General features: G+C 34.8%; 4 protein-coding genes across 10 annotated transcripts; 1 reads left to right on the top strand and 3 right to left on the bottom strand.

Annotated features, from left to right (window-relative positions):
* Positions 1-2,100: 2,100 nt before the first annotated feature.
* On the bottom strand, positions 2,101-16,105 carry LOC141406417 (probable cytochrome P450 313a4). Its single transcript, XM_073991779.1, has 8 exons — positions 15,872-16,105; positions 10,605-10,802; positions 10,374-10,553; positions 9,934-9,997; positions 9,142-9,268; positions 2,960-3,097; positions 2,470-2,896; positions 2,101-2,402 (listed from the first exon to the last, which is right to left on the bottom strand). The coding sequence occupies exons 1-8, from the start codon at positions 16,017-16,019 to the stop codon at positions 2,239-2,241; spliced, it is 1,446 nt and encodes a 481-aa protein (XP_073847880.1). The 5' UTR covers positions 16,020-16,105; the 3' UTR covers positions 2,101-2,238.
* A 12,916-nt stretch (positions 16,106-29,021) lies between these two features.
* LOC141406476 (probable cytochrome P450 313a4) lies at positions 29,022-48,837 on the bottom strand. Of its 2 annotated transcripts, none has more exons than XM_073991996.1 (8): positions 48,571-48,837; positions 35,861-36,061; positions 35,622-35,801; positions 35,485-35,560; positions 35,275-35,401; positions 29,959-30,111; positions 29,470-29,896; positions 29,022-29,243 (listed from the first exon to the last, which is right to left on the bottom strand). In XM_073991996.1, exons 1-8 carry the CDS (start codon positions 48,716-48,718, stop codon positions 29,086-29,088), a joined length of 1,470 nt encoding a protein of 489 aa, XP_073848097.1. In that variant the 5' UTR covers positions 48,719-48,837; the 3' UTR covers positions 29,022-29,085. The 2 variants fall into 2 exon arrangements, with proteins under 2 accessions (XP_073848097.1, XP_073848090.1); XM_073991989.1 differs by having other exon boundaries at positions 29,427-29,896; positions 48,571-48,794.
* A 15,305-nt stretch (positions 48,838-64,142) lies between these two features.
* LOC141390809 (uncharacterized) lies at positions 64,143-65,968 on the top strand. Of its 3 annotated transcripts, none has more exons than XM_073963773.1 (2): positions 64,143-64,174; positions 64,467-65,968. In XM_073963773.1, the coding sequence occupies exon 2, from the start codon at positions 64,528-64,530 to the stop codon at positions 65,518-65,520; it is 993 nt and encodes a 330-aa protein (XP_073819874.1). In that variant the 5' UTR covers positions 64,143-64,174; positions 64,467-64,527; the 3' UTR covers positions 65,521-65,968. The 3 variants fall into 3 exon arrangements, with proteins under 3 accessions (XP_073819874.1, XP_073819872.1, XP_073819871.1); XM_073963771.1 differs by lacking the exon at positions 64,143-64,174 and adding an exon at positions 64,265-64,283 and having other exon boundaries at positions 64,460-65,968; XM_073963770.1 differs by lacking the exon at positions 64,143-64,174 and adding an exon at positions 64,290-64,360 and having other exon boundaries at positions 64,460-65,968.
* Positions 65,969-77,885: 11,917 nt separating this feature from the next.
* kar (monocarboxylate transporter 10-like protein kar) lies at positions 77,886-143,221 on the bottom strand. Of its 4 annotated transcripts, none has more exons than XM_073991860.1 (5): positions 142,805-143,221; positions 128,017-128,399; positions 83,725-84,885; positions 83,522-83,662; positions 77,886-78,417 (listed from the first exon to the last, which is right to left on the bottom strand). In XM_073991860.1, the coding sequence occupies exons 2-5, from the start codon at positions 128,357-128,359 to the stop codon at positions 78,374-78,376; spliced, it is 1,689 nt and encodes a 562-aa protein (XP_073847961.1). In that variant the 5' UTR covers positions 128,360-128,399; positions 142,805-143,221; the 3' UTR covers positions 77,886-78,373. The 4 variants fall into 4 exon arrangements, with proteins under 4 accessions (XP_073847961.1, XP_073847971.1, XP_073847950.1 ...); XM_073991870.1 differs by having other exon boundaries at positions 142,801-143,159; XM_073991849.1 differs by having other exon boundaries at positions 78,322-83,662; positions 142,801-143,159.
* Between the last annotated feature and the right edge of the window lie 958 nt (positions 143,222-144,179).

Here is a 144,179-nt window from a genome sequence, read left to right as displayed (position 1 = left end):
TTATTTTTATTGGTTTACGACCTGGTGTCGCGTAAGAAGATAATGGCGTAAGAAGATAATGGCTCGGACCCTGCATTCACGCTCAACTTTCTTGTCTGGATGGTCCGGATTTCTTTTCGGAGTCTCCTGTAGTTTCAGAAGATTTTGTGACAAGGAAAATCAAGACCCAGCTCGAAATGTTTAAGTTGGAGCTTAATAAATTGGTACAGAAGTATCTATTACTACTAGGATGTTCGGTATTGAAAATGAGCTATATCAGTCCACTTTCTGAGATAGGCCCCATAGAACGGTACCTCCTGATTTTCGATTTTTTGAAGGTTTTAGCCACATTATTCCACCGAAATACCTGCAATTTGGTATTTACTGTTCTTTGGGGCTACACAACTTTTTCTTAGAAATTTGTCAGTATAGGTCCATGTTTTCATATAGCCCCCATATATCCATTTTCGGTATTTTGAATGTTTTAGCCTCTTTATTTGGTCTTCCTCGGTCCATTATCTTACCGAAGTGACTGAAATTTTGTACTTAGTCCTCTTTGGGACAGAAATTACTTTCCCCCAGAAATTTAATTTAATTTTTTAATTTACGATTTATTTTGTATTGAAAAAGCCTTGTGGCCAAAAAGTCTAATACAATATGCTTCGATTATAAAATACATTAAAACATTAAATTTCATATTACTTCTTAGAAGAAAACTACTCCAAAAATACCTCATATAAGAGGCTGTAAAAAATTTATTAATCATTTTTTGGGACATAAATAGGATGCAATAAAAAAAAAATTTAATAGCCATTACTCTTAGAAATAACTTTTTTAAAAAAGTAACTACTACAAAAATACATCATATAAGAGGCTGTAAAAAATTTATTAAACATTTATTGGGACATAAGTAGAATTCAATAAAAAAAATCATTTCAAAAGCCACTACTCCTAAATTTGTCAGTATAGGTCCACGTTTCAATATAGCCCCCACACGTTCTTAACTCTGCTTGTTTTTGTTTAATTTTAATTTCTTGCGAACTAAAAACAAAGTTAATGATTTTACAATAACTGAAGTTTAAATACTTTTCGTCCGTTTTCATCTCCTTGTCTGCCCTGTATCCCTGTTATTCCCGGGAATTCCCGATGAAAAACTCCACCAATAACTATATCCAGGTCAGCACCCGACCTCCATACAAAATTTCGTGATAATCTGTCCATAATTGCTGCCTGGATATCGATAATAATTTTTGATGGACGGACTGTCACACATCACAAAATCGCTTTACATGGTCGAGATTGAACATGTCACAGAGGCTCTTAAGAAATTACACACAAAATATAAATATAAAAAAGAGTACTCCTAAAGCTCCACGGGTGATCTATGTAGAACTTCTTCGGCATATTAGCAGCATTTTCCGATTCGTCAATAGATAACACTGCTCAAAATAGAAAAAGTTGAATGTTTCAGACGAAGTTGCAGTTGTTTCTAGATGAAATCGGCGAGTTATTTTCAAATCCGGTCCCGGTTTTTCTCCATCAGCTCTTGTTTTTGAGATATAGCTCAAAATCGGTTTTTACAAGTTTAACCCAGACTTTCGTTATTTTCGGATACAAACAAATATTTGTTGTGGGTTTTTGGATATTAATATATTAAAGAGATGTTATACGCTCGAAAAAATCGTTTTTGAAATAGTTATGATGAGTATATATCAAAAAAAATATAGAAAATATAGGACTGACCTTGTAAAAATTGCATATTTTGAGTACTTTAAGCTGTAATTACGTCATCGGGGGAAGTCATAGGATCTTCATATGGTACTCCGGATATTCTTAGGGTGTCTACTATATAATCCAGTATTCAGATATATAATATAAAGTTCATAGCGCCCATGATTCGGCCATGACCTAAAAATCATCAAATATTTGTTTGTATTCGAAAATAACGAAAGTCTGGGTTAAACTCGTAAAACCCGATTTTGAGCTATATCTCAAAAACAAGAGCTGATGGAGAAAAACCGGGACCGGATTTGAAAATAACTCGCCGATTTCATCTAGAAACAACTGCAACATCGGTTGAAACAAAAGTCCTGTTGACCAGTGTAATTAAATAAAAACAACTCAATTCATTGGAGTTTTTATTTGTTAACTTTTTAGTGTTTGTTATTAAAAAATTTGTAAAGATAGCAATCTATTATACTGAATTTTGGGTCCGTATTTAGCTGGTCATCACTGTATGTAATTGTGTGCGTTTTAGTTTTAAGCATGCCTTTTGGTAATTTTCAATACAGGCATATGTTTTAAGCTCAACACAATTGAATTGCAAAACTCCAGATCACTGTATTTGAATTCTGTTGAAAACTTGAAATTCATCAACAACTTTGCCAAAGCTACCTTCACGGACATCAGACCATATTTATATCCTATATTATCAAAAAGAGGAATTAATATTAAATTAATTATTTTTAGTTTATTTTATTGCAAACTAACCTATGCAAGTGCGCAATCCCTTTGTAAAGGGTATAAACGCATACGGATGTTTATTTTCCATGTTACTCGGTAGAAAATTGTCCGGATTGAAGATATCAGCATCGGGACCCCATATATCCTTGCGCCTATGTATGGCAAAAATATTTATATTTAACTGCACTCCTGGGGGTATAACTATTCCGTTTGACAATCGAAGATCTTGAGTATTTTGGCGTCCTACTGCCGGAATTGGCGTCAAAATTCGCATAGATTCATTAATTACCATATCCATATAGGTCATGTCCTGAATATTCGCATTGGTTACTTCGAAATCTTCTCCCGCTGGGAATATAGACAATAGCTCTTCATAAACTCTTTCTTGGTATTCAGGAAACATTGCAAGTAAAATAAGTACATAACCAATTGCATTAGCTGTCGTTTCAAAAGCCTTAAATATTTGATTAATAAGTAACTGTATCAAAAGTGGAAATTCATAACTTTGATATATTACCCCCAAAACAATATGATTTAATTCATCTTCAACATTTTGCATTGTAAAAATATGTTTTTCTAGAACTTCAATGGCCTGATCAATGAAGACGTTTTCGGATCCATTATGACTATCGCGGCTTAACTTATTCCGAATGACCTACATATAAAAAAGATACGAAAAGAAATAATGACAAAATAATGGTAAAACATTTCATATTTACTTTTAGTTATACATTTGCATAAATTAGCATATGTATATGAATGTAGGTATTTAAACTTACATCATTGGTCTGTTCCAGTACTGCAAGAATCTACTAATTTTTACTATTTTTCCCGATAACATAAAGGAAAAAATGTTATCGTAGTATAAATAGTAGCTTCTTGCAGGTTCTGGAACAGAGCACATATAAAAACAATTCTTAAAAAAAACAACTGTCAAAATAATTTTTTTTGTTCAAAAGCATTATAGCAAAACAACAACACATTTTTAATTGCGAAACACGCAATCAATTAGGTAATGACCTTATACATTTATTGGTCTGTTCCAGAACTGCAAGAATCTACTAATTTTTATACCCTCAGCCTTTAGTCTAGAAGGGGTATATACACATTGATACGACCAAAAATATGTCTCATCGAAATAACGGTTTTAGACCCCAAGTATGTTTGGACGAAATTAGTTTCAGACAATTTTGAGTCGATGTAGCTATGTATGTCCGTCCGTCTGTCTGGCTGGTGCGCACGATAACTCTCGAACGGATCAACCGATTCGAACCAAAATTTGGGTATCGTAATATTTTGTCCAAACTTAATTTAAGTTCGAAGATGGATCATATCGGTCCACTCCTTCCGGTACCTCCCCACAGAAAAGTTCAACAATTTTCTGTAAAATGGTGTGAACAATAACTCTCGAAGGTAGCAATCGATTCCAATTCTTCCAGATACAGATCGGGTTCGAATATGGACTATATCGATCCACTCCTTCGGGTACCTCCCACACAAAATTCGGATAAAGTGAAGTTTAAGAGCACTTCTTGGATCGTTTTTAAATTTCTTTCATTAGGTTGTAATTGAGACTCTCTTTACGACGGTACAATTTTTTCCTGTGCCAGTCCATACCTCCTGAGATATAGGCCTAAAAGCTGCATGAAACCCTGACGACACCAACCAAAATATCAGATCCGCAAGATAATTCTCGCATGGAGTTTCTGATTGGTGAAGACATCGTATTATTTCATCCAATCATGTATCACGTTGGAATATGGATTGTATCGGTCCACTCCTTTAAGTACCTCCCACACAAAATTCGAATAAAGTCAAGTTTAAGAGCTCCTCTCGGATAGTTTTTAATTTTTTTCAGTAAGTTTTCCTTGCGGCTTCCTTTACGGCAGTGCAATTTTTTTCTTGCGCAAGTCCATACTTCCTGAGATATTGGCCTAAAAGCTCCAAGAACCCTGATGGTAGCAACCAAAATGGCAAATGCGCAAAATAATTCTCGCATGGAGTTTCTGATCGTATTATTTCATCCAGTCATGTGCCAGGTTGGAATATGGACAATATCGCTCCACCTCTTCGGGTACCACCCACACAAAATTCGGATAAAGTGAAGTTTAAGAGCCTCTCTCACATCGTTTTGACTCATTTTTCAGTAGGTTGTTCTACGGCCTCATTTACAACGGTACAATTTTTTGCAGAGTAAATCAGCACTTCCTAAGATAATGGCCCAAAAGCTCCAAAACCCAGCCGGCACATACTAAAATGGCTATTGTGCAAGATAACTCTAAAACTTATTCAAAAATTTCTTTCAAACTTAGTTTAAAGCAATTTAATATTTCGAGTCCTTTATGAAGAAGTTTGGTTACTAAAAATATTTGGTATGTATATGTCAATTACGGTACATACATATTTTAAAGCAAACTCGTGATACGAAATCAATATATTTTATATACGGCATCATTATTGTGTTTGGTTTGGTTAAGTTTTTTTGTGGACAGTGACTGATACTTTCATACTTGTTACTATTATTTTCGATAACATAAAGGAAAAATGTTGGGTGTTGAGAGGCAAAGGGTTACCATATGCCTCACCTCTCTCTCCATCAAACTGACAATTGCCGCAAGGAAAATTGCCTAATATAAATATGGACTTTGCTATAATGCTTTTGGGCATGGTAAAACAAATAAGGTAAAGTAAATACTACAACAAATACAACTCAACAACAACCACATAGAAGTTTGTTGTTGTTTGCAACGTTATAGTCACCGGTATTAGTAAACAAAACAAGAAAATGTCTATAAATTATTGAAATTTAAAAAACTAATGTTTTTCACACCTCATTGAATATTTTGAAAGACATGAATGAAAATTCGTTACATTTTCAATATGAATGTTTCCGTATAATTCCACTAAATGCAAAATTTCTTGCAGAAAGTAGAATTCTTGCAAAAATGTGCGATGTCGCTAAAAAATCATTGCAAAAAAGAGAAGCTGTTTCAATATTTTTGTTTTGAAATAAAAGAAGCCCATGTTTATTAGGGCTATATTTTTTCAAATTTAACAAAATACCACACACAAACAACAAATGTTGTACCGCCTCTATAAGCGGCGTTACAGTGTGCGGCACATCGTTCCGACTTGGAGGAGGTTACATGTCATCGATATGAACAAGTCTTTATGGGAAATAGTTTTTTTCTGAATGATATATTTTTTCCTTAAAAAATGTATATTCCGAATATACATCAAAAATAGAAATAAATATACAAAAAGTCGTACGGAATTTCACACTAACATTACAGCCCAGTTCAGTCAGCTGGGTATTGCTGTTACCACAGTTCATACAGTTGGACACTAAGCCCACCTGATTGTTATGTTTGTTGTCAAAGACATTATTGTGATTTACAATACAAAGAAGCTCAAATCACAATAATATAAAATCTATTATGTTTGTTGTCAAAAGTTGTTGACAGAACTCTGAATGACCGACCTTCTATAGCCCTTGGCTGTTACCTTTTATTGTTTTACCATGATTCATCGGATTGACTAAGTTTCATTTTGAAAATCAAAACTATTCATCTTTGTGTTTATTTCAGCTTTAGTCCATATTTTGTTGTAATTCAATTGTTTGAATAACAACAAAATATTTTAAAGTGGATATGAAATTGATTAGTTGCGGGCGAAGGGTAGGGAATACTATAGTTTCAGTTGTCACCAAACAACTTCATCAGTTCCCTTTTTCGCCGACTCTGTATCGATAAACAGGTCAATAAAGCCATCTAGCAAATTAAATAAAACGAGAAATTTGCTGTATGGCCCTAAAGCTGTTTACCCTACAATTTGAGTCGAACTAAAGAATTTCATATCCACCACTGTTTATCGATACAGAGTCGGCGAAAAAAGGGAACTGATGAAGTTGTTTGGTGACAACTGAAACTATAGTATTCCCTACCCTTCGCCCGCAACTAATCAATTTCATATCCACTTTAAAATATTTTGTTGTTATTCAAACAATTGAATTACAACAAAATATGGACTAAAGCTGAAATAAACACAAAGATGTAAAATTCTGCAGTCCAACAATAAAAAACGCCAACAATCAAAACTATTTTGATTTTCCTCAATACATAAAATTCACACACACATTCTCATATTTTGAAAAACTTACAAATACTCCAAGTCAGCATTTTTTGAAAATTTTAATCAAATTCGAGACTATTTTGATCCGACAGCACGATTAAAAAGTTGGAATATAAGCTCATTTTCTTTTTATTAGACGAAATAAATTAAAAGAATTTACTTTTTATTCTTTTTGTTTCTTTCCATTGTTTTGTTGTCTTTTCTGCTTTGTTATTTCTTTTAATTATCCCTTAAGTTGCGCGGTGGTTAGTATATTGCTTCTTCATTTCACTTGGCAAAACCTGAACACGTGTTGTGTTTGTCTATACCCTTAATATTATACGTTACATTTATATCAAAGTTTTGTGTAAAGTGTATATGAGAATTATTAACAACTAAACAAAAATAAAACAAAACAATCAGTTTTTAATCACCTATCTGTTCAAAATATGATCAGAAGATACATAATTATAATCACTTTTCAAACACATGCATGACCCGTTTTTGATTAAGCATTTTTCAATCTTCATGAAGATCAAAATGTGACAATAAATAACGAAAAAGTAGTCACATTTGTTGTTGTATTTTAAATTGAACTCTTTTTAATCATTACACGGAGTCCCTTTCGAGTCCCTTTCTAATCATACAAACGACTTAATCAGTTTTTGATCACCAAAAGGACACTAAAAAGACTCCGCAATGTGCTTTTTGAAAAAGCAGTCTTCCAAATGCTAGCGGGGCTACTATCCAGTCAGCATTTTTTGAAAATTATAATCAAATTCGAGTCTTCTTTGATCCGACTGCACGATTAAAAAGTTGGAATATGAGCTCATTTTCTGATCATAAATGACTCGTTTGTCGGGAGGAAAACGTAACCTCAGGCGACTCTTCTAAACAAATCACAAATGAGTCTTCCTCTGCATTAGTTTCGAGTCATTTTTGCCCATTTTCTGATGGTATATAAATTCTTTTTCGAGTCGTATTTCAATCATTTATTGGTGATTTGTCGATTAATTTGGGACTCTTTTTCGAGTATTTTTAGAGTCACGTTTATAACCGTTTATGAGTCTTTAGGGAGTCATTTATGGGTCTTTTTATTAGACGAAATAAATTAAAAGAATTTTCTTTTTATTCTTTTTTGTTTTTTGTTTCTTTCCATTGTTTTGTTGTCTTTTCTGCTTTGTTATTTCTTTTAATTATCCCTTATGTTGCGCGTTGGTTTGTATATTGCTTCTTCATTTCACTTGGCAAAACCTCAACATGTGTTGTGTTTGTCTATACCCTTAATATTATACGTTACATTTATATCAAAGTTTTGTAGAAAGTGTATATGAGAATTATTTACAACAAAACAAAAATAAAACAAAACAATCAGTTTTTAATTACCTATCTGTTCAAAATATGATCAGAAGATCCATAATTATAATCACTTTTCAAACACCTGCATGACCCTTTTTTGATTAAGCATTTTTCAATCATCATGAAGATCAAAATGTGACAATAAATAACGACAAAGTAGTCACATTTTAAACGCTCAATGATTAATTTGTGATTGCTACACATTTGTTGTTGTATTTTAAATTGAACTCTTTTTAATCATTACACGGAGTTCCTTTCGAGTCCCTTTCTGATCATACAAGCGATTTAATCAGTTTTTGATAACCAAAAGGACTCTAAAAAGACTCCGCAATGTGATTTTTGAAAAAGCAATGTTCCAAATGCTAGCTGGGTACATACATTTTTAATAAAATACAAAACTTTGTGTGCAACGCAATGCAATATGGAGTTTTTTTAATATTTATTTCTAAAGGTTCCGGCAAAATCTTTATAGTCACTTTGATTTTTTTGAACATGCGGGTTAGGCAGTTTTGGCGCTGAGGGACTCATTTATCAAGTTTAACATCGACTAGGGATTCTGTAACTCATTTTTGGTTACCGAAAAAAATCAGTAAAATTAAAATGCCTATAATTTCCGTAATCATGCATGGAATTTTTTCTGTAAGTTTGCGACAAAAATTAAATAAGTCGCTAAGTTCTACCAATAGCAAAAGTGAATTATGAATGAAATAAATAAATAAAAATTGATTAGCACTTTTCATTCATAATTTTGAGAAATGGAACGAAGAATATCGACGATCTCCGCGAGCTTGTTTCCCAACACTATTCTTCTATAAGAGAAATTTCTGGTCATTTATGAGATGCCTAATTTGTTTTTTTTTTTTTTTTTTTTTTTTTTTTGGAAAAGCTTATAGATCAGTCAAGATCACCAATATACGTTAACGTGACTGCAACAACCAAATATGTTCTCTTTATTCTCATCTGTCGTGGTTTAACAAAGGAAAGACTCGCTCAGAGAGACAAATGCACAAAATATTCTGAGCACCACCGATATAGATAGACTTGCTAATAGTTTGGCTTATGGAACAAATTTTCTGTATCGGTATGTAAGTAATATTTTGCATTTCGACTCATCGACAGTGCCGCTGAAGTTGTAATAATTTAACTTAAAAATAATGTTTAGTGTGAAGTTTTTTCGGGGCACAAACAAATTGTCTAAATTGTATAAATTATAAAAATTTGTTGAATTACCTCTCTAATAATTTCCTGATTTTCTGTTACACATGAGTTGAACGGTTCAAAAATACCAAATAACCTACGCACCATGTCATTGGCCAACCACGGAGAGAATGCCATTTGAGCTCCATTTTTTATAAGGCTAAATAAAATATATAAAATATATATGTATTTACATAAGGGCGGTTTTAAAAAATCGATGTCGGATTTTTAGTCGGTAATAAAATTGAGCAAATACTTTCTGAAAAGCGAAAAGCACCGCAGGCGAAAGTATTTTTGAAAAAAATCGAACTTCTACTCTTAAATTTATATTCAAATTTCAAAATTATATAAATAAATAAATTCAAAATTTAAAAAAAATCGTTGGGAGTTATGTCCGCAATTCTTTTGGGTGTTCTGTCCGCTTTGCTTCACGGACATATCTCCCAACGAATTTTGTTATCTCCGCAAAGCGCAGCGGACATAACGACTGAAATTATTTTGGGAGTTATGTTCGAGCACCCCCTGTGGCACCTGTTAATATATTCCAATTGTGTTCAAACTATGGCAATCTTAAAACGTAACAATAATAAACACTTTAGAGGGATGTCACCTAAAAAATCCGACATCGATTTTTCCCTTTGAATTAAAATCAGCCAATCGTCAGTAGTAATCTCAGAAACAATAATTTTAAATATTCTGAAAGAGTGTGTTGTAATGTTTTTCAAGATACGAAGCGTGTCAAGAAACATAGCAATAGCAGCTGCTTGACCTCGACCACCCTTTTAATCTGGCAATGGGATAAGTATTTTAAATATTATTTCTTACCACTGATAATTTTTGTGTAGTGTACTATCGCGCCCTTTACTTTCCTCAATTCCCATAGTTGTTCCTAAAATTAAAAAGACAGTTACAAACGGATCGATAAAACAAATCTCTCAAATTCGCCTTGTTTACTCGTTGCCATGAGACAACAGCAATATAGGGACAATGGCAGCAACGCCGAGCGTTGCGCTTCAAAATCAATGGATTTATTCAAGGAAGCATTCAGTACTGCGAAATGTCAAACAATTTTAGCAAATTTTAATAAACGTATAATTTAACAAATTCATAACATTTTTATAATTTAGAGATATTATTTAAAAATTAAATCAAGTTTGACAACTTGTGGTACGATCAGCTGGGCTGATTCGGCTACCTATATGATTGTGTCATGGATTGATTGAAACAAACGCCAAAACGTTTTTTCTGTTTCGGCTTTGACTTACGTAATGTTATTTTCATTGTAAAATTCTGCAATGTAGTTATCACATTCGGACATTCGTCCATTTTGTCGAAAGTTTTTACTAACTTGTTAATTTCTTGGTTGAATATGGGCAGAAAACTAAGTAGTATTTTATGTGAAAATGCAGGATTTAAATTTTTCCTATGGACACTCCATTCTGGATCTGCAAAATACGCCTATATATTCAGTGTTTTTTATTTATTCTTTTAAGTACCTTCTAAAGTGAATAGACCTTCTCCGATACCCTTCTTAAACGGCTTATATAAAACAGACCTTTTTATGCAATGAGGGGACGTCAATACATCTCGAACAGCATCCAGATCAGTGATAAGTAAAAACGGATAATGGAGCAACCAAGAGTACATTATAGGTCCAAATTTTTCATTGTATGAGTTGATGACATATAGTGGATCTGAAAGAATAAAATTATTGTTTCTAATTGAGTTATAAATGTAAAATTTTTACTTGGTAATTAAACTTGATTGAACAAAAGTTTTGAGTATTGAATATAATAAATTAAATCCAATTAGAGTACATATTTTGTGATTTTTCCGGAAAAGGTCAGGGCTGTAATCTTGTATGTTGCCAACAGGGTTTGAGAATGTCCGTTTATCCGGAAATGAAAATCCTTATTCCCGGTCACCCGGGAATATTGGTAATTGAATTGGTGCCGCATAAACGAGGCAGGGAGGGCGATGTCTACCCCTAATATTCATAGTTGTATCATTTAGTTACCTACAAGGAACAATAATGCTACATTACGGCAAAAGTACCGGTTAATCTTATAGCTGTTCCACGATATCATAAAGTGGGGTACACACGATCCGGGGCCTAATTATGAGATTCGATTCGATCGAGGATTTACCCGTGAATAAAATGTCGACACAGAAAAATATTGGTATGATGGAACTCGATCGAGAAGGAAAAATCGTTGTTATCGATAATTTCGAAAAATAACCGGTAATCTACCATATTTTATCAATAGCACTCATAAAGTTAGACACCAAAAATAAATATTTATCTTTAAACGAAAATTATGAATGAAAAGTATTGAATATCTGTTGAATTGTTTGAATAATACATTGAACAATAATTTCGGATTGAGGTCGTGCTACGAAAATGTACGAAATTATTTATTTTTGCAAAATCTTTTTGACATTGTTATAACTGATTGCTGATGCATCTACCTTAATAAATGCATGTTAGTTTGCACGCTATTGTTGGTGGCGCACTTGTATGTAGGCGGCGCAATTGTGTAAGGAATGAGCAAAACACAAAGAATAGAGAAACCGAGAAACCCACCAATCTGTCTCTGGTTTTTTTTTAAATAATAACATATTTTTGATTTTTGTTACTTATTGTTGATTGTAGTCATTGTTAAACTTGTATTTTACCCAACACAACATTTGCGTTTTTTTAATTAATATATTTAAAAAAAAAATCCCTACAAAATAAAGACTATTTAAACTATGTTTTAGTTTTTACAAAATTGCAAACGTTTTCAACTTATTTGTTCTTTAAACGTCCGTAAACATCAGTTTTGGATAATTGATGCCCATATTTCTTATTGGTCTAATTTTATTATTTTTCATTAAAACGACTGCAAATAATTTGTTTCACATTTTTTTGCTGCTATTATGTAAAAAATTGTTTCAGTTTTTTTTAATAAATAAAATTTTGTTACACAAAACGACAGCAAACATCCTTTTATTTGTTTATGATAGCTAATTTCCTGCGAACAAAGTCTCGCAAATATTTGTTCGATTATTCGATAATTTTACTCGATATCGAATGTCATCATACGAAATTTGAGTACTCGCATCGAAACAACTCGATACCAAATGTCGTAATTAGGCCCCAGTTTTGACTGTCAGTTTTGCTCAAATAATCGGTTGCTTGCCAGTGTGGCCGTTCACTTTTGTCAATCATCAGGCAACCACAAAATATTTTGTGGTTGCGTGACGGTTGGACAATTATCGATAATTCCGAAAAATCGATAGTCAAAACTGATCGTGTGTATTCCGCTTCAAATATGTGTTTCCCACAACCATCCCAACAAAGGCTGCCCGTTTCGAACATAGAACAAACCATTAATAATGCAGTTTTACATGACTTTGCTTACAAGACTACAACCATTGCACGCATGGTAAAGTTACACAGGCGACGAATTCAAAACCTTAGTCTTTTATTAATGTCAAAAGTTATAGTAGCGAAAAAAAAATCACAAGCAAAATGATGTAAAACTGAACAATTATTTTCCTTTCGTTTATGAAGAAGACTAAATACCAAATTCCAGCAATTTCGGTAAAACAATGTGGCTAACCTTCAAAATACCGAAATTGGGGAGGTACCGTTCTATGGACACTATATGATGGCGTGGTCCTGCATTCGGGGAGAAAGTTGTATACGACCAACGAAGACTAAATACCAAATTTATACCATTTCGGTGGAAGCCACAACCTTTAAAATACAGAAAATCGGGAAGTACACCTTTATGGGGGATATGTGAAGGCGTAAACTTATACCTACAAATTTCAAGTGGAATGTTCTGCACCCCCAAGGAAAACTAAATACCAAATTTCAGCCATTTCCGTGGAATGTTGAGGCCACAACCTTCAAAATACCGAAAACTGGGATGTACCGTTCTATGGAAGCTATATGAAGGCGTGGACTAGACCGACAAATTTAAAGGGGAAAGTTGAATACCCCCAATGAAGAATACCAAAATTCTGCAATTTCGGTGGAATATTGAAGCCACAACCTTCAAAATGCCAAAATTCGGGAGGTACACTTCTATGGGGGCAATATGAAGGCGTGGACCTATACCTACAAATGTCAGGTGGAAAGTTTTGCACACCAACGAAGACTAAATACCAAATTTCAGCCATTTCCGTGGAATATTGAGGCCAAAACTTTCAAAATACCGAAAACTGGGATGTGCCGTTCTATGGGGGCTATATGTAGGCGTGGACCTATACCGACAAATTTATTATGGAGAGGTTTATACCCCAAATGAAGACTAAATAACAAATTTCAGCCATTTCGGTGGAATATTGAGGCCACAACCTTCAAAATACATCCAATCGGGAGGTAACGTGCTATGGGGGATATATGAAGTCGTGGACCTATACTGACAGATTTCATACGGAAAGTTGTATACCCCAAATGAAGACTAAATACAAATTGCAGCCATTGAGGCCAAAATACTGAAAACTGGGATGTGCAGATCTAAGGGGGCTATAAGAAGGCGTGGACCTATACCGACAAATTTCATATGGAAAATTTTATACCCAAAATGAAGACTAAGTACCAAATTTCCGTCATTTCGGTGCGATATTGAGTCCACAACCTTCAAACTACCGATCGGCAGGTGGGGGTTTATAAGGGATAGTTGAAGACGTGGACCTATACCGACAAATTTCATATGGAAAATTTTATACCCAAAATGAAGACTAAGTACTAAATTTCCGTCATTTCGGTGGGATATTGAGTCCACAACCTTCAAACTACCGAAAATCGGCAGGTGGGGGTTTATAAGGGATATTTGAAGACGTGGACCTATACCGACAAACTTCAGATGGAAAAATTTTATGCACCCAACGAAGTCTAAATATTAAATTTCAACCATTTCGGTGGAATATTGAGGCCACAACCTTCAAAACACCGAAAATCGGGATATACCGTCCTATGGGGGCTATATGCAGGCGTGGACCTATAGCGGTAAAGCTCAGATGAAAAGTTTTATACCCCCAGAAGAACAAATATCAAATTTCAGCCATTTAGGTGGGTTATTGGGGCCACAACATTCAAAATTCCGAAAATCGGGACGTACCGTTCTATGGGGGCGTGGACCTATACCGGCAAATTTCAAGTGAACAGTTTAATATCCTCAACGAGGATAATAAACCAAATTTAAGCCATTTCTGTGGGATATTGAGGCCACAAACTTCAAAATACCGAAAATCGGTATGTACCGTTCTATGGGGGCTATATGAAGGCGTGGACCTATACCGACAAAATTCAGGTGGAAAGCTTTATACATACATACATATGTTCCCACAACATCCCCGAAGGAACAAGGGAGACTTCTCTCTTATCAATGAGTGCACGCCGATTCATATTGGCCTACTGTTTATTGCCGAGTCCGAACGGTGTGTCCTAAGACACAACTTGTAGAGAAGTTTTTCATGGCTGAAATACTCAGGAAATGTCGCCAGCATTACTGATGGGGAATTTTGCCACCGTTGATGTTGCTTGGCCTGTGATTCGAACCGCAGACCTTTTGAGTGCAAGGCGGACGGTGTGTCCTAAGACACAACTTGTAGAGAAGTTTTTCATGGCTGAAATACTCAGGAAATGTCGCCAGCATTACTGATGGGGAATTTTGCCACCGTTGATGTTGCTTGGCCTGTGATTCGAACCGCAGACCTTTTGAGTGCAAGGCGGACGTGCTAACCATTGCACCACGGTGGCCCCAAAGCTTTATACCCCCAACTAAATAAAAAATGCCAGCCTTTTCGGTATGATATTGAGGCTACAACATGTACACTGCCGAAAATAGGGAGGTACCGTTCTATGGGGGCTATATCAAAACGTGGACGTGGACATAGGCCATTTTCAATACCGAACGTCCTAGGCGTAACAGAAACTTCTTTACCAAATTACAAAGCTCTATCTTCAAGGGGTCTCCGGCGAATATTTCGATGTGTTACAAACGGAGTGACAAATTTAATTATACCCTCCATATTATGGTGGAATGTATAAAAATTGTATTGGCAAATTTTAAATAATTTAGAACAAATAGTAATTAATCGAATACAAGCACCTACCGATAAAAAAAAAATTCCATTAAAGAAATTTAAAAAAATTATGAGTATTTCTTTGTATATAGTTTTACAGAATTCTACTTTTCAAGGCGCGATAACTCTGCAACCGTTAGTAAAAAACCGGAAAATATACTGAAATATTTTGCTAAGGAGCAGCATCAACACAGCAAACAATACAAGAAATCAAAAACCACATATTGTAAAAGTGTCCGAATTCACTCAGAAATTCCCATAGATAGAGGTCCATCAAAAAATGTCATTAGAAAGTAAAATGTCGGAAATTTGTTTTTTTAATACCATGAGAAACATTGCAAGGAAGCCAACATCAAATTTAGGAACATTAAGATCTGCGTTTACTCCACATAAAACAAATCTGTCTTAACTAGGACGGAATAACAAGCTCAGACATGCTGGATTATTTTTTTAAGTATTGCCTCAGAAATTTGACATATTGCGAAATTTTCATTTCGCTAAAAGGAATTTTCCACACTCAAACATTCAGTTCGATTTTTTAAGTTTTTAACAGTTGATATTTGTCACAAAAATTCATGAATTGTGGGTGGTTATACAAACTTCAATTTCCACAAAAACGAAATTATTGAGGTTAACCAAATGTTGGTAACACAAAACTACACCCTCTTTTCACTCTACATACCTATTTTTCCTATTAAATTTAAAGCTTCGCCAATTAAGGGATATCCAATGGGCCCGGGTAGTTTAAACATCAAATAATAATACCTTCGGCGAGACCACAGCCAATATAGCCACACACAAATGATTCCAAAAATTGGCCAATATAACATTTTCCGACAGAAACCAAACCAACCGAAATGATGCGCGTTACTATTATCTTTACATAAAGCTTGTATAGAATTTCAATTTTTTATACACATTATGAGATTGTTTTTGCTACTAATTATAATCATAAGTAATTAGATAATTAGTAATTACTTGATAATGAGATGTAGTTTATAAATGTTTTAAAACACGTTGCTCTAGTTAATTTGAACTGGAAAAATTATAATTACAAATTAATGACTGATTTAACTTTGACCCAAAATGGTCTTATATACTTCCATATTTCAATTGGGTAGTTAACCTGTAAGCGAAAACTGTAGCAGCTGAATCTAAAACGTGACGCCTAGGCGATAGTTGTAGTAACTTAATTCGTTTGGAAATGAATTTTAGAAGTTAAGTAACGAAAGCTCGTCTAATACGGTATTCCTAACAGTGTAAATGAAAGTCACTTTTTTGAGATTTATATTAGCATTGTTCCAGAACTAAAAAGTTTTTAAAATTTTTACCACTTTTTTGAGCCTGTAAAAAATAGTAACGAGATTTCCGGCTTCTAATTAGCTGGTAAACCGACTTTGACATTTGTTCCAGTTTTTTCTACTTTTTTCATTTTCCCGTTCCCGTACGTTTTGAATAAAGTTGTAGTGTATCTCATTTTTCACATTTCGCTCTTTTACTATTTTTACCATTAAAAAAGTACGGGAACACACATATTGATGCTGCTTCTCAGCAAAACATTTTACTACATTTTCAGATTTTGGCTAATAGCACTTTGAAAAAGTTGAAATCTAGAAAAATTATATGCTGTTGTTTTATAATCAGCTACATTATAAAATAGAAAAGAAATTTTAGCGAATTAAAAATTATCAACAATTTCCCTCAATGTTTGTATTTTTCCATTTTCTTGAAATTTGTTTGTATAAAACTACGTTACAAAAATGTTTAGACCCATTTGGTAGTGGGATTCGAATAAATAAATTTTTCAATATTTGCCAAGACATTTTTTTTCTATATACCACCACCATCGATTTCACTAAGAATTCACCAAATACAGTCGAACTTCTGTACAACGAAGTTGTTTTTGGAGCACAACTGGAAATTCTCACACAAAATAATATCTCTATAACGATTTTTTATAACGTACTAATTCATCGGTCAATTGCAATTGCAACGATATAGAGAAGTTCCACCGAATATTTTAGAATCATTGTTAATTTATACCAAAAGTAGGTACTCCTGATTTCTACATTCACTTTTTCACCTATTATTTTTGGAATCAAACACGCCTTTTGCAAATATATACGGGAGCTATATCCAAATCTGAATCCAACCTCAAATACCTTGAAATTTTCCAAATTTCATCAAGATTGGACCGAATTTGCCATTTTGTTTCAACATATACCGAAATCTGACCCGATTTTCACCAAAGGCAATAGCGTTAAAAAATTATATTCTAAAAAAAAAAATATATATATATATATATATATATACATGGCTAAAAAATTATATTCTCAAATTTTTCAGCAGAATCGGACAATAAATGCGACATGTACGTCGCAAACGGACGGACGGACGGATATGCATAAATCAACTCAGAAAATGATTCTATACATCCCTAGAAAGAACTATGGGTCTATCTCTTTTGTATGTTACATACAAATGCACAAAGACATAATATCTCTTATAGTAAAAAAAAACAAAAACAGTTAACGTATTGTGAATTGCGAGTGATGTCTTGTAAACGGGTTAATTCAGGTACGTAACCATAGAATGTAAACATACTTTCAGTTATTGTCAATATACAAATTTTCGTCTATTATGAAAATTTTAAGTGCCGCAGAAGTGACTTCTTAGGCAAAGAAATGACAAATTCACATTGAAATGCTTGCTGGTTAAGCTGACATCAATTTTCAATTCTATAATGACATAAGAATAAAGTATTTAAAATCATATAGGAAATGTTTACACGCGCTAGACAGTTGGGGAACAGACACATTAAGTATTGTTTACATCAGCGGCCAGAAATTGTTGTTTATTTGACGTGAAATCTGTATAGCTACACTGTGTGCCACGAAATAATTAACCATATTCTGACACCACAGCGTAATAGAAGATGAAAAATAAGAAGTACATGTCCCGGCGTTTTTCTCTGTTACTCAGAATTCCGCGGTTATGGCCCCCAAAGGCCTGAAGCCTTGATGTTAAAAAGGATCATTTTGTCAGGCTCATATCTTCTAAACCGCTAAGAATTTTGGTTTACTCGTGGATGCAAAGTTGTAGCTCTCGTCTTAAAATTTGACCTTAACATTTTTGACCTTGAAGATAAGGTTTAAGACGAGAGCCACAACTTTGCTTCCACGAGTAACCCAAAATTCTTAGCGATTTAGAAGATATCAGCCTTATAAAATTATCCTCTTTGACATCAAGGCCTCGTGTTTTTGGGGGCCCATAACCGCTAAATTCGAAGTAACAGGGAAAAACGCCGGGACATTTCGGAAAAATTGGGAGGTACCGTTATATGGCAGCTATATCCGAACATGGACCTATGTTGACAATTTTTGATGGAAAGGTGTTGTGACCACTAAGAACTTCAAATGTCAAATTACTGCTAGTTCGATTTAATATTGTAGCTAAAATCATCAAATTACTGAAAATCGGGAGGTACCGTTATATGTGGGCTTTATCAATACATCGACCTTTTTGAAAATTTTTGGTGGAGGAATTTTAAATGTCAAATGTCAAATTACAGATAATTCGGTTAAAACTTGTTGGTAAAATTCTCAAAATACCGAAAATCGGGAGGTACCGTTATATGGGGCTATACCAAAACATGGACCTATGTTCATAATTTTTTCGAATATAAGTTTTTTGGTCACTAAGAACCCTAAATATCAAATTATAGCTAATTCGGACTAGGAATGTGACTTAAAACGTCAAAATACCTGAAATCAGGCGGTAACGTTATATGGGGGCTATTCCAAAACTTGACCTATGTCCACTAGTTATATAAGTTTATTGACATTTAAGAACCCTAAATGTCAATTTATAGCTAAATCGGTCTGAAAATGTAACTAAAAACGTCAAAATGCCGTAAATCGGGGGTACCGTTATATGGAGTTTATTTACACTTAAGAACCCTAAATGTCATTTTATAGCTAAATCGGTCTGAAATGTAGCTAAAAACGTCAAAATACCGTAAATCGAGGGGCACCGTTATATGGGGGCTATACCAAAACGTGGACCTATGTCCTCAAGTTTTGTTATATAAGTTTATTGACATTTAAGAACCCTAAATGTCAAATTATAGCCACATCGGTCTGAAAATGTAGCTAAAAACATCAAAATACCGTAAATCGTGGGGTACCGTTATATGGGGGCTATACCAAAACGTGGACCGATATAGCCCATCATCGAACTTGAGCTGCCAGCAAACAAAAGACGCATTTTCCCAAAATTTCAGAGAATTTTGATGGAGAGGTGTGGTGACCACTAAGAACTTCAAATGTCAAATGTTCAAATTACGGCTAATTCGGTTAAAACTTGTAGGTAAAAATCACAAAATACCGAAAATCGGGAGGTACCGTTATATGGTGCTATACCAAAACATGTACCTACATCCATATGTTCATAATTTTTTCGAATATAAGTTTTTTGGTCACTAAGAACCCTAAATATCAAATTATAGCTAATTCGGTCTATAAATGTGACTTAAAACGTCAAAATACCTGAAATCGGGCGGTAACGTTATATGGGGGCTATTCCAAAACATGGACCTATGCCCACTAGTTTTGTTATATAAGTTTATTGACACTTAAGAACCCTAAATGTCAATTTATAGCCAAATCGGTCTGAAAATGTCGCTAAAAACGTCAAAATACCGTAAATCGGGGGTACCGTTATATGGGGGCTATACCAAAATGTGGACCTATCTCCACAAGTTTTCTTATATAAGTTTATTGACACTTAAGAACCCTAAATGTCAAATTATAGCTAAATTTGTCTGAAAATGTAGCTAAAAACGTCAAAATACCGTAAATCGGGGGGTACCGTTATATGGGGGCTATACCAAAACGTGGGCCGATATAGCCCATCATCGAACTTGACCTGCCTGCAAACAAAAGACGCATTTTCCCAAAATTTCAGCGTCCTATCTCCATTTTTTTGGATGCTAGAGTGATTACCACAGACGGACGGACGGACGGACGTGCACAGATCGACTCAGAATTTTACCCTGATCAAGACTATATATACTTTATAGGGTCGCAAATGAGTATTTCAATGCGTTACAAACGGAAAATCAAACTTAATATACCCTCCATACTATGGTGGAGGGTATAAAAAGAGAACTTAAAATTGTTGAATATTATTTCAATTCGATAATAGGTTAATAGCTACTTGCTTCGGATAAGTGATTTCATAAAAGAACATGTATGGGTGTTGTATCAGTGTTTGCTCCCGACACTTTGTCTGATAAGATAGTGGACATCGCCATAAAAACAATTAAAACTAATTCGACTTTATACTAGCTTAAAATTAAATAATGAAAAGAAGCTAGCCCCTATTAGAGCCAGGAGTTGTAAAAGAGTAAAAATCGGCTGCAAGCGAAGATGTTGGATTAAAATCATTCGGAACATTTTCCCTTATTATACCAACAGGTGACAGATAATTCATATATGACCAGCCAAATTCACATTGATGGTTGTAAATGTCTTTAGCCAACGTATTTTCGTGATTGGGCAAGCTATCAACAAACTTTCTTAGTGTGTTAAGTGCATATAAACCAATAGCAATAATGGAAGATTCAGAATATATGTGACAATTCGAATATCTTTTAGTGGGGTTCTGGAAATTCTTATTCACACACTGTCTGAGTACCTGTCTTTCTCAAATTTTAAGCTCTCGAACAACCGAAGGAGAAATGCTAAACCATATAGGCAATGCATACAATAAAATAGATCTTATGCAGGTTTTGTAAATTAAGAGCTTTATCTTAATAGATGTTGATTTATTACACAAAACGCAAGCCAAAGCTCTTTTTGCTTTATTTGCTACGAAGTTAAATTCTGGCGTGTTCATTAAATTTAAATATTTTATTGAAATGAACTTCCAGATATTTAAAACTGTTCTTAAATGGAATTTCATTTACATTTAAAAACAGTTTCAAGAACTTACTTTCAGGTACGACAGATCTAGCACATTTTCCCGAAGCATTTCTGAGACACAAAGCTTCGCATTTTACAATATTTACCTTAATTCCCCAGGAAGAATAGTAGTCATTAACTATCGAAAGATGGTTTTGGACTTTAGATGCAGCAACTATGGGAGATTCGGCATGCGCATATAACAAAGAATCATCTGCGTATAAAATACTTCTGGAATCATCACAGATATGTAGGAAGTCATGAATAATAATGGTGTACAAACATGGAGCCAAGATCAAACCTTGTGTACAGAGCTTCACCCCCTTCACACCTCTACCTATAAACTCATTTTCATGTTAATGAAAATTTGCATAGTCTGACATAGGAGTAAACTAAATTGACAGAATTTATAAGGATCAAGCGTGATCTGCGTGTCGCCTCCTAAACTGCGAGACTGGTAAGTCATCGGCTCCTGCGACCTTATTATTCTTCAGCCTGTTTACAGCTGTCTGTGTCTCATGTTGGCTTGGCGGTATACACTCAATACCATCTTCTGGGATGGATCTGTGGAATATTCGTCATCTTCGTTACTACTGGATACAAATAGTTTAAAAAATGGTCTTGCCATAACCGGAGCACACCATCTGTATCTGTTACCAGATTTTCCTGCTTGTCTCTACCAAAACCATCAGTTTGCTGTTTTACTCTTTGGTAGAATTTTCGGACTTCATTCAGGCTACACCTTGATTTTTTCGCCCTTCCGCTTTTCCATTCACCTCTTTATCCTGCGAAAAAGACATTTTATTTTCTCCTTATCTCTTATCCTTATCTCTCGATACCGCTCTCGTGGCTACGAGTTGCTACTGATTTTAATAATAATAATAATAATAATAATAATAATAATAATAATAATAATAATAATAATAATAATAATAATAATAATAATAATAATAATAATAATAATAATAATAATAATAATAATAATAATAATAATAATAATAATAATAATAATAATAATAATAATAATAATAATAATAATAATAATAATAATAATAATAATAATAATAATAATAATAATAATAATAATAATAATAATAATAATAATAATAATAATAATAATAATAATAATAATAATAATAATAATAATAATAATAATAATAATAATAATAATAATAATAATAATAATAATAATAATAATAATAATAATAATAATAATAATAATAATAATAATAATAATAATAATTGTTCCACAAATATCCCATAAGGGACAAGGGAGACTTCTCTCATATGAATGAGTGCACCCCGATTCATATTAGCTCAATGATATGGGACCTACAGTTTATCGCCGAGTCCGAACGGCGTGTCTAAGACACCACTTTTGTAGAAATACTCAGGAAATGTCGCCAACATTACTGAGGGGTGTTTTGCCACCGTTGAAACGTGTTTTGATGTTGCCTGGCCGGGGAATCGAACCCACGACCTTATGTGTGCAAACCATTGCACCACGGTGGCTGATTTTAGTGTAGCCCTATATGCAGTATTCTTCTCTTCGGTAGCAACACGACACTCCTGGTCATACCATGGATTCTTTGGTAGAGGTCTCTGGTATCCAAGAATGGATTTAGCGGTTGTTTGCAGGGAGTGGGCAATACTTTACCATTGTGCTGATATGGTATCGGGACGAGGGGTGCTTTGATTAAGCAATTGGGCCAGTTGAGTGTAACATATAATGTTCCACAAACATCCCAGGAGGGGCAAGGGAGACTTCTCTCATATCAATGAGTGCACCCCGATTCATATTAGCTTAATGATCTGGGATCTACTGTTTATCGCCGAGTCCGAACAGCGTGTCTTATGACACCACTTGTAGAGAAGTATTACATGGCTGAAATACACAGGAAATGTCGCCAACATTACTGAGGGGTATTTTGCCACCGTTGGTAATTTGATGTTGCCTGGCCTGGGAATCGAACCGCAGACCTTCTGAGTGCAAGGCGGGTGCGCATACCATTGCACCACGGTGGCACCCAAGTGAGTGGAATATGCTGTGGCTATTTGTTGTGATTGCAGCTTACCGATGTCCAACTTCGGTGTTGTGTCTATTCGTACTTTATTTGCTACGTTTAGACGGGTACGTATATTTGCTGCAACATGGTAGAGATCTGAGTCGATGTTTGCCCCTCGGAACGATCGTAAACACTCGATGAATGTCTTCCTTCCATTAAATCACAACGTGATCAATTTGGTTTCTTGTTTTCTGATCTGTGGTGCGATTCTCTAACTCATTGTTTGAGTTTCCGGCAAAAATCGGTAAAATTAAAACGCAAAATTATGAATGAAAAGTTCAAATAAAATTTGACAACCCTCTTGCTATCGGTAGAACTTTACGACAGCTTCTTATTCGTCGCTACCTTGCCGAAAAACATTGGTAGTTAGCGAAATTATAAGCATTTTAATTTTACCGACAAATGTCGGTAACTCAAAAAATTAGTTAGAGAATCGCACTACGGGTGACAGACAGGTGCCCTTCAGGGCAATCATGGTGCGCATCAACTGATTTTAACTAATTCGCGAATAATAGGTTTTTTAATTTTCATATTCTTTGAATGATTGTAATTTCAATATTGCTCTTAATTTCCTATCCTTATAAGTTATCACAGTAAACAACTAAGCTTTCACGATGGTAAATCATATTTCTTGATTAAGTTTTACCAGTACACATTATCACAAAAGTTCAAAAATGTTCGGGAAAATTGTGCGCACGATAACTCTTGAAGGGAAGGACCGATTTGGTCCATACTTTACGCATCCAGATATAGATTAGGTTTGAATATATATTTGCCCATTCCTTCGGGTACGTCCCACACAAAATTTCGTATAAGTTCACTTTAAGACCTGCTCTTGACTAACTTTGATTTCTGTTGAAGCAACTTGCAATCGCTGTCTCAATTACAACGTTAAAGGTATTCTCAGGTATTCTTCTTGGGAAAAAACACTACGGCACCATATGTAGTAGCTGGAGAGCACAATAACTCTCGAACTGATAAACCGATTTGGTCAAAAATTTGGCCTTCGTCATATTTTGTCCAAACTTAGTTTAAATTCTAAAATGGCCCATATCGGTCTTCTCCTTAGGATACCTCCTCCACAAAAGTTCAACATTTGTGCCCAAGTGCAGTTAAGGGTCTGTTCGGAGATCCTTTGGAAATTTATACCGACGATGTTCTTTGTGGTCTTGTTTACAGCCATATTATGTTTTCCTGGCATACTGGTCCAACAGGTAGGTGTACGATAACCCACTGAAATGACTAGTGGGCTCGATATCTATCGAAAAGATATGACTCTCAAAATAAGATCCACTTCCGTAATGTCGGTCCATTCCTTCCTCCGCAAAACTTTTGAACTTTAATCCTAATCCACATTTTATTCGGCAAGTTCAAATGTAAAAAAAGTGCCACAAAATTCTGAAAATACCCTAAATACATTCGAGCTGTCCGTAGATGAAAGTTCCAATTCACATAGGCTGAGGGTATATCTCTGTCGGCAAAGCCGACTGATACTCTTTTACTTGTTTCTTTAATCAATAAATAAACTAAATGCCCCAAAAATTTTGTACCCATGCTTTGAAATAAACCTAGCAACGACACACACAAAGACAGCACATTGTTGTAGCGGAAAATCTTTCTATGCCAACATTCCGCAGTCCTTTACTCGCGAGCAAGCAAAGAGAGCTTCTCTCTCCACTCACTAATTGAAAAACAATGCACTAACAACAGTGTTTGCTCAAATTGTTGTTGTTGTGTGTCGTTTGCTGCTCTATGCCGTAAAAAGCTTTTTTCTCACGCTCTTGAGAGCGAGAACATGTTACAAACGTTGAAAACCATTATAGCAAAAACTATTGCTTTAAAACTTAAACAAATTTTTATTGAATTATTTGTTTGAAATCGTTTATCGGTCGCTAACATTTTCAAGTTCGATATTTTATCGACATTCAACAAAAATATGGTGATAAAGCTGTTAATCAAAATGTTTAGGGAGTCGTTTTCTTCTGTACACTTACTTAAAAAGCGAACTATACGGTCTTAATATAAAAAACATTAAGAAATATATGGCAATAATATCTTTCAAAATAAAAAATGACGAAATTAAACGAGTAAGGAACTTTAAATAACTTGGGGTCTTTATAAATGACCAATGGGATGCCTCGAAACACAGAAAAAAAAATTGTAGCCATTTGATAAAGAAATTCAAAGATTCAACCAAAAATTTATCGATTTTCCGGCAATAAAAAAAATTGTCATATTGACAAAATTCGATAAAATTTTGTGATCACAAAGTAAAAATACATGTTGATAAAATAAAATTGTAATATTGATTAAAATATTTATCGATTTTTTTTATTTTGAACTGATAAAACATTTCACATATTGACAAAAATATTTATCAAAATATTCCACATTTTGCTTGATAAAAACAAAATATTTTCTTGATTAAAAAAATTGTTGAATGCATTTTTTCCAATCAATAAAAAAAATATTCATATTTACAATTATTTTGTTGTTTTTTTGTTAAATACAAACCCAAAAGCCACAAAAAAGATACATACACACATTTATAAATGGTCGTGGTTATTTATTTATTTGAAATGCCAAGTACAAAAGCAACACCAGACGCATAGGTACATAAAAAATAACAGATGAAAGAAAGAAAAACGGAATGGAATAATTAATAATAGAAGTACATAATTATTTAGTGCCACACATTAATTTTAATATAAGAAAACAAATAAATCACTTTTAAATATAAAATACAGGGAACATCATTGAACGTTGTGAAATAAAACACATTCTTCTGCCACATTGAAAATCATCAGAGGAAAATGGGTATCTGTAATGTGAGAAATAGTACATCCATATAGGTATATTTCAAATATATAAAATGTTTTGATGTTATTACCAATATCACATGCGGTTGCTTCTTTGTCCAATAAAATATTCTTATTATCCTTTTTCATATTCGTGAATTCAATTATAAAATGTATTGGGCATTTAATTTACTTGAACACACCTTTACTTTAAGAAAACACACAAACATTGATTTATTTCTGCAATACAGATCCACACAGAACGACTGCATTAAAGAGACTGCCAAAAATACCAAACTGACGGTTAAAAAATGTTATCTGCCTTTCTTAACCACAAGCAGAACAAAACATGAGAACTCGTCCCGTTGTTTTCTTTCCCTCTTCGTTTGTTAGGTTCATAAAAATCAGCAACAAAAAACAGTAACAAACTTACATACAAGCCTTCACCCGAGCACAAATAAATAAACAAGCCAAATGCCACACAAACGCTCCATCCCTTCATTCCGCAAAAATTCCATGACCATGCTATGAAATGTACATAGCAACGACACTCACATCTCAAGAAAAAAAAAGCACAGCACATTGTTGTAGCGCTCTCTTTATGCCAAAAAAATGTTCTTTCTCTCGCTCTTGAGAGCGAGAACATGCGACAAACGTTGAAAACCATTTTAACTACAGAAATTTATTAATAACCATAAACAAATTTCAATAAATTATTTGTTTAAAATCGTTTATTGATCGCTTTTTAGTAAAATTTTCATGTTTGATAAACATTTTCCTTATATATTCGTAATATTTTATCGCCATTCGACAAAAATATGGTGATAAAGCTTTTAATCAAAATTTTCTGGGTTGCTTTTTTTTCTGTGAAGAGATGAATTGACGAATAGAAGTAGCCAGGCAATCCTTTTTCAAGTATCGTAAAATATTTACAAGCCATGACGTTAACATTTCAACAAAAATGCGATTCTTATTAATTTTCTCGTTTAGAGTTGAGCTTAATGACCGATGATTTGTGCAAGTGAAAAGAAGAGCCGACGATTCGAACCCACACAACCACCAATTTATGTGACTAGTTTCGATGTTAGTTCTGCAACTCATCAGACATATCGGCTGTGGGAGTGGCTTCTCTGTCATCGAACTTTCTTCTTTCAAATGCAACGTTTTTTTGTTCGTTCAACCTTTATGGCTTCCATGACAAACGCTTTTTAGCGTAGTCTTGGGAAGTTATAAGTTTGGCTCTGAACGCTAACACGCCGCGACAACATTTGTAAATGTTTTTCGAAGACGTGGGTTCAAATCCCAGCCGGGCTCGTCAGCCTACGTCAAGTGGTTCGGCAGTTAAAGAGTTTTTACCCAATATTTGAGTAAATACTCGAAATCGGGGTACCCTTTATGGGGGCTATAAGAAATCGTGGACCTACGTTGACAAATGTTCGCAAAGATATTTTATATTCATTGGGGACTCACTGTGCCAAATTACAGTCAATTTGGTTGTATAATGTGGCTAATAGGTGAAAAATACCTTAAATCGGTCGGTACGGCTATATGGGGGCTATATCAAAACATGGACCCAGGGACTCCATTTTCAATACCTTTAATACTATTCATATAAGAAAGATTTGAGCCAAATTTTGTTAGCCTAGGTCAAGTGGTTCGGCAGATAAAGCGTTTTTCCCCTATATTTGGGTAAATACTCGGGTATTTACCCACTTCTTTAAAGTATTATAAAATTATCCATTTTAAAACGATTTCACGACCTAAACCCTGATGTAGGGTGTAAGATAGTGTATTGGCGATTCATTATACACGGTGTACCTTAAACAAATTTAAATGGAAGGTGCTTACACCTGGGAAGTTTTTGCAGATTCTGAAACTACAATGCTCATAGATGAGAAATATCAAGAAACAAAAAAAATCGCCGGAGGGATTTTCAAATAAATCGCGATTTAAGTTCACATTTTTAGGGGTTCTTTAGGTTTTCACGATTTTGCTTGGAAATCGCGAGTCCTATGTAAATGGGTTTAAAGAAAATGTTGTAGCCGTGAAAATTCTCCACAAGATTACCCTTTATGATAGTTTCGTAGGTTTTACCGTTTTTGAGGTATAGAAGTTCAAAATTAGGGAATGCACAGACTGTATCGCCTCCTTATAAAACAATATCATGCTCAGTGCGCCTTAACTAACTTTTGATGAAAACCACTTACACATGGAAAGATTTCGCGGATTCTGAAACAGCAATGTTATAGATAAGAAAAATAAAGAAAACTGAAAAAATCGCCGGAGAGATTTTTAAATAAATCGCGACCAAAATTCACAATTTTAGGGTTTTTAAGGTTTTCAGTTCAAATTTTTAGGTTTTTATCTTAAGTCTTCAAGATTTTTCTTGGAAACCGCAAGTCATATCAAAATGGAACTAAAGAAAATGTTGAAGCTGTGAAAACTCTCTACAAGCCTATAAGATGTATTTTTTCCTAGGTTGTACCATTTTCAAGATATATAAGTTTTATTTGGGAAATTGCAGTAATGACATTGTTTTATAAGGAGGCGATACAGTCAGTGCATTGTCTCAATTTGAACTTCTATATCTCAAAAACGGTGAAACCTACGAAAGTATCATAAAGGTCAATCTTGTGGAGTATTTTCACAGCTATAACATTTTCTTTAGGCCCATTTAAATAGGGCTCGCGGTTTCGAAGCAAAATCGTGAAAACCTAAAGAACCTCTAAAAATGTGAAATTTAACCGCGATTTATTTGAAAATCCCTCCGGCGTTTTTTTTTTTGTTTCTTGATATTTCACATCTATGAGCATTGTAGTTTCAGAATCTGCAAAAACTTCCCAGGTGTAAGCATCTTCCATTTAAAATTAGTTAAGGCGCACCGTGTATAGTAAATACCCACAAATGGGTATTTACCCGGTATTTAAACAATTTACAGGGTATTTACCCACTGTCCATCTCTACTTGTTTCATGTGAGTAGTCTTTAAATGTGAAAAATATTAAATACATTGTATATTATATTTATTTACATCATATTAAGTTAACATTATAATATGAATGCTGTTTAATTATCTTCGTGCAATTCTCAGTACTGGCATATGTTTCAGCTTAAGCACAATTGAATTATAAAACTCTAGATCTGCATATTGAAAATCTGTTGAAAACTTGAAGTTCCTCAACAGCTTTGCCAAAGCTATCTTTGCCGATATTAGACCATATTTCCATCCTATGAAATAAAATAAAAATGTATTAGTCCCAATTTACATTAGGCGAGTTTACTTGCGGCAATTGTCAGTTTGTGGGTGAGAGAGGGTGTTGAGAGGCAAAGGGTTACCATATACCTCACCTCTCTCTCCATCAAACTGACAATTGCCGCAAGTAAACTCGCCTAATGTAAATTGGGACTAACAATATTAATAATATTATTTTTAAAGTCATTATTATCCTCAAACCTATGCAGTTTCGTATTCCTTTGGTAAAAGGAATAAATGCATACGGATGTTTGCCCTCCATGTTACACGGTAGAAAATTGTCGGGATTAAAGACACACGCCTCAGGGCCCCATATATCTTTTCGTCTATGCATGGTAAAAATATTAAGAACAAGTTGTACTCCGGCTGCTATAACTATTCCGTTGGACAATCGAATATCTTGTGTATTCTCACGTGCCACCAAAGGTACCGGTGCCAAGACACGCATAGATTCATTTATAACCATATCCATATAAACCATATCTTGAGTATTTCTATAGGTCACTTCAAAGTCGCCTCCATCGGGAAATATGGACAAAAGCTCCTCGTAGACTTTTTCTTGATATTCGGGGAACATTGCAAGCAAAATAAGTACATATCCAATAGTATTTGCTGTGGTTTCGAAAGCCTAAAAATATTTATAAAATCTTCTTTAAATTTTTGTAGATAAAGCTAGTGTGTGCATATTACTCCAAGAACAATGGTATTCGATTCGTCCTCCACATGCTGCAGTGTGAATATGTTCTTTCTCATCAGGTCAATTGCTTGATCAATAAAAACATTTTTGGAAGATGTTGTTTGCAGATGATTACCGGCATTTCCATTTAGCTTATTTGTTATGAGCTGTAAATGTAGTTAGATAAACTTAAAATGATAAATTGTTATATTTCAAAGTGTGAAAATATCTTGAAGATGCTGCATCATTTGTGGTTTGTAGGTTATAATTGACCATATTTGCGGACAAGTGGCAGTGGTTGTCGGATTCTATAATTCACCACATCATGGTAGACTTTTTTTAACTGGTTTATCTTAGATTATAAAAAAGTTAAGTGAGTGATAAGTTACCGATTGACTGGCTCGTCATCAACGCCCTCGAAAAACGAATGAAGCTATGTCATCGTTGGTGTGGAAGGACAAAAAATAACAAAAACAAGTAAGAACGGGTATAAGTACGCCCGAGTCGAACTGTTTATACCCTCAACCACCACGGTAGTGCAATATAATTCCTTGGGGGAGAATAATATTTTAACTGATGATAATCACTTTATACTGATAATTTTCTGTGTGGAGGTTTTCTACCCATTGATATTCCAAAATCCTAGTTTACATCCACTTCATATAACTTCCACTTCATATAAACTCAATACCAAATTCCAGAAATCTCGGTTAGAAAATTTGACAAAAACCTACATATATTTATGTGAACACAAAATAAAATAAAATATTCAAAAAAATCTTAAATCTGGTGGTTCCCTTTAGCAAAATGTGGACGTATATTGTCTGATTTTTTGCAATGGTTGTTTTGTACCTGTTATAATGTATAGTACCCCTGGCTAAAACCTTCAAAATATCGAAAATCCGTGAGTGCCGTTCCATGGGTGCTATATAAAAACCTAAACCTACAAATTTCTCGTGAAAATTTTATATCCCCAACGAAGACTAAATACGAAATTTAAGTCATTTCGGTGGGATATTGAGAGGTCACAAGCTTCAAAATACCGAAAGCCGGGAGGTACCGTTCTCTGAGGCTATATGAAGACGTGGACCTATTCCGACAAATTTCTGGTGGAAGGTTGTATCCCCCAACGAAGAATAAATACCATTCAGCCATTTCGGTGGAATATTGAGACCACAACCTTCAAAATACCGCAAATCGAGATGTACCGTTCTATGGGGGCTTTATGAAGGCGTGGACCTATACCGACAAATTTCACATGGAAAGTATTATATTCCCAACGAAGACTAAATACCAAATTTCAGCCATTTCGATGGGGTATTAAGGCTAAAACCTTCAAAATATCGAAAATCGGGAGGCTATATGAGGCGTTCAGAGCACACTTCGACTAACTCCATAAAACAAAAAGTTGAGAAAAGCAATGATGAAATCTATATTGTTTTTTAAAATTCCACTGATAATATGGATTCAAATATATAATGTAGGATGCATAATAGCAGGTATAGCTTTCATCTAACGGTATATAAAATAAAATAAAAAAATAGTCAACAAACAATCCTTGGTAATGTTGTGGTAGTGGTGGAGTTAATCGAAGTGTGCACTGAAAAAAGTAATAAAGTTAGGTCTTGATTTTTTATTTTTTTATTAACGAAAAACTTAGTTTTTATACACATAATATGTGCAATTATCCCTGCGATGGAGAGAGAGGTGAGGTATATGGGATCCCCTTGCCTCTCAACACCCTCTTTTACCTACGAACTGACAATAGCCGCAAGGAAAATTGCCTAATATAAATATGGACTTATTTGTGTTTCAGCCAGAGATGGTCTGCTTTTTTAGGGTTTCGACGGTCACAAAGTTGTAAACGTCAAAAACATCATATATCAGTAGAAAACGTATAAAAAGTAGTAAACGTCATAAACCTCAAAAATGCTACGTTATCACCACATCTTTTACTTCAAACTAATTGCAAAAACTTTTTTATATTAAAATGCATAATAAAAAACTCAAATGTTAATTTTCTTTAATTTTTTAAATAACTAAAATAATTGAACAATAAATTGGATGTCGCACGCCATCTACCGTACAATCTGCACACTTCCACTACTTTACGAGTGTTGTATCTGTTTACAAAGTGATTTTGTTTATTTTGTCGAAAACCTTGTTTTGGCTAAATTTACGACGTTTCCGACGTATGTAATATACGTCAAAAATGTATGTCATATACGTCATAATTTCCTAAAGACCATCTGTGGTTTCAACAAAAGCCGAAAGAGCATTGAATGTAAAAATGTACACTTTGCGAGCAGAGCTACATTTGAATGTGTGGAGTTAATCGAAGTGTGCACTGAAAAAAATTGCATATTATTCAGTGGTCAAAAAAAACTTGTTATTTAAAGGTGCTCATCTTTATTATTAAGGAAAGATATTATAATCATAAATAGATATGGCTATATCAAAGGCTTTGACACTAAAATCTCAAATTTTTCAAAAAGTGGAGTTAGTCGAAGTGTGCACTGAGCGGCTCATATGAAAACATTGACCTATACCGACAAATTTCAGATAGAAAGTTTTATACCCCAAATGAAGACTAAATATCAAATTTCAGCCATTTCGGTGAGATATTAAAGTCACAACCTTCAAAATACCGAAAACCAGAGGTACCGTTCTATCGGTGTATCCCCCAACGAAGAATAAATATCAATTTTCAGCCATTTCAATGGGAGATTGAGGCCATAATCTTCAAAATACCGAAAATCAGGAGGTACCGTTCTATGAGGGCTATATGAAGGCATGGACCTATTTCGACAAATTTCAAGTGGAAAGTTTTATATTCGCAACGAAGACTTAATACCAAGTTTTAATCATCTCGGTAAGATATTGAGGCTACAATCTTCAAAATACTGAAAATTGGGAGGTGACGTTCTATTGGAGCTATGTATATGAAGGCGTGGACCCTTGCCAACAAAGTTCAGGTAGGAAGTTGTATACCCCAACGAAGACTTAATACCAAATTTCATCCTTTTGGTTGGGATAATGAGACCACAATCTTTAAAATTCTGAAAATCGGGAAGAACCGTCCTATAGGGGCTATATGAATACATGAATCTATTAGGACAAATTTCAGGTAGAAAGTTGTATACCCCCAAAGAAGACTAAATACCAACTTTCAGACTTTTTGGTGGGATATTGGGGGCTATATGAAGGCGTTGACCGATACCCAGCAAAATTAAATAGATGTGGTTCCATGTGAAATCATGGTGGGATATTGGGGGCTATATGAAGGCGTTGACCGATACCCAGCAAAATTAAATAGATGTGGTTCCATGTGAAATCATGATTTCACTGGTTCTTTTTCATGAGTTCAAATGAAGTCGAGAAAGATCCGATCTTTTACATCGAATTATCATGAGTGCGAATGGAGTCGTGAAAGATCCGATCTTTTTCATCGAATTATCATGAGTTCGACTGGAGTCGTGAAAGATTGAAGTCGTGAAAGATCCGAACTTTGTCATAATATTGTCATGAGTTTAAATAAATTGATAAGTACCCGTACAATAAATGATCAAATAATCATGTACCCGAATAATTGTTTACTTGCAAAAGTAATTGTTAAAATTAAAATAAAAAATACTATGTATGTAAATTGTTATAAAACAAAAAGAAGCAAACATTTTGTGTTTGGAAACCTGTTTCATTTTGTGGATATTAAAAATAAGTATAAAAGAGACCCGGTCTATAACCATGAGCCGTACCGTCCGACCGACACCGATATGGTAAAACGTATCGTGCTGCAACGACTGCATTGGCTGGGCCATGTCAATAGCATGAATAAAGCAACCGGCATATGAATACGAGCCATTTGACGACAAAACTCCAATGGAAAGACCAAGTTTAAAATGATGTCACAAAACATGTGATCCAAAATTGGAGTAGCATACTAGAAGATCGGTGCATTTCAAAATATATTCTTAGGTCTTGCTGTTCCCTGAGTGCTCAGAGAGTTTTAAAAATTCTGAGTTACACTTCAATGGTTGATCTTTAGCTCTATCTCTCTATGTCTATGAATGAAACACAAAGATATAATATATAATCATGAAAATTTCATAAAATTAAAGAAAAATATCATCTGGTGATAGAAATCATCTGTACATAATTGGTCCGCAAATTTTATTTCTGATTGTTGGAAATCCAGATCCAAAGCATTGGTGCTAAATGCCATGACAAAGTACTGGTGCAAGATACCAAGACAATAAACTGGTGCGCAATGCCATGACAATGAACTAGTGCAAAATGTCACGACAATGAACTGATGCAAAATGCCATGAAAATGAACTGATGCAAAATGTCATGACAATGAACTGGTGCGCAATGCCATGACAATGAACCGGTGCAAAATGCAATGACAATGAATTCGTGCAAGCGTGTGTCACTCCCTTGTAAATTTCATCGGTGATTCACCCGAATTTTCATCGATGCCATGTCACTTGCACCCATGATTCAGTTCATGATTTGTCATCGAACATTTTGCTGGGATATATCCCATTTTGAATACCAAACATCCTAGGAGTGATAGAAACATCTTTACCAAATTATAAAGCTCTATCAAAAAATTGCTAGCAGTATCTTGATTTCAGCACACGGACATGGTTATATCAGCACACGGACATGGTTTGCTGATCAAGAATATATTCCCAGCAAAATGTTCGATGCCAAAGATGCTATTCAATCATGGGTGAAAGTGATCTTGCATGTCATTTTTTTATATGATAAATTTTATATGAGCGTGGACCCCAAAAGATGCTATTCATTTTTGGATCCAAAGCATGCCACTTCCACCAATGCTTTGGCATGTCATTTTCACCAACCCTTTGCAATGACATATCATTGCGACGAGAGTTTTAACAGCGTTGGTTGTGATTTCGAGTCTCCGACAACATCAAGCCTATGGTAAATAATTAATCTTATATATTTAGAAAAATTTGTATAAATAAAAACACAAAATTTATCTCAATACTTTCATCATGGAAAACCCCTTTGTTTTTTTTTTCATTTTGCAATTACTAGGAAACTCCCCGCTAGAGTGTTAAAAAAAAAGAACTTGTAGTATAAAGTAAAGCGATATAAAATATTATTCCTAATTGCACGATTTCATGAAGTTATAAGATACTGTAATTAGGAAAATTTTATTTAGATTTCCTTCTTTTGCCTACTTGTCGTACACGCTTGTAGAATATTAAACTATTAACTTCTTTAATTAATTTATAATTACAGATTGCGGCATCTGTCATCGCATGTGCGTGGCAAAAAAAAACTTTGCTTTTACTCACCTTTCTAATAAACTTGCGATTCTCTGCTTTGCTTGAGTGGAAAGGTTCGTGTACACTCAACACCCTCCGAATGACATTGTTACTCAACCATGGGGAAAATAGCATTTCAGTCATATTATCTACAACGCTAAATAATCAGAACAACATTAATTACATGGTACATACATATGTACGTACATAAGAACAGAATTATACATGTTATCATCTTACCACTGATAATTTTTTATTAGATCACTATTTGGTCCATTTCCAAGTTCTTGGGCAACATTAACGCCCATAGTGGTTCCTGGAAAATTTTCTTAAATTAAATACACCAGGAATTCGATATATGTTTTAAGTTAACTTACTTATAGCTATGTTAAATGTAAAATCCTGCAACAACGCTATCACGTCCTGACATTCGTTCATTTCTTTGAATATTTTTAAAACAGTATTCACTTCCTGGTTAAATATGGGCATAAAGCTTAGCAATATTTTATGGCCAAATGTAGGATTCAAGTACTTCCTATGAAGGCCCCATTCTGGATCTTAAATTGTGTAAGGTTTGTATCGTTTCCATAACAATTATAATAAAATTTCCACTTACCTTCTGAAGAGAATAGACCTTTTCCAACTCCTTTATTTAGCGGTTTGTAGAGTACACCTTTATTTGTACAATACGGCGATGTCAATATATCCCGAATAATATCCGGTTCGGTAACAACTAAGACCGGATATATAACTAACCAGGTATACATCAAAGGGCCAAATTTCTCACTGTGTGTGTGTATCACATCCAATGGATCGGCTAGAACGTAGAAATGACAAGAAGAAATTTTAACTTTTGAAACTGAAATAGTTGATTGTTGTTTTAAGGAGGCAACAATTCTTGCTCCGACATATTCGACCTTTTCATCTTTTTTTTTCACTGATTTTTAGATTTTCCGAAGCAAATCAAGAAAAAATGCGTGGTCAACGATTTTTGTCGCCAGAAGATGCTGCTGTAGCGTTCAAAAAATCATGTTTTAGAGGTGTCTCAATGGAAGTGGAAAAAGTGCTTCAGCAGAGAAGTTTCTATTATTTTAGGATGTTTGGTATTGAAAATGGGTTATATGGGTCAACGTTTTGATATAGCCTCCGTAGAACGGCACCTCTCGACTTTTTGATACTTTGAAGATTTTAGATTTTTTCGTTGGGAGCGCTGAACTTTTATCAAGAATTGCTATCCACGTTCCACGTTTTGATATAGTTCCCATAGAACAGTACCTCCCGATTTTTAATATATTCTGGCTCTTAGCCACATTATTACACATAAATGGCAGAAATTTGGAATTTAGTCTTCCATAGGGGTATAAAACATTTCTACAGAAAATTGTAGGCATAGATCCACGATTTAATATAGACTCCATGTAACGGTACCGCCCGATTTTTTTGTATTACGTGGATTCTTTGTCAAATTTTTGGACAGAAATATGGTTACAAAAGTTTATTTCGAAAATCGTTAATACTGTGTAATGCTATGCTTGGGACACCATTGCAGAGTAACCTAGTAATTTCATAAACTAATTATTCCACTTTGCTTCAATACAACTCGCGGTGGAGGGTATAAACCGACCGAACTTACCGCTTTCTTACTTGTTTCTTTCTTTAGGAGAGTCAAATGTTATCTTTCAAACAAGCTATCGGTTAACGAACTATTTTGTCGTTTTCCCTAAAGATCACAATTATAGTCCAATCAGTACGATCTTTTGATCCTCCAACTCCAATTAATGCAAATTATGTTGATGTATGTATGTGATTAGATACAGGAACTATATTTATTGAAATATGGTCTGTTCGAGAATTGCAAGAATCTACTAATGTTTACTATTTTTTTCGATAACATAAAGGAAATAAAAAAATTTAAAAAATTTATGTTTCAGTGTTTTATTTAGAAATGCACTTAAAACTAAAAAATAATTTGTCGCTTAGCCTCAATATATATTCTTTCTCATGATAGAATCTCTCAAATAAAACGCTTGCATTTAAATTATGAATGGTGGCAGAATTAAACGGCAAGTGTTTTATTTGAGAGATTCTATCATGAGAAAGAATATATATTGAGGCTAAGCTACAAATTATTTTTTAGTTTTAAGTGCATTTCTAAATAAAACACTGAAACTTAAATTTTTTAAATTATTTTTTAGTTTTAACTTTTTAGTAAATACATTTTTTGACCACTGAGATCCCCAAATGCCGAATTACAGTCCATTTGAGCAGAAAATGTAGATTAAAATGCTTGAAATTGGGTGGTACAGTTATATGGATGCTATATTAAACCTTGACCTACGTCCACAATTTTTAGTGGGGAAGTTCCAAATGCCAAGTTACAGCAAATTCGGGCTAAAAATGAAGACAAAATCCTCAAAATACCAGAAGTCGTTATATGGAGGCTATAGAAAAAAATGGACCCATATTGGTTTTGGTTTCATATTCATGTATTGTCATCTAAATCTGAAAAGTGTGCAAAGTTTTAGTTCGATTGGTCAACTGCAACCGTGCTAAAAATCAGTTACCAGATTTTAAAAGGTGGTCAAGTTAGACGCCGTAAAAACACTGTAAGAATGGACCAATATTAGTTTTGATTTCATATTCATGTATTGTCATCCAAATCTGAAAAGTGTGCAAAGTTTAAATACGATTGGTCACCTGCAACTGCGTGAAAAACGAGTTACCAGATTTGAAAAGCAAAATACCGGAAATCGGGTGGTACCGTTATATGGGGGCTATAGGAAACAATGGACCCATATTTGTTTTTGGTTTCATATTCATGTGTTGTCATCTAAATCTGAAAAGTGTGCAAAGTTTTAGATCGATTGGTCAACTGCAACCGTGTTAAAAATCAGTTACCATATTTGAAATGGGGGTCAAGTTAGACACCGTAAAAACACTGTAAGAATGGACCAATATTAGTTTTGATTTCATATTCATGTATTGTCATCCAAATCTGAAAAGTGTGCAAATTTTAAGTTCGATTGGTAAACTGCAACTATGTGAAAAATGAGTTACCAGATTTGAAAAGCAAATTAGATAAAACACTGTAAAACAGTGCAAAAATGGACCAATATTGGTTTTGATTTCATATTCGTGTATTGTCATCCAAATCTGAGAAGTGTGCAAAGTTTTAGTTCGATTGGACAACTGCAACCGTGTTAAAAATTAGTTACCAGATTTGAACTAAACACACACCAAGGCAAGTTAAATAAAACACTGTAATAAAAACACTGTAATAATAAAAAAATTTTTATCGTATTAGAAAATAGTAGCTTCTTGCAGGTTCTGGAACAAAGCAATTGTTTGTAATGTAGCATAATCACACTAGAGGTATAATTATGGCTCATGACATGACATACAGTGTTGCCGAATTTGACGATATATCGTCATTTTGACAATTTTTTGGGCCAAAATTGAAAATGACGATTTGACGATTTCATGGTCTAAAATGACGATTTTTCACATGATCCAAAATTGAATGAAATAAAACATGATAATTATATTTTGACCAAAATTTCACAAAAGAATTTAGGGAAAATAATGATGCAAACTTGATTTTATGAGCATGTGTGTTAATGTTCTTAGCAATTTCCAGCCAGATTGGCTATATTATGTAGATACATATCTGGAATATTGGTATCTTGATGGTTTCTAACTCACCTTCGAATTACATCAGATGAAATTTGACGTTTAGGATTGGTAATGGATGCAAATCTTACTTGAAAAGTTTTCAAGAAAAAATGGGAATTGTTTCTACCTCGTTGTGAAAAAAATTGCGAGTCAAGCTTTCTTTACTTCTTACTAGGCGTTTACACACAGACAGTATTGGCAAGACAATAGCAAAGTTACAAACCATTTTCACCAATACATACATACTTTTCTCAACACATATTTAAAAATGTATAAATGTATTTGTGAAAAAGGTTTGTATTTTTGCTATTGTCTTGCCAATACTGGCATTTGTAAACGCAGGGTTACTAATACCCCTTTTAAGCGGCCAGTCAGTTTTGAATTACAGTTTTTATCGATTTCCGACTATCGAACAATCAAAATATATAAGGATGACCGACAAACATGGGTTGTCACACGGTCAAGCAACCGATATTTGAGCAAAGCTGTCATTCAAAACTGCAAACACGATAATCATAGCAAAACTCTCATTTTGTGAAAACTGTTTTTATAGATTGGGTTACAGTTATTACTGTGGTCGTATATCTTACATATGTAGTCGGTCTTTTTGACATAACTATCGCATTAAACGATAACCAAACCTAGTTTTGGAACGTGTTGACGATGTTTGCCGATTTTCCAAGATTTATTGACGATTTCCGATCAAAAACTGTCGGCAACGCTGATGGAATATCACATTTCGCTCATTTACTCAAAAAGTGGCATAACTCAAAAAATGTTCTCTGGTATTTCCAAAACTCAAAGAGCCAAAGCTCATTTACTAGGAATTTGACGTTAATCAACAAAATAGTTGTTTTTTTTTTTGAGTTTATGATGCACTAAATACTCTAAATCATTCTTGATCTTGCACAGAATTTTAGCTTTGATATGTGAGTATCTCTTTGCAAAAGATTGTCCAAATAGTTATTTTATTTTTCGAGTAATAATCTTTTTATGTTGGAAAGTCAAATTTTAATCGGCGACTTAAAACGAGTTGTTCTCGAAATTAATTTTTTTGGCATGTGACTCTCGTTGAGTAAATGAACGATTTGGTACAACTTGCAAGCTGGGCCCAGAACAATGGTCTGCGAGTAAACCCAGAGAAAACAGAGTTTGTACTATTCACTAAGAAACGCAAAGGTCCCGATTTCGAGCCTCCAGTCCTGGACGGGGTGGTCCTGGAACTTTTAACGGAAGCAAAATACCACGGCACTATTCTGGACCATCGCTTGACATGGAAAAGGAATATCGAGGAGCAAACGAAGAAAGGGCTCAACTCCATTGGGAAAAGCTGGGGATTGAGACCGCAAATCATACACTGGCTGTATGTAACCGTTGTCCTGCTTATCTATGGGGGGCTGATTTGGTGGCAAGCACTTGGGAACAAAGCTTTACTCTCCAAACTATCAAGTGTACAAAGAACTGATTACCGGATCGATTAAAAGCAATCCTCAGACTGCTTTAAACGTCATTTTGGATTTTCAACCTCTGGACATCCTAATCCATTTTCTGGCGGCAAGAACGGCTTTTAGACTCCGAGAGTCAGGATCTTGGCGTGGTTTGCAGACACTCGAACGTCCTAAAACTAATTGATAGTCTACTTGAGTTAGGTGACAATGGTTGCGTAAGCGATTATATGGCTACTTTATTTAAGCTTAACTCTTTAACCGTTGTCTTCCCAAGCAGGGACGCATGGACTGAGTGCATATCTCCTCTGGACGGTCGGGCAATATCCACAGACGGGTCCAAGATGGAAGAAGGTACTGGAGCCGGCGTCTGCTGCGAGAATCCATTAATTAAAAACTTATACAAGCTCAACGATAATTGTAGTGTTTTCCAGATGAAGACTCTTGCTATCAGGAAAACAGGTGAACTGGTAAAAACTCTAACTCTATCGACTTATCAATTGATGAAATAGTCCGGCCACCGATGTGCTACTACATCGGCAAACTTCGTGAGATCAAAGATGGCTATTGGAACCTGGTTGTAGGGTATCCAAGGAAATCTGGCCTGTGGGCTCTCGTCGAAAAACGGCGTCTCTCCTCTCACTTGATAAATTGGGGATGGAAATCGCGGTGGGACTTATAACAGGTCACTGCAGAGTGAGATCTCTAACCTCAAAATGGGATGACAGTGGCATTGACTACTGCAGACTATGTGAAGATGCGGAGGAGGTAGAGACTGCCGAACATCTACTTTGTAGTTGCCCTTTGTTGCAAACAAGGAGATAACGAACACTGGGTGGATATGAAATAGATACTCCTGTCTAACATAGATCCCATTGTTGTACTCAACTTTGCCAAACATGTATCATGGCTTTGCAAGGGTCCATAACTACTAAATACTAACAAATTTCTTTTATTTTCCAGTACAACATCATCCCTACCTCTACCTCAGCATCATAACTTCTCATCTTTACATCCTTACCTCATCATCAGCCTATCATCTCTACCTTATCATCCTCATCTTATTTCATCACTTCAACATCCTTGCATCTTCAAATCACCGTCTGCAACTTTAACCTACACAGGATGATCACAATGGACCAACGGTCTCCGAGTAAACAGTCACCTATACTATTAGATGGCTGCGCATCCTTAAATCTAACCTAACCTAGAATCTTTCAATAAATTAAGTACAGAAACTAATATTTCACTTTCAAAAAATCTATTTAAAACAAGTAAGAAAAGTCTATAGTCGGACGGAGCCGACCATGGGATACCCTATACCACTATCCCCTCGGAACTTCTTTTCAATGATTGTGAAAATTTAATTATCAAATATCAGAGATGTAATGTATAATATTTATGACCGAAACCAAAAAATTATCTAGCATGACAAAGACATTTTTGTAGCAGGAAAGGAAAATTTAGTTCACACAAACTAAAATGTAATGAAACCCATTTATGTAGTACTACTACTTCCATTGTTTAACCGCTACGTTATTGAAATTTTTACCAATTTCACACAAAAGTTTCAGTCCGTTTAACCCGCTAAGTATTATCTGATCTTCACGTTGGTTTGTAGGCTTCTTCTTCATCATAAACTCAAACTTTGTATAAAATTTTGCGGGTTATTATTTTGACCTACAGAGCCGCTACAAAATTGGTTAAAATTTTGTTTTTTGTTCCATTTCATCTCCTGAACATTTCACGATCATCACCAAAAACTAATCATTTCTATTCTGACCCGAACCCAACCTCCTTAAAAAATTCGTTACAGTCGGCCCATAATTGCGGCCTTAAGCTTGTTTACAATTTTTAATGGACGGACACACATCGCTAAATCGCTTTATCACGTCGAGATATGAATTTTGACATACCAAATAAGGGGTCTAGGACGAATATTTCGTGGTGTTACATAAACTTTTGGAGAGACAATATGTAGCATGGGATAAAAATGTGGTTCTCTACACAGAACCCATTATATACTAGGCAGTAGGCCCGTTATCTAGCACACACTTTATTGCAATTTACATCAGAGGAAAGGTCAGTAGTTTTTTTTTCCATCAAGGAATTAAAATATCGACCAAAAATAAATTTTTTTTATTTTTCATACAAAAGTAATGGTCCATTTCACCCGCTAAAGAATATCAGATTATCATTCAAAATTGTAGGCATCTTTTTCGACCTATACTCTTACCCGGTGCAAAATTTTGTGACTATTGATGTATAATTGCGACTTCTAGCGAGTTTATTATTACACTACAAACAAATAACGGAATAAATTAGGCTGTAACTCTGTTATCTGATCATGCACACCAACATAATTGGCATCAATTGAATGGTCTAGCGCTCCACTTTCAAGTATATTTCACTTGTCCGGAATGTCACTTCCAGGAATTAAGATATAAGCTGTATATGAAAATTTTTCACAATTTTCACACAAAAGTTTTGTTCTATTTAACACTCTAAATATTATCCCATCGCCATCTCAAATTTTAAAATTACGCGTTTATCGGACTATTATTGAGACCTACAGAGCCGCTAGATAATTGGATAAATATTATGTTTTTGGTCCATTTCACCCGCTAAATATATCACGACACCGACGTAGCCAGGGGGGGGGGGGGGGGGGGGGCTCGAAATGATTTTAGTTCCCATATGATATTACCTTATGTTACACATTTTTTAATTTTTGAGTAAAATTTAAAACTGTTTTAAGTTGTTCAAGAAATGTGTAAAGTAGTTGGAAGCATAACAGAGAATTGTTTATTTGAAAATATAAAAATAATGATCAAGTTAGGCTTTTTTTATCAATTTTATGCATAGTTCTTGTTAAGTTTTAAGGTGTTGTTTAAGCGTTTAATCGGAATTTTAGGCTGACTGCGTTACTGAGTTCAGAACAATGCGTTTATTTTTATTTATTGACCGTTTGTAACATATTAGGTCCAATACTTTGGCTTATAAACAACATTCAGAAAAAACATTTTTGCGATATTTTGTTTTTGACTTTTTTTAAGAGCAATTCAACAATAAAATGTAAAACCGTTGCTTAATCTTTGTGGTTTTAGGTGTTTGTATATTTTCTCTAACATTTTTTTATAATGAACTATTTTGAAATTCATAACAATTACAAATTCTTTATTATGTTTGAAATTTGCAATAAAAAACTATGTACATATATCAACCATTTTTTATGATATAATTTCTGTTCCAACGCAGTGTCGTAAATGTCTATTGGACAAAAGGATTTTTCTGTCGAATTTTTATGTTTTGTTCGACCTTTCGAATGTTAATAAAATCAAGATTATTGAGCTTGAGGTCAATGTTTATATTTTACTAGCTGAACCCGGTGCGCTTTGCTACCGAATAAGGTAAAATACATTTTGAGAAATTTATTTGTTGGCCAATTTTCGTCACTCATTGCAACTTTTATTAAAATCGGGTATATATAGCGTGTTTGGTGCCTAAGCCATATCCAAATCTGAACCGATTTCAATATAATTTGAAAAATTTATTTATAGACCCGTCACACATTCCAAATTTAATTGAAATTGGACATGCATAGCTGTTTAATGCATAAAATACATGAAATGCAAAGAAGACGTAACCGACATGAAAATCGAAATTCGTTTTTTGACGTAATCTGATACATAAAGCTAAAATACATGCTCTGACAAAATTTCAAGCTTCTACGTTCAAAAACAACGATCCTATTCAAGAAATGGCATTTCGGAAAATGGGATAATATTGCAAATTTTGTTGTAATAGAGGATCTCAAAACTAAGCACTTCATCGGTTTTGGTTTCACTACTTATTCCCCTTCGTATATGATCGATAATATCCCATATACTCGCCTTTATAAGATTAATATTCCATAAAACAGTTTTTAATTTTATAACGTTTTTTGCTTCTCCTGTAAAGTTTTGGTTTTGTGGGTTACGTTTTCGGGCATTTATGGTGACGATATATAGGCGCTATATCCAAATCTGAACCGATTTCATTTCTAGACCATTTTCGACCGATTTATTTCTAGACCCAATTCCTGCACACATCCAAAATTTGGAGACGTTATCTGTTACCATTCTATAGATACTTGCATAAAAAATCTAAATTTTTTGGAGGTACCTCCGATTGTGATGCTGCTATATCTCCGGATCAACGTGGAATTTCAGAAATTTTTATAGCCTATGTTACCTTCAGGCCATGTAGTGATATACTCTGAAAATTTCAGGAAGATCGGTTCAGCGGTTTTTGAGTCCATAAACTTCAAACAAACAAACGTACAAAGATTTTTCTATTTTGTATATATTGATTTATTACATATTATTTCCAATATTTAAAAATTACAATGAATTTCATCTTGAGAGATTTTTCTGTCGATTACTCTTTGAACAAAACCAGAACAAAACGTCATAGAAACCCACAGCAATTGTATTTTGGGAAGTACTTTCAATGGATGCACATTTCTAGAAATGTTAATTTTTCCTGCTTCGGTAAAGGACCTTGTGAATACAAACGAAATCTAAGAACTGATCGAAAACATGTTCTTCTTCGTCAAAATCTCAACAAGTACCACTCGACTTTGCGGACAGGAATATACCCTGAGCCTGTGTGAAATGAAACTTTCATCTATAGACTGATCGCATAGCGACTACACAACCAAAATCCTTAAACCCAAAAACTATGCATTAGGAGATTTTCAGAAATTTGTAGCCGTTTTCGGACGTATGAACTTGCAAACAAAATATGGATTTGTATCATTGATCACAAGTGTTGCGAAGGAGGTATGGAGAAATGGACCGGACCGACATAGTTCATTTTTGGGGTAGATCTTATTTTGGGAGTCATTTCTTTTAAAAGATATTGCGCCCACCAGTTATTTCAGTTCGTCACAGTATAATTTTCACCTTTTGACTCTTATGTCAGGAAATACGGAATTGCCCACGAAAAACTTAATACCGCTCTAAACTGCACTTAAACAACTATTTTGAAGGTTTGTGATGGAGGTACCCCAGTATGGCCCAAACTGCACTTCGCTGAAAATTTTTGAAATACTCTGCGGAAGATTGCCGAAAGAGTAGATAGATCAAAATATTACGAAGGCCAAATTTTGGACCGACTCGGTTGATCTGTTTGAGAATTATCATGCTCCCCAGGCGGCTACCCAGACGAACGGACATAGCTAAGTCGATTCCAAACACACTTTGGCCCTAAAGCCATTATTTCGATGAGGCACATTTTTGCTAAAGGCTGAGAATATAAAAAATTTAGATTGGGAAAACTTGTGTTTATGGATTTTTGCTAAAAGAATGTATACATGTATAGACCTTGGATTGGGCGACATAATTTCATTTTAAACGAAGTTAAGAATGGATTCCAGAGATTCCCTTGTTCCTGATAAATTTATGAGAAGATCCAGAATTTCTATAAGTGAAGTCCGACGATTGGACGCCAAAAGTAGTCTATTGACAGATGCACGATTTGGCGACAGATTTTGTCATTTATATAACCGCGATTAAGTGCTAGAATTTCTTGATGGATAGACTAACTATGGCTCAGCATTAGTTCTCGGCCTTCCGAAATTCTAAGGTTTTCCATTGTATTCGCTTTCTTTTGGCCTTACCGAAGTGATATCACTGAATTTCATAACTTCACTGTAGTTGTGAATTATTGGATAAATGATACGCCCAAAAATATATGGCATTATTAATATATTAATTGTTTTGACCATATATTAACTGTGACATATTGTCAAAAAAGTTCTAAAAACAAGATAAAATTGGCCAAGAAGTCTTGCGCCATATGAACTAAAAAATAGTATTCAAAATTATTTCATCAGTAGAATAAGTCTAAAATAAGGTTTACATCTTTGCTAAATAAGACATTTTCGCTAACCTGAACTTTCAAAATTTTGGTCAGGTGTTACATGAATTTTTACCAAAACAAACTTATAATACCCTTTTCCACATTGTGGTATAGGGTATAAAAAGCTATTAGCAATGTCAATGTGTAGCTCGCACAGCTCGTAGCACAATCAAAAAGCCCCGTTCCTCTATTACAAAATAATCGATATGGTTTCTTTTTGGGTTTATAGGTGTTTAAATTGGTGCTTCTAAATAGCAAAGTCATTCTTTTTTCCAGTCAAATCGGTTATAGAATGGACCAAAAAATGGCGTATAAACCCGAACAGCACAAAATCAACTCATGTAGACTTTTCGAATCTAACCTTGTCACAGTTGTATATTTATAGATGACATACAAATCCCTTATTCGAACACAGCAAAATACTTGGGTATGACGCTAGACGCAAATTTACGCTGGAATGAACATGTCAAAATTAAAGTAAAAGAAATGCAATTAAATGGAAAAAACTAAATTGGTTGATTGGAAGAAATATCCAAACTTTCCACACAAGACAAGCTATTGATATACAATGAAACATTCAAACCAATATGGTCGTATGGTGCACAACTGTGGGGGTGCACGAGTAAACAAAATATTAATACCATCCAACTTTTTTAAAATAAAGTTCTCAGATGCACGTATATCCACGTATATATGAAATTAGATCCATTGTAACAAAACACAACATTAGATAAGAGACCATAAAAACACATAAAAGCATCAACCCTTGCTTATCAAGTTGGATTAGAGCGGCGACTACGTCGGAAGAAGCCGTTCGACCTAGTTGGAAATTAAAATATTCCTTTGAATATATGTATTTTACATAAACATGTGAATTATCTAATTAGTTCTAAATTGCTTGTTAGTTCTATAACTAGTTAGGGTATTAAAGAAATAAATAAATAATAAATTCCTTTTTCCACTTTTGCATTAAAATCGGCTCCTCAGTCGCCACATATTCCTACAAGTACGTTAAGTATACACACTAGAGTGGTTTTAAAAAATCGATGTCGGAATTTTTTTGTGCGGCACACCCCTAAAATGTTTAGTTTTGTTAAAAATTAAGATTGCCAAAGTTTGAGCTCAATCGGAATATGTTAACACATGCCACTCATTGTAGTGGCTAAACAAGTAATCCTACAACAAATTTTAAAAATCGGGTCAGATTTTAATATTAGCTATATAAATTGCCCATGGAAACTTTAAGGCCCCAGTGGCACGTGTTAACATATTCCGCTTGAGCTCAAACTTGGGCAATCATACATTTATTGTCCAATCGATGAAAACACTTTACCAGTTCATTGTAATGGCTAAACAAGTAATCCTACAACAAATTTTGAAAATCGGGTTAGATTTTAATATTAGCTATATAAAGGGCCCATGGAAACTTTGAGGCCCCAGTGACACGTGTTCGATTGAGCTCAAACTTGGGCAATCTTAATTTTTAACAAAACTAAACATTTAAGGAGGATGCCGAAAAAAATCCGACATCGATTTTCTCCCTTTGAGTAAAAACCAGTCTAATATAAACATATGTCCGCTCTTGTCCTTTGTCGGGTCGGGTCACAGGTAACAAGAGTTTTTTTAATTCTTTGGTTTCCAAGAATTCTGTACACACTAAAACCAATTGAATTTGAAATTATTTATTGTTAGGATTTCTATTTATCATGTCCGACCCTAAATCTTCAGAGCGCAGTTTTAGTAGAATATTTTGACCTGAAAAACTTTCATCTTTTAGTACTTCTCTTATGATTTACGTTATGGGTATTGAAGGAATTGCGTTACAAATTTATTAAGAAAAAACACCATCATTTGATTTAATTAAAGCTATGTAATCTAAAGGGTCGCCATTAAAAAACTTAAAGTTTTTACTATACACAACAGGGTATTTTGCACCGTCCTATCAGAAAGTTTGTTCACAACATATTGGGTTTATGAAAACACCCATAAATTTTGACAATAAGAACTTGTTGACATTGTTATAATAGTCTTTTTAAATGGATTGTAATTCCGATATCTAGAAAATAATTCGTCTCTTAGAACAGTATTTGCAAGAATTGGGTAGTTTCTTTATCCCCTGGAACTATTTTCCAGACCTTTTCACGTTCTTTTTATTCACATTATTTTTTTTCTCGAAAATATAGCACTTCTTTTGTTAAAGTAATATTGTAAAAGAATAGTCATTCTTGAGATTTTGAGAAGATAAATATGAACGTAAATGTGAATTACCACATTTTATTCCATAGCACACACTAAACACACACACCTTTCTTGCCTGTTAGATCTAAAGCCTTTCCCAAAAGTGGGTAACCGATTGGTCCGGGTATTTTAAACATTAAAGCGTAATATTTTCGCCGTGACCACAACCAGTAAAACCACACACACAAAATTACACAAATAAACCAATATGACATTTTGCGACAAATTAAACGATTTAGGAGGAGCACACGTCTGTGTACATCGGATCGACACGCACAATTAAATTTTTACAATGGATCTTACATCGCTTTTATCAGTTTGGAAATGCAGTGTTGATGTGTTCATGCTTATAAGAATATTAATAATTATTGAGTAACTCGGATATTAAAGTGGTTCCATCATACACAAATTACAAAATAATATATAAAAGTACGTATGTTTTTCTATTCAAAAACATACCCACCAAAAAAAACCCCTTACTTAATAATGGGTTTTATAGTACTTTTTTGTAGTCCTAGCTACTTACCCATTATTTTAAAAAGGGCTGGTCGCACTGAATTTCTGGTTATTCTATGGCCACTAGAAGTTGAAAATTAGCTAACAAATTTATATTTTTAGAACAATTGAGGTGGAATTTATTTTCAATTTCAATACACTTCTTATTTTTATTTTATTTCGATCTCTGCTGGAAATTCTTGCAGAAGTCATCATCGGGTATTTGAAAACACTGATCCCTGGATTTTTATCTAAATAAATGAAACTGTGTTTGCTAGGACGCAATAGTTCGAAAATTTTAAAATTCTGTCCTTTTGCCACAAACGGGCATCACATGTTCATCGTTACAACACCGCAATTAACAGATCGCGTGTTTTTTTTTTTTTTTTTTTGAAAATTATTAAAAAAATATTGGTGCAGTCCTCATTGCTCCGCATTTATTTTAATAGTACATACATTTGTTGGACTTTCAGTTGTATGTTAATATTAAATTTTTTTGTCCAGACTACAGCTGGGTATTTTAGAATATGCCAATGTCCGTTTGTCTGTCGGGCTGGCTGGTGCGCACGATAACTCTCGAGCGAAGCAACCGATTGGGTCCAAAATTTGTCATTCGTAATATTTTGTACAAACTTTGAGTTCGAAGATGGGCCATATCGGTCCACTCCTTCAGGTGCCTCTCTCAGAAAAGTTCAAAAAATACCCTAAAATGTTCCGCACGACAACTCGCGAAGGGAGTAACCGTAGTAATATTATATATAGTAATATTACTTCCAAGCACAGATCGGGTTCGAATACGGACTATATCGGTCCATTTCTTCGGGTAGCTCCCACACAAAATTCGGAAAAAGTGATCTTTATATATTTTTTCCAGCAGGTTGTCCTTTACCACGGTAAAATTTTTTTGGGGCCAAGATTATACTTCGTGAGATAATGGCCTAAAAGCTCCAAGAAACATTGATAACTTTCGCGGGGAGTTTCTGATTGGTCCAAACTTTGAACATCGCATTACTTTAATGTAGTCATGTATCAGGTTGGCATATGGACTATATAGGTCCCGTCCTTCGGTACCTCCCACACAAATTTGGGAAAAGTGCAGTTTAGCAGCTCATCTCGGATCTTTTTGAATTTTTTCCAAAAATTTCTTCTTGCGGGCCCTTTTACGACCCTTTTTCGGGGGCAAATCCATACCTCGTGAGAAATTGGACCAAAAACTCAAAAAAAATCCTATAAACGTGAGAAGTATTGTGTTTACTTTTTTTTTAAGTCCGAGATTGAGGGTATATCTCTGTCGGCACAAACTGACTGATACTTTTTTACTTGTCTTTCTTAACAACTATCAGCTTATGTCCTCAGCGTGCGTCCGTCTGTTGAAATCAAGATACAGCTCGCTATTTTTAAGATATAGCTTTGTAATTTGGTGTAGAAGTTTCTATTACACCTAGGATGTTTGGCATTGAAATGGACCGATATACCACGTTTTCATATAGCCCCCATAGAACAGTACCTCCCGATTTTCGGTATTTTGAAAGTTTTAGCCTCATTCACATACCGAAATAGCTGAAATATGGTATTTAGTCTTCTATTTTCCACCTCCCGATTTTCTGTATTTTGAAGGTTGTGGCCTCAATATCCCACCGAAATGGCTGAAATTTGGTATTGAGTCTTTGGTGGATGTATAAAACTTCCCACCTGAAATTTGTCAGTATATGTCCAGGCCTTCATATAGCGCCCATATAACGGTACCTTCCGATTTTCGATATTTTCAAGGTTTTAGCCTCATTAACTCACCGAACTAGCTGAAATTTGGTATCTTTGGTATTTTGAAGGTAGTGGCCTCAATCTCCAACCGAAATGGCTGAAACTTAGTCTTCGTTGGCGATATCAAACTTTCCACCTGAAATTTTTCGGTTTTGAAAGTTTTAGCCACATTATTCAACCGGAATACCTGAAATTTGGTATTTAGTCCTCGCTAAAAATACAAGACATTTATACAGGTACAAATTTTAGTCAAACTGGTCGTCAACTGTATTTTTGTGTTTCCGCAGATAGAAAACTTACTCGCAAACAAACTGTCCATATATCCAGGTTTAAGTCTAGACGGTAATGCCCAATTTTATGTATTTCGAGGGGTTTTTTTTTTTTGTCAAATTTTCGAACAGAGATTGCTGTTGTGTATTGCCAGGAGTTCAAAAGATCAAATTGGAAATTGTAAATATTGGTCCATGTTTTGGAAAGAACTAAGATGACGCCCCATATAAGCTCTTTTGAAGGGAGCATTATCAGTTGGGATATACTACTCCAGCAATAGGAGGAAGAGCTTAGTAAAGGGTTATCCCTTTCGTGGTTTCAAAAGTAAACGTAAATAAAACACATATAAAATATTTTTTATGTTATTTCTTATTTATTATAAAGTTTGAACGTTGACATTATGTGTGAAACATTACATCACATCAATGACCTCCACGCGAACTGTTGCAAACATTGCCTTTTTTGAGGTAATTTTAGACCACTTTTTGACTCAGCCATAAGTTGACGAATGTTGGTTTTTAAGTGCTCAAGAGTTGAAGATTAATCTGCATAAACACGGTCTTTCGGGTAGCCCCATAAAAAGTCTAATGGTGTCAAATCGCAAGATCTTGGCGGACAGTTGATATCGCCACAACGAGAAATTACTCGGCAAGGAAATGTCTCTTGCAATAAATCCATAATTGCTCGAGTTGTGTGGCATGTGACACTTGTTGAAACCAGTATCAGGCAAAAAATGTCGGTTATCATATGACCAAAACGCTCCGAAGTGACGGTGACAGTCGTTCGATTGGCTTTTTCGAAGGAGTAAGGTCCAGTCACACCTTCGGACCAAAGAACGCACCAAACAGTGACATTTTCTGGATGTAATAGCTTCTCTTCAATTACTTGAGGATTCTCAGAATCCCAAATACGACAATTTTATTTATTAACATACCCGCTGAGTGAGAAATGTGCTTCATCGCTGAAGAAAATTTGTTAAAAAATCACGAAAAATCAATCAAAAAAATAACAATTTTTTTGTAGTAGGTTTTGATCATTTTTATGCGTTGTGTGATAGTTCAGGAATCCATTTTCGTCAATGTCAGACCTTCAACTGAAAAGAAAAAAATTGGTTCAACAACTTAGTGTGACAGATGTCGAATTCTAGTCCCATACTTTTGAAACCACGAAATGGATAACCCTTTACTTAAACGAAAGGAAACTAATTGTTCTTATTCACTTCAATACAGTTCGTGGTTGAGGATACAAAAAGTTCGGCCCGGTCAACTTAGCATTTTCTTACTTGTTGATAATTAAATAAATTTCAGCAAAGCAAAAGTTGTGGTGCACTTGAAGAAGCGCAGAATAACCCATTAGTTATGACAAGTACATAATTGTCATTATTTTATGGAAGTATTAAGTCCTGTATTACAATTTTCCTACTGAAATTCTGTATACATATTTCGGTCCGAAAATTTGACAAAGAATTAACGAAGTACCAAAAATGAGCGGTATCGTTTCAAATTCTATAGGAATTTCTTATACCCCTAGCGAAGATTAAATATGTGTATGTACATAGTTTGGTGACGCAAAATACTGTACTGTATTTACGTAAATCGTATGTAAGTGTATACGCCATTAAATGTTCTTGACTTTGAATGTTTGAAATGATTAACAAAACCATTCGTGAGTTTTGTGTAAGTTGCATACAAATTGTTGTTAATTTGTAATATTTTGTCTAACTACATTTCACTTCATAGATTTAGGAAGTACAAAAAAATATTATACTTATTTCAAATGTTTACGTTTAAACAATAGCGACAATGTTGAGGTTTTTGTTTTGTTTAATATTTCCTCATGAGGATTCTTATGAAATTTAAATAAATTAGAAAAAAAGATTTTTCGGTCAAATTTTGATCTTGAATTAAAACGAATAGCAATAAAACTTTACCTCATACCCGACACTAATCACGGTGCGCCTTAACTAAATTTAAATGAAAGGTGCTTAACACCTGGGAAGTTTTTGCGGTTTCTGAAACTACAATGTTCAGAGATGAGAAAAATCAAAAAACCAAAAATCGCAGGAGGGATTTTCAAATAAATCGCGGGCAAAGTTCACATTTTTAGGGCTTTTTTAGGTTTTCACGATGTTGTACAAGATTGACCTCAATGGTATTTTCGTAGGTTTTACCATTTTTGAGATATAGAAGTTCAAATTGGGACAATACACATAGGTTTCAATCAGGAAATTTTTGGCCAAAACATTTTTGAAGTTTCGAAATTGTAATTTTTTTTTGCACAGAATAATAAAATACACATCAAGTCATCTGAAAATAATTAGTTTTTGTAAATAACATTAGTATTCGTTAATGGGCGCAGTACAAAAGTTGACACTTTTTTATGTAAAAATAAAACAGATTTTGTGCTGTAAAATATACAATTTTTGTTGTATTGCGTCGCTGCATAAATATACAGAAGTGAGATCAAAGTTATTATGAATCCGGAAGCTGTTGATGAGTACTTTCATAATATTTACAAAAAGAACTATGAAATTTGTAAAATTAGCGTAATAAAATCAATGTTTTTATATATATTGAAAATTATTTTTTACAAATATTTTTTAAATATACTTAAACTTTTAAAAAAATGTCCAAATTTGTCCACCTCCAAATCGAAATTGGAAGATAGCAGGGGGTCTGTACTAATAAATTCAGAAGTAAAATCGTGCTCAAATTTGCCACAGTTAAAATAAAGTGGATTTTTCTATTTTAAGATGGGAGAATTTTTGTAAATACCTGTTGTGACTGTACGTAGTATACAATTGAAATAGAACGGTAATACGCACATCTATCAACCGAGTTCCCTTAAAATTCATATTTAAGGGTTTCAGAGTGTAGAAAACAAGTATGTATAATTTTTTTGAAAATAGGTAAATTTTTTGTCGTAGCCCCCACATAAAATTAATGTCCGATTTTAGATATTTGTGGATTTTAGCGACACTTTATGACCGATTCGGCTGAAATTTGGTATTTTGACCTCTTGGAAGATATGAATCCTTCGTACCAAAAATTATTAACATAGGTCAATGTTTTGGTTTAGACCCCACACAACGGGACCAACCTGTTCAACAAATTTTGGCAGTTTTTGGTCATTTTGGTCGTTAAAATGTAAGAATTGCTGTTTGTGCACATTTATTATAAATAATAATTAATTTCAATACAAAATGGACGTTGAAATAGTTTTGGCCAGAAAATTTGGATTTGGGACCATTGTGCAATGTACTGACTGTATGGCCCCCTATAAAACAATGTCATACAGGGTGCACCTTAACTAACTTTGAATGAAAACCGCTTACATCTGGGAAGTTTTCGCGTATTTTGATTAGAAAAATCCAAAAACAAGAAAAAATCGCTAGAGGATTTTTAAATAAATCGTGGTCAAAGTTCACATTTTTTAGGTTTATTTGAGGTTTTTGCGATTTTGCTTGGAAACCGCAAGTCCTATCGTAATGAGGCTAAAGAACTTTTTTTTTTAAATTTTTGAGATATAGAAGTTAAGGTCAAATTTTTAGGTTTTTTATAGGTTTTCACGATTTGCTTGAAAACGGTAAGACTTATCGAAATGTGACTAGAGGCAATCGTATAGCTGTACAAATTCTCTATAAGATTGGCTTTCGTAATTTGTTCCTAGGTTGTACCATTTTTGAGATATATAAGTTTAAGAAGGGAAATTGCAGTCATGACCTGTTTTATAAGGAGACAATACAGTCAGTAAATTGTCAAAATGTGAACTTCTATATCTCAAAAATGGTAATACCTACGAAAACATCATAAAGGACAATCTTGTAGACAATTTTCACTGCTACAAAACTTTCTTAAATCCCATTTCGATATGGCTTGCGGTTTCCAAGCAAAATCGTCAAAACCTAAAAAAGTCCTAAAAATGTGAACTTTGATCGCGATTTATTTGAAAAACCCTCCCACGATTTTTTTGTTTATTTTTTATTTTTCTCATCTCTGAACATTATAGTAGAAACCGCAAAAACTTTCCAGGTGTAAGCACCTTTCATTTAAATTTAATTAAGGCGCGCGGTGAAATATGTAGGTATGGATGGTATATTTTTGATCTGTTCCAGAACTGCAATATTCTACTAATTTTTACTATTTTTCCGATAACATAAGGGAAAAAATTTTATCGTAGTAAAAAATAGTAGCTTCTTGCAGGTTCTGGAACAGAGCTTATGTATGATTTTACATAAAAAGATTTTTATTCTTAATATTTTTGTGTGTTTTTTCAAAACAGTCTGGCTTAATCCCCTTGTTGTTGATTTAATATTTTAAAACGATAAAGTTATGAGAGGAGAAAAAAATTTTCGTTGTTTTAAAATATTAAAACAACAACAATTAATCCCATTGTTGTTTTGACTATTTTGAAAAACAACATTTCAACAGGTATCCCAATAAAAACGCCACCAATGTTCTAATTTTTGTGCGTTTTTAGAAATTTTGTAAGTTTTATACGTTTCCATAAAAGCGGACAGTACATTCGATCGCCTTTTTATTCCTCAAAAACAGCTTTGTAAAAACAGTAGAAATTAAGTATGTATTAGGAACGTTCAAATTTATATAGTAAAAAATTGGAGAAGACATAATGATAATATTTTTTATGACTTTTAGAACAGCGAAATATTCGTCGTAGACCCCCAATGTGGTATACCATTTTTCATATCTCGACCAGATTAAACAATTTAGTGATGTGTCCGTCCGTCCCTTAAAAATGGAAATTTTGTATGGAGGTCGGTTTTCGACCAGAATAGACACCTATTGTCGTTGGTGATGATGACGTGAAATATTTATAGAGTGAAATGGACCAAAACCAAAATTGTTATGTATCCGTTGTTGCAGCGGCTCTGTAGGTTGCAATGGTAGTCTGATCGGAGCGAAATTTTGAGTAGGGTTGGATTTACGACAAGGAAGGAAGATCATGATGATGTGATAATATTTACCGGGTAAAAAAGACTAAAACTTTTATATGAAAATTGGTAAAATTTCTAGTATAGTAACTATATTCCTGGAAGATATGTTCCTCCAATGTAATTTGTATTTAGAAGAGGAACTATTGACCTTTCTATTGATGCCAAGTATGTTGATGTACGTGGTCAGAGAGCCGAGTTACAGCCTAGTATATACGGGGATCCCAGAGTTATAATTGTGTATAGTCTAATGACAATCAAGCTATAGGTCACAGCCATAGTTCAATATTGAAACATTTTGACACGAGGTTAGAGTTTTGATCAAGGAATATGAAAATAACTTTGGGTAATGGTCGGATAGTACTTAGCGGGAGTAATTGGGAAATATATCTAAATTACAGTCAACCAAAAAAGTCTACATACACCCCATAAATCTCGAGTTTTAAGGGTAAGAAAGCATAGCTATGAAAATCCAAGTACATAGTTTTTTCATATCCCTAATAAACAATATTAAATACGACAAAAATATATTCCATAATATGAATAACGGTAAATTCTATAAAAACTAAAAAAATAAAAGGGAAAAAGTGTACATACACCCCAATTAAATATGTAAATTTATGGAATAAGCAATACAAATTTTAAATTTTATTGCTTTAGCGAATGCCACTGGTTGTCCATGATATCTTTTAGGCAAAACAGGAAGATATTTGTGGATTAATTGCCGTTATCTCAGGTCAGATTTCGCGTATAGCTCGTTAAAGTAGACCTTTGCAGATTTCTTTGAGTTTGTTACTTTATAAAACTCCAGAAAATACAGTGGGGACTGAGATCCTAGACTGCTTGAAGTTGTCCTTGTGAACATTATATGTTCCTGAACTTCGCAAAATGTACTAATTCCTGACTTTTCTCATAAAGTTTATAGGTTTCACGAAACGGGAAAACCGACTCTTAACCTCTCCCTTCATGCAAATTATTTAAAAAAGCGGTTACATAACGGAACTACTGTCTACCATATACATTTGCACACAATTGAATTTGGTATTTTTGCAATTATTTATAGTTCAATGCTTCAAAAATAAGTAAATAAAACGTTTTGACACGATATCCCACACAAATTAAAAAATTAAAAAAATATATGAAAATACATACCACGCATTAAAATTTAATGGTCTAAACACATGCAACTGAACCAAATCGCAAGCAAAAATCTTCAATATTTTGTAAAATATCCTTTTTAATATAATTCATTCTTTTTTGTTTTGGGAACTTTAAAAGTGAGTAAAATTTTAAATCTGATATCAGTCATACATGTGTACTTCTTCGGTGGAGTGGCAGGCCTAGGGGAGGAGCATGAACATGGGTGCAAGAGTCAGAAACTTCGGAAATAATGGAAATTTCTTGACATTTAATTTTTCGATTTAATAAAATTCAGAATCCGGACTGCAGTTATATCGTTTATTAGCAAAAGTCAGAAGTCTGGGTCTCGGCAAACATATGAGCGCAGGTAACGGACCCTTATAAGTGTGAGTAAAACACATTTTACACTTGCACTTAAAACATGTGTTTTGGGAGTTTGGGAGAATTGACAACTTAAATGATGCATGTTTTATAAAACATGTTAAATGTAAAATGCGTTTAATACTGATCTAATGTCATAATAACGGGAGGTATAACTACAAATTCGGGATTCTATAAACGTAAAAAGTTTTAGAAAAAAAGAGTTGAGTAATGACTGACTGACTAATTGATAGACAGCGAAATCCTATGCAAATGCATGTATGGTTAGGATTGTCGTAGAGAAAATCTCATTGGACAGACAATCGTTTTATAACAAAATAAAACGAATTTGGCATATTTTTTGCATATTTTGCATATCGTGCATATTTTGATATATTTTTACATATTTGCATAAAATGAGCATATGCAAAACCATATGCAAAAATATATACAAGGATTTGTGGTCTAAAAATCCCACCGACATGGCTGAAATGTGGTATTAAGTCTTCGTTAGGGGTATGAAACTTTACACCTGAAATTTATCCGCATGGGTCCACGTCTTCATATAGCCCCCACAGAACGGAATCCTCCTGAATTCCGATATTTTGAAGGTAGTGGTCTCAACATCGCACTTAAATGGTTGACATTTTGTATAAAGTCTTCGTTGGGAGTATAAAACTTTCCACCTGAAATTTGTTAGTATAGGTCCACGTCTTCATATAGCCCCCATAGAACGGTACCTCCGGATTTCTGGTATTTTGAAGGTTGTGGCGTCAATATCACTCCGAAAAGGCTGAAATTTGGTATTGATTCTTCCTTGGGGGTATACAACTTTCCACCTAAAATTTCTCGATATAATTCCACGACTTCATATAGCCCCCATAGAACGGTACCTCTGGATTTCTGGTATTTTGAAGGTTGTGGCCTCAATATCCCTCCGAAATGCCTGAAATTTGGTATTAAATCTTCCTTGGAAGTATAAAACTTTCCACCTGAAATTTGTCGGTATAGGTCCACGTCTTCATATAGCCCCCATAGAACGGTACCTCCGGATTTCTTATTTTTAGAAGGTTGTGGCCTTAACATCCCTCAGAAATTGGTGAAATTTGGTATTGGGGGTATAAAACTTTCCACCTGAAATTTGTCTGTATTGGTCCACGTCTTCATATAGCTCCTATAGTATGGTACCTCCCGATTTTCGGTATTTTGAAGGATGAGGCTGTGGTTATACGTTTCTCTATTTTATTGAATTACACTGTGCAGCAGCATTTTTGGGGGGTGGAAAATTTCTTTTGGAGATGAAAGCCCTTGATGAGTATACAAGAATTTTTCACCAATTGTTATGTCTACATACCTATACATAACCAATATCGGATATACAGAAAAACAAAACATAGTTTAATTCTGAACCAAGTCCGAATAAATATCAAAAATGACAATGAAAACGGGACAAAATCGATTAGTTGTCAAATAGAACCGTACCTAAAATCTTCTGAGCAACATTTTTATAGAATAATTGGATGCTGAAAAATCTCATCTTGTGGTACTATCACTACGGTTCAAGAAATAAAGGACGAACAGGACATGAAAGGCACTGAGTTAGAAGAATGAAATGTTCTACAAAAAGATTCGCCAATCGATTTGACTGAAGACATGTCACCTCAAAACGAAGCTACAACAACGCCAAACAGAGATATGGAGCTATATTCCCAAGTACTATGGGGAAAAAATTAAAAACTTCATCGCGTGATATCTCAGAAACTTGACCTATGGCGAAAATTTCCTTTTGGGTTCTTAGTATACTAATCAAGGGCTTTCATCTCCAAAAGAACTTTTCCATCCCCCAGACTTTTAGTTCCATTTTGTGTCACAGTGTTATCTGAAAAGAATTTTAAACAGAAAAATTTTACATACAAACATTTTTGTACCTATTATTAAAATATTTGTTGCATAAGAAAATATGTAAAATGCATAAATTTTGCATATACAAAAATTTATGCATTTTAATCAGAATTGACATAAATAGCTGTATCATGAATGACCATAACGAACCCAGTTAGGATATAGTCATTTATGTCAATTTCTAAGGTTTATTCCGTAAATGCCACCAAAGTAGGAGTGAGTCCCATCATTGTAGTTTTTTTGGACCACACCAAATTGTGCATGTGAGAGCCCATATGACACCTATATTTTCACTGGACCATCGCCGTAGACCTCTAGTGTATTTTCGCATGCAAATAAGCAACCAATGTCTTATCCTAACTACGGAATTTAAGTTGAATGTATTAAAAATACGCAATTTTGGCAGGTCCGATGTGGGTTTTTTATATTTTTTTCAAATTATATTCACCACAAATGTTTTAGAAGCTGTTTAAATTGAACGCACAACATATTATGTATGAATTTATAACGAAAAACCATCAATAAGGTATTTATATTTTTCAATCACAACGACAATCTGTATGAAAATTGGAAAATATGGCCCTAAAACCTATATATCAAAAACAAGTGCTGCTAAGAATGTTATATATTATGGTTACAGATTTCTTTTATTCAGAGACTCATAATGAAATTTCAATTGGAACATTTCTTTCTTTAACAATATTTCCAAAAAGTAAAGGATTTTGCTAGATTTTGATCCAGTATGGAATTATGTAAAATTAACAGTCCAAAATTACAACATATAATTTCATCCTAATAATATAAATTTGTAATCTAATTTTTTAAGGAAATAGTGTACATAGATTTATGGTTTAATTTGAAACTCATAGTGAAATTTTGTGTAAAATTTTTTATCTTTTGACACTTTTCGCCTATAACCAAGTTTTATATTACTTCCATGTATCAACTAGAAAAAAGAAGGAAAAAATTTTCATCAAAAAAATTGGGAAATACTTTCATGTTTTTTTAGCAAAATTTATACTGATATTTTCATGCTATAAAATGTAAATAGACATTCCATTTCTTTGGTGACCTATGGTGAAATTTGACGAAGAATATTTTCGTCTCTGACATCATCTCTCTGGTATGATGTTTTGTGGGACAATTTTGAATAAACTCAGATGAAGTCCGACTTTAACCCTAAAACGTGTTTTTCATTTTTAGAGACTCCTGGCGATTAGACAAGAGTTACAGATTTGGTGTATTCTGAGACCTATAGTAAAACTTTATGGCGAACAATTTAGTAGAATATTCGGATTTGATATGATCACATTTTTAATGAGTTTTTGAAAGATTTTCGAAAAAAGGACAAAAAAGACCCCTTTGATGAACCGCATGAGGGTTAACATTTTTAACAAAAATATTTCCCAAACCCTCCTAAGTAAAGTTGCCAAAGACACTATATACCTGAAATGCAGGGATTCCAAGATATCTAAACTCGAATATTTAAAAAAATTTAAAAATGGGCGGAACTTACCCCGCCTATTTTGGTTACTTTCCGACGTAAACTTTAAAAACGCCGATACACGTGTCTCATATTATTAGCTCTACTTTCATAATCTACTCGATTTTCCTTGTCATTTTTTTTTTTTTTTTTTTTTTTTTTTTTTTTTTTTTTTGTCGCAAAGTGTAATCAACGCCCAGGCTAAACGGCCGGAGCTAGAATCTTGAAATTTTGAGTGAGAGTTACTCTTGGTCCGAATGTGTCAGATAAGGCTGCTACGGTACGAAAAGTACTAAAAGGTTCTAAATATGATTCCATTTGTATTTGGCTAACCGGTAGAGCTAGAGTTTTAAAATTTGGATAGATGTACCAAAGAGTTTTTGGATATTCGCAATATAAGTGTACGAAAAGTACTAAAATGTTCCAAATTCGGTACCAATTCGTATTTTGTGAACAGATAAAGCTAAAATGTTGAAATTTGGAGTGGGAATCAAGTTTAAAAAGTACGGTTGATAAAGGAGGTGGTTTTGGAAAAGTATACACATTTGTACGAAAAGTTCTAAATGGTACTAAATTTGCTTCCATTAGGATTTGGGCGAATGGATAGAGCTGGAAATCAGAAATTTTGAATTAAGGTTATTGTTGGAGTGTCGAAAGGAAGTCGTTTTGAAAATTCGTACTTATGTGTACGAAAAGTACTAAATAGAGCTGGAATCCTCAAATTTGGAATAGAGATTACTGTTCGACTGTAGGATTGAGGTAGTTTTGTAAATTAGTACTTATGGGTACGAAAAGTACTAAATGATACTAAATTTGGTACAATGGGGATTTGAGTGAACGGATAGAGCTGGAATCCTGAAATTTGGACGTGAGATTAGTGTTAGAGTGTAGGATTGAGGTAGTTTTGGAAATTCTTACTTATGAGTACGAACAGTATTAAATGGTACTAAATTTAGTACAAGTTGGATTTGGGTGAACGGATAGAGCTGGAATCCTGAAATTGGGATTGAGATTATTGTTGAAGTGTAGGATTGAGGTAGTTTTGTAAATTAGTACTTATCGGTACAAAAAGTGGTACAAAATTGGTACAATTTGGATTTGGGTGAAATGTTGGAGCTCGAATGAACGGATAGAACTGGAATCCGTAAATTTGGAATTGAGTTTACTGTTGGAGTGTAGGGTTAAGGTACGAAGAGTACTAAATAGTACTAAATTAGGTACAATTTGGATTTGGGCTGGAATCCTGGAATCCTGGAATTTGCTAAGACTATTTTTGGAGTGTAGGATTTACTGAATGATACAATTTGGATTTGAGTGCATGGATAGCGCTGGAATACACTTATTTGGAATTAAGGTTACTGTTGAAGTAAAGGATTGAGGTAGTTTTGGAAAATCGTACTTATGGGTACGAAGAGTACTTAATGGTACTAAGTTTGGTATTGGACGAACGGATAGAGCTGAGATTTGGAATTAATATTACTGTTATTATTTGGTATTAATGTCAGTGTAGGGTTGAGGTAAGTAATTGTCGAAATACGTTATTTAAGAAATACATACATACCATAAATATACGAAAATAACTAAATCGTTCTAAATTTGGTATCGGGTGTAGGAATTCTAACATTTGTTCTTAGAGTCACTTTTGGTGTGTGAGGTTAAGATATGGAGATAATATTGCAAATAGATACTATGAAAAGTACTAAATGGTAAAGAATTTGGTACTGTTTGTTTTTGTGTAAAGGGATTATCTGAAATTTTAAAATACTTGGCGAAGGTTTCGGAAATTCGTAGTTATGTATTTATACGTAAAGTACTAAATAATACTATAATTGGTTTTGGGGGAACAGATAGAGCTGGAAATGAGAATCGCGCTTGGCATATTGGGTTGATATAAGGAGGTATTTTTTTTAAGCTTATACCTAGGTATTCAAAAAGTACTACATTTGGTACAATTTCGGTACTACATAATCGATAACATAAAGAGTTAATGCTTACAAATTCTGAAATTAAAATGTATGACATGTTTAAACATGCGATACAATAGGTATTGGGCGAATAAATGGACCAAAGCTATAAAATTTGAGATTAGGTTCTGGGTTTTGGTCTGGTATTGTATCATTGGTTTTATTTGAACGCAAAGACGGTTTCTATATCTTCAACAAAATCCTTTCTTTATTCTGAACGTTTTATAATTTGAAATGTAAAATACAATAAGTGGTTTAGATGTACTAAATAGTTCTAAACATTGAAACACTGATATTGAAGGAACTGTTGGGATTAAATCAGAACGGTTATGAAAATTCCCACTTAAAATGTATGACATGTTTATACATGCGATACCATAGGTATTGGGCGAATAAATAGGACCAAAGCTATAAAATTTGAGATAAGGTCCTGGATTTTGTTCTGGAATTGTATCATTGGTTTTATTTAAACTCAAAGACGGTTTCTATATCTTCAACAAAATCCTTTCTTTATTCTGAACGTTTTATAATTTGAAATGTAAAATACAATAAGTGGTTTAGATGTACTAAATAGTTCTAAACATTGAAACACTGATATTGAAGGAACTGTTGGGATTAAATAAGAACGGTTATGAAAATTCCCACTTTAAATGTATGACATGTTTATACATGCGATACCATAGGTATTGGGCGAATAAATAGGACCAAAGCTATAAAATTTGAGATAAGATCCTGGGTTTTGGTCTGGTATTGTATCATTGGTTTTATTTGAACACAAAAACGGTTTCTATATCTTCAACAAAATCCTTTCTTTATTCTGAACGTTTTAGACCTCTCCTGAGGATGAGATGCGGCTGATTTTTTTTTTTTTTTTTTTTTTTTGAGAATAGAACTAAAGTGGTACGGAGAGTACTTAAATAAAATTAAATATCAATTAAAACAGGTTTTAGTACAAAAACATTTTCATTGTTCACGTTCACGTTTTTTATATCCTTTCCGCATACAAGGTAACAGGAACTTTGCTAGTTTAGTATATAGACATTTCCGGGAAAAGCACAGGCTTCCCAAAAAAGAAAAGGTTTGCAAAACATTTAGTACTCGCTAAAGCCCATTAACATTATAACTACCGTGTTTTATAGTCTTCTGTGTGAATTTTTGGTAGTATTCCTGTTTTTTAACAATAAATAATGTTTATGACATCTAAATACATCTTTCCTGTGCTCTTCCCGGAAATGTCTATATACAAAATGTGTGCGGTAAATTATAGAATACCGAATTTCCAATGATACCGTCTGTTTCAGATTGGCAACCCTGTTCGCTGTAGTGTCAAATTTTTGTGTGCTCTGTGCATTTTTTAAAAAAAAATTCAATTTTTAATTAAATTAGCGTGTATACGTTATTAAAAGTTTATTAAAATTATTAAATAACTTATTGTCTAAATATTGTGCTAATTGGTGAAGTGTTATTAATTACATTTGTGCTAATAAGCTGCTTTTTTGTGTTGAATTTGTCTAATTGGCTATTTCGTTTTGTGTATATATTCTGTTACATTAGCTTATTGTGTTGTTGTAACAGCTTGGTTATCATATCAAAACAGAGTTGCCAAAGATTGCTTTTTTTTTAATTAAAGGATTAAGAAATTCAGCTACAAAATCTCCAAAAAATTTTAACTTATTAGTAAACTGAAATATAGTTAACATGGTCTGTTCATACGAAATATGTAATATTCGTGATGATAGTGAAGTTTGTGTTACATGTTGGTTTTGTTTAGATCAATGGCATTGTAAGTGTGCTCGTATGAGAGTAATAGTTACTGACATAATTAAAGAAAATGATGGAATTCGTTGGTGCTGTCCCAATTGTAGAAAAATCTCTGCTGATTTTTACAATTTTGCAAAGAATCTACATTCCGAACTAGTTTCAATTAAAGGGGAACTTTCCATAATTTGTTCCCGTTTTGATAAAGTTTCAAATTTGTTTAGCAAATATCCGGATTTGGACGAATTTGCATCGTCACCATCGGTTATCGGGCAGAAACGCAAAAGGTCGACGAAAAAGAGTACAGGTAAAACTGTTTCTAGTCGTAAACCTAGTGTTTCTCGGGATACTGTAGTACAATCGGATCCAGTTAATATTTCTGATACAACTGAATCTGGTCGTGCTCAGTTATACGCCAATGTTGTGATGGATAAGCCTTTGGAAGTAAGCAAGCAGTTAAAGGAGGTTGTAGCATCTCCTGAGTTAATGAGTACTGGTGGTGCTAGTCTTGAAAAGACCTCACAATCTGCTCAAGGTATTCAGGAGTTGGCAACATCCTTGCCTGTTGTCTCTTCAAGGGGCTCATCTGCCAATGTAGGCCATACCCAACAACCTGTGCAAAGATCATTATCTATGCCTCCAGCTATGAAAATGGTATTTGCGTCAAGGTTCCCTCCCGAAACGACGGCTGACGAAATTTATGATTATATAAGATCAAGTATTCAAGGAGATTACTTTCTTAAATGTTACAAGCTTCGTTCAGCATTTTCGGAAAGTAGATCTTCTTTCAGGATTGTTACTAATCAGTCAATATTTAATCAAATTATATCGAGAGAATTTTGGCCTGTAAATGCTTTTATAAAAGAATTTGTGGAAAGAAACGACAAGTTAGCACATTTGCCTCCGCGAACAGCTACAGTTTCAAAAAACTAAAAAATTCTATTTCTATATGCTATCAGAATGTAAGGGGTTTAAATACAAAATTAACTCGCTTATATACTGATAGCTTCGGTTTTAATTACGATGTAATTGTTTTATCTGAAACTTGGTTAAAAAAAGCTGTATTAAATAGTGAAGTTTTATGTCCGAAATATCAAATATTCAGAAATGATCGTGTTGCTAAAAAAGGTGGTGGAGTCCTTATTGCAGTTGACTCCTCTTATTCCACTAATTTAATTGAAATAAATAATATTCCTGATATTGAATTTTTAAGTATATCCATTGAACTAGGCAATTTTAAATTATTTATAACTTGTTCCTATATTCCTCCTTCTTCTCAACTTGACATATATAAAAAACATATATCCGCAATCAGTTCAATCGTTGGAAATATGAATGAAACCGATCGAATTTTGGTTCTGGGCGATTTTAATATGCCCTCTGTTAAATGGCTCTTGTTACCAGATTCTGAAGCTCTAACACCACTAACATCCCGGGCGAATGCTAATCAAGATACATTCGAAATTGTTAGTCGATTTTGTGACCTAAATCTTCATCAAATAAACGATATACTGAATAGTTACGATAGAATCCTTGATTTAGCATTTGTAAATGTTACTCAATATTTTGAAATAATTAGAATTCCACCAATAACGACAATAGAGTATTACTCACTCTGATAAGGGTCCGATCCCTACCCTCATATGTTTTTCGAGACCCAGACTTTTGACTCTTGCACCCATGATCATGTTCCTCCCCTAAACCCGCCACTCCACCGCTGACTGATATCAGTTTTAAAATTTTACTCACTTTTAAACTTCCCCCAAATAATTTGAATTGTAATAAAAATTATATTTTACAAAAGATTGAAGATTTTTGCTTGCGATTTGTTTTAGTTGCACATGTTTTGACCATTAAATTTTAAGGTATGTTATGCATTTTCATATTTTTTTCATAATTTTTGTTGGATATCGTATTAAAACTTCTTATGTTCTTATTTTTGAAGCATTCAACTATAAATAGTTGCAAAAAAACCTTATTTTGCTTTCAAAAAATATTTTACAGACAATTTTCTAAAATGACCAATTTTGTTGCAAATGTATTGGCCACCACTGTAAGTTGGTTTCATTTTTCCTTGTGGTTTGTTTGTAAAGAGCTGCATTTACCTTCCATGTAGAGTTGTACCAATCTAGTTCAATTGAATGGCCTAGTTCAACGAACACCGGTCGTTTGTATGGAAAAAAACTGCGTATGCGTAATTTCACATGGTAATTTGTATGACGCTACTCATACTTTTTTAACTAGGACAGTAAATTATGAACTAGATTGCACAACTCTCTGGGTGCCACCGTGGTGCAATGGTATGCACACCCGCCTTGCACGCTAATAGGTCGTGGGTTCGATTCCCCGGCCAGTCAACATCAAACACTTTTCAACGGTGTCAAAATACCCCTCAGTTATGTTGGCGACATTTTCTGAGTATTTCAGCCTTGTACAACTTCTCTACAAGTGGTGTCTAAGACACGCCGTTCGGACTCGGCGATAAACAGTAGGTCCCATATCAGTGAGCTAATATGAATCGGGGTGCACTCACTGATATGAGAGAAGTCTCCCCTGTCCCGCCTGGGATGTTTGTGGAACAATTATTATATATATAGATTGCACAACTCTACTTCCATGCTACAAAATGTCGCAATCATGATAGAAAAATTTTGAAGTCATGACACAGAAATTTCCAGTTTTTTAAATTGATGCAAACTACAATTCTGTACGAGGTCTTAAAGTTTTGTGCTACCCTTGCTTAAAAATAAGTGTAATACCTCGAAATATTACCTGGTGTTTTTTCTCAATCCAAATTTTAATTTTTTTAAGAAATATGTATGTATATATGCAAACTAAATTAGTCCTTAGGGGAAGTGGTGTAGGGTATCCTTTGTTCAAAAATTAAAAATTCTACAAAAAATTCTTTTTGCAGGTTCTGGAACAGAACAATGGTACATGAAACTTGCATTACTTTTCAACTTCATAAACCAGTAAAAAATTGACTCATCGATGAAATTTTCGTCGACTATACGTTGACCAAATTGTTTTGAGCGGCAAGGGTGGGCAAGGTAGTAAATGTGAGAGTAGATTACAGAACTTAAAAACTAATTTTATTTATTTTATTATTATTTGTTCTTTATGTTATTCACGATGGCTTCTTTTTATAAGAGACACATTAAGACACATTCTACCACAGTCTATACAGTCGGACACTAAGCCCACCTGATTGCTACGTTTGGTGTCAAAAACATTATTGTGATTTAAAATACAATGAAATTAAAATCACAATAATGTAAAATCTATTATGTTTGTTGTCAAAAGTAGTTAACAGAACTCTGAAAGGCCGACCTTCTGTAGGCCTTGCTTTCTACTGTACAATGTGGTATAAAATTTGTTATTCAAATACCAACATTGGAATATTTATTGGCAACACTTTCTGAACAGCATTTAAAACATTTTAAAGCATACTTTTAGGCGAAGGCATACTCTGTAACGCATTTATTTCGCACAAATAAATTCAAATTGAGACATGCTCTCAAACATTGAAGTGTCGGGAGCAAACACGTTAACATATATTAAGATGTAGTTTCAATAAAATGAACAAAATATGAACAAGCAAGGTGCTGTATTTAACACACAAGTCATTAAAACCAAACATTATAGTTTTAAGGATTCTGTATAACACTGTTCAAAATTTTGCATGGATATGTTGAAAAAGGAAAAGACTCAATAAATTTGAATTGAATTGAATTTATTTCGCACAAACAGTATTGCTAACACTTTTAATTAGCATCGTGGAATATTTTAAACCATTAAAACGTAAACATACCCAGAAATATTTTAAGGAAGGGGTTTCATGCGATGACGTGATTTCATGAGATCTTTTGCATTGGTTCAAACGAAGTCGTAAAAGATCCGATCTTTTCATTAGCATTTGAACCAATGCAAAGGAAGTCGTGAAAGATCCGATATGTTCATCAGCATTTGAACCCATGCAAAGGAAGTCGAGAAAGATTCGATCCTTTCATCAGAATTTGAACCCATTCCATCGATCCAATAGAGATGAATTTTGTGTTTTTATTTATACACATTTTTCTAAATATATCAGATTAATTATTTACAATAGGCTTGATGTTGTCGGAGACTCGAAATCGCAACTACGTTGTTAAAATTCTCGTCGTAAAGATAATGTCATTGCAAAGGGTTGGTGAAAATGACATGACAAAGCATTGGTGGAAATGACATGTCAAAGCATTGGTGTAAATGACATGCTTTGGATCCAAAAATGAATAGCATTTTTTGGGGCTTATATAAAATTCATCGATGAAGATGCTAAATAGATGACATGCAAGATCACTTGCACCCATGATTGAATGGCATCTTTGTGAATGGCATAATGTGAATAAAACCTTCAAATAATGAAAATCGGATGGACCTATGTAGAGTTGGGCAATCTAGGTCCCGGAGCAGATCGATCTTTCCAGTTCCTTTTGGGAAAAGGAATATAGTTCCATACTTCCAAATATTTACGAGATCGAAATAGTTCTCCGAATCTTTCTCTATCATCGTTCTTTTTATTTCCTTCGTTCCAAATAGTTCCGAGGCCGAAATGTTTTGATAGTTTGGTGGATGAATTGATATAAAAATACATTGTAGCGAATTAACAGCAAATATCGACGTAGGCGTTAAATTGAAGGAACGAAAAGAACGAAAGGAACTATATAAACGCAAGAGCTGGATATAGTTCCAATAGTTCCTTGGAACTAATTCGTTCCGGAACTACTCAACTCTGAACCTATGTCCGCAATGTTTGGTGGAAAAGTTTTTAACCACTGAAAACCATAAATGCCAAATTACATTCAGATGAGAGCACATCTACGATTTTAGGTATAGAGGTTATGAAAGAAATTGTAGTTTGAAATCCGTTCGCGTTCACAAAAATGGCCGATGCGTGCAAAGGTTATAGCGGTTTTTATTCTCATATAAAGAAAAAATATTTAAAAATGTCTTATTTGCTTTTATGAGAAAAATTTTTATGCATAAATCGTTAACAGCATATCATATCAATTCATAGGTGATCAAACATTTACAAAATTAATTTTTATTTTCTCGGAAAATCAAAAAATAATAGAAAAAAATCTTGAAGTAAATCCAAATTATCCTGCCACAGAGTCCGTACAAGCCTTAAAAAAGTTAAACATATCTACAGAATCCAGACAATGCGTAGAAAAATATGAAACCGAATTTGTAGATATTGGGAATATAAATTGCAAATTATAGCAACAACAAAAGAGACAAAACTTATTTCGAAATTTTGCCTGTAAAAGATTTTTATTAATTTTCTCGTTTAGAGTTAAGCTTGATGATCGAAAATTTTTTGCAAGTGAAAAAGGAAAGCCTAGGACTTGAACCCACACAGTCACAAAATTACGTGACCTGGTTTCGCTATTAGTTGAGTAGCTCTTCAGACGTATGGACTGTGGGATGGCTTCTCTGTCCTAGAACTTTTTGGTTTTTCAAATGCAAATGTGTTTTATACATTTCACGGATATTTGGCCGTTGAATTGTATTTCTTCATGACAAACGCTTTTTTTGCGTTGCCTTTGAAGTTGTGAGTTTGGGCTTTGAACGCTAACACGCCGTGATAACATTTTTTTCATATGTTTTTAAGGACGCGGGTTCAAATCCCAGCCAGGAAAACCAAAAAGTTCTAGGACAGAGAAGCCAGCCCACAGTCGATACGTCTGAAGAGCTTCTCAACTAATTGCGAAACCAGGTCACGTAATTTGGTGACTGTGGGGGTTCCAGTCCTAGGCTTTCCTTTTTCACTTGCAAAAAATGTTCGATCATCAAGTTTAACTCTAAACGAGAAAATTAATGAAAAAACTTATTGTTGGAATATTGTTCCAAATATATCTTTTGGTTTGATTAGAAAAATTAGAAAAAATATTTGGAAGTTTTCCAACTACTTCACTAAAATCTCATACAATAATTAATGTACTGTACTAAAACTTCACCAAGAAAGGTGGTTTCCATCACCAAAGCTTAGTTGTTTACTGTGATAATTTATAAGGATATGCAATTAAGAGTAATATTGAAATTACAATCATTCAAAAAATATGAAAATTAAAAACCTTGACGTTCGCGAATTAGTTATCATCAGTTGATGCGCATCCGATTTTGGATACAGGGAATCAATCTCTTTCAATATCTATGTATATTTCGATGTTTCACTCTGCGGCCAAAGAGTGCCGTCAGTTGCATCACACAATGCAAAACAGCTTAAAGTGGGTAAAAGTCGCGTAATGTACATACGGATGTGCCTCCACATTCTATTTTTTGTAAAATACCCATATTACACGCGTATCTCTGTAATTTATGGCATGCTTTTTCGCAAATATTATAATCGCGTATTAAGGATTCCACTTATGTAAAAATGTTTAAAGAAAATGACTGCTTAGTACACGGATTTGTCAAAATATATTTTTGCAGATTCTCCCATTTTCAAGGTATCTATATCAACCGTTTTAGTGGATGAATTCGAAAAACTAAATTAAAGCCGGGATAAAAGGAAATTTAATGACACTTGTAAATTTTACACGCTAAAGATAGGTTTTTAAGAAAATTCACGCATCAAATTTTGAACTTTAGACTCCAATTACTCCAATTACTACGGAGCACACTGATGATATATACAACAAATTAGGTAAAATCACAAGTTCAATAATCCTATTATGAGTTTTGAATATTATCTTGTTGCGCGTCCGGATTATTAAAAACAAACAAAAAAACCCGAAATTCCGGCTTCAAAATTTCAGCATCAATTTTAGGTGGATGCAGTGGATATATCGAAAAATCAAACACTAATATCTTGTTGTTCTTGAAGTATTCTTTGAGTTTTTCTTTGGGCATAGGTCTATAAAAAGTAAGGTTAAGCCAGAAATAGGAAGGGAACATAAAAAAACTTGTTGGCTTCAACCCATTTTTCTTCATTGATGCCAACACTGCTTCCACGTTAATTAATTTTAATGGTCGACATTTTGGGATCCCTCCTAAAGCACTTCATTTTAAGGAATTTCAGTCATACTATATAGAATATGTTAGCAGTTCGCGAATTCTGAAAGGGTGAAACTCGGATTCATCGATTGTAAAACATTTTTGGTTTTTACCATATAAAAGCGTGCAAATATATGAAATGGCGTGGTACCGCTATGTGGGGGCTATATCGAAATATGTACCTAGGCCTATGATTTTTATTGAAAACAAATTTTGATCTCTAGCAGTAAATGTCAGAAAATTCAATTAAGACCGAAAATATCAATAACAAGTAAGCAAAGGCTATAGTCGGAAGGGGCCGACCATGTGATACCCTACACCACTACCCCTGGGAATTAGCTTTCAACAAATCAAAATTCCTTTATGGAGCAAATTTCCTTCTCTCATATCAATGAGTGCACCCCGATTCATATTGTGTCAATGATATGGGACCTACAGATTATCGCCGAGTACGAACGGCGTGTCCTTTGGTACCACTTGTAGAGAAGTTTTACATGGCCGAAATACTCAGAAAATGTCGCCAACATTACTGAGGTTTTGAAAAATTGCCTGACCAGGAAATGTATCTGCAACAATTATATATATCATACATTTCTAAGAAATATTCTAAAATTGGAAAATTGACATTGTTTAGCCCTCGTTCCTTTTTGGTTTACAAATATTCCCAGTTACTATGACACCCCTCAATTTATTGAACACTACAAATGCTATATACAAACTGTCAAAAGGAAAGTCGTGAAATTATTGAAGATAATGAACAAGGTTTTGTACTTTTCAGGGTGATATCATTGTGATATAAACTTCTTAGCCTATCAATGAAAGAGAATAGTTAGTTTTTCAAAAATATTTTTATTTTTCAATATAATCTTCTGAAACTTCAATACACTTAGTCCAACGCTTTTCTAGCAATTCTATCCCTTGATTAAAATAGTTTTCCTCTAGGTCTTCAAAATAGTGGTTTACAACTGCAACTCGTACTTTAATTCGTTGATTTTAGCCATTGTTAAAACACTCTTGTGCGCTGGTGCGTTGTCTTGATGAGAAATTATTTTTTTGTGTTGTAAGCCAGGACGTTTTTCTGGAATTTGTACTTTTAATTGATCCAAAAGGTTGCAATAGTACTCTGAATTTATTGTTTTACCCTTTTGCAGATAGTCAATCAATAAAATACCTTTGAAGTCCCAAAAACCGTTGCCATAACCTTACCAGCCGATTAAATTGTTTTTGCCTTGTTTGGGGCACTACCTCCAGCTTCAGTCCATTGTTTGGATTGTTCTTTTGTCTCTGGAGTATAGTGGTGGATCCATATCTCATCAACAGTTATGAAACGACGCTTAAAATTCATTTTATTTCGCTTAAAACGATCCAAACAAGCTTGAGAAATGTTCATTCTTATGCGTTTTTGATCGACTGTTAACAAATGCGGCACCCATCTTGCAGAAAGCTTTTTCATCTGTAGTTCTTCATGCAAAATTAAATGGACTCGATCATTTGAGAAGCCCATGATATTAGCAATTTCACGCACTTTTATTCGTCGATCATTTAATACCATATCATGCACTTTGGCTACAATTTCTGTTCTTCAATGCTTGTACGACCACGTTTAAATTCAGCAACCAAATTTTTTACTGTTGCATATGAAGGAACACTTTCACCTAACACATTCACCATATCATTACCCAGCGAAAAGTTTGCCTCCAAAGAGGCAGTTAAACGATATGTACAAGTGATTTGGAAGTGCATCAAATTATGCATTTTCACTCATGATTTTTACAAGGGAGTGACACCGGAAACAAAAAAATAATTTTGAATAACAAAATAAAATGCATTTATTATTTGTGTATAACAAAAATATTAATAACTTTATTAAATTAACAACAAATGAAAATTCTCTATTGAATTCAATCGCAAACATGTGTGTTTCCTCCGCTCTTCATTTAATCCAAGCTTAAGTGCTTTTGCTTCATCTGCTAAATGGGTTTGATATTGTCTTCCCATCACCAGTTAAGATTTCGACATGTACTCCAACAGCACTCAATTGGGAAATTTTCTTCTCGTGAATTACCGGAAAAACGTTCACAAATTAAATATTATTTAGTTTGTATTAACAAATGTTTGGAAATGTTAACACGATTATCTCTTTTTGGAAATGTATTCCGCTGCCTGTAGAGATGTACAAGCTGATTTATGTACATGTAGGGATCTCTAACAACTGCTAATAAAATGTAGTGAACGGAGTGCCTTTTTCACGACTCCGTTTGCACTGCATCCGGATGCTGTTAAATTGTGAGGAATTGGAGTGCCTTTTTCACGACTCCGTTGAACTGCCTCCGGATGTTGTTAAAATGTGACAAACGGATGTGATTCTTTGGATTGCATCCAAATGCGGTTAAAATGTGAGGAATGGAGTGCATTTTCACGACTCCGTTTGAACTGCATAAAAACATGCCGTGAAAGAACTAGTCTACATTGCACTACTTCCAATTTATTTTGCTGGGTATGAATTTCTTGCCCCGATAAACCTTTTTTATGTAAATATTTAATGACAGCACGCATTTCTAATTTTTTCATTGTAAAAAATTGCGGATGCGTCTTTTTTGAACACCTGTTTCTATATGAAGGAGTTTCTAGATCGAAACAAAATTTAACATGTGTTTATAACAGAGATGGAAGTTTCCAAAACACTTAACTTTTTTCTGTTTATACCGCGCTTTTTGTGCTAGGCTAAGAAGTTTCCGAACTGCCCTCGTATGAGTGAAAGACAAAAACATAGTTTCCATGAAGCCAAGATTTGGACTATTATAATATGCGAACAATTGTAGTTTACCAGTAACTATGACTAAGTGTTTTTGAACAAAGCTGAAATATTTGACAAACAAAAATTAATTTGCGTGGAAGTTATTACGCGGTCATAATGAAAGGTAAAAACACGTTGAAGCTAAAGATGTTTTTACGATGCTATTCGATTGCTGGTTAAACCATTCAAATGACGGACATCTGTCCAAAGTGAAAGTAGAAGGACACAAAGTGAATATCACACTTCTAGTGTATCACTTTTCAAAATTTATACTGCATCTACCTTCTAATGATGCTGACATTTTGATTTTAGGTGCTTTTTATATTTTTGATTTAACTGGGATGCGTATTCGGGAATTCCAAAGAGCCAATATTAGGATTGAAGTACTCGCGAATACGCATAATTTCATATGTATATTGATTATGTAGTCCACATAGCATCACAGTAATTTACTACCAAAGCCAACATTTAGTGCAATATTTTTTCTAAAAAAAAACCTATTTTTTGGGTACAGTATTTACAATATTCGTTTGAGTGTGCTGGTACCCCGGATCATTTAAATCATGGATTGTGAAAATCCATCCACAAGAACGGCGGAAACGGATACTGCAAAAATTAAAAAAAAAATCAAAAAATGTTTTTGAAAATATCGCGGATTAATTTGCGTTTTCTGTGGATCGTTTCTTTTTCAAATAAGAAACCGATACAACACTCGCGTTTTTGCGGAAACAGAGTTTTAAAAATTTAGCTGTATCCGATTTACATCCACGGTTCTTGTAAGATTTTATTAAAATTGGTTGGTTAAAATTGATTGCCATTTTTTCACCAAAATTAATACTTCAAAAAAAAACGGTAGCGACATCGAGAAATGATGAAGATGAGGTTTGGTGAATTTCATGTGTTCAGAATTTATATTCTTTATAACAAGAGCTACAACTTTGCCTCCATGAACAAATTAAAATTCTTCGCGGTTTGGAAGATATGCGCCTGCCAGAATGCTCAATTTTGACTTAATTTTTCAAGGATATTTTTGATGTCCTTTTTCTCCTGGAATACAATAATTTATAATTATTATATAAAGCCTATACTCTCCTCTTTAATATGACACCAATACCAGCATCGTACGACGAGTATAAGTATTTAAATTTTTTTTGAAAAATGTTGACCTTTGAAATTTGTTTGACCTCTAAAAGGTCAAAACGATGAGAAAACGAAATATTAAAAATACCATTATACTCCATTTTGCCTATAATTTGCAACGTATATAGTCCGGTTCAAGTGTAACAAAATTTTTTGAAAATTGTCGGACGGTGATATTTAAGCTGTATATTAAAATTTTTACAATTTTCACACAAAAGTTGTGGTCCATTTATCCCCCTAAATATTATCTTATCTTATCATCTCAATTTGCATCCCATCTCTTCTTTGTTATATACTCTTACCTTATTCAAAATTTCGAGGCGATCGGACTATTATTGCGACCTACAGAACCGCTACAAAATTGGATAAAAATTATGTTTTTAGTAATTGCGACCTGGGATTTGATTACAATTTTTAATGGACGGACGGACGGAATCGCTTCATCTCATCGAGATATGAATATTGGTATACCACATTGGGGGTCTCCGACCCGGTGTTACATGCATTTTTGCCAAAACAAACTTATAATACCCTTTTCACATAGTTGCATAGGGCCTAAAAACTTTATAATGCCTGAAATCGGGTGGTACCTCTACGAGTATATGAGGATTATACCCAATCGTTGGTCAAAATGTTTTCTTACCTCTTGAAACACAAAATTCCAAATTGCAATCAATTCGGTGTTCAAATGGGACCAATACATTGACGACATTGAAAAATTAGAAGTCTACCCAAGTCCCACACATCCAATTTTTTTCACTCGATTTTACTCGGTTTTACTCTTCGAGTAAACTCGTACTCTATTTCGAGCATTTTCACTCCCATTCGTTTTTTCTTGCAAAACTCGTACTCTTCAAGTACTCGTACTCGAAAAAACTATGCTTCGCGAGCGACGAGTAAAAATAGAGTAACTCGATTTATTTTGTCCACTCGGGCGAGTACTCCCGCTCGAACTCGCGTGAGTAGAATATTGAGCGAATATTTCGGAGCTCTGTTTGTATTTGTTCTTCTATATCAGAAAATGTGATCATCAATTATTGTCTACGACAGTTTTGACAAGTTGATGTTGGCTTACAACGCTAAGACGCCGGCTACCTTGTCACTTGGTTGTCGGAGACCCAGGTTCGATTCCCAGCCTGACTCATGCTGAAATTATTTTCTTTTTGCCTTATTAAGGCGATGGTCATTTATAGTGATATTTTTAATTAATTCTTTTTCGAGATGATCTGTTATGACCTAAGAGTCTACCAAAGTCCCACACATGCAAACATTATGCTATGTTTCACGGGTGGTTAAGTCCAATCATAAGGCATATTAGGATGTTGTTTTTGTGACAGACGAAGGCAAAGATTGGTAAGAACTATTTATACGCAATTCGGTCGATAAATGCAAAATGCGAATTTATGTTAGTTAATTGAAAATCCAAACTTTTTTACTAGAATTTTTTTAGCCTCGGGAAGTAGAGAATGCCATATTACAATTCGGTGGTTACATGAATTTTCGGAAAACCAAACATATAATACCCTTTCCACATTGTGTTGTAGGGTATAATTACTCTAAGTGTACAAAAATAGAAATGTCTGGATTATCGTGCAGAAAAAATTCGATAATCCGGACAATTTAATGTCCGGATTACCACGTCGTTCGGATTAACGAGTGTCCGGAATACCGAGACTATACTGTATCAGCCAAATTATGAATATTAACTCCCCGCGAGATTTCTCACTTTCTTCTTTAAGTTGAAACGTCAGAAAAGCAAAACTCACGGGGAGTTGATATTCATAATCACCCTCTATATGTAAAATGATATAATGATAAAATTAGTTAGAACCCAAAGGTTATGTTATTTTAATCAAATCGTGTGGTTTCAAATCATGTTTTCAGTTATTTATCTGCTTACAGTGACTTCAAAAATTGCCCAAAACATTTTTTAAATCATTTTGTGCTGGATTTTTTATCGAATCACTTTATAAATAATATTGTGAAATAATGATACAGGGATACGAAGTTGTAAAAAAGTCATAACCCTAATGTATACATATACCTTGTGTAATCTAAAATCATCATTTCGAATTGATTATTTCCGAATTATTAGTATGTTTCTTTTAATAATATTGATTGCACTTAATATAATATTTGTAATTTGTAATTATTAACTTATTGTAAATCTATTTCCTATAACTCTATTTTCTATTCATGGAAATTGCAAAACATTGAATGAAATTAAATGAAAACGCCAAATCTGTTTACTTACGTTGTTAAGAATTTGTTTCTTTAAATAAGCCATTTCCCTTGTTCCAATAGAAAATAATATCACCATTAATTTCGTTATATAAAATATGTTGTTTTTATTGTACATCTCTTAAAAGCTAAAAAAATATTGCCTACATACATATGCATATAATTGTGTAACGTTTATTTTAACTGCCAATTTTGTAATTACATATGTATTATGTGTTAGCTATGTACAATACACTATGGATTTTGTGTCTATCTTCCATTCTTAATATGGCATTAGCTGTTTTTCGGATCACACTTTGGTATTTCAGGGGAAGGAGTGTCCAATGGCAGTGAAGTCAAAATTAAATTACATTTGGGCAAGTCATAATGGTACGTCTGCTCGCTATACCTCAGTAATAGGCAAGAGAAAAGGCGAAATAATCAATGTAGGAAAAAATTAAAGTCGATATAAAGTGTGAAAAAGAATTAATTCTTCTACATGTGTTAATAAATTTGTTTTTAATTTTTTCTTTTTTATAAAAAAAAAACTTAGGCTAATTAGTCAACAATGAATCTGTTAATTGTTTTTTGCTAAACGTTTTCTTTGTACGAGGGCTGTGCATCCGTCAGAGATTCTGAAAAGAATAAAATCACATTGAAAAATATAACAACAATAACAATTAGTCTATGGCAAGCATTTGGCAAGCAGCTGAATCAAAGAATTGAAGAAAAACATTTATTTACATACATACACAGAATTAGGCAAATTCGCTATTACAATTTATAGTACAAGCTATGGATTAATTGAAGCATTTGGAACATGGATACGTTTTACCGGAGTTTTAAAATGTATAAACATTTTTAAATACATAAAGTGAGTATTTGTTTAAACGATAAATATCTAAAATTCAAACGAAAATAATGGAGTCAAATACCCAAATAGCAAAATCTGATCAGTAAAGTGACAAATATCTCTTAAGCGCCGAACGTTTCTTATTTTCTGTATCCAGAAAAAGAAGTCGGAATCAGAAGAAACGATGCGTTATCATACATCGCACCTTTTCAACAAAAGGGGAGTAATTCAAAATTTGTTATTTTTCAGTAGAGACAAAAAACTGTTGATACATTACTAGTAACTCTGAAGACATGAAGAGTGGCATAACGGTAATTTTTGACGAAAGAGTACACAAAATAATAGGAGCTTTTTACTGTGGGTGGAGTTGAACATTATATATCGCATTTTAATAAAAAGTGAAAATTTAAAAATTTTGAGTTACTACTCCTTTGGTTGAAAAGGTGGGATGTGTAAAAGTCACATACAATCAATTTGTTTTTATTCGGGGCTGATAAAAGATCTTGACACATTTACAAATTCCAAACGTAATAATTATAAATAGGTACATCAAATACCGACGTCCACAAGCAATTGAATTCAGGAAAAACTTATGAATATGTACATAAGGGCTATAAACAAAAATGCTTTACTTAAGTTAAAATATTACGATTCAATTTCAATAAAAATAGCTTATTTAAAAACTATTTTCTGTCGTAATAAAAACACATGTAGATGCGGCGTTTAGTTCGGCCGGGCTGATTTTTATACCATCCACCATAAATTATATTGAATCCATATTTCAGGTATTTCGGTTGGATGACGTAGCTGAAACTTGCAAATACTGAAAATCGGCCGGTACTTTAGTTGTCGGCGGAAATTTAGTTGAAATACATAATCGAGGCTACAGTCGTGCAACTTGTCTGCTCAGTTTACGCAAGCATTCTGCAATCGCATAAACTAAATAATAGCTGTGACTTATTTAAGCAGAAATCTGAACTATAAAGAAGGCTCTAGAGTTAACTGTAGACCGTGAAAAAGAAAAAAAAATGAGGTTCCAATATGGACTCAATCGGTCTACTAGTTCGGTTACCTCCCACACAAAATTTCGAAGAAGTTTAGTTTAGGACCAGTTCTTGAATCGCTTTGATTTTTATTGTAGCAACTTGTATACACTGTCCCCTAAACGACGGTACAAGTTTCATCAAGGGCAAGGCCATACTTCCTGAGAAAATAGCCTCAAAGTTGCAAAAAAAAAACCCTGTGACACCGGGTGTAATGGTAGGAGCGCAAGATAACTCTCGAACGGATCTGTCGATTCGGTCCACAATTTGGTCTTCGTAATATTTTGTGCAAACATAGCCGACTGATACTTTTTTTAATTGTTTCGTTACATTTACACAGAAAAAATATTGCATTTTAGGAATGGTGTTCATAAAGTCTTGCCAAGGTTCAAATTTCTGCATTTCATGAACGCCTTTCATAAAGCAGAAAAATACTGGTTTCTTCTGAGAGTTTGAAAAAAAAACAAATTTGGCGAGTTGTTTTGTTTTTATCGACTTACAACCACCACACACCACTAATCAACCAAACCAGAGACAAATTTTGCTGCAGTCAGGTTGTGTGTTGCTGTGGTTTGTTGATATAGTCTCAATGTGATGGTGGGGAGGAAAACCACGTTTAGCTGTGTTTCAGTCAGGTTATTGTGTTGTGGCTTGTTTATACAGTGTCAATGCGATGGTGTGACGATGAGACCATTCAAAAGATAAAGAGAACAAAGTTGAGAGCATTTACCAAACAAGAGAGGAAATATGAGAGCAAATAATGGGAAAAATAGGAAAGTGATTTTGCATCTCATGAAAATCTTACATATTTTGAAAAAAAAATGGCTTTCGGATGGGTATACGAAACTGCACATGTACCCAGCAAAATTTGAAGGAAGGGGTTCCATGCGATGACGTGATTTCATGGCATCTTTTGCATTGGTTCAAAGAAATTCGTGAAAGATCCGATCTTTTCATTAGCATTTGAAACAATGCAAAGGAAGTCGTGCAAGATCCGATTTTTCAGATCATCCTCAGAGAGTTTAGTTGTCACCGCTTTCAATGGATGTTGGTGCGAATGCCATAAGAAATGCTAAATCACCCAAAGCTTTGTGTCCTGATGGGATCTGCTTGGTAATGCTGAAACAGCTGAATGAGACGGGTCTTGAGTATCTCAGCCACCCACATCGTGCCCGAAGTCTGGAAAATAGGCGGAGTGGACCTACTACTGAAGCCATTCAAGGATGCCAACAAAGATGAATTATTTAGACCTATTTCGCTTTTGTCGTCCATAGTAAAGACTCTTTAGGCTTTACTCCTCCCCAGCGACAGAAATGGCTATCCAGATGCTGGTCATCAACATGGGTTACGTAAGCAGCACAGCACGACAACTGCACTGCACGCCATCTCCCCATATATTCGCCGTGGTCTCAACCAGAGCGGGTAATGCGATAGGACAGTGTTGGTGGCGCTCGACGTATCAAAAACCGTTGATACTGTCAATCACCCACTCTGTTTGAGAACATTGAGCAGACTACCCCCCGGAAAAGTTTGGAAATTCATTTTATGTGCGAAGTCCAAGCCCCTAAGGTGAGGTGATATTCTGGCACTGTTTAGCCTCTACCTCACCTGTATTCCACGCCCTCCAGACGGCATTAAGATCATAAGGTATACGGATGTCTTTGTGAAAATGAGGACACCTATTTGACTGATCTTACCACCTTTTTCCACGCGAGGAATATGCAAATAACCGCCACTAATTCTACGGCAGCATGTTCACACATACCACAGCTATCTGGAACATGTTAAGATGTAGGAACGAGGTCCTCAAGTCCCTAGCCGGCATTACTTGGGCGCAGACAAAGAAACCTTGTTAACTTCATATGTGGTAAGTTATGCACAACGCGATGGAAAAATATTTAAACCTGTCAGAATGCTGCCCTAAGAATTGCCACAGGGTGCCTAATCATCAGTGGTGGATCATCTACATGAATAGACAGTGAATCTTCCAGTACAGCAACAAAATTGCATGTTAATCACCATATTGTGGATAGGACCGCCCCACCCAGAGGGAGGATCTTCATGATCTAGAAAAAAGGTTAAACGTTACAAGCAGGTTTAATTGCTATACACAGATGCAGTTGGAGGTACCATATACATCTCTGAGGAGCTAACAGCGTCAGCTGCCACGTCAAACCGGAGTTGTTTTGGCTCATCTACTCTCGGGAAGGTGAAGCCGTCGAAATTCCTATTGAACAAAGATGACACACTGCCCCTTTTCAACTGCCCTGCTAAATCTACTCAAATAACTCCAGTGGCTTTGTGGTTTCAATCCATATATGGAAGTAGACTCAGAACCAAATTGAACAGAAAAACGAACTTACAAATATGTATATAATATGCTATGACAACAATGAGCATCTAATATACTTTGAGAATGAATACAATGTACCTAAGATCTACACGCGAAGCAATTGCGATAGGCTACTTGAACCTAACCTTAACATTTATTACTTTTACAAACATGCAAACATATCGCATCTGTTCAACAAATTACAATGTGCAAGATCAAACTCGTAGAAAAAAGCTGTAACTCGTTGGGTTTTAGAGATATAAACATGAAAATTTTACTCAAGAAAAAGTAGAAGTGGTAGAAAAACTAGAAATTTTTAACCCAAAAAACACATTTTTTGTGTTATGGTACTCTTTGAGTAAATGAGCGATATGTAGTTGCTCTGGAGACATGAAAGCCGCATAACTGTATTTCTGCGCGAAAGGGTAAACACAATAATGGGAGATTTTTACTTTGGATGGAGCTTTTTTAAAAAAAAAGTAAAAATTTTCAAAATTTTGAGCTTATACCCCTTTTTGAACAGATGCGATATGTTTAAAATTGTTCATAAATTTACCATTGGTATCATCAAACTTTTTTTATTAAATGAGAAAACCTGTGGCTAATTTTTAGCACAAGAATATTCATTCAAGCATTGATTTTTCGAATGAAATTACCTTCAGTTATTCTGCCATGTAAATAAAATTTGTTTTAATAAAATATTTAAACAACACTGTGATTTATTTGGGCCATAAGAAAAGAAAGACATCTGTTCATAAGAAGCATAGCATACAAGTTTGACTCATTTCGGGTAAAAGAATTCGAACTACATATGTTGCCCTTTGCCTTTTAACCTTTTACCAGAAATGACTTAAGTTATAATGCGAACCGCTTTTGTACCGAACCTTCATCATTCAAAGTATTAAGATTTTTTCCTTAAGTAAAGAAGACTTTACTCTTGGACATGACTTTTTTCCGATTATCTTTTTTGGTTACAAACGGTTTGGGTGGATAAATACTGATTTCGATATGGTGTGTGTAATGTATATACATATGCATGTAGTGTTAGTTAAATCAAGTACTATATTAATACTTTTTATACAATTTTGTTGTTTCGTCCGTCTATAAATGTTTTTAGGGACCAACGGAATATTCTTGCCATTTTCGTAATGTTAGTAAAATAATTCTTAATTTAATGTATTAATAAATGGAATATTTATACTGACGTTGCTGAACAAGGCTTACATTTTCCGCTCCCGGCAGGGAGCAAACTGAAGCACCAGAAGATTCGTTTATTTGATATATCGTAGACGACTTAGATTCGTTCGTCACCAAAGCAGTGTGTATGTCTATCGGTTTGTTAGTACAAGCATTAGGGCTAAGTGGACTATGATTAGCATGTGATGTAGATCGGTCACTACTACAACTATTACTACAATTATTACTACAACTACTATGACTATCACATTTAGCAGAAGCGCAAGCATTAGGAAAAATGCATTTGAAGGCAGTAGAAAACATTAAGGTTATACCTGAATCGGCCAAGCGAGCTTTTCCATTGGCGGCAGCAGGAATTTGTGTTTCGGATTCCGGCCGAGATTCTATAGATCCATTGCCGCTTATGGCTGTCGCTTTGGTATGTCCGTTCATTAATGGCTGAATTTGTTTGGATGCTGTAGATAAAGAACGTCAACATGATTAACGAAAAATTAAATAATGGTTAAAAATTATTTACCTAAATTTTTCTCCACGTCTTCGTCATTATCGCCTCCTCCACTTGAATCTGTTCCATTTGATGTCACAATAACTCCATTTGGTTTTTCCACCGTTGGATCATCTTTAACAAATCGTATTAAAAATAGTATTGCCGATCCAATAATCGGTGGTATTCCAGCCAATATCAATGGTATTGTATATGAACCCATCTTGTCAAAGATTATACCAGCTACTGGAGGTCCAATGGTCAACGGTAATGAACTTAAACCTAACAAGAAACCAATTGCTTGAGTTGCTCCCGAAGGCCCACAGATCTCGTAGGCGATGGGACCAAGCAGCGAAATAAAGCAACCATCGAAGAGACCCATGATCAAGCTAAATACAATAAGCAAAACATAGGAACTAGTAAGAGGCAGTAGAATTGTTACCACACCAATGCAACTCAAGGACAGTTGCTGCAAGTATATTCTATTGACACCAGGCAGATCAGCTATGGCTCCGAATATCAAACGACCTAGGCCGGAGGTAATGCCAATAGACATCACCGGAAGATTTTGATCATTATTCGGATAAGTCATTTGCACGAATTTCATCATATGCACATATGGTACGAAATAACCGAAGAGGGCCATCGGAATACACAGTGCCCAAATGACATACTTTTTACGCTTCCATATTTCCACATTGATAATGGAACGCATCACCATACTGGCTTTGGAACGACCGGGTTTCTTTTTCGGCGGCTCTGGCGGAGGATGTAGCGGTTTGTAGACAAACGAACACATTATTACAAATGTGCAAATTACACTCATTATTCTCAGTGTTGTCTCCAGATCGTAAGATTTAATAAGGTAATCCATGCCGGGTGGTAATATGACTGTGAAAACACTAGATCCCGCCGTCACGAAGCCACTAACTTTTCCCAGGTATCGTTTAAAATAGTGACCCAAAATCGCCAAAGTGGGGGTATAGGCCAATGCCGCACCTAAACCGAACATAATACCGTAAGTAATGTACAACGCCCCAGTACTGTAGGTAAAGAAAGATGATAGTAGCAAACCACCGGAAGATAAAATTCCTCCAATTAGGGTGGTTAGACGTAAACCGATTTTATCCGTAAGACATCCGGCCACCGGCGAGAGCAAAAATGTTGTGCCAATTGTAAGTGAGCCAACGAGTGCTAGAATGAGAAAAAGAAATAAAGAGAGTCATTAAAAATGTCTTTGAATAATTTTAATATAAAAAACTTCATATTTAAATAAACAACTAAAAAGGTGTCAATTGATTATGCCTAAAGCTTAGCATATTATAGTAAAGACGATTTAATACACAATTTGCAAATGTTATTCGAGTAATTCCAGTTCTAATTCGAATGATTTAAGAATTCAAATGAAAATTCAAATTACGAATTGCAAATAAAATAATTCGACATACAAATGGAATAGTTCAAATTATAACTAAAATATTTCAAATTACAGTTGAAAAAATTCCAATTTCAAATGAAAGTCTCAAATTTTAAGTGAAAAGTATCGAATTCCAAATGAAATAATCCAATTGCCACTAAAATTCTTCGAATTACTGGTGAAAATGGTGTCGACTTTGAAAGATATAGTTTGTAATTTACATGAAAGCAACGCAGTAGAAAGCCTGGGGTCAAGTCTAGACATGTCCCACTTTGTCTACTATTATGGTGACCTTGTAACATTTTGTCAACAGTCTTTAAATTTACTTTCTTTAATAAAATGTACAGTTTAAACAAAACTAAATTCATTATCTTATAGAACTTTTAGATTAACGAAATCCACTTAATTTCTACATGCGTTATTATGCATTTAGCTTTCAAATCTACCAAAAACTTCCAAATATACCAAAAAGTCTAATAGTGAAACTCTAGTACCAATGTTTACATATGACCTTTCATGAACTATTGACTCACTTCCTCCAATGTCTATACTGACTTACTAGCTCCAAATTCAACACATGGTACCTCAGCAACTACCCAGCAAAAATCCTCATTACAAACCTCCTTTCCCACCCATTATTTTAACAAGGACATGTCGCGCGAAATATCTGGTTATTTTGTAACCACTGAAATAGGTAGATGGTAACCACTGAAATAAGTAGATACTGAGTAGATTCTGACTACTTATTTCAGTGGTTACAAAATAACCAGATATTTCGCGCGACACGCCCTTGTTAAAATAATGGGTGGGAAAGGAGGTTTGTAATGAAGATTTTTGCTGGGTACTGACAATGTCACTAGTGACCTTCGAATGAAACGTTCATACAAAATGTCTATAAGAAATTACATGAGTTGTCTACACTTTGTCAATAGTAATGTTGACAATGTCAGTAGTAAGTCAGTATAAATTCAATATTAACTTTTCCTGGGTGACGTAGGGGATGAACGATACCAAGCAACGGTCTTGACCGGCTTTAACATGGCAAAGCCCAGGATTTATCTTGGTCCCTCTTTCATCTCAAGTGGACACTGACCTCCCCGTGGTGTCACCTGGGGATCTGCCTTTAACATCCGTTAAAGGTATTGAGCTAACATGTGCCGCGCGTTCACCCATAAGAACGGTAAAAAACTTGGGTTGGGCGTTGGGCTAGTAACTCACCCCGTCAAAACAACGCCTACTATGAAAAAAAAAACAAAGAAAACGAAGAAAAACAAACCCCTGTAAATTTGACGACCCCCGCAAACGTTTTAAGGACTATGATCTTCGAATCTGTACCTGGAATGTCAGGACTCTCTGGGCAGGTGCAGTTTGCGCAATGGCGGATGTACTTGGTAAGTGCAAAGCTGATGTTATCGCCTTACAGGAAGTGCAATGGAACCGGGCAGACGTAAAAATCACAAACGATTACGCACTGTATTAGAGCTGCCATGAAACGAAACATGAGCTAGGTGTTGGATTTATAGTAAATCGGAGGCTTACTAATCTTGTCTCCAGCTTTACTCTGGTTGGTGAGAGTATTGCTACAATCCGTACAAAGGCAAAGTTTTTTAACATCAGTCTCATTTGTGCCTATACCCCGACCGAAGAGAAAGATGAACAGACCAAGGATATATTCTATGAGCGCCTAGAAAGAGCATATGACCGCTGCCCTGACCATGACATTGATTGAGATTGTTCTAGGAGATTTTAATGCTAAAATTGGGAGGGAAAATATATTTGGCCCCACGGTTGGTAAATTCAGCCTTCATGAGGTAACATCCGACAACGGAATGAGACTGATCGATTTTGCAGCGGCAAAAAACATGGTAGTGAGCAGTACCAGGTTCCAACACCTCGACATACACAAGGCCACGTGGATATATATGCCCAGATGGGAAAACAAGAAACCAGATTGATCATGCTGTGATAGACGGAAGACACTCGTCCAGTGTGTTTCGAGGAGCGAACATCGATTCGGACCATTGAAGGGAATCTGGTAACTGATACAGATAGCGTACTGAGGATCTGGAAGGAGCATTTCATGAAGCTCTTAGTATCGAATATGGGCGGCGATGAAGATACACCAGAACTAATCGCAAACAACGACGTTGAATGTCTACCACCTAGCCAAAGCGAGGTCATGACAGAAATTAATCCTCTGAAAAACAATAAAGCAGCAGAAGCTGATGGGCGGCCCGCCGAACTGTTCAAGACCGGTGGCGAAATGCTGATAAGGAGTATCCCAGTAAAAATCCTCATTACAAACCTCCTTTCCCACCCATTATTTTAACAAGGACATGTCGCGCGAAATATCTGGTTATTTTGTAACCACTGAAATAAGTAGTCAGAATCTACTCAGTATCTACTTATTTCAGTGGTTACCATCTACTTTGTTCAGTGGTTACAAAATAACCAGATAAATCGCGCGACATGTCCTTGTTAAAATAATGGGTGGGAAAGGAGGTTTGTAATGAGGATTTTTGCTGGGATGCATCAATTAATTACCGAAATTTGGCAGGAAGAAAACATACCCAACGATTGGAACCTCAGCCTCCTATGTCCCGTACACAAGAAAGGAGACAAGATTGTGTGTACAATCTACAAAGGCATAAGTGTGCTACCAATCGCATAAAAAGTGCTGTGAACGTCTAAAACGTTGGGTGCCACCGTGATGCAATGGTATGCACGCCCGCCTTGCACGCAGAAGGTCAGTGGTTCGATTCCCCGGCCAGGCAACATCAAACATTTTTTCAACGGTGGCAAAATACCCCTCAGTAATGTTGGCGACATTTCCTGAGTATTTCAGCCTTGAAAAACTTCTCCACAAGTGGTGTCTTATGACACGCCGTTCGGACTCAGCGATAAACAGTAGGTCCCATGTCATTGAGCTAAATATGAATCGGGGTGCACTTATTGATATGAGAGAAGTCTCCCTTGTCCCGTATGGGATGTTGTGGAACAATGTTGTTTTTGTTTTGAACGTCTAAAACCCATGGTCAATGAAAAATCGGGTCTTACCAATGCGGTTTTAGACCTGTCAAATCGACAATTTACCAAATCTTCACACTGCTCCAAATACTGGAGAAGACCCACGAAATACAGATCGACACATACCACCTGTTCATCGACTATAAGGCCGCCTTCGACAGCCCAATTCGATCAAAGGTGTTTCCAGCCATGTCTGAGTTTTGTATCCCTTGCAAAACTTATACGATTATGCAGGATGACATTGGCTAACACAAGATCAGTTGTTAAAATAGGAAAAAAACTCTCCGAACCTTTTGAAACAAAACGAGGTTTCAGACAAGGTGACAGTCTATCTTGTGACCTTTTTAACATTCTGCTGGAAAAGGTCATACGAGAAGCGAATGTATATACGGATAGAGATAAACAGCACAATTTACAATAAAGATATAATGTTACTGGCCTACGCAGATGACATAGACATAATAGGTAGGTCAACACGAGCCGTAACAGGCACCTTGGCAATAATTTAAAAAAAGTCTTCCAAAGTGGGTCTGGCAGTCAACGGCGATAAGACAAAGTTTATGGTATCAACACGCAATATGTCCAGTAGACTCCGACCAACTGTTGATGTTCAGAACTACAAATTTGAGGTGGTAAATGACTTTATTTACCTCGGCACTGCCATAAATAAAACTAACATAAAAAACTAACAACTAACAACGTAGTTTAATAAAAAAGTCAAGAAAATCGAAGATTTTAACGGTGGAAAAATACCCCTCAGAAACGTTGGCGATATTTTCTGAGTATTTCAGCTATGTAAAATTTCTCCACAAGTGGTGTCTTAGGACACGCCGTCATTGAGCTAATATGAATAGGGGTGCACTCATTGATACGAGAGAAGTCTCCCTTGTCCCTTCTGGAATTTTTGTGGAATTATTATTATTATATTACAATCATCATTGTTAAAAATTGATTTTAAATATTAAATCGCGAAAATCGTATCCAAGCCCTCTGTTCAAAATGTTTCCTATTTTTTTATTAGATTGCTGATAAAAAAAAAACAAGTAAAAAAACATTAAGGTCCGCCGGGCCGAACTTTTTATACCCTCCACCATGACATATTTGGTGAAAAATGTTCGTGACTTATTAAATTCAGTCAGAAAATGTAGTTAAAATCCACAAAATAAACACGAACCCATATTGACAATTTTTAGTGGAGAAGTTTCGTGACTACAGAGAATCTCAAATGTCAAGTTACGGGTACTTCAGTTAAAAAATGGACCTGTGTTGACAATTGTTGGCGAAGAAGTGTTGTGATCCCTACGAACTTTAAATGGCAACTTACAGCTAGTTGGGTTAAATTTTTTAGCTAAAATCCGCAAAATACCGAAAATCCGGAAGTACCGTTATATGGGGGCTATACCTATTCATGGATCTATGTCGACACTTTTTAGTGAAGAAGTGGTGTAACCCCTAAGAACCTCATATGTCAAATTACAGCTAGTTCGGCCAAAAATTATAGCTAAAACCTCAAAATATCAAAACTCAGGAGGTACATGGGCCGACTTAACTTAAAACTTAAAATACCCTCCATAGTCCGGTGGAGGGTATAAAAACATTTAAAATATTGTTTTTATCTCTTCACTTTCAGTGTGAGCCACTGTTAACACGCGTCAATGATCAATAACAATGGTAGTGTGTGCTTCTTTTAAATCACATTAAAGGTGATAACAAATTAATCTTGTGGATTTGCAGTTAGCCGAAAGTTAAACAATTTGATCTCAGGTGTATGGAATTCTAGCAACAATTCATAAAAAAGCTGAATTTTTCAACATCAGTCTTATCTACGAAAATTCCCTGACCGAGGACGATCTGACCAAAGATATATTTTGCGAGCACTACGAAAAAATACATAACATAACGATATTAAAAAAATTACTCAAGGCGTTTTTAATGCCAATAGTAGTAAGAAGAATATCTTTGGTCTAACTGTCGGGATGGCTGCAAACTAGCCTAGATCTCAACTGCTGAGATCCCATGCAGAGTGGCAGCCACAACATGGGTGCCACATCCTGATTCGGAAGTGTTGAAGCGGTCAGCGTAATGTTGGTACTTACTATTCGCCAAGAAAATAAATATTGTTGAATTCGTGCCGCCAATATTGGATGGTGTGCAACTAAACCTTTCCACGTATGCGCAGCACCTAGTTCTGGTGTTCTACCATCGCCTAAGATGAATATATAAGAAAGGAGTTAGGTTGGGAGGGCCGAAATGTTTATACCGTCCACCACTAGTTGTATTGCAGTAAAACGGAACAATTTATTTTGAAAGTGCTAAGCTCTTCCGCCACGCTAACTGAGGGATATCACTTTCTTTAACCAATCGATTAACATCGATATTTTCTACCCGTTCAGTATTGGAATTCTGTATCTAATTTTTTGGTTATCGACAAAAATTGATAAAATTATAACGCAAAATTGTGAATGAAAAGTACTAAAAAAGTTGGCAACTCTAGGATTTAGCGAAAATTGTATTTTGGTCGCTAAATTACCGACAAATTTCATTAATTATATACAGTTTTAATTTTATCGATTTTTGTCGGGGCTATATCAAAACTTGGACATCTATTGACAAATTTCTGGGAGAATGTTTTTAAGTCCCATAGAAGACTTAATACCATTTCGGTGTGATAATTACCCTAAAACCTTCAAAATACAGAAAACTGGGATGTACCGTTCTATGAGTGGTACATCAAACTGTGGACCGATACCGACAATTTTTTTGGGGAAAGTTTTATAGCCCAGAAAAAAACTAAATACTAAATTTAGCCACTTCGTTGTGATAATGAGGCTAAAACGTTCGAAATACCGAAAATCGGGATGTACCGTTCTATGGGGGGTATATCAAAACGTGGATAGATACCGAAAAATGTCTGGGGAAAAGTTTTGTAGCCCCGAAAAAGACTAAATACCAAATTTCTTCAAAATACCGAAAATCGGTAGGTACCGTTCTATGGGGCAGACAAATTTCTGGGAGAAAGTTTTGTAGACCAAAGGAGGACTAAAAACCACATTTCAGCCATTTTGGTAGGATAATATAGCTAAAACCTTCAAAATACCGAAAATCTGGAGATACCGACCTGTGGGGGCTATATCAAAACGAGGACCCATATAAACATTTTTTGGTAGAAATGTTTCTTAGTCAAATGGGACTAATACATTCAAAATATCTTAAAATGACGCGTACTATATATGGGGCGTTATATGGGGGCTATACCAAACCGTGGACCCATATTTGGAATTTTTGGTCGAAACGCTTTTAGCGTCTGGAGACACAAAATACCAAATTACAACCAATTCGCTTGTCAAATGGGATAAATATCTTAAAAATTCCTTAAAAACGTCGACGCGCCACTTTGTATGGGGGCTATACCAAAACGTGGACCTACATATCCCGTTTTCAATACCAAAAGTCCTACGTATGTGAAATAGATTTTACCAAAATTTCATCCACCTACTTCAATCCGTTCGGACGCTAGAGCGATTTCCACAGACGGACAAACGGACGGACATGGCTATATCGATGTAGAATTGCAAGCTGATCAAGATTAAATATACAGTTTTCGGGGATTATTTCGAGTAGTTACGAACGGAATGACCAACTTAATATGTCTCCCATAGTATGGTGGAGGGTATAAAAAAAACAAAAAAGTTTTTTGCATTTGGATTAATATTAAAGAAGATATGAATGTTTCTTTGCACATAGTTTTTATAGATTTCGACTTTTTCAAGGCGCGATATCTCTGGAACCGTTAGTAAAAAAAATCTGATAATATTCTGCTGATGATCAGTATTAACACAGCAAAAATAAAGGAAATCAAAATCCGATTTCACTCAGAAATCCTCATATCTATGTACTCCAAAGAATAATTCGTTCCACAAACGGAATATCAAAATTAATATTGTGGTGGAGGTTATAAAAACTTTTTTTTTTAATTTGAAGCTGAGGTTTGATTGAAGAACACGTCTTAAAATGTGTCTGGCCGAACATTTTTAGGGACGGTTTCTGAAGGACTAGCCGATCTTCGAACATTATGTAAGTTTTAGTATTATGTAAAAACCGGAAGATCCATTCTAGAGTGTTAATGTTTTCCAGTAATATTATTTTGGAATTTGCATATGAAAATATATAATTGCATATATGTATATGTACATACATATGTACCAAAGAACCAAAAGCCATAAAGCCAGACGCATGACACAGACTTTGTACATAATGCGTCACACAGATTTACCTACATCTATGTACATACATATGTGTGCTTCCAGTCTTTAAAATATTAGATTTGAATTTATTAACCATCTTCGACAACATCAAGTCGGCAATCGCATGCAATTGAAATGCAGACGTCAATCATATCAGACAAAGCCTAGACAAATGGTGTATCTGAATACAAAATCAGTGACACTAACAGCTGCTGCCTTTCTTGTAGAGCTTTAAAAGGCTAACGTTTTGTCGGTACCCATAAAAAGGAGAACATCTGTAATCTTTTTATAAAACTCACATCGTATTCACCACTCATAATGACACCTCCATTCGTTCGTCCGTCTATCTGTCCAGCTGCACTGTTCCACTACTACTTTTCACTGAACCTTCACGTGCGTCTGCTGGTAAATTAAAAAAGACAACAACAACGGCCCCACTTGTTTGCTTGTTCTAGATATTCGCTCCATTTAGTCCAAGATTAGGCGTCAAATGTGATCGGAGATCAAATAGACACAAAATTCTAATGACGGCAATTAACTGCAACTGTTAATTCGTGCAAAATCTTCACAATTGCATTATTATGTAATCTAATTGTTTTTCTTTGTCAAATACAAAGCCACAACATCTGACATACATTTCATAGCTTATTTTATGGAAAGATTTATGCAGCAGTCAAGGGTTTTTTAGAACAACCAAAGGAAAATTACAACGATGAACATAGACCGGCGGAGTTGCAGTTCGGATACGAGATAATGAATTGCAGTGGGGCTTTATATTACGTCAGAGGTATATTTATTCATTAATTACGTACATTTGCATGTGTAGCCTTTTTCCGTAAGTTACACTGTGCAACATTTTTGAGCCAATCGCGTGCAAACAACTTCTGTCCAGAATTTTATGAAAGTAGAGGACCAATAGGCAAAAACCATATTTGGGTTTTGTTTTCTTAGATCGGGTTCGGTTTTTATGGCCTCATCTAAACATGGGTAAAGATAGAATTTTTAAAACAAATCGGGGCTGTATCTCTGAAACCAATACGAATCTTGTTTTGACATCTGCATCAAACTTGTAGATAAGAGCAAGAAGAAAATATTGGGAGGAATAGTGAACTCGAAAAACTGCATTTATTGCCTCAAATTTTATAATATATCTAAAAATTCTATAATTTGTGTATATTTCGCAGCGTATCTCCCAAAATGATGAATTCTTCTTAATGTTACCTTATGGGAAAATATTCTCTAGAATGTAATACACAACTCTTCAGAACATTATATTGTTGTAAAATGTCTCTATCGCCTTGTTTATAGCAAATTTTTCAACAACAACTTGGTAAATATTTCAATAAACAAAACAAAAAAAAACATTGTTCCACAACATCCCATACGGGACAAGGGAGACTTCTCTCTTATCAATGAGTGCACCCCGATTCATATTTAGCTCAATGATATGGGACCTACTGTTTATCGCCGTCTGCGTGCAAGGCGGGCGTGCATACCATTGCACCACGGTGGCACCCAATAATTTCAATAATTCATAGAAATCCCCAACATGAAAATGAACAGCCTGTTTGAAAATTGTTTGAAATAAGTTTTGTAAAAGGTATGTTATGAAATACCCCTTAAGCAACGTGAAATAACCATTTTAGAGTTTCAGAATGTTCTGAGACTGATGTTCACATTATTTGGAAAATTTTTAGAATGGTGACTTGTTTCAACTCCCAACAGTTTAGTTGTTACTGACCAGAATTTCAGAAATTATGTAAACTTTTCTATAATTTAACGAGTTTGATGCGCTAGATGCAGTTTTTCCTAGTTCATCTGTTTAACACATAAATAAACTACTTTAGGGCTACAATACTGCTGAAGACTACAAAGCAACATATTTATTAGTTTCGGGGATAAAGGTCCGATCACTGGAAAAAAGGCTCATTTTAGGTCGGTTTAGATGAGGCCATAAAATCTAAACCCGATCTAAGAACACAAAACCCAATTAAGGTTTTATTAGTCACAATATGTACTTTCAGAAAATGTTCATTATAAGTTGTTTGCATTTCCAGTGTTGCACAGTGTTATTGTTTTTAAAAATAAATAAGTTTTTATTTTGTTAATTATATTAGGATAAACACTGATATAAAAAACCAAGACCCTATGACGGTACCGCTGATTTCAGGAATTTTCACATTTTTATCTACATTTTCGGCCTCAGTGGGGCCGAAGCGGGGTTGTCCGCATACACTTTAAGCTTTTCATATTTCCTACATGAAAAAGTCTAACGGTGTAATATCACACGATCTTGGTGTCTGAATCAATTGAACCATTGAATGACGCCATGTGGGGATGTAGCGTGGTCTTGTTGAAACCAAAATGTCGCCGAGATCACAAGCTTCATTTCGGTTACGATCTCGCCGACATAATTTTTGAAGAAATGTGGGCTGATGATGTTTTTCTGGATGAAGTAACACCTCTTGAATCTCTTTAGGTTGCTCTTAAACCAAATGCAGCTACTTTCATTGTTTAGATACCCATTAAGCCAGAAATGGGTCTTATAGCTGAACAAAATTTGGCTCGAAACACCCTGCTCAAAGAACGTGCATTTTCATAATAAAATTGAACGATTTGCAAACATTGTTCAGTCGTAAGTCTTCCCACGATAAAATGCCAAACAATACTAAACGAAAATAATGTGACAGCTTGACACGACTCACACGTGATCAGTCAAAAAAAAGTCATGGAAAGGAGTACCTCTAGTTGGATCACCCGTTATAACATATTAAAAAAGGTATTGTCGGGTCTTTATGCACTAAATAAGTACCAAGGTTCGGAGATTCGACCACAGTTGCCTCGCAAATGTATTTTCTAACCGATACGTTCGTAAGTTTTTCAAAAATACCGTTTTTTCAAAAATAGGGCCTAGGGGATGTACCCCGCCCCTCCGAAATTCAACAAAATATGTAGCCTTTTTTCACCAAGGGTCCTCGCTTTACATTCTCTGATATTTTCAGGAAACGGTTCAGTAGTTTTGGATATATAACATATTTAAAAAAGTGGGCGTGCTAAAATAGCGTTTTTAAAAAGGTACGGGAAGGGGAGTTATATTTATTTATTTATTATAGTCAATGGAATTCAGTTCCTTACAGAATAAGATTACAATTTCAGTTTCTTAAAAATATTATAAATATTATGAAAATGGAAAAGCGTAAAAAATACTTGCTTTAAAGTTGTCTTTCGACATGCTAAACTCAATACATGGCTTCAAATCTTTTTGGAAATTTATATTTATTTGATTTAAATTCAAAAACGTCCTAGTCAAGGGCCCATTGCGAGCATAATTAGTACGATGGTAAGCAATATTAAAAAGATCTGTAAATCTTAAAGTTCTCGGTGGCACACAAAATGGTACCAAAGCCAATAGATCCGGGGAATCCGGGGAGTTACCGAGGTATCTCCGAAATTCAAAAAATATATAGCCTATTTTCAAGAAAATCGGTTCAGCCGTTTTTGAGTCTATACTAGAGTTGTACAATCTAGTTCATTTGAAAGATCTAGTTCAATAGCTCAGCTCTTTAAACTGAACTAGGTCAGTAATCTAGTTCATAGTTCACTGTCCAGTTCAATCATTCGGATAAAAATCGTTCACCGGCTCTTAATCGGTAGTTTGATGAAAACGCATACATACACCAAATACAAACAAACAAAAGACTAATATAATTTAACTACTCCATAACAAAAATATTACATTTACATAGTTTTATTGCATTCTTAAAGAAAGATTAATTAATTTTAGAAAAAAACATCCTTCATTTAGGTGGCTGGCAAAAAATCGTATGTTGTCTGTGTGTGTGTGTGTGTAGAAATTGTCATTGCGAAAAAGCTTTGTGCGTGTGTGTTTCTTTTTATGTTTTCCCTTTTTTCTATCCAAAAAGGCAGATTCATTAGGTAATCGATTCGACATATTGTAATATGTTATGTCCCTATGTTTTTGTAGAAATCTTCATTTTCGGACAGCTATTCCATGTACCTTGATCCAAAACATAAACAAACTGATCACATTACGAAGGCATCCCTTAACATAGACGACGCCGTCACTTTATGTATTTGTGAACGACATGTTGAACTAGATTGTGAATCGTTCGTTGATCGTACGGTCACCGACTGATTATAGTTCAGTGAACTATTGAAATATAATGAACTATTTCGACTGATCTAGTTCATACGTTCTTTTCAATGAACTAGTTCGTTCATGAACTATACAACTCTAGTCTATCCGGAACATACTAACATACACACGTTATCTTTTATATATAAGATTAAAACAACGACTATGGGAAGCCTATTCTGAAAAGCGAGATAAACATTTATTGTTAAACTTCAAACAATTAATAAACATGCTGTAATGAAGGATCCAATTAAACTTAGACTGTCCTTTACGAACAATTACACAAAAACTAAAACTGTAAATGGTTAATTAAAAAATTGGGTTTATGCCAATTGTAGTAATAAACAACAAAGGCGTACCACATTTCATTACTTGTTAGAACAACTGGCATTACTCCATTTTAATAAATTACAATTTAAGTAAATATCTTTGTTACAATTTGATAAGACGCTAATCACGATGATGATGATTGTCATAATTACCATAATTTGTCATGTCGCATAATACAAATATTTTTTTAACACAAATATCGTTGTCTGATGAGATGAAATTTTATCAGTCAGAACCATAAAAAATATTTATTTACAAATGCATACAAATCCGCATACAATACATAAGTAAACATAAGTATGTATGTATATACACATATTGTATATATTGTATGTTTGTATATATGTATTTATTTGCATACATACGTATACGAAAATTTTACATTGGTTTGTTATAGTGTTAAATGGGTATAGGTTATACATGTACGTATATGTATGTACATTAGGACGACAAAAAAAATTTTTGAACTCCTTCCCCAAAATTTGTTCATCGATCTGACCATAATTTGGGGTCTTTAGAGCATTTTCGTGAAAATGTACCTTTGGCCCAATACAAATAACTAGAAAATCATATGTAAGATTTTGGGGGTATGAATTTAGAATAATGTTTTTTGGGCCGCCCTAATGTACACACATACATAGTTGCTGATTTGAGTAAAACATCTGTCATTTCAGATTCAATTCTAAGCGAATCCATTGATAACTCAATATGTCTATCGATTCCATTCACTTGTTTCTTCTTTGTTTCTGATATGATTGAAAAAATAAAATCACATTAAATCATGTCGGATGTGGGTATGTAGGCATCTGAAAAAAGTATTATCTGTCCCTGAGCATTGATATTACTTTACAATTTCAATATGTATGTATTAAAGCTCATGCTTCAGTTCTCCACATTTTTATCTCATCGTTTTAAATCACTGTCAATTTTTTCTTCGAATATTTTCAATATTTATTCAGAAAATATCATTTGATAAATTATTGAAATTTAAGTTAAAAATGCATCACATTTAAGTCTGTTTACTCCGCATTCAAAGGAGCAAACGGAGATGAAATATAATCATTAAATTTCGAGAATTTACAAATTATTCAATTCCAATGGGGATATCTCTTTTGGCTATAACGTTTTCTGTTAAAAAAAATGTCATGATACTTACATTAGGGCGGCCCAAAAAACAACAACATTTTTGTATAAAATCCTACCCAATACCCCCTGTAAAACTTCTCTACGAGTGGTGTCTTAAGACACGTCGTTCGGACTCGGCGATAAACAATAGGTCCCATATTATTGAGCCAGTATGAATCGGGTTGCACTCATTGATATGAGAGAAGTCTCCCTTATCCCTTCTGAGATGTTTGTGGAAAAATTATTCATTGGTTACACTGGTCAACACGACTTTTGTTTCATCCGAATCGGCGAGTTATTTTTGAATCCGGTTTACACTGACACCAAGGCGTAAATAACACTGGTCAACAAAATTAAAAAAGTTGAATGTTTTATCCGAATTTTTTGTGTTTCTATCTGAATTCGGCGAATTATTTTCGAATCCGGTCGCGGGTTTTCTCCATCGGCTCTTGTTTTTGAGATATAGCTCAAATTCAGTTTTTACAATTTTTACCTAGAATTTCGCTATTTTCGGGTACAAACAAATATTTTTGTGGGTTTTTCGATACGAATATATCTTCATGACGATTTTTTAGGTTCTGGCCGAATCATGGGCGTTATGAACTATATATTATATATTTGTATACTGGACTATGTAGTGGACACCCTTAGTATATCCGGTATGTAATATGAGATCCTACGACTTCTCCTGATGACGTAATTACTCATTAATGTGCTCAAAATACGAAATTTTTTCAAGGTCGCTTGTATGTCTTCTATATTTGTTGATATATATTTTTTATTTTTATTCTTTTATTTGTTTAACATTGTAGTAACAAAGCATATTTTGCTATTCAGTTACACAAAACAACAGAAGGTATACTACTATATTCACCATAATTATTGCAGAAACTGTTTTTATCGAGCATACAACATCTCGTATCGAAAAACCCACAAAAAATATTTGTTTGTACCCAAAAATAACGAAATTCTAGGTAAAAATCGTAAAAACCGATTTTGAGCTTTATCTCAAAAACAAGAGCTGATGATTCAGTTAGAAACACAAAAAAATTCGGATGAAACATTCAATTTCTTTAATTTTGTTGACCAGTGTTATTTACGTCTTGGTGTCAGGGTAAATATTTTTAAATTGAAATGTTTGTTGTGTGACTTGTTTCAATTGCATGTTACATAATCAGTACTGACGCAAATAACAATTTTAATTCGAGTAGTTAATTGTTTTTCCATTTGTACAATATAATATAGCATTGTATGTATATAGAACTATTTATTTCAATTGTCATGACGATGTTTTAGCGGATTTAGGCTTACCTTAAAGAAAAGGAGATCACCCTTACCCGAATGTAAGATCTGTCGGTGCATCTCACAATATACCGGGGATATGGCTTCTTTGTAATCAAACTAAGTTTGTTTTTTATTTTTGCCTTATTAAGGCGAAGGCCATTTATAGTGATATTTAATTAATTCTCTTTCGAGTTGAGCTGTAAGGCCTTTAGAGATACATTGAAAAATTAGGAGTCTACCGAAGTCCCACGCATCCAACCATTACACTACGTTTCACGGGTGGTAAAGCCGATCTTCAGGTGTATTAGGATGTTGTTTTTGTGGCAGACGAAGGCAAAGCTTGGAAACTAGTATATATATCGCACTTCATTAGATAAATGTATATGCGAAATTATGTCAGTTAATTGAAACTCCAAACTTTTGCTATAGTCCTGCTTGGTAATCCCATTTTTCAATGTTCACAAATACTACGGTAAGTTTTATTCCTACATCATTAGTAATTGCTCTTCTATATCAGAAGATTTTATTTTTGATTTGATCATCAATTATTGTCTACTAAAGTTTTGACAAGTTGATGGTGGCTTAGAACGCTAAGACGCCGGCAACCTTGACACTAAGTTGTCGGAGACCCAGGTTCGAATCCCAGCCTGGCTCATGCTGAAATTATTTTTTATTTGTGCCTTATTAAGGCGAAGGCCATTTATAGTGATATTTAATTAATTCTCTTTCGAGTTGAGCTGTAAGGCCTTTAGAGATACATCGAAAAATTAGGAGTCTGCCGAAGTCCCACGCATCCAACCATTACACTACGTTTAACAGGTGGTAAAGCCGATCTTCAGGTGTATTAGGATGTTGTTTTTGTGGCAGACGAAGGCAAAGCTTGGAAACTAGTATATATATCGCACTTCATTAGATAAATGCATATGTGAAATTATGTCAGTTAATTGAAACTCCAAACTTTTCCTATAGTCCTGCTTGGTAATCCCATTTTTCAATGTTCACAAATACTACGGTAAGTTTTATTCCTACATCATTAGTAATTGCTCTTTTATATCAGAAGATTTTATTTTTGATTTGATCATCAATTATTGTCTACTAAAGTTTTGACAAGTTGATGGTGGCTTAGAACGATAACACGCCGGCAACCTTGACACTCAGTTGTCGGAGACCCAGGTTCGAATCCCAGCCTGGCTCATGCTGAAATTATTTTTTATTTTTGCCTTATTAAGGCGAAGGCCATTTATAGTGATATTTAATTAATTCTCTTTAGAGTTGAGCTGTAAGGCCTTTAGAGATACATTAAAAAATTGTTTGTTTTGCTAAAAATTCATCAACACCGCAAAATATTCGTCGTAGACCCCACTAGCGGTATACCATCTTTGTGCATTTGTATATAACATGTATAAGGAAACTAGAATCACTAATAACTCGATTTGCGTTAACAAAATATAATATAATTTGTTTCGATTTGCGTTACCGATCCCACAATGTGACGATTCTTAAAAAAATAATAATAATTTTATAGGAATAAATATATAATATTTTTAGTTAAGTTTTTCGTAAATGCACTGATTTTGAACTTTTTTATACATAGCATTTGTATCAATGAATGTTAAAAACCAAGTCCGTCTGTCCATGTATTTTTGATTTTTTTTTTTTGCTTTTGGTGAGAAACGTTGTCGATTTGGATATTGCTTCCATTAGGCTGGGAAAAACCCCTTTTATAGTTTTTAGTTTTGTTTTGTTTTTAGCCTTTTCCGCCAACATGGCCAAGATATATCAATGCTAACTGTAACAGCTCCTTGTAGTGGTCACTTGGTTTGGTTGGTTTTTTTTTTTTTTTTTTTGCAGTTCCTCTTTTATATTCTCTACTTCCTCTTTGGGCAGAAGTTTTACAATATTCTCGCCATAATTTTTGAAATCTCTTGAATACGTCAGATTGAGGTCCCGATGTGCTTTAAACATTTACAGTCAACCATTATTCTAAAACTTGGTGTCGGTACGCTAGGTACAGGGGCTATCGACCTAACATCTGCTCCAGAAGATTTCACTCTCCATTGAGTCTCCAAGTATTTCATGCTGATATATCGAAGCACATAGCTACGACCGTTGCTGGCGACTCAGTGAAATGCTGGCTTATATTTCCTGAGTATATTGGCCATGAACAACTTCTCTACAAATTAATGTCGTAAGGCACGCCGCACACTGGTCGAAATCACTGATCTAGCGGCGCGGAAGTCAAAAAATCAAACTATAAAATTGCGAAATGTTTTCTATTGTATCGATTACAGATACTCTGCTGACTAAAATTTTGTTTTTTTACTTTGTTGTTGTTGTAAATATTCTCTCATCTATTCACTATCCAATGCAAGACGCTTTGCTGGATCAGATTTTAAGAAAATTGTTGCAAAATTTCTGACATCATATTTATTTAATTGTTAAGTAAATTATTAATAAAACTAAACAATGTTTATTTTCAGTTAATAGGAGAGGGTGTAAATTAATTGAACAACTTTGTTTGGGGCCTGTAGATATATATTTATATAGCAATAAATTTTCAAAAATTATTTGTTTTTTTAGTGGAGTACAATTTTGTTAAATGGAACGTAACTACAAAAGTTCTCTAATGTCCAGTCCAATTCTTTTTCGACAAATTAAATTGGACTTCCTAGTTTCCGAATAATCAACTTTTGGCTGCAACTAGCCGCAAATTCTGCAAATAAATGCATGGAAAATGTAGCTTAAATCCTCAAACTACCAAAAATCGGGCGGTACAGTTATATGGGGACTATATCAAAACGTTGACCTAGGTTCACAATTTTTGGTGGAGAAGATGTATAACCAACGAAAACCTCCAATGCCAAAATTATTTGGTCTGAAAATGTGGACAAAATCTTCAAAATACCAAATAATGGGAGGTACCGTTATATGGAGGCAACATTAAAACGTACACGCAGAAAAATATATGTTAAAATTATGTTTGGATCCAAACAAATATTTGTTTGGGACTGGTTGCAAACAAATATATGTTTGGACCCAACATAATTTGTTTGTGTCCAACCAAATATATGTTTGCAACATTTTGTAACATATCTCAATTTTATTTATTTGGGTACCGACATATTTTTTATGTTAGAAGATATTTTTTATGGGTGGAGACATGGTAGAACAAACCAGGTAAAATAAATACTACAACAAATACAACTCAACAACAACCACATAAAAATTTGTTTTTATTTGTAAACGTTAGTGTCAACGTACATGTAAGCAAAATAAGGAAATGTCTATAAATTATTGGAATTTAAAAAAACTAATAATATTTCACATTTGATTGAATATTTTGAAAAAAAAAAACATGAATGAAAACTCGTTAGATTTTAAATTTGAATGTTTCCATATCATTCCACTAAATGCATAATTTCTCGCAGAAAGTAGAACTCTTGGAAAAATGTTTGGAGTCGCCGGTAATTCATTGAAAAAAGAGAAGCTGTTTCAATCGTTTGCTTTTGAAAACAAAAAGCACATGTTTATAAGGGCTTTATTCTTTTCAAGTTTAACAAAATACCACATATATTAACAAATATAGTACCGCCTCTATAAGCGGTGTTTTAGTATGCGGCATTTCGTTCGGACCTGGAGGAGGTTACATGTCAATGATATGAAGGAGTCTTTATGGGAAATATGCTCTGTTCCAGAACCTCCTTTATGTTATCGAACAAATAGTAAAAATTAGTAGATTCTTGCAGTACTGGAACAGACCAATAGATTTTTTTCTGATGAATAAATTTGTTCTTCAAAAAATATATATCCCTAATATACATCGAACATAGAAATAAATATGTCCCAATTTACATTAGGCGAGTTTACTTGCGGCAATTGTCAGTTTTTAGGTGAGAGAGGGTGCTGAGAGGCAAAGGGTTACCATATGCCTCACCTCTCTCTCCTACAAAATGACAATTGCCGCAAGTAAACTCGCCAATGTAAATTGGGACTATATAAAATGTCGTATGGAATTTGACACTAACATTACAGCCCAGTTCAGTCAGCTGGGTATTGCTGCTACCTTTTCTTGTTCAACCATGGGGTGGAGAGAGCATTTTTGTCAAAGAGAGTAACAACAGGGCTCTCGCGGCTGCGGAATGCTGTTTTATAATAAAGAGCTGTGTGTATGGTGTAATAGAAGACGCAGAAGCAAAGGCGAGAAAGTAAAAAAGTTTGTTTTTCGGTGGTGTGTATGCGGCCAAACACGTGTGTTTCGTGCTCTGTTGTTACCAACGTAGCAAGAGAAGAGGAAAAGAAAAAATTGTATGAATTATGTTGTTCTTTTCTCTTCAGTTTTCTAAATACAATCGTTGAGTAAAGACGGTAAAGTGATTGAATAAATCAGTGTTTTGTGTTTTCTTAAAGAAATGGTGCTTTTTAGTAAATTAAATTCCCAATACATTTTATAATTGGAAATTTATAATTGAATCTAAAAGGTGAATATAAATATTTTATTGGACGAGGAAGAAATCACATTTAATATTGGTAATTACATCAATACATTTTTCATATATGTACATACATACATACATGTGTATATTTGAAATGTGGATGTACCTTTTTATTACATTATATAATCATTTGATTTCAGATGCCAATTTCCCACTGATGATTTCAACTTTGAGGAAAATGTGTTTTATTTCACAACTAAGGAGAAGCGTTCAACGATGTTTCTATATATTTTTTTCTTTTTGAAGGTGTGACACTTAATAAATTTCCGTTTTTCTTTTATTAAAGTCTGTTATTTATTTCTTTGGAATTTTTATCTACCTATGTGTCTGTTGTTGCTTTTGCTTTTTTTCTGGGCCTTTCAATAAACCACCACCATTTAAAAATGTGTGTATATGTTTGGGATAGCCAGTGAGCGCTTACTGAGAGCAAGTGTGCATACATTTCAATGTGTTTCACATTGAAATTTACGCTCCCTTGCTCTCAGAAAGCGCCCACTGGTGCATGTGTTTGTTTTTTTTTTTTTTGCTTTTGGGTTTGTATTTGTTTGCACCCAAACAAATATTTCTTTGCACCCAAACATATAATTTGTTTGCACCCAAACATATATTTGTTTGCAGGACCCAAACATATGTTATGTTTGGGACTGATTGGAAACAAATATATGTTTGCTGCAAAATATGTTTGGGACATATGTAAGAGAGGCCTTTTTTCCTCCGTGTGTGTATAACCACGCGCTGTACGTGTATAATGAAGCTAGGGGTCGCAGTTATAGTTAAATACTGACAATTTTTTTTCCCGAAGTAGGAATTTTTGTAAAGGAAGATGCCAATAATGTGAAATTAACCATAACTTTTATGAGAAAAATATCCAATTTAATTGTTGTCCATATTTAAATTTCGGGGGGGGCATATTTCAGCAAATTCCGAAACTTAACTTGAAAACGAACTCTTGACCTCTCACATAAAGAAAATTACATCAATGTAGCCGTTAGATAACGGAACTACTGTCTAACATATTCTAGTAATATTTCTGGCCTAGACGATTCTACGTGTTGCCAGGTGTCATTTGATATTTTCATGGGAAAGTTTGACATTTTAGAATAAGCGTATTCAGTACGGCTTGGCGTACGACCATGTGTTGACAGTGACTTGAAAAATCAATTTACCAAAAAATGAAATTGACTTGAGAACATTTTCGTGAGGTCATTTTCCACAACTTTCAAAAAAGCTTATCACTTCAAGAGTGCATCCAAGAACTTAAATCTTTGTATGGCGATTAAGCACCATCCTATAGCACTACACAAACTTGTTTAATGAATTTAATCGTGTCCGACGCTCACTCAATGACAAAGGCACACACAATTTGACAATCGTCCAAAAAAAGCTTGATGCAAAGAAGTCGATCGCGGTGCCTAAAAATACGTTTATAAGATCCTCTCAGGTGACGAATTATGGATCTACGCGTATGAGTCCGAAACAAACCAGCAATCGACTGTGTTGGTCTTCGATGAAAGGCAAAGCAAATGGTAGACTGTTTCTTCCGCAAAACTGGTAATGTGGCGACTGTTCCGCTTGAATAACGTAGCACTGTCAATTCTAAGTGGTAAATTACAATTAGTTTGCCAGAAGCCTTTGGAGAAATTCGAAAAAAAAGAACAAGAGATGACGAATCATTGTTCACCACGACACTGCGAGCTCTCACCCATCGGCTAAAACCCTTATCAATACTCGCCCTTATCATCTGCCGCACCCTCTCTGATAGCTTGTGTTGAACCTATTACATCGAATTCATCAACGTTCTTTAACATTGGTATTTTCAATGGGGTTTAAAATACCTTTATATTCAAAAAATCTGTCATCTACAAACCAATTAACCTATCATATTCCCTCATACATTTGTATATCAGCCAGCAATGAGACATTTAATCTAAATTCACATTATACGGTCAATGTCAAGGCAAAAACACCAAAAATGTTTTGCTCTTGACTTTACTCGTGATGTCCGAAAATAACGCCCCTCAACTAAGTACATGTTACACTTCTTTCACTTCTCACGATTTCGAGCAGATAACAAAACGTTTCGAAGATTACGTTTTGCTTCCGCCACATCGCTTGAAATGTTGATATGTAAGTGCATACCCCATATAAGTACATATGTATGTATGTAAGTAAATTGGGATGGAATCTTGCCAACAAAACATTGGTTGGTCCGCACGTCGTCGTTCTCTGTGAAGCAAGCTTTTTTGTTTTTTCGTGAGCAATTCCGCTTTTCTGTAACGTAGATCTTAGTGGCTGTTGTAAGAAACATGAGAATTTGATGTCTGGTGCCACGCAAGATTCTTGTCTGCGATGATGCAAGAAGTCATTTGCGATAACGTTTACAAGATATTTCCAATAGATGATGTGATCTGATTAAAAATAGTTAATGTGCACATACCAGAAATAATTAAACGTAAATTAACAAAGAAATATGTTTACTATCAAACGTTTATTTGAATCGTTTAGAGATAGAAAATGAAGGTGTAAACCTAGACGATATGTTGTTACAAAAAAGGGATGACGCACTTGTCACTCAGGCAGTGGAACATGCCAGGTCCCGGCGATGTTAAGGGCCGACAACGATCATGTCATGTGAAACCGTTGGACTACTTTGGTGGGGATATCTAAAAGAAAAAGTGTTCGTCAATATGCCAAGAAGAATTCAAGAGCTAAATGCATTATTCGATATATTAAAGATATGTTGCCGAGAAATTGTTTGTCCCAAAAGTGATTTCTGAAGTAACATCGTCCAGCTTTGGTAGCTCGTAATTATTATAATTTAATATAGCTTGTGAAAATTCCCACACCATCTCTAACAAAGTCATTATACCCTACATCACATTGTGGTAAGGGGTAATATGTCTTTGTGCATTTGTATGAAAAATGCAAAAGGAAACGAGATGGACCCGTAGTTCCTTTTGGGGATATGCATAGAATCACTTTCTGAGGCGATTTATCCATGTCCGTCTGTCCATATATTTTTGTGATCAAAGTACAGGTCGCATTTATTGTTCGATTCAGCTGAAAATTGGAGAAAAAAATTTTTAGCCATAGGAAGAACGCTATTGTTTTTGGTGAAAATCGGTTCAGATTTGCATATAGCTCCCGATTTGAGGTATTTGGTGCACTAAACACGCAGATTCTGTCCAATATTGGTGGAACTTGGAAAATGTCACCGAATTTGGACTAGAAATAAGTGTGTCAAATCGGTTCAGATTTGGATATAGTTCCCATATATACGTTCGCCCAAATTCATGTATTTGGTGCACAAAACACCCAAATTCCGCACAATTTTGATGAGATTTTTAAAATCTCACCGAAAACTAGAAATGTGCCAAATTATACTGAAATCGGTTCAGATTTGGAAATAACTCCTATATATGGTAACATGGGGCGCCTTCGCCACGTTCAAAATGTTCTCATACCGACACCGTTAAAGTTTTTTCAAATATTATTTTTGGTACAAATATTAGCATATATTGACCACAAGTTTTGATATATAAATGGTTATAATTTTGTTTTTAAAATATTATTTTTTTAAAATATTATATTTGCCCCATGGGGCAGCTTCGCCATCGATATTGAACATTCTCCAAAGGACTCTAAAACTGTAATTTACCATATTTCTTCCTTAAATATGAACATTATGCAAAACAGGAACATGTTTTCTATTGAATAATCAAAAATGATTTTAAAATTCACAAAAAGTAACCGATTTTAGCGGTTAATTGAAGTATGTACCTTGAAATTAGGTACAAAAATCATAATATAACTAAAACAAGATAGGTTTAGAATAATATTTGATTTAACTTCACATTATAGTGTGGTATATCTATGGTATAAGGAATTTAAGTTAAACATGACAAATTTCTAACATTAACCCACCACGCCCCTATCATGGCGTAGGCGCCCCACCCTTTACATATTCCATAATATTAATATATCGACATTTGTAATTGCTTTTTTCAGGCGAACTATTGGGATATATATTCTTTAGTTGTTGTCTTCTAACGGTATAAAATGTGTTTTCGATATCACAAAAGGTAAAGAAGATATCACAAAAAATACCTACCATAATTATTTTTCCCAATACCCTGAAAACACAAAACCGCGTGCGTCCGCTATCATACCTATGACACAACTGCCAACTTTTGGGACATGATAGATCTTTATTAAACTCACAATTTTGCCTTTAACGGATTTTTTCTAGCACTTGTATTTTGCGAGAAAATCGGCTTTGGCGTAGCCGCCCCAGTGGCGAAGGCGCCCCATGTTACCATATATATGTTCGCCCGATTTGAGGTATTTGGTGCACCAAAGACACAATCTCTTTCCAATTTTTAATAAATTTGGTAAATGTCGCCGAATTCAAACTAGAAATAAGTGTGCCAACTTATACTGAAATCGGTTAAGATTTGGATATAGCTCCCATATATATGTTCGCCCGATTTGAGGTATTTGGTGCACCGAACACAAATTCTTTTCATTATACCCTCCACCATAATATGTCGGGGTATAATTAAATTTGTCATTCCGTTTGTAACACATCGAAATTTTTATTTATAAAGTATGTATATTCTTGATCGGGATCAAATTCGATATAACCTTATCCGTCTGTCCGGCCGATATAACCTTATCCGTCTGTCCGGCCGTTGAAATCAAGATACAGCTCGCAATTTTAAGATAGAGCTTTGTAATTTGGATAGAAGTTTCTTTTACTCCTAGGATGTTTGGTATTGCAAATGGGCTATATCGGTTCACGTTTTGATATAGCCCCCATGTGGCATCAATATTCCACCGAAATTGTTGAAATTTGGTATTTCTTCATTTGAGGTACAAAATTTTCCATATGAAATTTTTCGGTATAAAATTTTCCCCCAGAAAATTTTCGGTACTGGTTCAAGCCTTAATATAGCCCCCATAGAACGGTACATCCCAAATTTCGATATGTTGGAGATTGTGGCCTCAATATTCCAACGAACTGCTGAAATTTCTTGATCTTCGTTGGGGGTACAAAACTTTCCACCTGAAATGTTTAGATATAGGTCCATGCCTTCATATTGGCCTTAAAGAATGGCATATCCCGATTTTCGATATTTTGAAGGTTTGTGGCCACAACCATCAATATATCGAAAATCAGCCACTGAAATGGCTGAGATTTGGTATTTAGTCTACGTTGGAGGTAAAACCCTTTCAGATTGAAGTTCGTCGGTATAAGTCAACGTTTCGATATAGCCCCCATAGAACGGTACCTTCCGATTTTCGTAATTCTGAGGGTTGTGACGTCAATATTCCACCGTAATGACTGAAATTTGTTATTTAGTATTCCATGGGTTTATCAAATATTCCAGAAAAGAATTATCAGTATATGTACACGTCTTCCCATTTCTCCCATAGAAGCGTATCTCTTGATTTTCGGTATTTTGAACGTTTTACCCACATTATCTTACCGAAATATTGGAAGTTTGGTATTAAGTCTTCTTTGAGTCTAAAAATTGTCCGCCTGAAATTTGTCGGTATAGATCGAAGTTTTGATATAGCCCCATAGAAAGGTACCTCCGAATTTCGGTATTTTGAAATTGCTGAATATTGGTATTTAGTCTTCTTCATAAGCGAAAGGAAACTAATTGTTCCATTTTACTTCAATACAACTCATGGTGGAGGGTATAACAAGTTCGGCCCGGCCGAACTTAACGCCGTTCTTACTTGTTTTTCACTTTTATTTTCGGCCGATTTTATGTATTTAATGCACCAAACAAAAAGTTATATAGATATTTTGAAGAGATTTGGAAAATGGTCTAGAAAAAATTCTCAAATTATATTGAAATCGTGGTGGTGTAGGGTATCATATAGCCGGCTCCGCCCGACTTTAATGCTTTCCTTACTGGTTTTGCATTATGTTAACCACTGAACAGAACCCATCGATTTTCAAAGATTTTCCTCTTATGGTCGGATTTTTCAATGACCAGAATCCTATAAGCCGGGCAGAATTTTTATACCCTCCACCACGAACTGTGTTGAAGTAAATAGGAACAATTAGTCTCCTTTCGTTTTTGAAAGTATGTACTAAGCTCTTCCTCCTATTCCTTGCAGGAGCAGGATATCTTAGCTGATAATACTCCCTCTAAAAGAACTTATATGGGGCGTCATCGTTGTTCTTGCAAAACATAGACCGATATTTACAATTTTCTTAATTCAGCAACAAAAAATCTCGGTTCGAAATTTTGACAAAAAAACCCTCGAAAAACATAATATTGGGCAACACCGGCTAGACTTAAACTGCATATGGATAGTTTTTTTGTGAGGCTATACCAAAACGTGGACCTATACTAGATGATGTTTTGCAAGGGATGTTTTGTACCTGTAATAATGTTTTGTATCTTTAGCGAAGAATAAATACCAAATTTCCGTTATTCTGGTTGAATATATATATATATATATATGAGGAAAAGTCAAAATTTTTTAGTTTGCACTATTATAATACGCGAACTATTGTAGTTTACCAGTAACTATGACTATTGCTGGATTATTTTAGATGTTTTTGTACAAAGCTCAAAAATTTAGCAAAAAAAATTTAATTTACGTGGTAGTTACGACCGCGTAAAGGAAAAAACATAGGTAAAAACACGTTGAAGCTAAACAGGTTTTTTACATTGCTATTCGATTTCTGATTAAACCTTTCAAATGACGGACATCTGTCCAAAGTAAAAGTAGGAGAATACAAAATTAAGATTACACTTCTAATGTTTCACTTTCCAAATTACCACTGCATCCACCTTTTATGGATGCTGACATTTTGAAGCCGGATTTCAGGTGTTTTTTGTATTTTTTATGTAACTGAGACGCGCATTTGGATATTTCGAAAAACCAATTATAGGATTAAAGAACTCGCGATTTCGCATAATCTGATATGTATATTGAGTATGTAGCCCACACAGCAGCAGAGTAATCTACTGCCAAAGGCCAAAATTTAGTGTGATATTTTTTCTAAAAAACCTATTTTTTGGGTACAGTATTTACAATATCGTTTTGAGGGTGCTGGTACCCCACGATATTTTAGTTTTTTCGACGATCCGGAACATATGAATCACAGATCATAAAAATCCATCTACTAGAACGGCGGAAATGGCTACTGCAAAAATTGAAAAATTTGCGAAAAATGTTTTTCAAAATATCGCTGACTAATTCGCCTTTTATGTGGATCGTTTCCATTTCAATGAAGAAAGTGAATCATCACTCGCGTTTGTGCGACAACAGCGGTTTGAAAAATTTAGTGGCGTGGGATCTGTATCCGATTTATCCAAAAAATACTGTGTGATGCTACATCCACGGTTCTTGATGGATTTTATTGAAATATGTTTAGATCGATGTATTTTTTCACTGTTGATAGTGAAATCGGATGCGCATAAAAAGTGTATGCACTTTGTGCAAAATATAAGCGTTATACAGTTTGTTGCACACTAAACTGCAGACGATGCTACATCTTAGCGGCCAAAGTAAATCCTGGCAAATGTGTACAAATTAAAAGAGAAGAATTCGCTGTATTGGTAAACCGCATGCGCATCAAGTGATTTTGAGGATTTCGCGATTTACACGCATTTCAAAATGAACATTACCCGATACAATTTTATTTCAACATTATACCCCATTTAAAGGAACCCAACATTTATTTGAAAGATATCCATATCTTCTGCTAGATGTTAGCGTGTTTTCGAGAAGTGATTAGAATAAAAAATGTGATTTATTGCGTGAAATTTAACCAAAATAGAAGAAAAACTCCGACCTATTTTTCTTACATTTTGTTCAACTAACTCACAAAATAAATTTTAATAAATATTTTCTCTTACAAAAATTTTATAAATTTCCTCAATATATTTTTTTGTTTTCGCTATAATATGAAAACCACTAAACGGATTTGTATAGTTTTGGTTTCATTTGAATCTTCGCGATGTATAGATTACGTACATATTTTTTATATATTTTTCAGATGCATAAACAGCTTGAATTTTATTAGAACAAGTTGTAAACTACCAATTGTTTTGAATGCTTTCCTAATTTCCACGAAATTTTACAACTTTTTCACTAAAGTTATGGGACCTCAGTAAACATATAGTATGTAGGGAGCCCCTAATTAAGAGAGTTTCTCAATATAATGATTAGAGTCTTTTAAAGATTTTTTTCTTTTTATCAGAATTGAAACCGCCATAACTTTTACGCGCAACAACCAAAATTTTTCCCAACCAATTTTTTCCCAATCTATGTACCAAAAATCTTTCATGTAGCTTAAAAAAAATTTTTAATTTTTGTTTTTATGGAAAACTAAAAAATTTTGTCTTTTCTTCATATATATATATATATATATATATATATCACCAATATTTTTGAAAATTTAACATAGCTGAAGCCAAGGTTTACCCTTTTAGAACACGCGACTTGTGATTGTATATTATACAAATTAAATGTTTATGGATAAAATGAAATGTTTTTGGACGTGGCAAAAAATATTGGCCTCAAAAGTTAATTTGCGTGGAAGCTGTGGCTATATTTATGTTAGAAAATGGGTAAAAATGGGTTGAAGCCAACGTGTCTTTTTTTGTTTTCTCTCGATTTGTGAGTAAACCACACTTCTCACGATTTTCCTGTCAAAGTAAAAGTAGAAGCCAACTAAATAAGGATAATCTCACTAATGTATAACTTTTCAAAATTTCATCAGTGTCTACCAATAAATGACGCTGACATTTTGAAGCCAAATTTACAGTGTTTTTTGACATTTTCTTCTAGTCGCGTTCCGCAAACAGATTTTTCAAAAAGGCTTTAATAGGATTATAGTACTTGCGATTCTGAGCTTTTTGATACGTATATCGTGAATGTAGCCTCCACAGCTTCACAGAAATATGTATCGAAATGACGAAATTTTGTGTGAATATTTTTCTAAAAATCATATTATTCGGGCCTAATTTTTACAATTGTCATTCGATTTCCTCGTACTTGATTGCACATTTTAGTTTTTTACGTTCCGGATCTAATAAATCATTCTCCGTGAAAATCCATCCACTAAAACGCGAGTTACAAGAAAATCCAAAGTAGAAAAATCACCTAAAATTGTTTTTGGAAATATCGCGTATTTTATCGCGTTTTCTGCGGTTCGTTTCCACTGCAATGAAACAACTAATACAGCATCTTTGTTTTAGCGGAAACAGAGATTTGAAAACTTCACAGATAAGGGAGCTACATTCATTTTATCCCAAAAAATAGTATGTGATGCTACATCCACGGTTCTTCGTTGACCGCCTTGAAATAGATATATATCGATGTAGATTTTTATGGTGGACACTGAAATCGGATGCGGACAAAAAGCATACGCACTCCGCGCAAGTTAGCGACGTTATATAGGTTTTTAGGCACTAAGATGCAGCCGATGCTACATCTTAGCCACAAAATTAAATTTCGAAAACTATATTCAAATTAAAAGATACGGTATTACTGTACATGAAAATCACATGCGGACAAACTGATTTTGATAATTACGCGATTTACACGTATTTAAAAATGCATATAAATAAAAATGGGTTATTTGACCTCTATTTCCATTTCAGAAGCTTTGACATATATCCCCATCAACCCAATTAGCTTCCCTAATGGGAAAGCTTTAATATGAATGTCAATAAAGCAAAATCCGTCTATTTTGTTGGGAGATTTAAGCAAAATGAAGGAAGTATTCCTATAAATTTTTACAATATTTTCTACTACATAATGCATGTGAAAAATATTTTTTTAAACAAAAAATTATTTTTTTACCGAAATATGTGTTTATTTTGGCTGTAACATACAAACTATAACACCAATCTGTATGATTGCAGTCTCATTTGATTTGCCGTGAAGTTTGGATCCACAACAATTTTTTTTGTAATTTTATGACCACTAAATGGGCCTTAATTTTGAAAAAAGTAGACTTATATTCAATAATTTATCAATTTTTTGTACATTCCGCGAATTCTGTGTAACATTTTGAAGGTATTATGCAATCTACTCGCTGAAGTAACTTCGAGAGAACTTTTTTGTAACAATTGTGCTCATTAAAATAATTAGCGTTTTTATAATATTTTCTTTCTTAAAAAGCGAAATAAAAGCGCCATAACTTTTGTCCGCAACAACCAAAAATTGGCTCGCGACCAGATTCGTACTCGGAATTTTTTTCTTAACCTACATATCAAAAATCGTTGATGTAGCGCGAAAAAAATTTATCCTTTTTTTCTGAAATGGAATATGAAATAATTGACAATATTCCTGATATATATATATATATATATATATATATATCCTTTATTTATAAAGAGTTACAGAGTATAAAATAAACTTGTAAATTATATAAAAGTTCACGAGGAACATAGGGCGTCTACAAATTCTCTCCATCTTCGTCGATCATTAGCTAGAATTTTTGCTTGGTTCCAGGGAAGATTGCAAGAGAGACATTCCTTCTTCACAACACGGATCCATGTATTTCGAGGCCTGCCAGGATTTCGATGGCCTTGTGGGTTCCAATCTAGAGCTTGTCTTGAGATTTCACTAGAGGGTTTCCTCAAAATGTGCCCAATCCATGTCCATTTGCGTCTGCGGATTTCATGTTCTAATGGATTGCAGTTCGCCATCACGTAAAGTTGCTCATTTGTTACCCAGTTGGGCCAAAAAATTCGCAGGATTTGTTTCAGGCATCTATTGTAAAAGGCTTGAATCTTCCTAAGAGACACCTGTGTTGTACTCCAGGTACTGCAACCATACAAAAGGACAGATTTTACACAGCTATTGAAAATGTTCAGCTTTGTTTTTGTTGGTATGTTGTTTGCTCTCCAGATTTTGTGTAGAGAGTGGAAAGCTTTCCGGGCTTTGTTGATTCTGTCGGTAATGTCGGCATTTGAACCTCCGCCTTTGCAGATTGTGCTTCCTAGGTAAGAGAAGCGGTCGACATCTTCGATGAGCTGCCCATGGAGCAATAACTGAGCTGTGTTATTAGAACCGATCCGCATTAGTTTGGTTTTCTTCGAATTTATCTTCAGGCCAACATAATTCGCAATAGCTGACAGTCGCTCTAACTTTTGTTCGATATCGGAGAAGCGATGTGCAAAAAGGCAGATGTCGTCAGCGTAGTCGACGTCATGGAGAAAGTCGTTTACGGACCAACGTATTCCCAGTGGAGCCTCGATGTTGGTTTGTTGGAGTACACAATCCAGTAGTAGGAGAAACAGTGTGGGCGAAAGGACACATCCTTGCTTCACCTCTGAGTGTAGTTCGAAGGGCAGGCTTTCTTCGCCTTTAAAACGTACTCTGGATTTCGCATCTGTATATAATTCGCGAATGAGGCTTATAATTTTATCTGGGATTCCCTTGGAGCTCAGTGCATCCCATAGTGCTGGTCTGGATACTGTGTCGAAAGCTCGCTCAAAATCCACAAAAAGAAGGTATAAACTGCTGTTAAATTCGATAGACTGCTCGATGATTATGCGTACTGTGTTGATGTGGTCAGTACAAGATCTCCCTGGTCTGAAGCCTGCTGGTTGAATAATGTGACTTAAACTTACAAAAAGAACCTTGAAAATACCGGAAATCGGGACGTATCGTTCTGTGAGGGGTATATGAAGTCGTGGACCTATACTGACATATTTCAGGTGGAAAATTTTGTACCCCAACGAAGACTAAATACCAAATTTCAGCTATTTCGAAGGGATAATAAGCCGCAACCTTCAAAATAGCGACAATCGGGAGGTCTATGTGAAGGCGTAGGCCTATACCGTCAAAATTCTGGGAGAAAGTTTTATACCCCCAACGAAGACAAACAAAACAAAACATTGTTCCACAACATCCCATACGGGACAAGGGAGACTTCTCTCATATCAATGAGTGCACCCCGATTCATATTTAGCTCAATGATATGCGACCTACTGTTTATCGCCGAGTCCGAACGGCGTGTCTTAAGACACCACTTATGGAGAAGTTTTTCAAGGCTGAAATACTCAGGAAATGTCGCCAACATTACTGAGGGGTATTTTGCCACCGTTGAAAAATGTTTGATGTTGCTTGGCCGGGGAATCGAACCCTCGACCTTCTGCGTGCAAGGCGGGCGTGCATACCATTGCACCACGGTGGCACCCCCCCCAACGAAGACTAAGTATCAAATTTCAGCCATTTCGGAGGAATATTGAGGCCACAACCTGAAACCTTCAAAATACCGAAAATCGGGTGATACCGTTCTACGGGTGCTATATCAAAATGTGCACCGATATAGCCCATTTGCAATACCAAACATCCTAGGAGTAATCGAAACTTCTATACCAAATTACAAAGATCTATCATAAAAATTACGAACTGTATCTTGATTTCAACAGATGAACGGACGGACATGGTTATATCCACTTAGAATTTTACCCTGATCAAAAATATACATATTTTATAGGGTCTCCGATGAATATTTCGATGTGTTACAAACGGAATGACAAATTTAATTATACCCTATATATTATGGTAGAGGGTATAAAAAATTGCCACCGCTTGCAGGTCACTGGTTAGTAACAGTAAAATACTTCAATTCAGGATGATTGGTTACATGGGAACCAAGCAAAAACTTGGACCTAGGACTGCAATATTTTCGTTAGTGTGTTTTGGGAAACTAGGACCCATTGATAAAAATTTCAGTTCGATATATTATCTAGAAGTATTTCTGTCACACCTTCCCATGTAAGTGCCCACCACTGTGCAATTCTAAAACAAATCAAAAATGTTTTAATGCATTTGAATACAAATCATCATTTTACTTTTACAAAAACGCAAACAACTAATAGTATATGTATAAACGGATTTAACAAACCCACTGGGTTTTAAATGTCAATTCCATTTCATATACGCCAAACAAATCCTAATAAGGAAGGTTAACCCAACAAAAATCCATAATACAAACAGTCTATAAAACTGAACTAAATTGGCCTGCGGATCGATTATTGGTTAGATTCAGTATTCTCTTTTCTATTCTTTGAAGCTGATTACAAAAAAATAGAGGTGCAATAAAACATTTCTGGTTGCTTATTTTGTTTTTATGATATTTGGCAAAAAATTGATTATGAAAGTGCATATGAATGTACATATGTATGTATGTATATGTGCAACAAATGCAACGCTTTAATGACATTGCTTTTGATTCCTCAAAATAAAACTAAATAATGTTCATAGTGTTTGAAAAGCTTTTCTTTAGAATATTCTTAATGATGATAAACATTGACGAACCCCGATGTTTTCCTATTCTTTGTCTTCTTTGAGCATCAATTTTTAATTTGAAAATTATTTTGTGTATTTAGTGATAACCATTTTTGGCTTATCTGGTTTAAAAATACAATGTTAAATGTTAGGTCAAAGTGCCTAAATAAAGACAAAAATGTTATTTTCTAAAAATGGCAAATAAATGATGCCGCCAGCAAAAACGCAAACAAATAATATCAAGCAAACCCCTTAAGATGATTAGTGGCAGTATTTGATCAGAGTTCATAAACTGAAGATGTTTGAAATGCCTCGTTATAGCATAAAACGCATTTTACACCTAACATATTTTATAAACAAGTAAGAAAGTATCGTTCAGCTGTGCCGACGGAGATATACCCTCAGCCACTGACCAAAAAAACAAAACCAAACACAATAATTATGCCATATATAAAATATGTATATAGACTTTGTATCAGGTGTTTGCTTTAAAATATGTATGTAGGTATCGTAATGTGGGGCTATACCAAATCATTATCATATACCAAACATTTTCAGTAATCAAACTTCTTCATAAAGGACTCGAAATATTAAATTACGTTAAACTAACTTTGGAAGAATTTTTTTAAAAAGTTTTAGAGTTATCTTGTACAATAGCCATTTTAGTAGGTGCTTGCAGGGTTTTGGAGCTTTTGCGCCATTATCCCAGGATGTATTGACTTACTCCGGAAAAAATTGTACCCTTGTAAATGAGGCTGAAAAAAGAATTAAAACGATGCGAGGGGAGCTCTTAAACTTCACTTTTTCCGAATTTTGTGTGCGAGGTACCTGAAGAAGTGGACCGATATAGTCCATATTCGATGTAGTCCATATTCCAACCTGATACATGACTGTACCAATCAGAAAAAAACCCTTGAGAGCTATCATTTTAGTTTTTCTTCGTTTTTCAGCGTTTCTAGGAGCTTTTCGGCCATAATCTCAGGAAGTATGGACTTGCCATTGCAATTGTACCATCGTAAAGGGGGCCGCAAGTACAATTTCTCTTTTCCAAATTTTGTGTGGGAGTTACCCTAAGGTGTGGACCGATATAGTCTTATCCGATCTCTATCTGGAAGGAATAATAATACATGAAAAGTTTGGACCAAATCGATTGCTCATTTCAACAGTTATCGTTCACACAATTTTTCAGAAAAATTTTGAACTTTTGCGGGGGAGGTGACCGAAGGAGTGAACCGATATAGCCCATATTCGAAATTAAACTAAGTTTGTGCAAAATATTACGAAGTGTAAAATTTGGTTCGAATCGGTAAATGTCAGGCGCTAAATAATATCAGCATTTTCTTCAACCTAAACTCTTACCTAGTGCAAAATTTCGTGACTATTGAGCTATAATTGCGACCTCTAGCGTGTTTATGATAATACTACAAACAAAAAACTAGATATATTAGGCTATAACTCTGTTATGTGATCACGTACAACATAATTGACATCAATGGAAAAGTCAAGGGATCGTCTTCCAAGTACAGCTTACTTGCCCGGAATGTCTCTTCCAGGAATAAAGATATAAAAATTTTCACACAAAAGTTGTGGTCCATTTAACCCTCTAAATATTATCTAATCGCCATCTCATATTGCAAGCTTCTTCTTTATCATATACTCTTACATTATTTAAAATTTCGTGACGATCGGTCCATAATTGCGGCCTGGAGTTTGATTACAATTTATAATCTCAAATTCGCTTTATCTCGTCGAGATATGAAGATTGGTATACCACATTGGGGGTCTCCGACAAATATTTCGCGGTGTTACATGAATTTTTACCAAAACAAACTTATAATACCCTTTCCACATAGTGGCGTAGGGTATAACAACTCCCCCTGTTTTTTCATGTTAGATCATCGTCTTAATATATAAAAGAGCTTACTGATGACTGACATATCATAGCCAGACGAAACTGCTGAAGCTAGAAACTTGAAATTTTGAGTGTGAGTTGTTGTTGGTGTGTAGGGGTGAGATAAGGCTGGGTTTTCGGAAATTCGAACTAGAAGGTTACGAAAAGTAATAAAAGGTACTAAATACCCTTTGTATTAGGCAAACGGGAAGAACTAGAATTCTGAAATTTCGAATGAGAGTCACTGAAAGAAAGGTGGACCAAAGGTTTTTAGAAATTCGACCTATAAGTGTACGAAAGTACTAAAAGTTACTAAATTTGGTACTAATTGCATATTTTGAACCGATATAGCTGGAATCTTGAAATTTGGTAACGGAATCAAGGTTGGGAAGTGGTGTTGATAAAAGGAAACGGTTTTGGAAATTCATACAAATGTGTACGAAAAGGTACTAAATTTGGTACCATGAATGAAAATTCAATTTATGTCCAATTCTAATGTTTCCAATGCTTTTCTCTAAATGAATAATATGGAGCACTCGAGAGTTTAAAAATAGTGGGAGTGAAAATGATCGAAATAGAGTAAGAGTTTACTCCAAGAGTAAAATCGTGTGTGTGTATGTGTATAGTAGCGAACAGGTCTTGATGTTGCTGTGGACTGAAAGTGGGAATGACAAGTTGTTCGGTGGTTAGGAGGAGGTTGTTCGGATGAGGTTATTTGGAGGTTCTGAGGAGATTGTTCGGAGATTCGAAAGATGTTGTTCGGAGGTGCCATAATTGTTTCTGGGGGAACAGATAGAGCTTGAAATGTAAAACACGGTTGGTATATAGGGTTGATATATTAAAGTATTTTTGGAGGTATAGGTATAGTGTACGAAATGTACTAAATTTGTACGAAATGTACTAAATTTGATATCAGTTTGGTATTGCGTGTGGGAATAAAGGTAATGTGTTTTAGATTTAGTAAACAATAAGTGTAATAAAAGTAGTAAATAGTTGGATTAGATCAGAATGGTTATGAAAATTCGCACTTAAAATGTATGACATGTTTCTACATGTATTACCATAACCATTAGTCGGACAAATAGGGCTAAAATTGTAAAATTTTAGATAAGGTCCTGAATTTGATAAATTTGTATTAAATATCGTACCATTGACTTAGCACCTTTCTAACGATATAAAGTAGGTTGTCGTAGCGACTATATATCGCAATAGTCGCTAATGAAACCCAACTTTTCACTTTTGCGATTTTAATTATAATGACGAATATCACAGTTTTGGTTGGGGACCTTCCAAAAGCAAAGCTTGACTATGAAAGTAGAAAATCCCACCTTTAGGATGGCGTAGGTGGCCAAATAACGGAGATATCGATATAGTCGGTAATACATCCCATTTTTCCATTTTTTAATCACGCTACAGGTCGCAATTTTAATCGGATCGTCACGAAAATTTGAGGGTTAATGGGAAGTTAGAGGAAGAAGCCTATTGATGGTCGGATAATATTATGTGGAGAACATTCAACGTTTTATTCATATGAGAGTATCTCCGCTTCTAGTAGACGTATTCCAAAAGGAAAGCCCGTCAATGTAAGAAGATAATATTTCCTTTACATTGTTGCAAAGTAGGTTGACGTAGGTGGTCAAACAACGGAGATATCGCAAATGTCGGTAATGCATTCTGCATCCCCTTTTTCTATTGTTATAATCACACTACAGGTCGCAATTTTGATAGGATATTGAGTTTGGTGATGGTCCCATAATATTCAAGAGTCGGAGTGGGCAAAAATTCAAAGTTTTATTCTTATGCGAATATATTCGCTTTTAGTAGACGTATTCCAATGGATGATGGAATGGATGAGAAAAATATCACCTTTATTATGATGCAAAATAGGATGACGCACAACCACTTACCCGTTTTTTTATTTGATTGTACTGACGAGTTTCTCAGCTTTGGTTGTATGCGTTTTAATAATGAAGACATTCTGACCCTTAAAATGTTCCGAATTGCGTTACCAAAATTGGAGAAATGCTTGTGATGTTGTAAAAGACACTGGGATATCCCAATTTCCAATTTATGGAATTTTAAATCCATGTCAGATATTTCTGCTTCTGTTGGACATATTCCAAGAAGAGAGCTTGATAATGAAACTAAACCACGCGAGCTTTTAATTAATAAAAAATATGACATTTATGGTAAAATATCAGAGTTATTGCGCTAAGCTATCACAATCAATACCAAGTAGATGTCGACAGTAGTCAAATATAAAATGAAATTTTAATTATTTTGGTTCAGTTCGCCTTAAGTCATTTGGTATAAAAGCCAGATAGGTGAAAACTTTGTATCTCCCTATAAGAAATGTTTACGGGCGAAAAGCTTATTCACAGGGATAGTGGTGTAGGGTATCACATAGTCGGCTCCGTTCCGACATATGTACTTGCAAAGTACAAGGCCTATATTACTGCCATACAGGAAATACGATGGATTGGGAAAGACGTCACAACAACATCTATAGGTGAAGCGCTGTATCACCGTTGCCATGACACAAAGTATGTGTTTGGTTGCGGATTTGTAGTTATTCGGAGGTTAAAACATATGGTCTCCAACTTCGGTCCGGTGAATGAAAGACTTGCTATAATTCGGATAAATTGTTGCTGAATACAAGGACCAGCAGAGCATAAATGTTACGAACGCTTTGAAGAAACATACATATGACCGTCACCCTGCCCATGATGTTAAAATTATTCTAGGCGATTTAAATGAAAAAATTGGAAAGGAAAATATCTTTGGCCCAACAGTCGCGAAATTCAGTGAAATATCTGACAATGGAATATAGCTGATAGACTTCGCAGCGGCAAAGAATATGGTAGTTAACAATACCAGATTTAAGCATTTCGACATTCATTAGCAAACATCGACTCAGATCGCCACCTTGTTGCAGCATAGACTAATAAAAGTATAGACAGAGAAATTGTAGTGTTCTTGTTTTTTGTAGGTGTCGCCCAAACGGAAACTACACAGACATCTCACTCAATTGCACAATGTTTTGGGGTAAACTGCAATATTTTGTTGAATACTTTTATATGAGGATGTAGATCCGGCCAAATAATACCCAAATATTGTCTTTTACCAGATAAAATAGTTTAAAAATTTATAGTTATTGAGATTTTAAAAATTGGGTGCATAGCTGACTTACTCAATTCCCACTCAGTGAGAGAATTTTTTTGTCTATGGTTGCAGCAAAGGTACGAGCCAGATTATACGTAGTTACTGATACCCGACCCTCAGTCAAAATAGGAAAAACCTCTCCGAAAAGTTAGCACAAAAAGAGATTTCATACAAGCAAACAGCATTTCGCGTGATCTCTTGAACACTCTGATGGAAAAGGTTGTAAGAGATTCAAAAGTTATAAGAAATGCCATAGTAGACAAGTCTCTTTCGATTTGAAAGTTTGACATGTGTGCGTTGTTTAAGCGTCTTGAAAAAAGCTATTTGCCAAAAAATGGAATTTTCTTGTGAACATTTTCGAAATTAAATCTGTGTATGGCTATGAAGCACCATTTTATAGCACTGTGAAAAACTGGTTTAATGAATTCAATCGTGGGCAACGATCGATTAAAGACGAAGGTCGTGAATGTCGGCCAAAAACGGCCGCTGTGCCAGAAAGCATTGATGCCGTTAACTGATAATGCAAAAACGTCATGTGACGAACCATGAAATAGAGGCATACTTGGGCATTTCCTCCACCAGCATACATTCGATATTGCATGAACAGGTTTGCTCACGTTAAATCCAGCAAAATTTGAAAATCAAGGCTCTTGTCGATTGGTGCAAAGAGATTTTAAAAAATACTATCGCAGTGCTTCAAAAAACACTTCTAAGACCCTCACAGGTGACGTAACATTGATCTATGCCTTTGAACCCAAAGCAATCGGTCATGTGGGACTTCGAAGACGAGCCAAATGCAACGAAAGTTGTTCATGGGAGAAGCCGTCTGTTTCTTCGGCTAAGCTGACCATGTGGCGGCTATACATACGGCTTGAGGAACGTACGACGGTTAATTCTTAGTGGTACACCACAATTTGTTTTTGAAGTCTTAGGAGAAATTTGAAAAACGAACAAGAAAAGACGAATCATTGGGCACCATGACAATGTGAGTTCTCACACATCGGTTCAAACCAGCGCCTTCTTGACCGGATAAAACGTGATTTGACACAAAATAACTTCATTTTATTCCCGCACATCAATCAAGGGCGTGGTCAACGATATCCGTCGCCAGAAGATGCTGTTGAAGCGTTGAAAAACCATTGTTTGAGGTGTCTCAATCCGAGTGGAAAATTTTCTTCGACAATAGGTTTAAGCGCTTGCAAAAGTGTATAAATATTCGCGTTTTCATTATTAAGTGAGAAACTTTTGTAGTAGCCGTATCTCCTCAGCTAACAATGTTTGACGAGGGCTCTGATATCAGATTTTTGCAGTTTGATTAGAAATATTTCCAGATTTCTCTAAATTTCCCTTCAGCAAGATTTCTTTTAATTTCAGCATTTTAAGAACTACAACAGTAAGGGAGAGTTATTGTTTTGTTTGCATGCTGAAGCTTCTTTTTTAGTTATTTCGCAGCTGTTAAGTGACAAAGACATAAATGTATAGATTTTGTATACCCTTCATCATAATATGGAGGGTATAATAAAATTGTCATTCCGTTTGTAACATATAGAAATACAATTCGTCGGAAATCCTATAAAGTACATATATATATATATACTAGCTGACCCGGTCCGCGTTGCTGGCCCGTTGTTTGGGTTCTCCGTGTAAACTTTAGTTAATTATCCAGTATTGATACACCCATAATTAGGCATCCCTCTAGAAACTTCATAATATAAATCAATGTTTTGACATAAATTCCATATAATGGTATCCCCCAAATTTAAGATATAAAATCTCTCTTTTTATACCCTTCACCATAAATCGACAGTTTAAAGCACTTTGTGACCCACATATAATGGTCGGTGCACGTCAATTGACATTGCTATATATTGGATTGTTGGTCTCGGTTAGGGTAGTAATTATTACTGCAAAGAATTGTTGGTATAGGTCCACGTTTTGATATAGCTCCCATAGAACGGTACCGGCTGATTTTCGCTATTTTTGAGAATTTAACATCATTATCACACCGAAATGGCTGAAATCTGGTTTTAATATATTTTAAAGAGGAGGGCATAAATATTCGTATCGACCGAAAGACACGCCTTTTTATTTGCGCTCGGTATGTAACAGTAATAGGTTCACGTTTTGATACAGCTCTCATAAAACAGTACCTCCCGATTTTCGATAGTCAGAGATATAGCCACTGTTCAGTATATGTCCTCGTTTTGATATAGCTCCCATAGAACGGTAGCACCTGATTTTCGCTATTATTGGTGGATTTAACCTCATTCAGGCCGATCGAACGTAACGCTTTTTTTCTTCGCGCTCTATATGCAATAGTGGTAAAATACCCCTCAGCGAAATGTATGTTCCTTCGGGATATGTATGGCAACATTTATATAATTCATAAAAAATTACTTCTATAAATTGTGGTAGTTATTATCGAGATTTTGCTGTATTTAAAAAATGTATCTTTACCTAGCTATTCCAAGGACTGAAATCAATGCTCATGAAGTTTCACTTCCCACATTTTGAGATTTTATCCGTAATTATAATATTTTCAAAAATCGAACACGATCGCGGTATTCTGATTCCAATGATGATATTGTATTGTATATCAATAACTTTGTCTGATTTCCAATGGATCTTTCTGGAATTTCGATCTTGTGACATCTCAAGTTATCCGGATTTTACTGTATTCCAAAATGTGGAGTTGATCGCGCTGTCCCACTTATTGTTTAGTGTTCAGCGTTTATAGCGTTTTTTAGGCACGCTTACAAAATTGTGTATATTATCTGAAATAATAAATGTTTCCAAATTTTGTGATGACCGCGATATTTAACTTTTCGCGATATTTCACTTCCGCGAAGACCATTCAGGGTCAAGACAGTAATTACAGTAGTATTGCAAACAATCTGTAAACAATACGTTGAAAAATATCATGGACTTCAGATCTAAAAAAAAATTGAAGGAGAACCTCCGGTCACTACACTTAGCCGTATTAAAATAGCTCACGACCGCGCTATCCCACTTGTTCAAGCTAGTGTTTATATCATTTTTGTGTCACGCTTACTAAAATTATGTATATTAATTGAAATAATACATTTTTGAAAACTTTGTGATGACCGCGATCATTCAGGGAAAACAATCTGTAAACAATACGTTCAAAAATATCAAAGATTTCAGATTTTCTTAAAAACATTGTGGTGGAGGACCACCGGTCACTATAAAAACAGCTTACGACAGTTCTAATTAATTGAAATAATACATTTTTGAAAATTTTGGGATGACCGCGATTTTCACTTCCGCGACGAATGGTCGTCAAGACTGTAATTACCATAGCATTGCAAACAATTTGTAAACAATATATTAAAAAGTATCTTGAATTTCGCGGTTTTCTTAAAAAAATTGTGGGGAGGACCACCGGTCACTACACTTAGCGGGATAAAAAATAGATTACGACCTATTCTCAGACCTAAAAACTCCACATACAAAATTTCATATGATTTCCCAATCGATTTTTCGGAATTTCTATATAGTGACATCTCAAGTCATCGGGATTTTACTGTATTCCAAAATATAGCGTTGACCACGTTATCCCATATATTAAAGCCAGTGTTTTAGCGGTTTTGTAGTCACGCTTACTAAAATTAGGTATATTATCTGAAATAATACATTTTTGAATAATTTGGGATGATCGCGATATTTCACTTCCGCGACGACCATTCAAAAAAATATATAGCCTATTTTCACCACCGGTGTTCCCAGTACATTATCTGACATTTTCAAGAAAATCAATTCAGCCGTTTTTGAGTCTATTCGGAACATACAAACATACAAACAAACAAACATACTAACATACACACATTGCCTTTTATATATTAGATATATATATATATATATATATATATATATATATATATATATTCTTGATCAGCATTAACATAATTATCGTTCCGACACATTAAAAACATTCGAGTTCGGTCAAGTAGTTGCAGAGGAATTCAAGGTCGAAGTTTTGAGTTTTTCATATGCTCTAACTATTTAAAAAAGGAAACACCTACCTAACAAAAAAACAATGAACACAATATACGTTATAGTTTCCGAGATATGTTTATTTCTCAAGAAATATGCAAAAATTACGTATGTATTTATATTCCAAAATTGTGAAAATGTGGTCGTCTTTAGAAGAACGCAACGCCCACACATTCCAATAACTTGACCCAATTTTTAGGTTTTCTAAGTTCCAATATGTTGACTATCGAATCCCATATAGAAATTAACAATCGGTGACGACAAAAAATTGGAGTTTTGGCCAGGAAAATCGATTCCTGAACCACTGTACGTCGTACTATGCTCAACACCCCAACCCGTTGTCGGCTTTAAAAAATGTTTTGCAGGAATTATATTGGAATAGATTCTTGAATCTATATATTCCATTGCAAATACTAACATAAACATGTTAATGGGGTTTTTTCTCCCACAATTTTTAATTTCAGTTAAGAAGGAAAACAATGAAAAATGTATCGGTAGTAAAGAAAATGCAATTTACATAATTAATTTGTTGTTGATTGCGGTATTTTTTTCTGCTGTATTTTTTAATTTTTTTTTTTTTTTTTTTTGTAATCGTACAATGCCATCCAGTTTTCAAATTCATTTCAACCAAACGTTTCGTGGCATGGAGTCGCAAGCATTGGATCAAATTGCGGAACTTTTTTTGTTAGCAAGAGCAAGTGGCAAAAGTGTTGTTAGTTGGTGCACTTCTAGGGCTTCCCTATTCCACAGTAGAGTCCAACCGGTTAACCAAGCTAGACAACGAATGGCAACAAAGTACCTATAACTGGGTCAGTAGTGTTTCTATTGCAGCATAAAACCAAAGACGAACGCACATTAAATGCATCTACTTTTATGGCACATGTAGGTATGTAACGAATAAATTTATTAATCCGGCTAAGGTTTTGTCCAGCTAAACCTTAACAAAAAAAAAGCTACTAGAAATTTTTCCGAAGCATTGCATGTATCTGCAGTTTCGGTTAGTGGTTAGCATAATACGCATGCATAACGAGTATGTATCAGAAATTGTCATATGAAAACTTTCCCAAAGTGTCTTCTGTCTTTAAAACCAATTTTAAAGAAGAAGCCAATATTCAAAAAAAAAAAAAACAAAGCAATTTTAGCCACCAATTGTTTACTAACTAACACAATAGAGCGGAACAGTTTTAAGAATACCACACGGTACTATGGATAGTCAGTCATCTTCGCGATGTACGAGTATTATTTCCGACAATTCACATCCGCAGTCGCTAAAAATGATGTCAATGATTTTTGCGGCTTGAGTGGTGGCGGTTTTCTTTGACGAAAGAACTGTAACCGACATGAACCTTGACAAAAGTCATGAATCAATTGAACTTTTCGTTATAATTCATTCATTTTTTATTCTTATTATTCGTTCCCTCATCTATTATCAATAGGCCTCTGACCGTAGTGTACATTGTACATACACATTCATAGTTACTATAACGTTCGAACCGAAAGTTTATAAACTACGTTTGAGCGCAACTGCATGAAAGCATTGTCAATTTTTTGTCTTCTCCGCCACTACTAAGTCTTCATATTTCTCGGTGTGATAATTTGAGAGTATTTCCAGCTAAATTGGAATGCTTTAAAAATTACTTTGGCCATTGTAAGCCAATTAAACGCCGACACGGTATAGTTGATTTGGATGAATGGTGGTTTTTGAGGGTAGGGGGGACCGTGTAATGACCCCAGAAATTATTGGGTGTTTGATGTCAATATGAAAAAATAAAACTCTAAAACAAAAAGACGTAGTAGATATGAGCTCTTGTGCCCAACGCCGCCGCCATTTCATCACAGACTTTCTTCATGCGCTTCACAAAAAAGGTGAATGAAATTACAAGTTGAATATATTCACTTACCCGCCTTGCTGGAAGCATCTGTGTCGCCCTGCTCCTGCAGTCGTTCAGTTAGCAGTTTATGTATCACTCCGTATGTATTGATGATGCCAAATATTACTCCGTTACACAGAAATGCGCTTATCATAACCAACCAAGCACGCATACCGCCATCTGGTGGCTCCTTAGCGCCATGTATGTCCCGACAACATGGCGCCTCAATATGCTCCGCCGGCGTTGGCAATGTTTTGGCCTTTTGATACTTGCCATTCGCATGATTGTTACCGTTCAAACGGCCGTTGCTATCGATCGCTACAATTTTGCCATTCGGTTGCGTACTCTCATTTAAGGGCTCGTTTTCTGTCATAGCCGATTTTCTTTAAATTCCTTCAGGTTTGTGTAGGTAACTGAAACGAAAGAAAATTAAATATGATAATATAAAAAAAAAAACAAGTAAGAGAAGGCTATAGTCGGACGGGGCCGACCATGTAGTACCCTACACCACTTCCTCCGGGCACCATTTTTCCATGAAAGGATTTATTTGACGTATACGCAAAGGAATTTACATTTGAAACCCAGTGGGTTTGTTAAATCCGGTTATATATAAACGTACTATATCTTGCTTTCGGTGATTTTTACCGAACACGGTGCCCATGAACTAACTTTAAATGAAGGCTGCTTAAACCTGGAAAGTTTTTGCGGATTCTGAAACTACAAAAAAAATCGCGGTCAAAGTTCACATTTTTAGGGTTTTCACGATTTTGCTTGGAAACCGCAAGTTATATAGAAATGGCACTAAAGAAAATATAGCAGTGAAAATTCTCTACACGATTGACGTTTAGGATATTTTCGTAGGTTTTACCGATTTAGATATATAGATGTTAAAATTGGAACAATGCACTGACTACTGTATCGCCTCCATATAAAACAATGTCACGGCTGCAATTTCCCAACTTAAACTTACGTATCTCAAAAATAGTACAACTTAGAAAATAATTACAAAAGACAATTTTGTAGAGAATGTTCACAGCTATAATATTTCTAGTCACATTTCGATAAGACTTGCCGTTTCCAAGCAAAATCTTTAAAACCTAAAAAACCTAAAAAAGTTCTCTTTGGCAGCGATTTATTTAAATAGCCCCTGGCGATTTATTTTTTTTTTTTTGTATTTTTCTCATCTATGAACATTGTAGTTTCAGAATCCGCAAAAACTTTCCAGGTGTAAACACCTTTCATTACATTACTTTTTACCAAAGGTACCACAAACATTTCCAAAAGTCGTACGGCATTGTAATTTGCATATCATGATTGAAAAATGTTCTATCATGATTACGACCTTTTGTAGCATGGAAGGTTTACCCGCCATACCAGTTGCTGATATTTTTCGAATGTTTGCCACAAGTTTCGAAAACGATATTATTTTCGAACGATTGGCAAATTATTTTTCTTGTGTTTTTCTTTTGTTCGCCAAAAGTTCGAAATGATATCATTTTCGAACATTTGGTGAATGTTATTTCTTCACATGAAAAATTGTTTCGAGTAACATTTTTACTTTGGAAATTTTTTTGTTTCAAAAAATAATTTGATGGTTTTTGTATAAAATCCCATTTGCATTTTTCAAATAATTTCGATATAAATGCTACGTATAATATAAACAATAAGTGTTGGTAAAGACAATATATGGATAGGTTCCCAAATACAAGACAACAATGTTTACCAACAGTATCGCAAACATAACAACGAAATAGAGACGAAAAGGGTACAAAACAGAAACATCGAGTAACTCCACCAACAATTTTTTCGCCAATATCTTAAAAACTATCGTCAATTCATTTCCTGATAATAAAAGGTGATCCATTTAGAGGTTCCTACTTTCTTTAAAGAAAACAAGTCAGAGAGGGTTATAGTCGGACAGGTCCGACCATGTGATACCCTACTCCACTACACCTGGGCACTATTTTCCAAGGAATTTCTTTTATATGATTGCGACATATTTTAGCCGTCCGGTCATACATACATAAGTTGATATACATTTTTAACATACCAGAGATATAGAACGTACATACATATATACGGCGTCATTACTGGAAACGTAAGGTATTATTTTCCGTATTTTATAATGGCTAATCGGGGCTTTTTCGCTACATATTATTAAAACAAGTCAGAAAGTATCAGTCAGCTGTGCCGACGAAAATATACCCTCAGCCTCGGACACAAAGAAAATAAGTAAACACAATACTTATAACGTCTCTACGGTTTTTTAAATTTTCCAAGAAGAATGGACTTTGACCCCCAAAAAAATTGCATCGTCGTAACAAAGGCCACAAAGACAAAGAAATATATGCAAAAAAAATTAAACAATCCAAGACGAGTCCTTAAACGGTACTCTTTCCAAAATTTGTATTGGAGGCACCGGAAGGAGTGCTCCGATGTAGTCCATATTCGGACGTAATCCAAGTCTCTGAGAAATAATACGATGTACAAAATTAACACCAAATCGGTTTCTCCCTTCGAGGATTATTTTAGGCACTAGTCAGTTTAGTTGGCGTCGCCTCAGAAAGTATGGACTTGCCACAAAAATTTTGCACCGTCGTAAAAGGGATTGCAAGGCAAACATGTTTCAAAAAAATTCATAACGGATCAAGAAGAGCTGTTAAACTATGCTTTTCCCAAAGGTGTGGGTCGATATAGTCCATATTCGAATCTGATATATGCATGGAAATAATATTTCCACATCCCTAGTTTGTAACAATTCGTTTAGTCCCTTCAAGAACTATCGTGCGAATAATCTTAGCGAAAATTTTTGAACTTTTGTGGGGGTAATTAACGGAAGAGGTAGGCGAGACCTAAAATTTGAACCAAATAGGTTGATTCTTCGAAAGTTATAGTTATAGTGCGCACCAGCCAGCCGGAGGGACATAGGTAAATCGACTCCGAATTGTCTGAAATAGATTTCATAAAAACATACTTGAAGTCTAAAATCATTATTTAGATAATCGATAATAAATTTTGAGGGTATAAACAAATATTAAAAGAATTTTAGAAATAGTTTTCGGTGATTTTTATAGAATCGATCAATGAAAAAATACCAATATTTCGAGGTATTTTTTACCAAAGTTATCATAAAAACTTCAAGTTGCTGTACAGCATTGTAATTTGTAACAACTAAAAAACCTGGAAATCATTTTTTCATGATTTTAACTCTTTTCTATCATGATTGCGTCATTTTGTAACATGGAATGAATTGGTCTGTTCCAGTACTGCAAGAATCTACTAATTTTTACTATTTTTTCGATAACATAAAGGAAAAAATGTTATCGTAGTAAAAAATAGTAGCTTCTTGCAGGTTCTGGAACAGAGCATAATTGTAGTTCTATGTAAGAAAATCACAACAATAAAAAACAAGTGAGCCAAGGCTATAGTCGGGTCGGGGCCGACTATGTGATACCCTACACCACTACCCCTATTTATAAGCTTTTGACTAATGAAATTCAAAATATTAAAATTGGGATAGCTTAGCGCCATTGCTCTGAATGTCTTCATTAACACAGGTCAATTTTTTTGAAACGCATTTAAGTGCATCGACAGTGAAACCCAAAATCAAAAATGGAAAAGTGGGATGTATGCCAACCACCAATAGGCTTCTTTCTCTGTTAGACCCCCATCAACCCCCAACATTTCGTGAGGATCCGATCAAAATTTCGTAGTGTGATTGCACAAAAATGGAAAAAGGGATGCATTACCGACTATTGCGATATCTCTGTTGTTTGACCACCTATGACAACCTACTTCACGTCGTTGTAAAGGTGATATTTTCTACTTTACTTTGAACTAAAACGTTGGTCTTTTTTCCAAATATTTTTTTTTTCACATTCCGACCCCTGAATAATATCCGACCATTATCAAAAATCAAAAAGTTTTTTCCTCTGTATGACCCCCAATAACACCCAAAATTTCGTGACGATCCAATTAAAATTGCGACCTGTAGCGTGATTTCCAAAAAAGTGGAAAAATGGGATGTATTACCGACTATTGCGATATCTCCGTTATTTGGATACCTACGCCAACCTGCTTTACATCATTGTAATGATGGGATTTTTTACTTTCATTGTCAGACTTTGCTTTTGGAAGGCCCCGAACCAAAGCTGTCATTATTATTAAAATCGCAAAAATGAAAAGTTGTGTTCTATTAGCGGCTTTTGCGATATCTTGTTTGCCCACCTACGACAACATACGTAAAATCGTTGCAAAGGCGATATTTTCTACTTTCATTAGCAGGTTTTGCTTTTGATATACCCCTTTTAGAAGCGGAGATATTCGCTTTGAAATAAAACGTTAACTTTTTCTCCAAATAAGTTTTTTGCCCATTCCGACCCCTGAATATTATCCGACCATCACCAAAATTGGTGAATTTTGTAGAAGACTCTTTTCTGTGTAAATAGAGTCAGGTAGATTTCTTTGTAAGCATGTCGTCTAAGAATCTATGTCTAAAAATAATCAACTGTCGGCCATAAATAATGGAACAAATGTCGTACCCAAAATAGTAAAGATAGCGAAGGGTCGATAATAAAATATGTATTTTCCATTATCGGCGCAACGTGTGTGTGCACGGCGTCATAATGTATTTATAGATGCAGCGTGCATTTCTAATGTGCGTGTAAACCAAATGTATGTGTGTTATTATTAGATTTGTAAGATTTAGGTTTAAATATTTTGTAGGAAATAAAGAGTCTCTCTAAAGCAACGAAACGAACAACATCGCATTGCGCGTGTGTTTTCATTTTCTTAGTTTATTTTCCTTTGGTTTCTTGGGTGCATTTGTGATGAGACTAGGAGTCGTCTCATCAAAAATCAATAGGCTTCTTTCTCTGTAGGATCCCCATTAGCCCCCAAAATTTCGTGACGATCCGATCAAATTGCGACCTGTAGCGTGATTACAAAAAAATGAAAAAAATTGGATGTATTGCCGACTATTGTGATATCTCCGTTATGTGGCCACCTACGCCAACCTACTTTGCATCACTGTAAAGATGGGATTTTCTACTTTCATAGTCAGACTTTGTTTTTGGAAGATCGCCAACCGAAGCTGTGATATTCGTCATTATTATTAAAATCGCAAAACTAAAAAGTTGGGTTCTATTAGCGGCTATTGCGATATATTCGTTGTTTGATCACCTACGAGAACCTACTTTACATCATTAGAAAGGCGATGTTTTCTACTTTCATGGCCAGGTTCTGCTTTTGGTATACCCAATATTGAAGCTGAGATATTCGCTTAGGAAAAAAACGTTGTCTTTTTCTCAAAATAAGTTTTTTGCCCATTACGACCCAAAATCAATAGGCTTCTTCATCTGTGTGACCCCCATTAACCCTCAAAATTTCGTGACGATCCGATCAAAATTGTGACCTGTAGCGTTATTTCCAAAAAGTGGAGAAATGGGATGTATTACCGACTATTGTGATATCTTCGTTGTTTGATCACGTACGAGAACCTACTTTACATCATTAGAAAGGTGATATTTTCTACTTTTATTGTCAGGTTTTGCTTTTGGTATACCCCGTATAGAAGCTGAGATATTCGCTTTAGAAAAAAACGTTGTCTTTTTATCCACATAAGTTTTTTGCCCATTCCGACCCCTAAATATTATCCGATCATCACCAAAATCAATAGGCTTCTTCCCCTCCGGGACCCCCATCAACATCCAAAATTTCGTGACGATCCGATCAAAATTGCGACCTGTAGCGTGATTACAAGGTTTAGATGGACAGACGGACGGGCGGACGGACTGAGGGACGGACACACATAGCCAGATCGACTCAGCTCGTCGAGACATTCATCTTGGTATATATAAGCATGGGTCTACGACCATTATTTGGATGCGTTACAAACTTTTTGGCCAAAACCAACTTATAATACCCTCCCACATAGTGGTGTAGGGTATAAAAAACGTATATGTTAGGCAGTAGTTCAGTTATCTAACCGCTTTATTCATGTTGGGTTTCAAGTTTATTTTCGTAGAAATATGGCTCCTAGAAATAAAATATAGACCAAAAATTGAATTTGGATATTTTTCCCACAAAAGTTCACCCGCTAAGAACTATACGCTCATTATCCAAAATTGTTGACATCTTTCTTCACCAAAAACTCTAACTCTAGCGTGGTTATGGTTACTCTACACACAATTAAAACTGTGGATTTTCTGTATATACTAGGCTGTAACTCTGTTATCTGAGCACGAACATCAACATAATTGGCATCTATGGAGAGGTCGAGAGATCGTCTTTCAAAAATAACTCACGTGGGCGGAATGTGTTTACCAGGAATTAAGATATAAGAAATATATTAAATTATTTCCAATTTTCACACAAAAGTTTCGGTCCATTCCACCCGCTAAAAACTATCTGATCATCATGTAAAATTGCAAGCTTCATTTCTGTCATAAGCTCAGACCTTATTTAAAATTTCGCGCTGATCGCACTATGATTGCGACCTACAGAGCAGATACAAATTCGGATAAAAATTTTGTTTTTGGTCAATTTTACCCCCTAAATATTTCATGATCATCTCCAATAACAATATCGATCTGTCCATAATTGCGGCCTGGAGTTTGATTACAAGTTATAATGGACGGACACACATCGCTATATCACTTTATCTCGTCGAGATATGAAAAATGGTATATAACATTGGGGGCCAACGACGAACATTTCGCGGTGTTACATGAGTGTTGAGGTGAGACTACGAGCTTCAATTTCTGACATCAAATAGTCGGTTATCACGGCGCAATAACGGTCGCTATAGACGATGAAGTCCTATCCGGCATCATTTTAAAGAAATAGGGTCCGGCGATTCCACCGACCCACAAACCGTTATTTTTTCTGGATGAAGTGGGAGCTCTTGAATCTCTTTAAGTTGCTCTCCTTCCCAAATCTGGCAATTTTGCTTCTTTACATACCTATAAAGCCAGAAATGTGCCTCAATTCAATTCATTCTCGTGTGCCGTTCTCGAGCAAAATATCCGCAAAAATATCGAGAAACATTCGAAAACGATATCGTGTTCGATAGCAATGGTATTGTGGGTCTTTACACCGGTGGTGCTCAAAATATTTTGTGCATTGGTCTCTTTGAGCGAGACTTTCCTTTGCTTAACCACGACAGCACGACAGAAAACATATGTTGTTGTTGCAGTCACGTTAACGTATATGGGTGATCTTGGCTGCTTTACACACAAACCAAAACGATAAAGGAACCTACTTATGTATGTATTAGACAGTAGTTCCGTTATCTAACCATTATATTGATATAATTTTCATCAATGTAGAGGTCAAGAGTTGGTTTTCAAGTTTCACGTTCCTAATTTTTCTGAATATGCCCCACAGAATTTAAAATATGCACCAAAAATAGATATTTTTCCGACAACTAACTATGGTCAATTTCACCCGCTAAATACTATCCGATCATTATCCAAAGTTATTGGAATTTTCCTTGACCAAACCTCTTACCTCGTGCAAAACGTTGTCACTATTGAACTATATTGAACTGCAACATCTAGCTTGATTATGTTTAATCTTCCCACAATTAAAGCTGTGGGATCTCTGTATATATCAGGCTGTCTGTTATCTGACCATGTACATCAAAATAATTGTCTTCAATGGAAAGGTCAAGAGTTCCTCTTCCGAATATAACTTACATGTGTGGATCATATCTTCCAGGAGTAAAGTTATAGTCATTATACTTAAAATGTTACCAATTTTCACACAAAAGTTCTGGTCCATTTAACCCGCTAAATATTATCTGATCATCACGTTAAATTGCAATCTACTTCTTTGTCGTAAACTCAAACCTTATATAAAATTTCGTGCCGATCAGACTTCCATTTCGGTCTACAGAACCGCTTCAAAATTGGATAAAAAATTAGTTTTTGGTTCATTTCACCTTCTAAAAATTTCACGATCATCGGGGTCTATTCTGGTCTAAACCCGACCACCATTCAAAATTTCGTGAAGATTGGTCCATATATGCGGCCTGTAGTTTGATTACAATTTTTAATGGACGGACACACACACACCTCAAAATCGCTTTATCTCGTCCAGATAAGAATTTTAGAAAATCAGCACAACTATATAACTACCGAAATGATTTTGCTCATGGAAAGTATAGTTCTCTCATAAATGTTTGGGAATGCTAAAAATTCATTGAATAATGGGAATTTTCTTCAAATTGTTGTTTTTGAAATCATTAGGGCTTTAATTTTTTTTAATTTTACAAAATACCTCACATGTTAACAAATAATGTGCCTTCTATTCTCTATCGCGAATAAGAAATTTTCGACATGACAGAATTCGTACGTGGGAAATATTTTTTTCTGATATTATGCCCTCAAAAATTTATATTCCTAATGTACATCGAAAATAATAATACAAAACAAGTAAGCCAAGGCTATAGTCGGACGGGGCCGACCATGTGATACCCTACACCTTTACCACTGGGAATTAGGTTTTCACAAATCAAAATTTCATAATGGAACTAATAAACTTATTGTTAGAAATAACTTTGTGGATTCTGGTACCGTATCACACCAAGCTTAAATAATAATATAATAATTGTTTCACAAACATCTCAGAAGGGACAAGGGAGACTTCTCTCATATCAATGAGTGAGTGTACCCAAATTCATATTCGCCCAATGATATGGGAGCCACATCTTAACTCCGAGTACGAACGACGTGCCCTAAGACACCACTTGTAGAAAAATTTTTTTATGGCTGAAATAATCAGAAAATGTCGCAAACCTTACTGAAGGATATTTTGCCACCGTTGAAAGTCTGATTTTGCCTGGCTGTGGAATCGTTTTGAAAAAAGGTGGCAAAGCGACCCATGCTGCAATGTATGTATAAAAATCCAATTGGACAATTAAAACGTTAGGGCACCATGTAATTTGCAATAATGCAAAAACTGGGAATAGGAAAATGTGGTTCTCTACACAAAACACATTATATATTAAGCAGTATTCCCGTTATCTAGCAGACACGTGATTGCAATTTGCATCTGGGGAAAGATCAGTAGTTATATTTCCATATGTTGTCTACCTTGCCGGCATATGCACTCCAGGAAATAAAATATAGACCAAAAATATTTTTTTGTATTTTTCATACAAAAGTAATGGTCCATTTCACACGCTAAATAATACCAGATCATCATCCAAAATTGTAAGCATCTTCTTCTACATAAACTTTAACCTCGTGCCAAATTTCGTGATTATTGAGCTACAATTGCGACCTCTAGCGTGTTTATGACTACACTACAAACAAATAACTCGGTATATTAGGCTGTAACTCTGTTATCTTATCATGTACACCAACACAATTGAAATCAACAGAAAGGTCAAGCGTTCCTCTTCCAAGAATAGCTTAGTTGCCCGGAATGTCTCTTCCAGGAAAAAAGATATAAGCTGTATATTAAAAATTTTCACAATTTTCACACAAAAGTTGTGGTCCATTTAACCCTCTAAATATTGTCTGATCGCCATCTCAAATTGCAAGACTCCTCTTTGTCGTATACTCTTACCTTATTTAAGATTTCGAGGCAATCGGACTATTATTGCGACCTACAGAGCAGCTACAAAATCGGATAAAAATTATGTTTTTGGTCCATTTCACCCGCTAAATATTTCACGATCATCACCAATTAAAATAGCGATCTATTCTGATGTGAAACCGACCTCCATACCAAATTTCGTGACGATCGGTCCATAATTGCGGCCTGAAGTTTGATTACAATTTATAATGGACAGACGGACACACGGACGGACGGACGGACACACATCTCAAAATCGCTTTATCTCGCCGAGATATGAAGATTGGTATACGACATTGGGGGTCTCCGACGAATATTTCGCGGTGTTACATGAATATTTACGAAAACAAACTTATAATACCCTTTCCACATAGTGGTGTAGGGTATAAAAATAATTAAATGACTCGGGACTGTATCTGTTGTAACCCTTCTGTAGATATTCATTTCAAAATTTAAATTTTTCGGAAGTACCACAGATTAGGATGCTATATCTCCACATCAACGCAGAATTTCAAAAATTAATATAGTCTATTTTACTTCCAGGCGATGCACATAGGGGAAATGTGTGTTAAAAGTTGACTTAAACTCCTAACATTTGTAGTCCGATTGAAATAAAATTTTGTGTAAATCATATTTTCGGTATAAAGACTAACACTCTACAGAAAATAGTGAAAATTGGTCCAGATTTCAATGTAGCTCCCATATATATTGGAATCCGAGATAAATCTTCACCAAAAGCCCTATATACATTCGATAAATGCTGAAACTTGATCCAAAATTAGGCGAGAACAAAGTAAACCGAAAAAAAATTTGAGTAATCATTAAAGATATTTATGAAAGACGATGTACCACAATTAACTAAGAGTGAAGATGCAAATACAATTTTTTTTGTTTGTTTTTCTTTTTTTTGTGAACTAATACACAGAAGTACAAATACAATAAGTAGGTTTGTCTAACGCTAAAACCAGAATATACACTCCACGTCAGTAGAATAGAACACCTACATTTCTGTTAATGTTAGCTTATTTATCCCGAAGCGAATGGGTCTACGTTTTTAATCATGTAGGGATTTCGATCAGACATCGGACGTATCGTCCGAGTTTTGTTCCGATTTCGTTAAGATGTCGGTACGATTGGTTGACAGATAATAGAAACATCTCGGAATATCAATAAGAGTCGCGCAGTTATGTCATATTTCTTCACAATAAGATAGAATATGACACAGACAACCTCGACGAATACATTCGAGTGCTGCGGATGCTGATAACATGGAACATTTTCAAAATAAGTATGAAAAACGTCCAAATTTCTTATAAAAACCTTGATTTTTTCTTCAATAAAATGATTTTTCCGCGAACAAGTCTGCCGTTTAAAGGTTTGGACATGTGCTCCACATTTAGAGGAAGATAATCTCCCAGCAAACCAAATGTCTGATGTCCGACACGTCTGAACTATTTCGGAAGCAAAGTCGTTCAGATTTCGTTCCGATTTCTAAACGATTTTTCGGATAGGAAATAGTTCAGATTTTGTACCGATTTCGTTCCGATTTCGGAACGAATGTCGGAAAGAAATTTCCTTTCCGAATTTCCCAAGGATTTTCTTCAGATTTCGTTACGAAATCGGACCGAAATCGATCCGATGTCGCTAAGACATTTCGTTCCGAAATTATGTCAACCACTTCATACAACTTTCGTTAAGATATCGTTACGATTTCGGATCAGATATCGGACGTATCGTCCGAATTTTGTTCCGATTTCGTTACGATGTCGGTACGATTGGTTTGCTGGGCTGTTATGAAAACAACCGCTATTTTAATACACTGAGCGAAATTTTAGCGAAAAGCTAGAAACATAATTCTTTCTGTGATTTATAAGGAACATCATAGGCTTTAAATCCGTACAAGATTAAAATTGAAGATTCATTCGTTTTGGGATAAATACGATAACACTAACAAAAATGTAGGTGTTCTATTCTACTGACGTTGAGTGTATGTATTTATATTTTGTCTTCCTTAAATACTTCCATATTTTAATATTTCAATGGTTTTAGTTGATAACAAGTAAAAAAGACAATGTGAAGTGAAACTCTCACCTACGGACAGAGCGAATGTATTTAAGGTCTCTTCAGAATTTTGTGGCCCTTTTTGGACATTTGAACTTGCCGACAAAAATGTGGATTAGGAGTTAACTGCACTAAGACACAAATGTTGAACCTTTGTGGGGGAGGTACCCTTAGGGGGGACCGATATGGGCCAGTTTAGAAATTAAACTAAATGTTCCTAGCATTTAGTGACATTTTTTAAATATTGGGGAGAAGTGCCGGAAGTTGTGGACCGGTATTGCCCCATGAAACTTTATTTCGATATAATATGACGAAGACCAAATGTTGGACCAAATCGGTTGAACAGTTCGAGAATTTTTTACACCTTTCGGGCTGTTTTCCTAAGAAATATGGACTTGCTCCTGAAAAAACTTTTACCGTCGTAATGGAGGTAGCGAATGCAAATAGCTTCAACAAAAATCAAAGTGATTCGAGAGCAGGTCTTAAAGTGAACATATCCGAAATTTTGTGTGAGAGGTACCAGAAGGAGTAGACAAATATAGTCCATATTCGAATCTGATCTATATCTGGTAGATATATTAGGATGTGCAAAGTATGGATTATATCGATCACTCCCTTCAAGAGTTATCGTGCGCACAATTTTTCCGAACATTTTTGGACTTTTGTGGGGGAGGTACCTGAAGGAATGGACCGATATGGCTTATCTTTGAATTTAAACTATATTTGGACAAAATATTACGAAGGCCAAATTTTGGACCGAATCGGCAGATCCGTTATCTTGCGCTCCAACCACTACACACGGTGTCATAGGGTTTTTGTAACTTTCAGGCTATTTTCTCAGGAAGTATGGACTTGCCCCTAATGAAACTTACAGCGTCGTATAGAGGACAGTGAATACAACTTGCGTAAACAAAAATCAAAGCGATTCGAGACCAGGTCCTAAACTGAACTTTTCCGAAATTTTGTGTGGGACGTACCCGAAGAAGTGGACCGATTGAGTCCATATTGAAACCTTATCTAAGTTTGGTAGAAATTACACGATGTGCAAAGTATAGACCAAATCGGTTATTCCCTTCAAGAGTTATCGTGCGCACAAGTTTTGCGACAATTTTTGAACATTTGTGGGGGAGGTACTTGAAGGAGTGGACCTATATGGCCCATCTTCGAACTTAAATCGAATCTGGACAAAATATTTCGATGACCAAAATTTGAACCGAATCGATTGATCCGATCGAGAGTTATCGTGCGCACCAGCCAGCCAGACAGACAGACAGACGGACAGACAGACAGACGGACGGACATTTCTAGATCTACTCAAAATTGTCTGAAACGGATATCGTACAAACATACTTGGGGTCTAAAACCATTATTTCGATGAGGCACATTTTTGGTCGTATCAAAGTGTAAATACCCTCTTTAGCCTTAAGGGCTGAGGGTATAAAAATTAGATTTTTTCAGACTTGCGCAAATAGGCACAAAATAATATGATTGGATCTGATATTGAGGACTTGAGCGTATAAATCACTAAAAGCTTTTTCACTTTTAAAATTTGAGTTATCTTAAAAATTATCGTAAAAAATATGCACGAAAGAAGCGACGTACTACTACAATTAAAGAGTGTAGATGCAAAAACAATTTGGAATTTTTATAAGCTTATCTTATGCGGAGAATATTCAAAAACAAAAAACCTTGAAAAATATAAATTTTCGCGAAAATAATTTTATTTTTATGTTCACCTAATTTTATAGTATTCGAATGTGTACTTCATTGCTTCCAGTATCGCTAAGTTTAATCGACTGGTGCGTTAGATTGGTTTAGCTCAGAAAGTTGCGGATTGTTGCAGCGAATGGGGAAAAGGGTCAGGTTACAGTTTACCAGCAGTTTGTTTTTAAGAACGAGATTTTTATATTTTGAGTTTTAGGCAACTTTTGGCCTATGTGCGCCGTTCTTACTTGTTTCTTGTTTCAGAAAAATTAGCGAACTTTTTTTTCAAAAATTGTACAGTGTTTCGGTAAACTTTTTAATGAAATATGTTTCGAGGCCGAATTTGTTTGGTACCAAAATGGTACAAGTGATACAAAGATTAGTAGTAAAAAGAAAATGCGTTTTGAACGAAATATAATTTTTGTTTATTTATTGCTGTCTTATTAGGACGAAGGTAATTATTTATGAAAGTTTTTAATTAATTGAATTAATCGAGCTAACATGACCTAAGGAGTTTTGTATTGAAAAAGTTAATTCTAGCGACGTCCCACGTACCCAACCCATATGCTACAATCGTTTCGCTGGGGGTTTGTTGCCGGCATCTTAAACACACATTTCGGGGAGTTGTTTTCGGTTCCTCTTTACATATACTCCAGTTCGTATTTCTCTGACCAAGTTACTATTTGAACCTTAACACAAGCATTTTTCGGAGTTGTGTAAAGTTAAGTTATAATGTGCGTTATAGGTTGAACCTACATACAGCCTTATCATCGCATAAACGCACTCTTGTGTTTGGTACTTTCCCGCCATCTTAACGCACATACATAGGTACATATGTATGTAGTTCAAAATTATAGGTTCTGTAAGAATGATTATTGCACACTTAATTGAAATCCACAAAATTGTAAGATAACACTAAATGTAGACAATAAGCAAAAACGCACTTTGCGTTCGCATTTCATGAATCTTTTCGATTTAACTGAGGTTTCAGTTACAGGGTCAAACCCTACTCTGATTTTGACGAACAATCGCTCTTCAGACATTGACGTTGAAGGTTGCTGCAACTGAAGAATGTCATTTCATCATTGTGGAATCATTTTACAAAAATAAAACGAATCTACCCGAACTAAACCGCATAGCACCGCAAAAGGTAGTCACTGTCCATAAATAAGAACAATTCAGCATTATTTTGTAGGTATGTATTTATTTGTTGTTATTGTAATATGCAAAAAATTAAGAACAAAACAAACTGTTGTTTTGAGTTTTGTATATTTCTGTTTTTCCGATACAAATGCTCAGAATCACTTGAACACACATTATCACACACATCTTCAATATTATACTCTATGCATGGGCTGGCCGGCCGTGTGCGACGAACAGTCAGTCAGCTTAGCCCTATTTCAGTTGATGGAAGAGTGGGAGGGGGACCCAGTACCACCCAGTACACGTGTTTTTATTATTACTCACTCACTTTCTTTTACAAATATCAACAAATGCACATGCACACACGCACTCTGCTCTTTTTCGATTGACGCAAAATGCTCTCGTAACCTTGAAATTGAATTCTGAATTTGTAATTTAGCAAAAATTTAGTTTATATTTTTATGCCGCAAAATAAAGCACGAAGCTAAAGGAGCCGAACGTTTTATTTTGTTTTTAGAATGTGTATTTCCGCGATTCTTCTTGATGTCAAGCTATAAATAATGACCATCCGAAATATAGCTGAGCGAACTACCACTCACGACGACGGTCGTGGGTAAAGTAAAACTTTGCTTTTCTCCCTGCTACAATTATTGATTTGTTTATATGTAGTGGCGCTTGGCACTACGACATAGTGTCATAGTCACGACAAGCGATTGCAGTCGTTGGCAATGTAAAGAAAACAACGAACGTCGTCGTTAATATAGTAAAAAATAAAGGAACAAATTCTTTTATCGCAATTAAAAGTTCTCGCGAGAGCATTGTTGAGGTGTTTTTATTGAACAAAATACCCAGCCCTGATAAATACTAAGTGCTACACGCACAAACAGTGAACACTTGAGAAACGTGTATAAATTATACACGAAATAAAAATAAAAGAATTGCTCCCCAAATGTTCCATTGTGAGGGTGGAAATTGCATATGGCGGTATAGGTATAGGGCTAAAATATACCGAAATAAAAACGTTAATATTTACAAAATTTAAATCTACCCTTGGAATATGTTGTAATGTTTAGTACTAACTCAAATACGAACAAATTTGTTTGTCAATAGTGACGTCAGTCACATTTTTAACTCCTCAAAATAATGTGACCTACTGTGTCCAAACTTATTCCAATGAAATTGAAAAACAAAAGTAAAAACTATTATGCGCTTTTTCTCTTATCTTCAAATTTCGAGGTTCTAGCATTGGCGGATTGTTTTAGAGTTGATAAATAAATATGTAAGTCACTCATAAAAAGCAGGTTTTAACATTATTGCCACACCGATATTGCTTAAATTTGGTACTTAGTCATCGTTTGGGATATAAAACATTCCCCTAGAAATTTGTCGGTATAGACCCACCCCTTTATATAGTTCCCATAGAACGGTACCTCCCAATTTCTGGAATTTTGAAGGTTGTGGCCTTAATATTCCACCGAAATGACTGGCATTTGGTATTAAGTATTCATTTGGGGTATAAAATATTCCCCTAGAAATTTGTCGGTATATGTCCACGTTTTCATATAGCTCCCAAACAACGGTACCTCCCGATCATCGGTATTTTCAAGTTTGTGGCCTCAATATCCCAACCGAAATGGCTGAAATTTTGTATTTAGTCCTCTTTGGGCGCATTACATTTTCCGCTTGAAATTTGTCGGTATAGG

This window comes from Musca autumnalis, unplaced genomic scaffold (assembly GCF_047663935.1).
Source record: "Musca autumnalis isolate F117 unplaced genomic scaffold, ASM4766393v1 scaffold_1, whole genome shotgun sequence".
Taxonomy (NCBI): Eukaryota; Metazoa; Arthropoda; class Insecta; order Diptera; family Muscidae; genus Musca; species Musca autumnalis.
The sequence above is the reverse complement of the archived record's forward strand: the minus strand, read 5'-3'. Positions and strand labels throughout refer to the sequence as shown.

Coding starts and splice junctions, on each gene's coding strand:
- LOC141406417 (XM_073991779.1), bottom strand. CDS start 16,019: ATGTTATATTGGCCAATTTTTGGAATCATTTGTGTGTGGCTATATTGG. Junction 10,803..15,871: donor AAATTTAATAGGAAAAATAG/GTATGTAGAGTG, acceptor TTATTCTTTCAG/ATCCACTATATGTCATCAAC. Junction 2,897..2,959: donor TAAATCATATTGTTTTGGGG/GTAATATATCAA, acceptor CAAATATTTAAG/GCTTTTGAAACGACAGCTAA.
- kar (XM_073991849.1), bottom strand. CDS start 128,359: ATGACAGAAAACGAGCCCTTAAATGAGAGTACGCAACCGAATGGCAAA. Junction 84,886..128,016: donor AGATGCTTCCAGCAAGGCGG/GTAAGTGAATAT, acceptor TTCTCATTCTAG/CACTCGTTGGCTCACTTACA. Junction 83,663..83,724: donor AGACGTGGAGAAAAATTTAG/GTAAATAATTTT, acceptor CTTTATCTACAG/CATCCAAACAAATTCAGCCA.
- LOC141390809 (XM_073963773.1), top strand. CDS start 64,528: ATGGTCTGTTCATACGAAATATGTAATATTCGTGATGATAGTGAAGTT.
- LOC141406476 (XM_073991996.1), bottom strand. CDS start 48,718: ATGTCATATTGGTTTATTTGTGTAATTTTGTGTGTGTGGTTTTACTGG. Junction 35,561..35,621: donor TACATTTAACATAGCTATAA/GTAAGTTAACTT, acceptor AAAATTTTCCAG/GAACCACTATGGGCGTTAAT. Junction 29,897..29,958: donor CGAATACCATTGTTCTTGGA/GTAATATGCACA, acceptor AAATATTTTTAG/GCTTTCGAAACCACAGCAAA.